The 121,896-nt window shown below is 42.2% G+C and overlaps 4 protein-coding genes across 7 annotated transcripts; 2 read left to right on the forward strand and 2 right to left on the reverse strand.

Annotated features, from left to right (window-relative positions):
- The first annotated feature begins 38,601 nt into the window (after window positions 1-38,601).
- Window positions 38,602-56,796, forward strand: UNC93A (unc-93 homolog A). Of its 4 annotated transcripts, none has more exons than XM_063331034.1 (8): window positions 38,602-38,795; window positions 41,212-41,393; window positions 42,180-42,409; window positions 45,500-45,625; window positions 48,596-48,813; window positions 49,962-50,097; window positions 51,695-51,826; window positions 56,325-56,796. In XM_063331034.1, exons 1-8 carry the CDS (start codon window positions 38,709-38,711, stop codon window positions 56,588-56,590), a joined length of 1,377 nt encoding a protein of 458 aa, XP_063187104.1. In that variant the 5' UTR covers window positions 38,602-38,708; the 3' UTR covers window positions 56,591-56,796. The 4 variants fall into 4 exon arrangements, with proteins under 4 accessions (XP_063187104.1, XP_063187105.1, XP_063187107.1 ...); XM_063331035.1 differs by having other exon boundaries at window positions 41,217-41,393; XM_063331037.1 differs by lacking the exon at window positions 56,325-56,796 and adding an exon at window positions 54,755-55,145.
- Window positions 56,797-65,244: 8,448 nt separating this feature from the next.
- TTLL2 (tubulin tyrosine ligase like 2) lies at window positions 65,245-66,909 on the forward strand. The gene has a single exon (XM_063331038.1). It carries the CDS (start codon window positions 65,245-65,247, stop codon window positions 66,907-66,909), a length of 1,665 nt encoding a protein of 554 aa, XP_063187108.1.
- A 2,237-nt stretch (window positions 66,910-69,146) lies between these two features.
- Window positions 69,147-106,711, reverse strand: LOC134513076 (centromere protein J-like). Its single transcript, XM_063329155.1, has 21 exons — window positions 106,633-106,711; window positions 102,893-103,492; window positions 102,489-102,585; window positions 98,664-98,909; window positions 97,336-97,431; window positions 96,790-96,931; window positions 94,912-95,020; window positions 92,605-94,024; window positions 92,023-92,134; window positions 88,034-88,199; window positions 85,584-85,799; window positions 83,753-83,899; window positions 77,196-77,354; window positions 76,295-76,406; window positions 75,750-75,856; window positions 75,334-75,486; window positions 74,416-74,514; window positions 72,744-72,884; window positions 71,968-72,052; window positions 71,479-71,599; window positions 69,147-70,697 (listed from the first exon to the last, which is right to left on the reverse strand). Exons 2-21 carry the CDS (start codon window positions 103,340-103,342, stop codon window positions 70,508-70,510), a joined length of 4,368 nt encoding a protein of 1,455 aa, XP_063185225.1. The 5' UTR covers window positions 103,343-103,492; window positions 106,633-106,711; the 3' UTR covers window positions 69,147-70,507.
- A 12,478-nt stretch (window positions 106,712-119,189) lies between these two features.
- On the reverse strand, window positions 119,190-121,154 carry CCR6 (C-C motif chemokine receptor 6). Its single transcript, XM_063329020.1, has 2 exons — window positions 121,146-121,154; window positions 119,190-120,275 (listed from the first exon to the last, which is right to left on the reverse strand). Exons 1-2 carry the CDS (start codon window positions 121,152-121,154, stop codon window positions 119,190-119,192), a joined length of 1,095 nt encoding a protein of 364 aa, XP_063185090.1.
- Between the last annotated feature and the right edge of the window lie 742 nt (window positions 121,155-121,896).

Raw genomic sequence — 121,896 nt, forward strand, 5'->3', positions numbered from 1 at the left:
TCCAGTTATCTCCAGCCAATAACACTACGCGGTGATGAGGTAATGCTCGTATCTGATCCTCTACAGCAGCGCTTCCGTGGTTTGTAATTCTCCTTAAACGAGACAAAACCGGGAGGCTTCTCTCCCTCTGTTGTGCTGGTGCAAATGAGCATCTGAATTCAGATTTTCACAGTTACAGGGACAGGGGGGCGGTGGGGAAGCCTGCCAGCGCTCAAGCTTTTCTTCCCTTCCCTCTTTTGTAGCACATAAGCGAGTTTGAAGTGTTTTACTCACACAAGTTAAAGGAAATCTTAGCAGGTGTTTTGGTTCCTGCTGCTGACAAATTCCAGGATGGACTGGTTCTGAAGCCTTCTGAGTAAATTTAAAAAATTGCCATTTTCGTATCGCTCACAAACCAGCTCTCCCTCCTTTCATCGTTCTAGTGCACCCTAGGAAAAAAAAAAAAAAAAAGATTTTGTGACTCAGTATTTAAAACCTATCAGTGGGGGGAGAGACCACAGAAATGGCTTTGTTTTCCTCAGCCAGGGTATTCTGCGTGCGTTTCAGTCACGCCTCTACATTTTCTTTGACAGGAAGAACAGCTTCTCCTGTTGGGCTCAGTGCTGCCATGGTAGGCAGTCGGTATACGGGGCAGGCTCCTGAAACAACAGAGCATTGTCAGCTAAACCTTGGAAGCAGATCGTGTATTACGGGCAACATTTTGGGAGGGAGAGAGTAATTCCCTTCTTCACGCTCAGGCCCCAGGCTGCCTCTGCAGGTCTGTAAGGAGGAAGGAAACACCTTGTTACTAACCGAATACACTTGGTGGGAAGCCATGGCAAGGAAAAGAGGGATTGCACCCGACAAGCCTGGTCCCAACCATCACCAAAGTCCCCCTGACTGCACCCAGAGCAAGAGGCAGCCTGGTGGCATTTTCCAGTCACTCTCCCGACTGCAAGAGCGATTTAAAATGGATTAACTGCCCTCTGTACTTGCGCGTCACCGGCTGGATAATTGTCCTCGGCTGGCCGAACATTTTTAAGTGCTCATTTTTCTACTAGAAAAAGTATTTCTCCCTTCAATCAAGCACAATTACCCCAACCATCTCTTTTAATTGTTGTCTTTCCAGAAGATATATTCCCTAGGGGCTTTCTTGCCAATACCAGTGGATGTTTTATTAGTGGATTATATTGACCTGCTGGGGCTGGTGGCCATCTTTCATCTGCAGCAAGCCAGTGTGAAAACTTTACGGACATGGATACTGGGATGGCTTGTGGGCATGTGGTGGGGCGTGGATGGGGCAGAAATGGAGACCCAGAAACACACATATGAGTAGCAGTTGTGCCTCTTGAACTGTAGCCAAAACTCCACAGATGCCCAGCTGGGCAAGTCCATATGGAGTCTCTGGGGCTGGGAGCCATGGAGATGTTACTTAGTTTTGAGACGTCTTCCAGTTTAATTGCTGAAGTAGCCCCTTTTCTTTATCTCAACGGGAGTTACAGTGGGAGACCAGAGATACACAGCTTGGCTGTTATTCTAGCATAAATCCACCCCGACAAGGGCAGTGGGAAATAAAAATCCGCTGCCACTTTACACAGCTCTTGGCTTCAGTCTGATCAGGAAGAAACAAAAGGAGAAATGGGAGCGTGTTGCCTATTCGCAGCACATCTGCTTCAGCGCACACAGACACACAGCAGAAAGACCAGCAAGAAGAATGAACATGAACTTAAAGAAATCCCACCCTAGATGCGAAGCCAAATAGCCCTTCTCCTTAGGCAGGAGATGCACTGGCTTTGTACAGCACACTGGGAGAAGATTTAAATGCAAGAGATAGATAGAAAAGCTTTTGTAGAAAAAAAAATGAAAAAAACACTTCTGTTCAATTAACCTTGAAAAATTATTTTGAACTTCTCTTGGTTTTTTATCAAATGTACATTACAGTAGTCACTTTAATGTCTGTCTTCTTTCTATTCTGTAGTCAGCCTGAAAATATATGTCTTTCGTTGTACAGGGGTTTCTTCTTTGCCCCTTGCCTTTCTCCCCACCCAGTAGAAAAGGCATTTTGGACAAATTTCCTCACTCATCGCCACTGCAGTTGGTTTGCAACATGAATGTAGCATACTGTCGGCAATGACAACTCGCCCTAACTCCTCTTCACTAAGCAACACAGCATGGATGTGCAGAGCCATGATGAGGATGCTCTTCAAAGTGTTCACTGATACCTAAACAGCATCATTGCACATTGGTGAAAATACTTGTCCGTCTACTCCCTGGGGCCCTGTTATATCAAAGGACTCTGCCTTTGCATGGATGCGGCCTCTGCAGGGGCAGCCATTTGCTAGTTCAAGGATGCTCTGAGTTATAGGGGGGCGATAAAAAGACACCTGAAAGATGGCAACAACTGGAGAATACAGTCAAATAGCCAACAGTCTTCCTTGCTGTTAAGTTACCACTTTACTTGAGCCGTATTCCGGAGTTGAGAAGGGGAATTTCTCCATGCTGCAAAAAGAGTGACGAATGAGAGTGCAGTGCAAAGCTGGATCACCTGAAATTTTCCTTGCTTCCAGCTGCCTGAGAAGGAACAGACATGCCTCAATGCAGAAGGAAATTGGGAAATTTTGATATAGGGAAGAGCCTCCTCATGCCTGCAGCCACATGCAACTTGAAGATAGGCAGCGCAGCTTCCAGAAATGGGACTCTCCAGGGGTTAAAGAGCTGGGTACAGGGGGGGATGGCATGGGAAGGAAGCACGGACATTTATTAGCAGAGGAATGGCATGAGGCCATTGGCTTGGAGACTAAGATATCGCAGTGAGAAGGAGGAATAACAAGTCCAAATCGTAGACATCAGCTGCTCGGTGTGAGAGTGTAAGGAGGCTGTAGCTGCAGTGCCTCCCTCACCCCATTATCCTGTGGGAAATACCTCTCCCACCCGACACAGCCTCACATGTCCGTTACACAAGGAGGGAACAGCCATACCTTGTCTCAGCCCTCTGTCACACCTGCACTCAACACTAGCTCTGCAAAATGTCTTCTAGTGTTTCACAAACTGCATCTGACCTACAAGAAAATGTAAGCATTTTGTCTCTATGTTTACAGCATAGTATCCTCCTGCCCTTATTTCATATAACTTCTTTTGCCACCGATGACAATATTTTATCTTTCTTTCTACACACACCTTCAGGCCTAAGTGCCGATTTAAATGCACTTCTTCAGAGTCTGTTCATTAAATGCTAAACTATACGTGTGCTTTACCCTCAGCAAAACATTTACCTACCAAGATCCTTTGCCCTGCAGAGTGACTATTGAATCCTTGAAAGATGAGGAGATAACACTAAGAGGAAAGCTAACGAGCAACGAGGGGAAACTTGGTGACCACAGAAACTGGAGGTCTGTAATGAGATACAAACTGAAAATGAGACAGCACTGACACTCTGTTCTTCTACACAGAGACAACATCATTCACCTTGCCTAATGAGCAGTGTGCCACAAAACAAGCAAAAACTGGGATTCGGCTGCACTGTATAATCTCTGGTGCAAGCTGCACTAACAGGTAAGCGTCATCTGGTGAAGAGTGAATATGCTGAGCAAGCACAGCAGAAGTAGCTCATGATTCTTACATGAGGGGGGCAAACAAACTAAATTGCATTTATTTAGAAGGCCACAGACAAGAGGTCTTTCAAAATTCTTAAATAATCATCTCTGTTCACTGTTTTCACAAGTCACCTTATGGAAGACGGAAATTGAAACATGGCTCCCTGAAAGCTTGTCCGCTCACCATCCGACAACCCCCACTGTGCTTGTTGGGCTGTGCCAGTAGTGCTCACTTTGCGATTAGGGGAATACATTTCCACCAGCGAGTGGATTTTTAGTGGGACACATTTCAGTGGCACAACTTAATGGCCCCACAAACATCTCGGACAAAAGGATCAGTCACTGACACAGAAAACAAGAACATCCAGCAGCAGAAATATTAATTCTCAAAAGCGATGTGAGAGTTTTAGAAGATACGTACATCTGTAAACTTCAGTGCGCTAGTGAGCTTTTAAATATGGTGAGTTGGAAGAAGCACTAGCAGCAATTATCCCATAACTACCTAAAGGGAATGGAGGGATTTTTTTTGCACCATTCCTGGATACACTGTAGTGGACAACAGGAGCCACTGAGCTGCCTAGATTCAACAATTATATTTATCTTCCTACCCTTATAGTACTCAGCTGTGCATCTATGGTGTCTTTCACACCAAATTCCTGGAACGCATTACAAGTCTAAGGACAAGACCTTCAAAAGCTGCCACGTGTCTCGCTCCAGTGCATGTCAGTGGGAGTTAGGTGCACACTTTTGGCCTGCACTGGGGTGGCTTTGTACCATTTGGTCCTGCTAAAAAATCAGCAGAAATTCAGGATGTGCAGCAGCATACCAAAAGAAGATTGAACTCCCATTAATGTTAATGAAAAAGCTTGTATTAGCTTCAGTAGCATGGACAGAGTCCTAGCTGATTCAGCTTTGCTAGGCACTGCGAGGCGGGCAAATCCAAAAGGTAACGACTTAAAGCACAGCCTGGATGCAGCATGTAAGACAAGGCTGGGGGTGGAGGGGGACGCAAAGGAGAACAGCACATCAGATTGAATCCACAGGGAGAGGTAACAAACAAAATGCAATACTCAAACTGCAAATTGGCCAGAAAGATAGTAATATCTGTCCTGCAGGGGAAAAAAATGCTCATCTGAGATTCAGATTAGTTAGCACTACCAGGCATGAGTAATATAATCTTATTTATCACAACTGTTTCATTTATTCCTCTTCCAAAGGAAGGAAATAAAAACAGTGACTGATAACGTTTAGCATTTTTGTGGCACTGCTCATTTCAAATTGCAAAACAGTAATTTAAGCATTTTGGTACAAAGGCTAGTTTATACATGGGTCACCGAGCCACTGAAATGCAGCCTCCGCAAAAATAATATGGTTTGCAGTAGCAGTGGGAAAAGGTGGTTTCGGTGAAAGAATGATGAAACAAATAGCTGTCAGGAACAACAATGTCAGGAAACGCTCTGTGACTGCACAGGGCTGGGAAGCTCTGGATGCCTAAGCCAGCATCCAGAAGACACCTGCACAGTACACCACCTGGCACGCGCCTCAGCTTCCCTAGGAAAGAAGGGAGCTTCAGTCACAAAAAATGAAGGGTATTTTGTTCTGAAAATAGTTCCCGCCTGCTGATATGGCCCCTGAGTACTAGAAGGAAATGAAGGGGAAACAAGCTTAGAAGGTACCCCGATATGGATGTGGGGGTTGTCCAGCCAATGTTAGTAGCCCTCAAGGGACCCTGATGTGTAGCCAAGGCCTGCTGTGCTGCTTGTGTGCACAAAACGAACACAGTGATTTTTCTACTTCTTAACAATTACAGCCTTACACTCATGAGAAATTATTTTTATCTTTAGCAAAGAAAGCCATCAGCTCCCCACTCCTCAGCGTTGCCTGCAAGACACTCAGTTCCAGCAACAATGAAATCACTGAGTCACCTCTGGGCCAGTGCTTCTACGAATGGCAAATGGTGCACAGCTGAGGAGGGCACCTGTCTTCTGACTTGTCTCAGGGCTAGGTAGCATTTCTATAGCCTTTCTGCTCCCTTGGGGTGTATTTTAGAAAAAAAGAAGAACAGGACTACACGGAGACTGTGCAGTGTGAGTAAAGAGGTTTGCCTTTTCCAGCATGTCTTTGAAGGACAAAGTAGAGAGCAGGAAGAATGGCTTCAAAGTAGAGAGCGAATTCCTAATATCATCTAAATGAAACTGGTTTCTTCTCATTTGTGCTGTAAGGATATTAATGGCTTTTAAAACAGGGTAATCCAAGAAGTAACCAAGTGAAAAGAGAGGACTATCATTGCTGATACTCCTTTTATCCTCCTATTTGGTCTCTCTGACTACAAGCTGTTTCCTGCCAGCTGGAGGAGATGTGTCAGCTGATGCTGGCCCATGACTCATGGGGATTTTGCCTGCAATGTGCTGGGCAAGACCTTGGTGGCCTCAGAGGCCAAGTTAAAATTCTTCCATCACAGGAGAGGAAAGGAGCTGGAAGACATCCCTGACCAAGGCATTGCTCCACCCTTCCCCTGCCTGAAATACCACAGGGGATAAACCCAGAGGAAACAGAAACCCTGAGGATCCCATGGCAGAAGACCATCCTTGGGACTATTCACCGTAGGGGATGGGGCTTTGTTGTGTGCAACATGGACAGCAGGCACTGGAAAATGACTGGCATGAGTGTTGGGCAGAGGGGGATGCTCAAGGCCCACACAGGTCTGAGGAGCTCTTCCCAGTCCTGCTCATTTGTGGTATCAGCGAAGCCCACAGAAACAACTGGTTGTGTAGAGCAGCACGCAGACCGGAGACAGCTGTCACAGGCCGGTCACTTGGAGTTCATCATAAGTAACATTGATTGCCCCAGACACTACCCTAGGAGGTCTCTTCGAAAAGGCTGTCTGCTTTAAAAACTTGACTTAGGCATAACAAAAGCCCAACAATTTTCATCTTATGCCAGACTGAGCTAATCCCTGGGGGCAAAATATTTTGTATGTGCACAATATTCAAATACCTTATATACGTCTCCTGTGAGTGACTGACTACTTATCCAGCTGGTAATGTTGTCCAATTAGAAAGCCACGTGTTCTCCAGCACTGAAGGCTCCATCTAATACTGAAAGACAACTAATTGGCATCAGACAACAGGGATGTCGAAGCCCCTTTTTTCTGCCGGCATCCCTCAGCCTTGGATGACACAAAAATATTTTAAAATATTTTTTGGCACTTAAAAAAACCCAAACAGCGCACAACTAAAGTAGTATTTACACACATATAAATGTATCAGCTAGCTAGCTTTGTTCCATTTTCTTCCACTTTCTGAAATTAAACTTCTGGAAAATACTGGCAACTTTTAGACGAAATTTGAGTTACAAGAAAAAACCCAACACACCCAACAGTAAATTTGATAATAGGATGATTATTGTGTGACTCACCCCTATTAGTATAACAACTAAGAGTTTATAAAATATGCACTTGGGCTCCGGGCTGCCCACCTACACTCAATTTCCTCTGACTGTGGAATGTCCTTTGGCAGCCTTGCAGCTAACCGATACCCAGGAGTGTGAGGAAAACACTACAACTTGTACAGTATTATTGGTCTAAATGCTGTGGGCTCATATTTCAGCCAGCCAGCACAAGGTTACTTGTAAAACACAACCACGCCTCATGAGAGACAAGAATCCATAGGGCCATGGCTGGAAATTGTGTGTTCAGATGGTACAGAGATGAATACATTAAAACTGCTAGATAGATATGACACCAATAGGCATCTACAAATTTTTGCCTTTCTGCCTCCACCTTTTGGCTTGCAAGCCAAGCAGCGTGCTAGTTAAAGAGGAGCCTGACTGGCTACACACCCTGTACGCCGTGACGTGTGAGTGCTGATGGAAATATTGCTCCTTAACTCAGCTCCCCACCTGCACTACGGGAGCGCCATGCCTAACGCACATTCATCACTCCTACACCGGGCTCCCTGGCGGAGCTGTGACCACCCCTGCAGAAATCCCTTGCTGGACATTCAACGCGCTTCTGTTGCACGTTGAGCTTCCTGTGAGAGCGAGCAGAGGCTGCTGTAATGGTATTATCCTTCACTGCTGGCATCCTTCTTTAGCTGGTGGTGGACAGGCCATCCTGGAGAAGAGACCGGTGTTCAGCCTGCTTGTGGCCTCCTGAGATCAGAGGTTGCCCTCACAGTCATTCAAAATAAGCAAACCTGTATGCAATTCTCAGTCGTCCTTGGTTCATTGAGACTATCTCATACCCTTTAAGCAATTTAGTCCTTCTCCCACACACGGCTTTCCCTGGAGTCTCTTCTAAGGGAATTGAGCCTCACCACTCCAGAGGCAAAGGCTCCTCTTCTAGTCCTGCCTGCCTGGTGCTGTCCTTAGCCTGTCCCAGTCACAGCACAGGCATTAATCCTAAAAGCTTCTGGTTGCTCTTTCACCTCCTATGTAGTGAGAGGAAGGGGTAGTCTGCTTGACTCGCTACACAGGTAAGCACTTCATCAAAAACAGTTCCACGCTCATTACCCAGAAGCCCCAAGAAGTCACACCAGGTCTCCCCACCTGCAACACCAGAATTTTACGTTTTGTCAAAACTGTGGACCCATCCAAAGAGAAATAGTCTTTTTACTTCAGTGACTGCTAGAGTGGCCTGAACTCAGCAGCATCTAGTAAAATCTCAAGTAATAGCATCTCAGAAAGGATACGCAAAAATATCAGCATGAAAAATTCCAAACTAGGGATACTGCAAAGCCAGAAACAATAAATTTGTTGGAAAACACTGAAGCACAGTACTTTAGCACTGGAGAGTCTGGAGCAGCAGGCCAGTAACACTCACCTGGCACACTCAGTGGCTTATTTGACTTTAAGGAAAAACAGGTTCACTTTTAACTTTGGGCACATTAAATCGCTGACTGATTCTACATTTAGAAGACATTGGACCTCTCACTTGTTTCTTAGCCATTAAAAATAAAAACTCAGTTATTTGTTTTGTTTTTAAAAGAATTAATAGGATTCCAACACTGTTTTTCCCCCAGGATACTCAGAATCAGAAAGGTCTGTCTGGATGTACTGCCAACAGGGAGTGTGATGGGAACGAGCAGGCTTGACCTTGCTGCTAACCCACTCAGCGAGCATCTCCCCTCTGCTTCTCCCCCTTCTCCTCTGTAGATGGGCAGAGAAAATGATGACATTTCTCCGAGTTTGTAGAGCAACTGGGGTTTTTTTTCTGCTGAAGAGTTCTGATCTCTAAGCTAAAGAATAGCCCAACTTCAACCCCACCCCAAGACAAGCAAAAAACCCCTAACCCTCTGCTTGCAACAGAGCAGAGCCCTCTGCCAAAGCTGCAGGTGCCGAAAGGAACCTGGACTATAAGGGGGTAGGATCAGGGCATTCCTCTGCTCCCACTGCAGTGGCTGCCTCCGAAGCATCCCTTGCTCAGCGGGACAGATTGTTCCTTTGCAGTGTCCAGCTTCCAGAGGACCGTGTCCTCTAGTACGGTAAACTAGTATGGGTAAATAAACACCAGGCTGCCGGGTCCGCCCGTTCGCTTCAACACATTCAGGTTGCGGCTACAAAACATTAGGTGCTTTCTGAGCGGAGGGGAAACCGATGCTTTTCCCATGCAGTATTCATTAAAAGCAACAGGTAAAGGGCCAGATATACGTCAGCAACCCAAACAATTGGATGGGCCTGATCCAAAATCCCCTGAAAGCAGTGGAAAGACTCCCACTGACTTCAAAAAGGCCCTGCCTGAATAGCAAAGTGAAATGTTACAGGGATGTTATACATCTTAGTTTATTTCCTTAATGGAACTGAGTTCCACCTTTTCTACACAAGCCAGCAAACCTTCCTGTGCACCCACCTTTTTTTCCTTATCTCTTCCCTCCCTGCTTTGAAAAAAGGCTGGTACCACCCGATAATTTTCCAGCACCGTAGCTTAGTCATGTCTGCAGCTTGCTCCCACAAAGCAAACCAGAGAGTCCTCCCCTCTTCCAGGAACCTCCATGACAGCCAGGCAGAGGGAAGCAGCAGGCCACCAAGCTGCACGGTGAGGAAGGTGTGCTCCTGGTGCTCCTCGCTCACCACTCCACCTGCTCCAACAGCATTGAAATTCTTCGTCTCCTGCAAGGCTGGAGGGCAGCCCTGCTCCTGGGAAGAGGGCTGACCTGCCCCTCAGCATCTGTGCAGACTTTGTGTTACTTTGGTTTTGCATGAAAATCAGGCTTTCTCTTTAGGTTTTTAACAGTGCTTTGTATTTTGGGGCTACAAAACCATACATCAAGGCACTTAGCACAATGTTACTTTCTTAATTAAAAGAAAAAATTCCAGAGCTCTCACTTTTCAGCTTAATTTCATCCCTTCCCCATAACCCAAATGACTAAGGACTTGACAAATCCAGGGATGGCCTTAACATCTGTACCTATGACATGGGGATGGTGTTACAGTGCTCAGCAGCAAGGACTGCTGCAGAGTTATGCGGGGAAGTGAACACATCACCTTCTCCCAACCTCTGTCTGAGCACTGAGCTCAGAGACAATCAATAGGCTGACCATTATCTCCTGCATTTCAGTCGATGCTAAACACAATGCTGGTGCTTTAAAACATAGAAAGTAACAATAATAGACTATCATATCAGTGTTTTGCTTCACTGGAGCTAACCAGACTTGTTCCAGAACAAGCAATATAATTTTTCATGGGGATTATATTACCTGAGGGCATTATATGCTGGGGGAAAAAAAAAACAAACCTCAACCACTAAACCACAAATAAGTCCTGGAATCATCTACAAAAACCCCACTCTTATAATCTAGTAGTTGCTTTCCAATTCACATTATAAAAAAATTAAAATCTTTATCTCTTTCAAACAGAGAACAGCACCAAATGATTGCCATGCATGTATGGGCACAGGCTCACGTGCATATACCTGCACGTGCTGCACAGGACCACAGAGCAGCTAATTGAGCAACAGGACATATGGTGCTGGGCAAACCATGACAAATGCTGCAGCGTGAAGGGGGCAGCCCATCTGACTGGCAGCGATGTGAGAAGCCAAGCAATTCCAGTTCTGAGAAGTCTTTTGCCTCCTGGAAGGCTTTAAATAAAAGGGGAACTGTCATCTTTGGCCTGAAGATTGTGGTGTTGCGATAAACAGAAAAACTAATTAATCAGGAGCATTATGTCTGATTTGTGCAAACTTGTGGCTGAGCAGCTATAAATTATATCACCATATTCAATTACTGGAAACGACACTTCCTGCGTAAAGCAACCTCTGCAGTCTGTAGGGAGATCTCCCAATTTCAGATGTACACTTGTTAATCACTGCTTTCATTTTTCCACTTGAAAGGGAAGAACAGAATCTGTGCAGAGCAGGAAGTTCAAAAAGTCTTTCCATCTGGAGTGTTAAACCATTTGACTATTTTTGTGATCGTCAAGCTCATAACAAATACACAGAGTAAACAGGCATCTTAGAGATACCTTGATCGATGTGCACAACCAATAGGGACATTTGCAGTTTTCAGCCATTCCATAAAAATGGTGATTAAGTCAAAGCCAAAATGTTTCACCAAAATATACTGATTGTGACAGAAGGTCTCAAAGCTCTAAGGTGGACTTCAGCCACTTCTTGAACCAGAACTGAAAACTTTATTTTTTCAATTGAAAAGCTTTGAAGTTATTCCAAAGGAGAGTGGAAACAAAATTTAACACTTCAAAAGTTGTTCCAAAAAACTGAGGTCTTGTTTGGAGGCTGTCCCCTAGTATCCAAGTACACCGGCTGTCCCCTAATATCCAAGTACACCTTCAATGTATGTTATCACCACAAATTCATCCATGATTGTATATACACGCAGACACACACATATGTGAGCGTGAGAAATGGCAGGCCTAACAAAAGTGGCCAAATGGACATCCCTTGAGACTACTTTATACAGAATCCTATTATACATTGAGCCAACAATTGCAGAACATCACTGCATGACAGGTAAAATGTTAGTGTAAAAGCAAGAACTGACTAGATTGCAAGTTGACACCTCAATGCAATCAATGGCAGAATCCAGAAAATCACATGTGACAGTGGCACTTTTTACAAGGCCAGAGTGGACACAATGGAAAATGCTGTCCCTTGGCAGGGTGTCATCCAAAGCAACCTCAAGCAGACAAGCTTATCCTGGTTGCTAAGCCTCCCTGTGTGTCCTCTTGGAGAAGGCGCGATGTTCTCCAATGAACCAAGGCAGCAGAAACTAGAGGTACAGGCCACAGAGACACCAACATGAAGGAGGTTGAGAGCAGCAAAGAAACAGCGTGCACTGAAGTCTGCTTTTATCTTGGCCTCCTCAGTACCTGAAAATAAACTCTGTCAAGCACCTCTGCCATCACTCCAGGGAGTCTGGCATTCCTACGTGCTGACATGAGTATCTTTACCTTAAGCCTTGCTCCTTGTTGTTCTGCATTGCACGAGCCTTTGCTCCACCTCCACTTCTCCCGTCTCAGACTAGCAGAGTCCTCTCTTTCATATCCCAGCACTTTGCAGGTGAGACAACAAAGGCAGCAGACAAGTGGTTATAGCAAAGACTTTATGAACTGGAGAGTCCTAGGCCTCTTTCCTCTCTCATACGGTTTGCACTATCTGTAACCCCAGTGGCTGATATCAAGTTACTCTGGCATGACAACCGTAATTGGTAGTAGTAGATCCTCTTAGTTTAAGTTCCAGGAGAAAAACTGATTACCCTGGTCTACTTTGGATTTATATTCTTCAAACTTCTCAATGTCGTATCTCCAGCATTGACAAGAAGGACACGTAGTGTGTAGATAAAAACACTGGCTGCTGCTGTATTACCAAAAGCCACTGTGAACCAATAGTATGAGCAGAGGTGATTGAAAGGCTGATAGCTCGTACTCACTTGTGCTTTCGCTATCACTGGGGTGAATTGCTGGGGTTACAGATTTTACTTTAGATCTCCAAATGCTGGGGGAAAAAACAACGCTGCCACCGGGGTCCATGAATGGTCATTGATATCTTTTGAAGAAAGGAAAAAGTAGAGGTATGCAGTGAATTTGCAGGGGTAGTGAGCTCCAGTGGTTATATTCCTCATACTTTCATAGAAGAAGAGCTGTCAGAATACACAGCCTGTGGAGTAAGTTGGAGTTGGCTAATCCATACTTAGTCAGGTACCCAGATGTCTGGCTATTTGAAATTTGAAAGCGTTGAGTTGATCTTAAAGGCCTGTAGTACAGTCACTGCTGTTATGCTAATCTTAGGATTTTCTGCAAAGCTGACTAGGAATGGGCAAGCAATCGGGAAGTGAATTATGGAAAAAAACAGATTGCTCTCAGCCATGTCCAAGAAATGACAGCCTCAGCAGGAGCAGTTCCCTTGTTCCTCAGTCGGCTCTGAACTCAAACACTCTTCTAAATGGCACTGATGGCCCATGGTCCAGCAGGAATTTCCTAGTAGCAGGGACTCACTGGGTCAGTCAATAGCCTTCTCTTCCTCTCGGTGTTTTGGGCAGGGACCCATCAGGAAGAACATGTCTGGCTGGAACTCCACCTCTTCAGTTTCTAGGGTGGTGGATCCAGTATCTTTCATAGCCCTGCCATGGCTGACACACTCAAACACACTGAAGTGAAGTAGTGGAGATAAACTGGACAGCTGTGTAAATAACAACCCCTTTAGCAAACAAAGCAAAATTTCAAATACTGTCAGGGAATGATTGCAACAACAGTGAAGCTATCACTAGGCATTTATTAATGTAACTCATCGCCAGATACTAATAGCAGCACCCAGGGCTGGGTTCAAAGTACCTGTGCTTTTTCTTTGTAGTAACCAGTGACACTGGAGCAACTTCACAGGCATTACTTTTCCTAGCACAAGTAGTTGGAAACCTCAATCTCTTATCTATTCATTCAGATCCTTAGTCCTTCCTTCAAATATCCTACCACCTGCTGTTAGTAGAGTGCTACCAACTTCATGAAGTCTGCTTGGGGACCACTTATGTTCCCAGGTAGCAAGATCCCATTTGAATGCTGTTCAGGTAACTACCCATTTTGCAGTGATCATATTAAACCAGCTTGCCCCTCACATGTAAATGGAGGGCTGGAAGGCCCTGGAATTGCCTTAATGGCTCATCACGGGAATGTCTTTGGGACATGCAGAGAGAAGAGAGGGTCATGCTTTCCCCAGAACTGCAAGACTGAAGACAGTCCTTGAGGAAGTGAGGGACATATCATTAACTGGAGTGAAATATCTCATCCAACACAGATTTGGGAATTAAGGCTCTACCTGTACAAAGAAAACCCCAATAAATAGTCAGTTTTTCCCATTCCATCAATATTCTGAGATTTATCAGCAGATGTTCAGACAAATAAGCAAGTACACAGAGGGACTTTTTCCATGGATAATGAGTACCTCAGTCTCCTTGCTGTTCTTTCCTTCCTACCCAAGATTGTCCCCCACCAAGCAGGCCTCCTGAGGACCAGCCTCCCACAATGCAGCATCTGAGTGCTGGCACTCTCCTGTCCTGTCAGTCCTGTGCACTGCCTGGAAGTAGCAAGAACAATTTATAACATTTTGATTACTGTCAGGTGAGACGAGGCAGGACACTGGGAACGAGGAGATAAGCAGGAAGCAGGATGGTTATGCACATTGCATCTTCCTAGCTCCACCCTTCAGCTTTGCAGTGAAATCTCATAGGGCAGATGCAAAGAGCAGACTCCTTCCTACATATGCGTCTTCAAAAGAGCGGCTATGGAGCCTACCTTGTGCTGAAGTTACAAAGGATTTGCTGGAATAACTTGTTCAGTGCAGTGAAGATCAGCAACATGATCTTCTTCCAGTCATGACTGAAGGTCAGGATGACCCTTTCTGGGGCTCCAGCTGACTGCAGTGTGCCATCACTGAGCATTACACAAATACTCTACCATGGATGAGTGCTCGATGGGCTTTTATGTTACGTACTCTGATACGTGGAAAGAGACAGTTGGAATTAGCCTGTCTTGTCAATGATGGCACATGAGAAGCCTGATTTTCACTCTGATAGTCATAGATAGGACTTCTATTATTGACCCCTGCCCAGCCTTACAATTTGGGGATAAAAAGACAGAGGCTATAGTAGCCCTGTAAACTTTAGCCCTTAATAACTTTAGTAGCAGATTTCTTTATGAAGCAAATACTTGCTACAGCTTATGTCAAAAAAAACCAACCAACCAACCAACCAAAAAAAAACCTCCAACAAAAAATCCCACAGAAACACGAGAAACAAAACCACAAAACCTGCTTTAGGAAACAGCTCGGGACACAAGACAAGCTGGGAACTTCCATTTTCAGTGGACCGCTGAGACAAAAATGACAGGCTTTAAAAATACATTACTGCAGTCCGCCAGGTGAGAGCCACAGCATGGAAGACCCCTGGAGCTGTGTAGCTGTTGTGGGTTAGCCCCGGCGGGCAGCTCAGCACCACACAGCTGCTTGCACACTTTCCCCCGGCTCCAGTGGGATGGGGAAGGGAATCGAAAGGGCAAATGCTAGAAAACTCATGGGTTGAGGTAAAAACAGTTTAATAGGTAAAAAAAAGGAACCGAAGAAAAACAAAACCAAGAAAAAACAAGTGAAGCAAAAAGGCCTCACAGTTTCTCACCACCAGCCGATTGATGCCCAGACAGTCCCTGAGCAACAGCAGCCCTGGCAAACTTTCCCCCCCAGCTTTTATTGCTGAGCGTGGCATCCTATGGTACGGGATATCCAGGTATCCCTTTGGTCAGTTGGGGTCAGTTGTCCCCGCTGTGTCTCCTCCCAGCTCCTTGTGCACCCCCAGCCCACTTGCTGGCCAAGCAGCACGAGAGGCAGAAAAGGCCTTGATGCTGTATAAGTACTGCTCAGCAATACCTAAAACGTCCCTGTGTTATCAACACTGTTTTCCTCACAAATTAAAAACATAGCCCCATACCAACTATGATGAAGAAAACTTTTTCCCAGCTAAAACCAGTACAGGCTTTGATGGGTTAATGCAGGGTTGGCAGCGTCTCTTACACCCTACTATAAACTAACCTTCCCTCCCTTCAGAAACTGCTGGGCTAGGAGCAAAGGAAATGAATTGACTTTCTGGATATTTATCCCTTTTGCTTCTGATATTTGTATTTAGAGCTGCCTGTGATATGCTTGAATAGCTGCTGACAGGTATGACAGAGTGTCTCTGATTACGAGAACGTTATCAGTTGAGGCACCGCCATCAAATGCTGCACAGTGAGTGCCTGCATCCAGCTGCCCTTTTAAGACTCTCTGTATCTTGCGTCTCTCTCTCTCTCTCTCCCCCTCCCTCTCCCTCTTTCAGTCATTTACTTTTCAGGCTGATTTTAGCATTACTGCTCCTCCTTTCTCCTCCCTGAAAGGGGATTTTGGAATGTATGGCTGATCGCTGTCAGCTGTAATTCCTCAAAAATGTAAATGTGCTTCAGAGAAGAGGAAATACGGTACCTGTGACTCATCCGTACTTCAGGCAAATTCCCTAGTTCAAGGGGAAAATGAAAAGACAGGCCCTAAAAAAAAAGTAGGAGGCCGGAATAACAAAGTTAAACAGGAAGAGATACTGAATACAGTCAACAGGCTTCAGAAGCCGCAAACGTCTGATCCACAAGAAAGTAACAATAGGCTGAGAAATTAATTATTCCAGATGTACTGTATATCCTGCACGCAAGTGGAATAGCAGACCTCGGCTCACAGAAACGTGCAGCCTGTTTCAGTTTGCATGAGGACAGGCCAGCTTCTGACACACACGCACATATACACACCCCCACACACACCACGCAGCACCTGGCCCCCACACAGCTCCATCGACTGCTGGGTGAGGCAGGGTATTAGCACCTGGCTCTCCACCAGAAACCCTCTCGCTTGAAAACAATTGTGTGGTGCTGTGGTATTTCCTCTCTGTTTCGCTGGTGTCCCTCGTGTTGAGTCACCGAGTTCAGACACAATGGCTTTAAAGGGCCACGAGTTGTGTGTGCGCAGAATTAGCGGGACAAACCCTTGTCATCCTTCCGCCGCTGCTCATGAGCAAGACCTTCAGCCCTATGAAACAATGCCGCTGTGTCACTGCCCACCCTGCGGTGACAGCTCGTACGCATCGCAACCAATTCCCGGCCGTCCTGAGGACAGCAGCTCATCCAGCACACTCACCCTGGGCTTCTGGGCAGCTGCTGGTGGAATCGGGATGGTCGCCCTGCTGGCTTATTTAGTACTGCTTTTTCATGAAAGACATCAATTATTAAATCAAGGTTCAGGTGCATGATTCTACCTGCCATGGCATAAATGGAGTCTGAGGTGATGAGGACCTCAACAGCAACTTGCACCAAGCTCCGCTGGCATGAGCAAGAGTGAAGGCAGTCTCATCTCAAAGCAATACAGTGCTTCATGTTTCAGGTCCCGATGCATAATCTGCAATCCACGTTTTAACATCTCTATAATGACCTAATGGCATGGCAGTTGCTGGTGGGCTGGAAGTGTTTCCATGGCAGACTGGCTTTACAACACAAAATCAAAACAGGTGGTTGCCTAGGGCAGCAAAATATTAGGAGCTGCACAATGTCAGTGCAGCGTGTGAACAGCCGCAGGTCTGGAAAGGCTGGATGTTCTCCAGTCATGCTGCTGACCACAGTGTTGGATGCTCTACTTGAACTCACCTCTCCTCGGTCCAAAAGGTGCAGTGCCAATGACGAGCATTCACAGCAAAGACATGTTCACTTAATACACACAAGGACTGTGTATTAAGTTACTTCGTGGGGCTACGAAGATGATTAGGGGACTGGAACACCTCTCTTATGAAGAAAGGCTGAGGGATTTGGGTCTTTTTAGTCTGGAAAAAAGACGACTGAGGGGGGATCTTATCAACACTTATAAGTACTTAAAGGGTGGGTTTCAGGAGGATGGGACCAGGCTCTTTTCAGTGGTGCCCGGGGACAGGACAAGAGGTAACAGGCATAAACTTGAACACAGGAAGTTCCATCTCAACATGAGGAGGAGCTTCTTTACTTTGAGGGTGGCAGAGCACTGGAACAGGCTGCCCAGAGACGTGGTGGAATCTTGTTCTTTGGAGACATTCAAAACCTGCCTGGAGGCATTCCTGTGCAACCTGCTCTGGGTGATCCTGCTCTGGCAGGGGAGTTGGACTAGATGATCTCCAGAGGTCCCTTCCAACCCCTACCATTCTGTGATTCTGTGATTCTGTGACCCATACCATTGAGCATTAACAGGCTTAAGGGGAAGCTATTGCTTTGACAGATTAGTCAGCAATAATATTTTTTTCCAGGCAACTAAAAAGAGATTATCCCCAGGGCATCCTGCTACTGTTCCTTTCACTTAATGCCTAGAGTAGTAGACTACTGTATTACTTAAATAAAAATGATTTCTTGCAGAGAAAAATTGAAGCCACAAAGTTCACATCTGCATTTAGATGCAAGTTTTCACTGAGTTTTGATCTAACGTTCACTGTGCTCATTTAAGGGAGAGGCCAGTCTGAGCATCCAGTTTTAAGTCTTCCCAAATCAGTGCCCAGGCCTGTTTTTTTCAATATAAATCCATCTCCAGGTTTTGCATGACTTTTTTGTTTAAAATTTTGGGGTTTGTTTTTTTGGTTTGTTTTTTTTTTCCCCTGGGAGAAGTGCAAATGTAATCTCCCACTACCACAAATTACATAGCCAAGTTTCCTAAATTTGGGGAATTCAGAGAAGGGCTGACACACCCACAATGTGAGGGAGGAGCCTTCCCCTAGGAAACCCCCTGACTGATCATGGTGTCATTCACGCCACTGCTGGTAACCCACCAAGCAGCACCCTTGAGAGTGAGACCACTGAGCCACTGCTCTCAAATGGCATGGGGCATTGAGATTGCGATTGTGATTGAGAAAACCCCTAAACTTCAGGAATATTAGTAAGTGTGGTTCCAGAGAAGCACCTGGCTTATCTCCAGCTTAGTGTAGACTTTACCCTGCTTTTCCAACAAGACACAGAGTCCTTCATTCTGCTTTACTCCTCACAGATCTTTTGGCTGGGCTGAATATAGTGAAAAGCCTGTTATTTGGTTCACTGGAAACACTCCCATTGCTCTCAGAAGGCACTGGGTGGCAGCCTTTCTACTGGGTGTAAATGAGCACTACCTTACTTGTGTTCCTTTTCAAGAAAAACAAATCTGGCAATTTAAATAGCTGGAAAAAAGGTTTAAGGATCTCTGCCCTCCATTCCCTGCCAGCACCTTTGCAGTCAGCAAAACCCCTGCCTCCACTGAATCCAGACACCAGTGCATACTAGGGAAACCCAGTAGTCACTGTAATGCTACCCATATTATATACACATATAAACACATACACTTATGGATATACATATAGTACACATATTACACATAAATATTTTCTATATGTATACACACACAGAGTAATAGTACAGCACTACTCTAATGCTGAAGCGTGGTGAAGTTCATATGTATTCCCCTACCGGAGGAAGGGAACTGACTGGAGAGCTATCCATAACCCACCACACGTCAGGGAAATCGCCTTAAGAAAGCTGTCTTTCCCCTATCTTAAAGAAGACTACTTGCCATGCAGAACAGTCTCCAAACAGGCTGTTCGCTGTGATATGATCTGCTTGAAGAGCTGGCTGAGGTAAAGATTTACCCTTTGGGATGATGTCTGGGAGTTGGTTGGCATCTGTGCTTATTCGGCTTGCCTTTCCAGTCCCTGACTTTCGATTTACTGGGTGACATCTTGCAAAGGGGCTGCAAAATCCTTCCAGGCAGCAAAAGGGGAGGCATTTTTATCACCTTTCCCCGTGAAGTGGTGCACATTGGTTAAAAGCCTATCTAGAGAAATGGCTATTTGGGTGAAATATGGGTAAGCTGTCCGTAGAGAAAAAACCTTCAAGAAGCCCGACCTGCCCTGGGGCAGCTGCTCTGCCACTCGTTTGCCCCTCCATACCCCTCTTCAGCAGAGCCGTATCCCCTAGTTTCAGTGCCCGGGGTGCCCTCGCTGTGTCCCTGTGCAGCCTTGCCTCGGGGGCCAGACCAGCAAAAATAATTTTCAGCTTGATCCGAAGCACGACTGTCAGACGATGGGGGATGCAGCTCCATTTATTGATGAGCTACTTCTGTTTCCTTCCTTTCTGTCTTTCCTCTGTGAGTACCTGGGGGGTGCCTGCAGGCCCCAGCAGCGGGGTCGCTGAGGCAGTGCGCGTGGGGGCGAGGGGTGCAAAGGAGGAATGGGGTGCTGGGGCCAGGGCGGGCAGCCCCAGAGACCTCATTGCAAATACTCCTAAAGTATAACAAACAGGAAAATAGACCGTGGCTGCTATTTCCCAGAGGAAAAGGTAACAGCTATCAAGGAAAAACATGCAAATCACAGTGAGAAAAAAAAAAAGAAAAAGAATAAATCCAGGCAGCTGCCGTCTCACTGGCATCAGCTTCACTGACCGTGTCTGTTCCTGAGGGGCAGATCTGCTGGCAGCTTCATGCAAGCGCTGCGCAGGGTGGTGTGGCCGGGCCAGGCAGAGGGTGAGGTGTTAAAGGCAGCAGCAGATGCTGAGAAAAGCTGTCCTGCCCTCAGCAACCACCAGAGGAGGGGGCGGGGGTGATGCCATGCTTGTACCCCATCCTCTGCATTTCACTGCCCAAATTTCCTCAGGAAGCTGCTGAGGGAAGTGTGAAGGCAGCTGGAAGGGGAGCCAGATGCTGCCCTCCAGCTCGCACAATCATAGGTGCCTCCCCACTTACAAGCACTGCTCCTCCCTCTTCTCCCGTGGCTTCCTCAGCCCTTGCATCTCTCCCTTAATTCAGCCAATTATTCATCGCTAGGGGGAAAGCTTGAAAGGGGACCTGGTGACTGCAAAGAACATGAGTGTAAAAGCCGTGCCACCCAGCCATGAGTTTTCCTTGATGCGTATTTTATGAACTCAGCGCTGGGGTCGCAGCTACAAAAATAAATCGTGTATTAGGAATTATTAGGAAAGAGATAGAGAACGAAACAGAAAAAAACGCCCATCATTATGTTGATACAGTTTTGGGGCCCAAAAGTACTTTTTTTCTACCTTTGTGGGGGTCAAAAGACCCAAAGTACTTGAAGATGAGGTCAGGTTACTAGAGACCGCTGTGTCAGACTCCGGAAAATAACCTGAAAGCCACTGGATATTGAACGAGAAGAGCATGGTATGCTCTTGCCCCAGCCTTATGCCTCTCCCTGTCAGAAACCAAATGGCGGGGCAGAGGGACCCCAGGCCTGAACGACGTCCTTACTTCAGGGCATGAGTCACACGCAATGAACAGTGAGTCAATAACCCAACCGTGACAGGCACTTGCCAGAGGTACGCAGGGACACACATTTCTGTCAGTGTAAAATGGGGATAAACCACCACATTTTTCTACTTCACGCAAGCAGAAGTGGCGGAGCGGGTTGTGCAGGATTCCACTCTCACCCCTGGAAATCTGCTGACACTCAGGAATTACTCTGCTAGGAGACCAGAAATGAGGCTGGAGGTGGAAGGCAGTGGCGGGTTAGACCCAGAGGGTTTCTGAATTACTTGTTCTACTTCATTCCTACTCTTTCCTGTTTGGCAAATTCGTTCCAGTTTTGAAAGGTCAAGAAGTCTCGCAATATTGTGTTTGACTAATTGGCCACATAACTTTGTGTTCAAGCTCCCCGATTGTTTGGACACAGCCAGGAGTGTCAGGCTTGATTTTTGTTAACTGGAACATGCTGTCCAAAACTGGGGGGGCTTCCAACTTTGCTACTTTTAGTGCTATAAGTAGCCAGGGAGTGTTAGCCTGGACAAGCTGCTCTCAAGTTGAAAAGCCCGTTTCCAGGCTGCACTGGTGGTGGCGGTTGGGCCTGATTTGCTAAAAACAAGTCAGGGATGGTTCCCCAAAATTTTTCTGCTTCCTGCTGCTTCTTCCAGGGGCCAAGTTTTCCATATTTATCTTGAAGGACAGTCCCTCCTCTTTCGCCTGTCTGGGCAAAGTCAGACCCGGGAGTCTCCAGGAATGGAGATTCCATGTGGAAGCCTCTCGCCCCCACGCCCTTCCTGAACACACTCGCACAAGCCAATATCCCTCTCCCATTGCACCTTTCTGTTGCCACTTTGTCCTCCATACCCATTCCTAGGAAGAACGGATTATAAAAATACTCACGTAATGAGAGAACTTTCTAGAGAGGTTCGTTTGGTTTATGTTTTTGTCTGAAAAAGGAAGTGGCATGCAGATGGAGGCTTCCCCCCCGCCTCCCCCTTGTGTTATTTGGTATTTTTGTGAAGTCCTAGTTTCTAGAATTATGTACAAGGATCTCAGCTCTCATTTTAAAAAACACAGTGAGCTGTTATAACTATAAAAAGTGCAGCTTGTATCTCCAAAACCAAGTGGAAATTACATCCTTCGCTTCTGATTCTTGAAACCTTACTAGCTTGAAGACAAAATAATGATGTTAGCAGTTACAGCAAGGGTTCTGGTTATAATTTTGAATATTTAGAATTGGTAATGCTGTCTTTGTGATTCCATGAGCACAGGGAATGGAGGACACTGAAAAATCATTTCAGACAGCCTGGGGCTGAAAGCAGTACAGTCTCTCCTCCAGCTTATCAGCTGCTAGAACAGTATCCTCCTGCATGAATGTGCACTCCTGAGTGAATAACATACACTGAACCTGAATATTTTAGTTTGCAACTTGAACAACAATCAGAATGCATATTTTGTAACCCATTTCCATCATAGGAGAAAATAAACCTTCCAGAAAATTAGCGAGAAACAACCCTTTTACAGAAAGGCTGACACAGGATGCAGGACTAAGCAGGACATCTTGCGTTACTGAATTCAGTCTGACAGGTGCCATTTGTCACTTCCATAAATTGATACAATTATTTTTTAAATTATCTGGGTTTCTCTCAGGTCACTTTCTCTGATAGACACCCCAGAATGTCTTTCCTCTGATGGCTTGACAGCTTGCTTATATGCAGCCTCTATTTAACTGTGGCTGCTTCACAGTTATTTGGTCTTGCACCACCTTTGTCCTTTAACCCACATAAATCTCCTTCTGTAGTGTGTTTACTTGTAGATAGCAAGCACATGGCTTCTCATCCTTTGTTTTGCTGTCTTTATCTCTTCCTATCTAATAGACTCAATCCACCTCCATTCTTGCCTTTTTCGTCAGCATGGTTGACTGGGATTGCATGTGAGAAGGAGAAGTTTGGGTTTTTTTCTCTGTTGACATCAGTATTCTTCTGATTCAGCACGTTGAAATTCTGTGGGTTTTAGGACAGGGGGAAAAAAAAAGTAATCCCAGTTCACAACACTGAAATATATGATAGCTCAGCACTTAAATCTGAAGTAGTCGAGCAAAGTAAAAGAGCAGAAGCTATTATTTAAGATTCTAAATCATCCATACAGAAAAGAGTGCCGGGAATCTTTAAAACCTAAGTCCCACACAACAGTCAATGAAGTTTATGGATAATTGAGCACAGTCTATGTAAACTAGAATAGCACCTGATTTTGCACAGTACCTTCCACATCTAGAGAGTCTTAAAGTTCTTTAAATAGTATCACTTCCCAGATGGCTGCATTTAGTAGATTACACCTATAATTAGCAATAAGAGGCTAGGGAATGCTTCCCGCAGGGCCTATCTCCTCAGAGAGACTTTAGCCAAGTATGTGGAGATGTGCCTAATATACCTCTGTAGGACTGGCTGTGAGAAACAAATTTAATTCCCTCTTCTTTCTGCAAAGACTCAAGCCCATTTCTCTCACCTCCTGCAGGAAGGGTGCCCAGCCTGCTAGCTTATGGGCTATATGACCCACCTCTGCCTCTCCCACTTTACAAAAAGACCAGAAGATGCATTAGATGGGGGAAAAGGAGTAAGCATGTGAATAATTCTGTCATCCAGTGACGCAGGTATTCACTTTGTGGGGAAAGAGGAAAAAGGCAGACTGGATATTGGGCCTTGTATTTTATCCTATGTACTGGTTAATAGAAAATAGCAAAACATGGAACAGGGATGAGCTCTAGGTCTCCTCTCCGAAGCACCTAGAAGTGATGGGCTGAGAGTTGCAAAGCCTTATGTTCTTCTGTGGATCTGATCCTAACTCCCCAGCAATAAGAAAAGGCTTCATAATATGCTGTTTCTCCTGTCCTGTGTTTCCCCGTCAAATACAAGAGGAAAGGACTGTTTACTCTTAGAATAATTTTGGGTAGACTAGCAACACGATACTCCTACGCACTCATCAGCGAGGCAGAAGCTTCTCAGAAGATATACCTGCCTTTACAGGCAAGTCATACAGTCCCATTAATGTACTTTGGCTTTCAATGGATGCCAGATCAGCCAGAAAAAAAAAACAAACCCCGCAGATTAATTACGTACAGGCAGTAATGCTCAGCTATAGTACATCAGCCTAGACCCATTGACTTTAGTGAAAGTACAGTCGTTCACAATGTTGCAGACGTGACCTTGGGGATTGAAGCAATCCTAGATTCTTCTCCTCTTATTACAAACTTACTGGAATCTCTAAGCCATCACTCTGACAACAGTGCCTCTCCACAGACAGTAATGGCTCATCAGCCAGAAATACAGCTTCCCGTCAATTAGCTTTTAAGATGAACAGAGAGGAAGCACCATGCCACGTGTTGTGCATTTGGTGATGTTCAACCCACTTAATTCAAACTTGCTGGATTTAGCAGGTTGCATATCACAAACACCCCAAATGTGCGTGCAGGTCTCTGCACAAGGATGTTCTAGGCAATCAGTAAAAACTCACATTGGGGAGCATCTGAGTAAGCATAAGAGAAAATTACAGTGTAGAATTCCCAGAAGGCTTTAATATGTTTGTACGTGGGATGAAGAGATAATTTGTATTTTATTTGCTTATAAAGCAACCCTAGATGTCTGCTTGTCTAGGAAATTTCGGTAGAGTATGGATGAGTGCAATTATTCGTAAAGCATTCGCCTCTGTTTTGTGGGAAACCAGGGATAAGCAGAAGCCCTATAATAAATACTTTCCTTTAGCATCGGGCATTAAACAGTCCTTTGACAGTTGAAGTTCTCCATTCGGAGAAAACAAACAAGTATGTTCACCTTGTTCCAGTGGTGATTTTCCTATAAATCAGTAAAAGTCCAGTGGTGCCTAGATAGGCAGGACTGCCCAATGCAATAGATACATAGGTCCTTACCTATTCTAATACATGGGAAGTCTGTGTGAGGATGTATTTGGGACAGCATTACTTTCATTCCCATCACAAATAACCTGTGTCCTGGCTGTCTAGCTGTCAGTCTGATGGTGCTATGCCAAGCCATTGCTGTCCTGCTTTAGGGCTCATACCATGTTAGATTCCCTCTAACCCAAAGTGCTTTTCTCCCCAACACTGTATCTCATGACAAGAAGTTAGCACTTCTTTTCAGTCTTCTATATACAGGTCTGTTAAGTGGTTTTCCAACAACCTTTATTTCAAATGTTTTTTTCTACTAAGCCAGCTCTTTGCCCCTGTGCATTTAGATAGCTGTCCTAAAATTCACATCTTTCCACCCCTCTTTTCAGTTTTTAAAAAAATATCTGTACACAGGCAAAGAGTAAGATCACCTCTGTCTTTAAAAAGTAATGGAGAAATGCATGAAAATGTAGATGCCTGTCACCAAAACTTCAATTCCGCTTACCCCCCGCAAAAAAATAAATAAAAAGAAAGAGTAGATCTATCTGTTACAAAATATTTGTTGAAGGGAACATGGAAATAAGTAGCAGCCAGAATGAACTTGTTAAGAAAAAAAAAAATTATGGCACCAATATAATTTCCTTCCTATAATGGGTAACAGGCTTTGTTGCTAGAGAAGAAGCAGTAGGAGTCACATATCTCTCTTTTATTATGTTCATGCCCCTGATTCATGTGACATTTTCATCAGCACATTAGGGTGCTGACGAAACTAGTGCAGGTTGGGCGCAAACATTCAGAGAGGTACACTCAGTGACTACACACTCTGGTTCACCATTGGAGTGGAAAGAGAAACTGAGCGAGGTTTTGTAGGTATCTGTCCTGGATCTAGTCCTGCCTACTGATTTAGCTCATGATCTGGAGGCCTGAACAGAGAAGGAGCCAATTACCTCTGCAAATAATATGACGCTGGAAGACACCACAAGTAAACAGGATTAAGAATTCAAGGTGATTTTACAGGTGTCATCCAAGAATTTAGAGACAAGGATGTTGTCTGCAGGACATACAGAGCTACCTCTCTGTACTGCCCAGTATTTGTGAGGCCCCAGTAATTGGTTCCTACAGAAGCAAGAATGACTCAAGTTCAAAGAACTTTGTAAATTCTGAAATAAAAGGTCTGAAATAGATTGCCAAGGGAGGTCCGTACCATCTCTTTCCTTGGACAACTTTAGGAAAAACTTAGATAAACATTTAAGAAATGACTTAGGTAGAGATGATCCTGCTATGCAACAGCTGTATGAACTAGAGGAGCTCTTTAAGTCGCATGCCACATTTCTTTTTCTCTTTCATTTTTTATCCTTGGTGCTCATGTTCTCTCTCCTTGGAAACAACAGAATCCAAAAAATGTTATTTGTTTGCCTCATTTCTAAATAAGGCACAATTTCAGTAGCCACACACAAACAAAGTGGCATTTCATGTACCAAATTGTCAAATTCCTGCCTTAATTTTAAAACTCAATAGCTCATCTAAATTAGATGAAAATTAAGTCACTTGATTGGTCTGGCCCCAGTTTATAAAGGGTTTTGCTGTATTAGTTGCCAAAAGCAGTAACTGCATACAAACACAGAATGTCATAGAATGATAGAATCATTTAGGTTGGAAAAGACCTTTGAGATCATCATGACACAGTACCTAGACATTACCCCCCACTACCATCCTTTTGGAGATGCATTGACCCTTACGGATCTTCACACCAACTTCGCAGCTTTTAACATGGTATCGGGCTTCCATTTTCACGAAGCCTCTGCCAACACACTTCTAAGGGCAGCCTTTGAGCCTTTGGAAGGCACCTTTTTTTTTTTTTTCATTTTAAATGCTTCATGACACTAAACAGGTATTCACAGAAACTTCTTCAGGAAAAGCAGAAAGTCAGAGGCAGAACTCGCTTTGGCAATTAGCCATGCCTGGTTTTTGTTAAACAGAATCAGATGCTGAAGGAGCAGGTTTCCAGGTTCAAGTTGACAGGTCAGCTATATCTGCTATGTTCAGCTTCTCTCTTTATCAACTCATGGCTCAGAGACTGGGGCGGGGGAAGAAGATATGATACGCAGGGTAAAAGAAAGACCAGCCATGACATAGGTGAGACTCAGCCTCTCAACAGTTATGGAAGAATCACTGAGGAAAATTAGTATGCCGAGCAAGTCCAGGGAAGTTACTGAGGCAAGGTGTCAAATAAGTTCAATACCTCAGAATTGATCTGATGGAAAGAGTTCAACCAGACAGAAAGAGTGCATCAAACCTGAGCAGCAAGTCAAACAGTGCTTCGGAATTCTTAAAGCAAGTTCCTAAAATCCCATAGCATTTGGAGCACCAGAATGCTACACTCAAGAAAAAAGCGCCCAGTGGCAACTCTGAAGGAAAAGTATACAAACTCCACAAAAACTAACAGTAGGTATTCTAACTCTATATTTAGATCCAAATTCTCAGTCCTCCAAAGAACAAGCTATTTTAACCCAGTGATTTGCACTAGTCCGTTACCTGCAAAAATATTCAAGGTATGAACCCAAAATGGAGACTAAGGCACAATTTGTGACTATAAGCCTAATTTTGCACTATGGTCATTTCTAACAAGCACCTATATTACCATCTACTTGTCATAAATTTCACAACGGATTCTGTAGACCAGGTACTCCTTTCTCTATGAGGCCACTCTGTATTACTTACTGTGCAAGGCTACAGAAGTTACCCAAGCAGTCTGTAAAATAACAGGCTCTCTCCATAAGCATCTAGTGGCTGAACATGTTGCTCACATTGCTCACATGTGCCTCTGGGAAAAGTCTCAGCAGCAGGGCTTCCTGCATGAGGAGTAAGATTCATCAGCAGAACCGTCGGCAGGAAACTCCCACTGTCCAGTATTATTTCATTGGAGATAAATGTTGCAGTGGTCCTTGGTACAGGAACATGAACTTCAGCACAGGTTATGTTGTTCCAGGCCTCAAATCAGGTTTTCCGTCTATGTTTCAGTCAGTAATGTTTCAGTCTATTACACACAACGAGCCGAAAACACCCTGACTCAACAATCTTAAATGCCAGCTGATCTCATAAACAATCCCACCGCCTTCAGTGATGAAGTAGCAGAAGGCCCTTCATTCTGGTCCCTCTGAATCTCCATCTGGGAGTGCCACTGTTTACCCATTAATAGAGAGTGCACTTAGGGAGCCTAGATGATTAACTGAGTTGAGTAGCTGAGATACCTAATTTATGACATCATAAAAAAGCTTTCCCCCCTTTTTCCTTTGAAGTTTGCACAGGTAGGACTTCTTTTCTCCTACCGGAAGGATATTAATATAAAATTGAAAATAGGTAGAAACCATGAATGATTACTTTTGCATTACACAAATGAAAACATTTCCCTGCTGTGAGGGAAGCACAGCACGGGAACAGGTTACCAGAAAGGCTGTGTAGGCTCCATCCTTGGAGGTTTTTCAAGATCCAAGCTAAACAAAGTCATGGCTGATCTGACTTAGTGCTGGTGGCAGCACTGCTTGGAGTGGGAGGTTAGAGTAAGTGACATCCAGTGGTCCTTTCCATCCAACATTTATGTGATTCTGTGACTTTTATCCAAAAGGATCAACTTAATTCTCCCAGATCTGCGGTAAACATAGAATATAATGCAGTTTGATTTTTGCTTCCCTCAGATATACATACACTTTCAGCAGTCTCTCAATTATAAAAGTCAATTCCACAGTCAGTAAATGGTTCATTTATTGATTCTCATCTACTAAATCCAAGCAGCTCCACAAACAACAATATACTGGTGCAGCTCCACAAACAACAATATACTGGTGATGTACTGAGGGCTAAAAGAAATTACTCACATTTACAGGGAGAAGAAGCACAAAGCTACAAATTGACAGCCTTTCTTCAGTACTGGAGCAGTAATTTCAAACGTCAAAAACCTTTGACATGTCTCGTAGATTACATTTTTAGGAGAGCCATGCTTCTCTTCCAAAGCTGAAATGAAAGGACTTTTACCCATTTTGAATTTTAATTTCAGCAAACTCTTTACGCTGCAATATTTAATCTATTTCTCTGAGGTTAGAGTTACTCATGCTGCCAAAGAGCTCTGCCTTAGCAGAAGCTGATCGCCATTGGAATTCTGCACCTACACCCAAAACCTAAATAGAAAGGAGGAAGATTTAAAAGTGTAATTAATTAAAAGCCCATATCAGGACCTTGACTTGTAAAAGAATGCTTGCAACCCAAAACACATGCTTAAGCTCCACTCATTGCAAAATGAAGCCCTAAATGCTTTCAGCCCCTGGGATTAAGGTATTGGTGGTTCTCCAATAGCAATGCAAAGGACAAGAAACAGATGACTCCTCCTGGCTCGGTTTTCATTTCCGCAGAGGGAGCCTGCACAGCAGACAGCTAGGGTACAGCCGGCACCATTGCGTACCAAACCACGTCTCATTACAGCCCCTCTTCCAGTCAAAAGCCACCATCAACAGCCCGTACCATACCAAAGTCCCACTTGTTTTTTACCATTCCTCTCCATTGTAGGAGGGCCTTCTGGGATGCACCCTGCATCACCTAAATCACTGGCTGGTCAAAGGCACCAGAGCTGTTCCCAGGGGCCATAGTTTAAAACAGCCTCAAGGCTGCTACCTGCAGGTATCAGAGGTAATTGGATATATTTATGCACAAAGACAGAATCATTTGTGCTGAAAATCAAAATGAATTACCATTCATTCTGGTGAGACCTCACCTGGAGCATTGCGTCCAGCATTGGAGGCCTCAGGACAAGGAAGACATGGAGTTGTTGGAGCAGGTCCAGAGGAAGGCCACAAAAATGATCAGAGGGCTGGAGCACCTCTCCTGTGAGGACAGGCTGAGAGAGCTGGGGTTGTTCAGCCTGGAGAAGAGAAGGCTCCAGGGAGACCTTATAGCGGCCTGCCAGTACTGAAAGGAGGCTTATAAGAAAGATGGGGACAGGCTTTTTAGTAGGGCTTGTAGCGATAGGACAAGGGGCAATGGTTTTAAAGTAAAAGAGGGTAGATTCAGACTAAGGAAGAAATTTTTTACGATGAGGGTGGTGAAACACTGGCCCAGGTTGCCCAGAGAGGTGGCAGATGCCCCATCCCTGGAAACATTCAAGGTCAGGTTGGATGGGGCTCTGAGCAACTTGATCTAGTTGAAGATGTCCCTGCTCATTGCAGGAGGGTTGGACTAGCTGACCTTTAAAGGTCCCTCCCACCCACACTATTCTGTGATTCTTTGATTTTGTACGTCTATTGAAAGTATCATCATGCATGTTCTGGTTCTGCCTCTGATCATTAAAAGATGATGTGAAGAGTTTGGTTGTTTAAGGATTTGGTGATCAGAAAAACAGGCCACTAGTTTGTCTGCAGTTCTCTAACTGCTGCAGTAAACTACCTGGTGCTCCTTCTCCATGTGATGTGGTTTTACTCCCTAATTTTCTTCTCCTCCCTTGCAGAGCAGACATCTCATAATGAAAAGACATTGAGATTTTCTTTAGTGTACTCTGGGTTTCTTTCTGTTGGTCTGTTTAAGAAAAACACTTATAATCACTTAAAAAGTTATCTCTGGAAGAGAACATTTAAGATAAAACTTAATTAAATCATTTTTTAATGCTGAATAATTAAAACTACCATACCTCCAGAGGGTTGGCATGGAGGAATCCATATTTAGCCTAAGTTTTGTAATTTCTGACAGCTAAACATATCGAAATTTTTTTTAAAGTAGCCACGGACATATGTAGTCCGCTCTGGTCTGCTTGTTGGCCTTAGAGAATCTAGCAAACGGAATGGAAATGCCTTTTTTCACAGACAGCCTATTGAAATTTGTATTCTGTTAGGAACTAGATATTGCTTCTAGATTTCCTGCCGACTGCTCTGACAGTTTTTCTTCCACATTGTCCTACAATGCTCGGAAGTCTTTAGCGTCCTGCGTAACCTGACTTCACCAAGCTTTAACTCTCTCCTGCGGGAAAGCCAAGGCATCCATCAACCAGTGTGTGAAGGACTTACTTAGGCTACTGTTGCCAAAGTGAGCATTATTCCAGTGGTTGCAGTGGATCCTGGAACAGGCTCTGCCAGTGACTTTTAATAGGAAAAATAAACCAGCAAGGATGATTTTCCAGAGATACAATCCCAGCTAAGACTACCTGTATGCAGTGACTGTTCCTGTGGTACTGCTAAATGACGAAGGAACTGGTGGTAATAGACTGTCACTTTTCACTTTCAGGTCCCCACTATGTGCCCACCACACCATGGAGGGGTGTGTGTGTGTGTGACAGATAGTCCTCACCATCCTGAAGTTAGGGAATGGCTTCTGTGAAATGGACAGAGTGACTCTGATTAGCAATCTCAGCACTTTTCTGGAGGTGGGAGCACTTTGGTGGAATAGTTCAGTTCATGAGAAAGCAATATGCAAGCAAGAATGCAAGTGAAATAGTAATTACTCTTATTTCAAATGATAAGCAAGAGGTGGAGTTGTATGTGTCCTAACTTCCTAAATACTGTTTGTTTCTTGGTTCAAGGCTCACATAAGAACTGACAAAATGAAGAAGAGTTTCCAAACAAGGGTGGGATAGGAGTTTCGCAACCCTCATAAACATAGTGGGGCAGTTTCCATAAAGATCAGTGCAAGATTAGAAATACACAGACAGATAGGAAATAGGAAGCTTGTTCAGAGAAGCAACTGTCAAGACGTTCCCAGCTGGACTCCGGTACCTGTTTCCACGGAGGTCTATCATAGCTCCATAATCTCAAAGTACAGGAAGCCACTCAAAAAGGTAATTTGATTTGATTGAATGCAAGAGGTGCAGACTAATGGGCCTGAGGGGTGTGTGTGGGAGAAGGCAGGGCTGCAGATGGGAGGAAAAGGGTCAAGGATGGCTGGTGGAGAAACAGTGTCCTGGCTGGCTGCATGTTTTACCAATAACAGGGCAAGGAGTCTGTTGCTCAGGCCTGGGAGAGACTCCCTGCGACCCTAGGGGAAGGCTATGGAGCTTCCCCATATTTTGTGTCACAGAGAAAGACAGGTAAAACAGGTAATCACCTGCCCCAGGTACTTGGTGATATCTACTGGGGTAGGGAAGACATTTTGTCATCAAAATTTACCGCAGGAAAGAAAACAAGAACAAAAAAAATCACCTGTTCTGAATAATTCTAATACATCTTATTTGTCTGTTACAAGCCCTTTCTCTAATGCCACACTGCACGCCAGCCTGTACAGAACTGCCCTTTTTTTACGTTTCTTGCTCAAGAGCCCCTGCTTGCACTTCTGCAGCTTGGTAGCACCTGCTCCTATATGGGGTTACGATATACTCAGTGACAGAAAGCAGAAGCAAGTGAGAGCAAGCTTACAGAGGAAAAGGTTCGTGCTACCTTTTATCTGCCATAGATACTTCCATAGATGGCAAGGGGGTGGTAAATATGTGGTAAATATTGCTCTTATGTCAGTCTCCAGCCATGGGTGCAACCAATGGACAAATGAAAGGTGGAAGGCACTGGAGAGTGAGAACCTCCACATTCCAGGACGTCGACACTGATATGCCTCTATGCAACCCGACTCGCTGGGATCAAGTTCCACTCTCTTTCCCTTTCTTATTTCCACAAGGAGATAAATTGGTCACAAGTCTTTGTGATAGCCTTTAAAAAGCAGGGGCTTCCTGTCTGAGCTCGGAAGAGCATTTTTGTGCTAGCTCGGTAGTGGACATTAATAACATGAGCAGCCACCTCTGAACCAAAAAGGAAAGGTGACAGTATGTGGTTCAGATTGCTGACCAAGTCCCATCCTCCCAGCCCACATCACGGGTGTGTGCAAGGAATTTCTGATGCATACTCATGTGAACAACTAGTATTCAGTAGAGCAGTTTCCAGCAAATGGCTCTTAAGACTTCAGAGCCGCTGCCATACAAAAGTCTATTGTTCATATGCAGGATCCGCCTCCCTACCCTTTCATTATAAAAGCACAGATCACAACAGTGGCATGTTTATCTTAGCAGGGTGTTAAGTCCTACCAACTGACTCACGGCCACTGCTTTAGGATTAGAAAAGGGTTTACCTCAGCTATTCGGAAACACCCAAAATGCAGGGCAAGCCAAATGTACAATGTCAGTGCTCAGGCAACAGTTTTAAGAAGCTAAAACGTGAACAGGCTGAGTCTGAAACAGATGAAAGCACCTTTATATAAGAGAATGAATGCAAGACAACTCCAGTGGAGAAACAAGGGGCTGTTCACGGGCAGCTGTCAGCCTGGAGAGGCTGATCTCCTTAGCTGTCCTCTGCAGAGAAGTCGGCTGCCACACAGGGCAGGGGCTTACCTTCAAAATGCTTGAATCTCTCCCTAGGCTAGAATTAGTATCAGTCAACACCCTCATAGATGTGTTCATGCATTGAAAGCTCCAGACAAGAGAGATGAATATCTCAGGAGGTGAATAACATCTATAAGAAGTCCAACACTTACAGGAACTGTTTCTCTGGCTCATAAAAATTTATCAGTGAGCCTGGACTGGCATCACATCATCCCATCCTAAACTGAGTCCTGCCTTTACTATAGAGACAACATTGTTTATTTGGATAGCTGGATTCAGCAGAGCAGACAAATGCCCTGCAGGGAAAGTCTCCTGCATGGTCCTACTGACAGAAAAATCACAGCTGCATTTGAGCTCATGGCCTGTACCCACTCTGCTCTTTTTCTCTTTGGTCCCCCTTCTACCATGAGCTGGCTCCCAGCCCAGAAAACAAGGCATCTCTCCTCTTCTTCCTTGAGGGATAGGTAGTGGAGCTGGAAAAGGGCCTCATGAGATACTAAGAGCAGTGTTGAGGGAGGAGGGAGAGGGACTTTACAGCCAGAGAGGCTAAAAGTAGTATAACGACCTGTGAGACCGGAACACAACCAGCAGTTTCCAGGTGACTCCCTTAAGAAGCAAAAAGCCCGTTGGCACTGAGGAGATGGGGTAAGGAGGGAGAAGCAGAGAGATGAAGGCAGGGTGATGGCCAGGGAACAGCAAAGCAGTAAGGAAGGACAGCATGCATCAAGGACGTAAAGGAAGATTGAGATAGACAGTTTGGTGCCTCCAGAGAAAGACAGAGGATGTCAGCAGGTAGGATTCAGACAAAACTGGCATACTGATGTCTATGCAGCAATGCATGTAGAGGGGTCTTGGGAGAACAGATAAAAGGACAATATCTGTGGATGGGTTGCATGGTGGAAAGGAGGAGTATTTCAAAGGAGAGAAGGGAAACACAGGAAACTTGGAAATGAGAGCTGAAATGCTGGAGGAGGTGGAGATGTTTAGACCTTTAGAGGCACACAGGAGCAACTCTCATTGATGGAGCCTTTGGCAAAACAAAAATTATTTTCCTCCGATTTCATGGGCAAAATGAACTTACTGATTGGCAACTCCCTTCCGACCCCCTTGCCAGAAGAAAACTGCTTTTACTACTTGATGTGTTCAGCCCAGTGTTATGAATCCCACATCCGAATTGTGACCCTCCCTCAATGTGTAACAGCCTGTATTTTCTAGGGACCCTGTCAGGAACGGCTGGGCTTCACAAGGCACATGCGTCACATTTAGCCATTCCTGCTTCAACTCCAAAATCAGCAGGGCACAAATGCAGATGAAAGAGAAGGGGAAGAACAGAGCAACATGGCCAGGCTTTCACAGCAAGAAAGGAAACGCTGTGTAGGTAGCTTGGGCCAAGCAGCCTTGAATTTTAATTAGCCCCTTTTGTTGTGAAGCAGCTACTGAAAATGCAGAACTCGGATGTTGGTCTGGCAGGTGGGAACACTGCAGGTATGTCAGGACAGGATAATTTCCTGGGAGAACAGGACTTTGGAAAAAAAGAGTGGCTACAACAGTGTTAGACATGCTTGGGCATCTCCTATGAGTCAGCCATGCTTTCCTATGCCATCTGCAAACTGTGAAAGATTTTACAAATCTAGATCATTTAATGCTGCCCATTGCGTCAGCCTTATGTTCTACAGGTACCCCACTCTCTGGAGAAGTAATTTATTTCCTCAGGACACTCACACTGCTACAGCTCATGAAGAGTGTCTTCTGTGTGACAGCCCCAGAAAATGAGCATTTGGGTTGGTGGTAGCTTAGTCAAAGGAGGGTCCTGACTACCCCACAGTAGTCTCTGGAAAGACAGTTCAGGACTCGTGTGTCTAACAGGATGGATTAAATACCAGCAGCATGGGTTCAACCAGCTCAGAGTGCGAGCCAGGTAGTTCTCTGTAGCTTATCGAGAAGGACCAGGCAATCTGCTGGCTTTCCCACAGTTAAGAGCTCCAGCACAAGACAGTATAGTAAGGGTTTTCTAGTACTGCTTGAGCTCAGGAGAAGAGGCTCTGTCTTGATGTTCTCCTCTAGTACATCTGCAATACCTTCACCATGGAAAAAGGGCAGGAATCAGCTTCATTTCTCCAAGGTGGAATACACAGGCTGTCTCCAGCCTCCCCTCTCCTCATCCCTGAGTCTGGAGGCATCCATGGGCAAACGGTTGTCCCCTGCAGCTCCTGCTCAGTGGCGGCTCCTCAGAGACCAGACCCAGTTAGGCCAGTTCTGAGAACAGCTCTTGCAACACTTGCCCATACTATGTGGGTGGCCAAACCATTGGCCAGCTGGCATATAAAAATATTCAGGCTTTCTACTGATAGACGCAAGGGAGACTGTTTACCACCAAGGAGCTAATCAATTAAAAGCCTCCTAAGACAGAAAAATCCTATGGTGAGTATTCTGGGTGTTGGGTTTGGTGGTTTTTATTTTGTTGTTGTTAAAATAGCTGCCTAAACAATATATTTAACCAGCAAAGAGTAAATAGGGAAATGATAACTATGAAGCACTGAACTCCCCAAAGATTAGCCTCTGGTGCTATAATCTTTTAAGCAAAGGCTGCCCTCATTTACACTGAGAAAATAAACACAGGAAAATAAACATGACTGGCTGTGGGATGGAGTCATGAATTTAACCAGCCTCTTCTATCTCCCATTTTTGTGATTGCGCTCTGCAAGACATTTCAGTTTGGTGGCTGCAGCCTCCTTATGCCAAAGCTAAGCCCAAAATGCAGTGCACAGCTCCTGAGGCTCACTTAATCTTAGTTAGACTGGCAGAAAGAATGAAAGAGGTGTCAAGGGTGATAGAGAGCAGGCCTGCCGGAGCCACCCGCTGCCTGGTACCAAAGGAAGAGATCCTCAGCCTTATCAGATCTCCTTGGTAAAGACTCCGCACATTCCTAAGGAGGGGCTCAGGACCAGGCAGTTGGATAACCGAAAGCTCTGGGCAAGGGATGTGGAACAGGCCGAAATGTCTTTGATCAGTCAAAAGGAGAGAAATAAAAAAAAACTACACAAAAAAACCCCCCTACCATCCCTCATATGCTCTTCAACATTTGCTGCTCAGCAGACGTGACTGAGCTAGGAGTTAAGAATTTCTCCAGAGCAGAAGTGCTGATGACACAACCTATCCAACACTGCATTTTAAAAATAGAGTCCAGTTAATGCTAATTTTTTTAAAGCTGTGTTGTTCTTACTGCTAATGTCAAGGAAGAGCACTAAAATGAAGTCTTTTAGAACTAAGTGCGCTTTGCACTATCCTTGGTTTCCTCTGCCCAAACAGGTGACAGTTATGCTTTTGTTTAGGACAAGCATCATTCTTACTTTTTCTCTTTTATTTTTTTCAAGTGCTTTTCCACCTATGACCTCAAACCCCTAGAATTTTGCATACTATTTCTAAGGGGTCCAAAACAGAAACAAGCATGTTATCACCAAGTGTAAATTCCTTATGCAAGGATCTGCACTGGAAAATTGCAAGGGTTCATAAACCGAAAAAGGTTGGAAATCACTAGGCCAAAGTACCATCAGATTGGTTTATAAGCCTTGTAGAGGATTACAAACACTGCAAAACAAGAGTAGCACTGTGATCTAATTGAAAGTGTTTGCATGCTGAGCATAGTAGTCTGTAAAATAAAAAGCCGGTATTTCACTATCTAGACTTGCAATATAGAGGTACCATTAACAATAGAGAATTAAAAGATTATGTTTTCTGCATTATTTCATTCAAGAAGATTATAAGACAAAAGAAGAAAATGAAAAGGCACATACTGGAATTTTCTCCAAAGTAGAAACTAGCTGTGACCTCTTTAATGTATTAAATGAATTAATGTATTAAAGCTTCCTCCCCTCACCCTCGAATGTCCCTGTGAGAAGCAAAATTGTGCCATCTAGTGGGATTTAGACCAAGTCTTAGCTGTGCATTCCCACTAGACACTATGGACACCCTACAGACCACCTCCACTTGAATATGCTAACGTTATGGCATGGACTTTTTTGGATTCCACTTTGCTCACAGGTTTAAATCCCTCCTCTGCTACAGCTGCAGGAAGGGTTTGTTCGCCCTGCCTGGCTTAGGGGCAGAGAGGACTTTGTGTGCTCAAAAGGGGACTATTCGTGTCCTGGTTTAGACTGGGATGGAGTTGGCTTTCCTGCTAGCAGGTTCTGTCTTTTAGAGAGTAATGTTGATAGCGCACTAGTATTTTTAGTTGTAGCTAAGCAGTTAAGGCCCTTTCTGCTCCTCACACTGCCCCGCCAGTGAGTAGGCCGGGAGTGCACAAGAAGTTGGGAGATGACACAGCTGGGACAGCTGACCCCAACTGACCAAAGAGATATTCCATGCCAAATGACATCATGCTCAATATATAAAGCTGGGGGAAGAAGAAGGAAGGGGGGGGACGTCTGAACTGACAGCGTCTGTCTTCCCAAGTAACCATTGTGTGTGATGGAGCCCTGCTTTCCTGGAGATGGCTGAACGCCTGCCTGCCCATGGGAAGTAGTGAATTGCTTGTTTTGCTTCGCTTGTGCACACAGCTTTTGGTTTACCTAGTAAATTGTCTTTATCTCAGCCAACAAGTTTTCTCGCTTTTACTTTTCTGAGTTTTTCCCCCATTCCATGGCAGGAGAGTGAGTGAGCGGCTGCATGGTCCTAGTTGCCGTCCAGGTTAAACCAAAATTCAAAAGCTCAGTCAGGACTTGTAGGATGGCCAATGTGTCACGAACAGAGACAAAGCAACTTCACAAGGACAAGCTCTGAAAACAGGGGAAAGCAGGGGCAAATGCAGCAGGGCTGGATGGCTAGGGGGAAATTTTTCCCTCCTTGAGCCAGGCAGCACTGGCAAGGCAAAATACATTCCACAAAGGCTGTGTTTTTCCAGAGGCTGGAGGAGGAGGAGGGAAGTTGCTTTTTCATTTATCTACTCAATCCATGTTTCTTCTTGGCTTCTGAGTTGATGGGAAAGATGGGGGGAAATGGTTTTCATGAGTATGACCTGGTAAATTTGAAACACCGAAGCCGTGGTGTTCACCATGGGTGAAGACTCTCCTGCTTGCCAAGCAGCCAGCAACCTTGTTTTGGTACGCTGCACGGCTGTAGAGCTGATGTATGCAGACAACACTGTAACACGATCAATCTCATTTCCCAGTATGCTTTTGGAACCTCAGTTAAGCAATAGACCAATATAGATTTCAGTACGATCTTCTAATCTTTGCCCTTTATGGATTAGTGTATCTTTATGCCAGACAGGCATTTCACTGCTTGCAATTTTTTTCTTCTGTGCTAGTGATAGGAGAAAGCCATATAATGTACAACTGCAATACTAAAATCAGTCCCAGTGTTGCAGGTGACTTACATACCCATCTAATAAAACCTGACTGATGTCCTTTGGGAGCGCTCGTTATTGCCTTAGTCACAACAGGTGAATGAGTAACAACCCTGTAAAGAGTTTTCACTATCAGCAAAAGTAAAGTTCACTGGCCAATCCTCAAATAATTAACAACTCTTTCCTCTACAAGGACAGTGAGAAGTGACCTTTTCCAACAAAACATAAGCTGTTTTCTTCCAACTCAAAGCATCCCCTGGAATAACTGGATCAGCTCTGCACACCGGCAGACCTTTTGCCTTGTATGAATCAACATGGAAAGGAATCTTAAGAATGTTTTGGTCATTTCTTTTGGATTTTTACTTCTCTTCACTGCTTACGGAGGACTCCAGAGCCTACAGGTAAGTGGAGTGTCTCCCACTGGTTGGCAGGACAGTTGGCCTGGAAGGGCATCAGGCCAGCTGGTTGTGTGAAACCTGTCAGTCTTTCCCCAGTTTCTGTGAGGAAAGCATGAGCCCTATTTCTTACTAAGTGAGTTAGGACATCAATTTCATGCAGGTTATTATCCCTCACTCAGATCCATAGCATTTACTAAATATTTTATTCTAGTACTTCTCAAATAGTTTGAATACTTGTGTCAGACTACTTCTTTAGGTCCACAAAAGCTGTTTGAATGAAAACTAAATTTCCCTGAGATTTTTCTCAAAAGAAGATAACGCGAAACGGAAAACAAACTTCATTTCTGAAAAGGGATTGTTCTGAATATTTCTAAATTGCTATGATTTTATTATTATTATTATTATACAGCAATGTAAAATAATAAAAATGTATGTCAAATCCATTAAACAATATAAGTATAAAATAATACAATAATTCCTGGTGTCGTGATATAACATAATAATAAAAAAATATTATTTTAAATCACGGGCAGCTGTGGCTTTTATACACATTAATTTCTTAAAACACAGTAGCATAGATGGTTTCTAGAATGACTTGAACACTCAGGATGTCATTAGAGCTGGCTTGTTTAGTATAGCCATACTAAAAGACTGAGCATTACTGTTGGTGTCCATGAATACTTCAGAGTAAATAAACAGGACCTTTTCAATCTAGAAGACTGTCCTGGTCTAATGAAAAATAAATGGATATAAGCCATCCATGAGGAAGTTTAGGCAGAATATTAAAAGATGACCCTGACCAACTGGGTTTTAGAAAGATTTTCCAACTGGTGTAGAAATCTGTATACTTTAAAGGTGGAGCTTGATGTAGAACATAATATACTTGTTTGCAGTAACAAGGGGTTGACCTCATTTCAGGAGGTCCCTGATAGCTCTGTACATCTCTCCTCTCCTCGAGCATTTTCTGTTCGCTGACACTGTCAAATTCCAAGTTCAGGGAAGTTCTGCAAAAAACAGTCCCAAAAATGGATGGAGATGTTACTAGCTGGGTAGACTGATGAGGAGGGGAACGATAAACCCAAGAAGCCATGAGTCAGCCGCACCATCTGAAACGCTGCACGCTCGGGCTAAGTGCTGGAACATGCAGCCTCCCCTAACGCTGCAGGAGGGAGTGGTGCTGCTTCACAAAGTAGCCCTCTCCTCTCTCTATTTTGTCTTGGTGGTTAAAAAGGACTTGCTGAGACACAATCAAAAGTAGGTTATTTTTATTGTATTGTAGCCTGCAGGAGAAGCACTAAAAATATGCAACATTTAATTCAACATTCATGTCCCTCAAAAAAAAAAACAACACCAAAAAAACCCAAACCAGTAACAATTAAGCTAATCATATGATTTTGGAGTCCCAGCTCCTAATTTTTGGAAGCTGTAACTGACAAAACCAGGCATATGGTGTTTCACAAATAAGACCCCAGAGATCAGGAAGCCTCTTTGCCTTTTTACAAAACAACCATTCCAATTGCCAAATACGTTGACACTCCTTGACAGAGAAAATTCCCTCCTCACCCTACTGTCTTGATGCCTGCTTCTTGCCAAGGGAGCCGTGTGGCTGCCACCATGGTCCTGCACATCCGGACCACGCAGCCACTGCAAGGCTTGGAAGTGTTTGGTGCAGCTACCAGCCCTCCTCCAGTGCTCTCCAGTGCTACCCCACACCCCCGCGCTCATTCCCCCCTTCCAAAATCATAACGGACCACGTAAGCTTTTAATGAAATCCAACAGGAAAATGTTGATAAGCAGCATCTTGATCTTCTCATTGCAACTTTTACAGTATCCAGGTAAGAGAACCATTTTACGCATAAAACTATAAAACGTGGTTAGATCAGTAAAATCCTATTCCTCCCTTGTGAAAGTGTGAGTGAATCAATTACTTCCAACTACAAAGGGTTGCTATGAGCATATTAGCATATTTGGACCTTGGCCTCTGAAAAATTTAGAAATTATCAGACCTGTAGTTTAAAGCAAAGAATCTTCCCCTGTTGCTAAGTCAGCCCTTGCAATGCAGATCTGAGGATATTCCTACCCGAGACAAAAAGAGAAGGCCAAGAAAAGAGGTTATCCTTCATTCAGCTTGCTTTCAAAGAGAAACTCAAACAAATTGCGTTAAATAATCTAAAGTCTAACTTACCAAAGCTTTGAATCTGAGCAACCCTCACCTGGTTCTGTATCATATTTTCATAAATGGGCTATCATTGTGAGGAAAACCATAAATCCATAATCAGGGTGCTTTGGGGAAAGGAGAGAGTAACACCCACCCGCAGCTTCTGCATCTCTCTTTTTCTGCCTGAAGCCACTCTCTGTACACCATAGTAACATGTGCCTGTGATAACATTTGCTTCAACCGCTGTTTTTGTCCACGCAGAGCAGTCTCCACTCAGAAGAAGGCCTGGGCGTTGCTTCTCTAAGTGTTCTCTATGCTGCACTCATCTTATCATCCATGTTCCTCCCCCCAGTCCTCATCAAGAAGCTGGGCTGCAAGTGGACCATCGCAGGCTCTATGTGCTGCTACGTCGCGTTCTCCTTAGGGAACTTCTACGCTAGCTGGTACAATTTAAATACTTTAACCTGTCTATTCTGTTTGAAAAAAATCAGTAAGGGAGAAGTTCTTTCTTCTTTTTCTTCTCAATTCCTACTCTACCTCTGTGTTGTGGATTTGAAAGTTGGATGCAAAAGATGTTACCTGCAGGAAACAGGGATAAAGAAATCCAGTAGCAGGTGAAGCAGAGAGGTGAAAATACGCAAAAAGCCAGAATGAATGCATCCAACCACCCACCTGAAGCTGCTTCTCTAATTCATGTGTGTAGCAGAGATTTCCCTTCAGAGAAAAAAATAAAATCAGAAGTTTCATTTAAAATCCAAATGACTTTAAGACTGCTTTTGAAAAGACAAAAGGGAAGGCTGTCTTCCAGCCAGTGGCTCTGGGAGCAGAGGACCACAGAAGGAGGCCAGCTCCTGCCTTGCCCTTTTGGAAGTGGATGAACAATTTACTTCTGCTCTCTAGTGACAGGGGACACAGCTCTGTGGAGGAAAGTTGTTGTGGTCCATCTTCTGAAGTGCAGGTGCAATTTAGTTCTCAGTTACAAGAGGACAGGGCACATGAGCACAGACCTAGCCAGCCTAGCCTAGACCTAGCCTCTGGACACATCTGTGAGTGCTTGCACATCCTAAGCTTCATAGGACTAGCCCCTTCTTGGATTCATGTAGTAGATTTACTGAATCACACAAAGGATAAATCTATTTCTTTGATGTCTGTTTTTGCCTCTGGATCTTTGGGCAAACGATTATTATGCTAATGGATGATAACATGCTAAATAAAGTGTTCTTTGGCAGGTACACACTAATCCCTACCTCTGTGATCCTGGGCTTAGGAGGAGCACCACTCTGGTCTGCCAAATGCACTTACCTCACCATTGCTGGCAATTCATATGCTGAGAAAGCAGGAAAAAATGGGAAGGACATTATCAACCAATACTTTGGGGTCTTCTTTCTGATATTTCAGTCCTCCGGCATCTGGGGAAATCTTATCTCATCCTTGATATTTAGTCAAGCTTCCAACAAAGGTAAAATATATTTTAAAATCTTGGTCCTTTTTTCTATGAAGATCAGCTAGTTCTAGATAGTTAAAAGGTAGATTTCTGTAGCTGAGCTAGTGACCCTCAATTGCCTTCATAGTCAGTGGAAACAGGCACTTCAGATGTGACTTCGCTCATCTGAAGGTAGATGTCTGAAATAGATGGGCTAAATTGCTCTATTTTCTATCAACTCTTCATCAGCTATAAAGAGTTCAGACAGCTAGCTCAAAAATATATGTCTATTGAATTCCTTTTGAATTCCACCCCTGTGTCGTAAAGCGCAGATAGGTTGCTGGCAACGGCAGTCTTTCACATCTGACTTCTATTTAAAGTGGTTAAAACAAAAGGCAAAACACTAAAGCGGCCTTTTTGCAAAGCTTGTAGTATTGAATTAATTTGCTGTTAAACATTCAAGGTTAGTCAAGCTGATGCTGGTGCTTGCTGAAAATGAGTGCTTTACTGAATTGTCAAGAAGAAAGAGAAGTGGCTGTTGGCAGGAGTCTGCACGCCAGGGCTCCTCGTCTGTATTTCAGGCTCAGACAGCAGATGCTGATGTAGCTTGAAGAAATCACTCAACAGCGCTGCCCTCATTTCCCATGCTTGTAATTGCTGTAAGCTTTAAAAGGGCAGTTGTGAAGACAAATTAATACTTGGATGCCACCTTAGAGATTCAAAGTGCTACAGTGTATTCTCATTGCAGTCTCCCATGCATTCCCTGTCCTGTCAAAGTCAGAACAGGATGGACATGGAAAGAGCTTTCTATATACATTGCTACTATGAATAGCAAGAAGTTACCTGCCTTCCCCAGCTCAGTTAAGCAGTATGTCCTCTGGAGGGTACTCAAACAGGTATTCGGTTAAACCTAAATGTCAGGGAGATGGCATCAGCTTTTAATCTTCGAATCCTAGCGTTTATGGCATGGTAGTTGTCACAAGGCACGATACGTATGGAGAATCAAGCTTCCTTTGAACACTAGCAACTATAGATGAAACACCATCAAAGCAGAATGCTAAGGGACCATATCAAGTGTGGCTGAGCCCTGCTGTCCTGATCACTGAGCCACACGATGCCTTCACTGAGCCACATGTTGTCCAAGGAGCTAACGGCCATTCTGGTTTCATTTGCAGGGCAGAGGCTGCGGTGCAGCTGTGGGGTCTGCACAGACTTCAACCATTCTACTCTCCTCTGCCTCACAGCACACACCATGTTGAGTGATGTTAATAGGAGAATTAAAATACTCTTTTTTTTTTTTTTAATCTTGAAATTCCTCTCCTAGTTTTGCATCTGAGGATGTTCCTCTAGATTCTAATGAAGATCTAACTTGTTTATTATCAGTTACATTGGATTTCAGGAAGTGCTGTGGTCCTGTGAGGTGTGCTATGAACAGCTCTCAAAGCCAAAGGCCTTGCCTATCTTCACAACAGTGACGAGCAGTCACATTATAAACTTCCCAATTGTGCCTTCTCAGTGAGACTCGGCTTTAATCTGGAGGGAGCTTCCTGCAGGGGGGTGAGGGTCTCCAGGCACTCATTTCTTTTCTTCTCCTCTTACAGAGCAGCAAAGATATCCTCCCATATTGCCCATATACTTAAAATGCATAATTTTACTGAGCAGTCAGAAAGATACGGTATATATCTGCAGAATCAAAATGCATAAAATTCAAACACGTACATACATTTGACATATTGCTTGCATCACTGCACCCAGACACAGCAAGGCAAGCTACACCGTGAGGCAATACTACAACAGAAGACAGTAATCAATGTAAATTACAAGAGTCATCCTTTCTCACTTATCAATATTGCAGCCTTATTTCCAGAGGAACAGAGCAAACCCTGCTTTGCCGCTTCCATATCACTAATTGTTTGTGCATCTTCATCTTCAGATGATGCATGAAGAGATAAAAAACTTGTTTTACACACTTCCACACTTTACTAGTGTGACTAACCTTTTGCATACAGTAAATTTGCTGAGGGTCTGTTTGTTCAATACTGTGTAGCAGTAGCCACTGGCTATAACAAGGTAATGATTTTCTTTCTGTTACGAAGCTTTATCTGATGTTGAACCTAAAGTTGTTTATGAAGCTAGTTAAACAGCTGATTCACATCGCAGCAGCCTTGATTGGAAGCAATGGGGAAAAGCACGCTAAAAGTAGTTACACAATAATCTTAATTGAAAAATTACCGATCAAGTCCTGTTGAAGGAATCAGCCAAGGTACACTGTATTGCCCTTTATTATGCTTGAACCAGTGACAAATTCTGCAGTGAAAGCATTGAAATAATTGTACATTTTTTTTTTACCATCCTTCCCCACTGCATATCTTATTCAGGCTCACACTTTGGGTTAGTATTTTTTCTTTACAGAGAGGGTACTGGAGGAAGTGGGCACGGTGTCGTAGTGACACACAAGTTGCGTGAGTACACACGCGTGTGTGACTTTGACACGTGCCCAGCACAACGCTGATGGGACTGAAAAAAGCAAAGGTCTTACTCCAAACCCTGCCAAACTGCTCTACTTGCAAGTATGTCATCAAAGAGTAATAAAGCCAGTAATAAAGCCAGGAAAAGCAGATTTCTTGGAAGACTGCATTAGTGAGTAATCGTAATTTGAATTTATAAAACAAAAAAGATGTCTTAAGGTGGTTTCTATTCCTATAACATATTCAGAAATTACCTGAAGAAGGATAATCTGCTCTGGCTGTAAGAACTGAGGTCCATCAGTTCAGTGGTGGTGTAAACTGAGGGATCCATCTTGTGGGGTATTACAATTAAGAGGTACAGATAGACATTGAAACTTTAAATACCATAAATGAGCTTGGATTCAGATTTCAGCCTCTGGCTTTAGTCCATGTCTCCATGTAACCATCAATTCAGTGTTCTGTCTTGAGTGTTTCTGTTAAACCAAATTTTTGCGTGCTAAACTGGGATTCTGAAGTTAAACATCTCTAATCAGGAAGGATTTGAAACTAGAACCAATCACCGAGTGCTGGATTCCCTTTTCCTTACATCCTTAGATATAGTGTGCACTCATCTGATCTTTTCCCTGTCCTGCCTTTCTTTTGGTCCTTACTGAACAAGTGGAAATCTCAGAAGAAAACCTGGCATGCTGTGGAGCGTATGACTGCATGACTGACACCACTAACACCACGGGGTCAGCAGAACCCTCCAACTCCTTAATATACACTCTGCTAGGGATCTACACCGGTAAGTAATCCACCCGATCTTTAATGAATACCACTGATGGGGAACCTACTACTTGTGAAACCTAGCATGACTTTGCAGATTAAGTTTCCAACTTCCTCCCTCAATCCAATTTGCTAAAAGGAAATACAATACGTGAGAGCTGTAACAACTCCTTCCTAAATAGTTTCAAATCCTTTGTGCCAGTGCCATATCATTTTTGTCTAAAGGAGCAATACATTCTTTGTATTTTTGACCTGGAAAGCCAGTATGGTGACCCCATTGTTTCACCCAAAGTCATGTTGCTCTACAGACTAGAATCAAAAGTATGCCCACACTGCAATTAGAAGGTTGCAACAGCTTACCCAGTTATGCAGGAGAGAGTTTTAAATTCACCATCTTCAGAATCAGCAATAGTGAACTAGCTACTGATGGCACTGGGCAGATTTATACATGCATCCAGAGGTCCAAGATGCTAAGAGCAGCTCTGATAGCAGTGCTTGAACTCACCAGCTTCCAGTCATCTGGGGATGCCTATCAGAACTGGCTGATGTCCTACCAAATGTAAAACAGTTTTAGCACAAGAACTGCACTGTAATTAGACGTGGACCTGAACCACAGCTCCCAGAACATGCAGTCATTTGGGGGGAGGTTTTTGGATCCCTGCTGAGATTTTACAACTTCAGTGAATTCTCAGCTGTGATGCTTGAATAATAATACCTTAATGTGAAAGGCGAAGATAAAGAGAAGCACTAGGTGAACTGGCACGTCTCCCATTTAGTAACTACAGCTGCTATAGACCTTCCTTGCATAAGGCTACAAAGGAATCAAAGACAGGGAAGGCTGATGCCAACAAAATTGGAAAGACAAAAATAGATATGCAAAGATTCATTCAGCGAGGAAAGTTCAAAAAGTATCCTTCTCAAAACAAGTTATTCTCTGGATAAAGGGGAAGTATCTGGCAAGGCAATGTGTCACCTTAGCTCTGTTAAAATATCTTTGCAGCCTCTGCACATAGACGTGCTCTGTACGCTGAGACAGATGCATGGAATTTGTCATACACTCAAACAGAGAGTATGTGATCTGGTCAGAGCCAGCCCTCACCGGACAAGTGCATCACAGCAAACCCTCCCTCCTTCACCCAACTCCATTCCTAATTGGTGAGAAAATGCAAAGAATATCCTCCCCCACTTCCCTTCCAGAGTGTGCTGGAGCTGATGCCTTTCTGCTAAAGGCAGGTTTGGCTCACAAGTTTAAATTTAAATTTGATGACTAACATATACAGCACTCCCTTAGGCTTTGCTCATGCAAAATGAATGCGACCCTGCTGTCTACTGACCCTGCGTCAGTAGGGTTTCATTTTTCTTTTAAGCTCTTAATAAAAGATATGTCTTTTCCTACCTCGAGGGAAACCAAATAGATAAATATTTCATTCACAGACATTTTTAGAATGTCTCCTCTATTTGGTTGCTGAATATGTATTTTGCCCAGCTTGGGTGTAGACAATAATGGATAAGTCTTTTGTTGTTTAGTTTTCTCGAGGACCAGGGATGTTTCTAGTTATGTTCATATGGTTGGACTTCATGATCTCAAAGGTCTCTTCAAACCAAAATAGGTCAAGTGAATCAAGAGCAATTACAGGAGATAAGTAACTGCATGGCTTAATAATGGTTAGTATCTTTCTGATGCTCTTGATTGATTTGACATATTTGTTTGAATTTTTGTCCTGTAAATGTGGATGTCCTGCTCTCAGCAATATAAGTCCTGCAACCAGCCCATGAGCACTAATAAACACCCTGGCAGAACCAACAATGACTTACATCACAAAGGGTTTACAGCTCAGCCACAGTGGAGAATCAGGGCAGTAGAGAATACAATTTCATTCTAGGAGACATGGATGAGAATAACAAGCAATAAAAAAAATTGAGGCAATTTACTGTAAATCTGCTAACATATTTGGACATTAAAAGTTCACAGAAAAGAGCATGCACATACACAGTAACATAGGAGCACATTAAACAGGCAAGGTGGATGGGAAGAGATGCCTTGTTTTCCTCTTACTCTGAACTCCAGTTGTTTCCATGGATGGATTTCTATCCAGCATAAGTAAGAGAGGAAACATAATCATGCCTTCCATCTAAAACGAAGCAAGCAGTTGTGAATCCGTGAATGCTTAATGTATGTTAGGAGCCACAGTTATCTTCTTGATAACATGGAAAAAATCATATTGATTCACTCTGCAAGCAACAAACCTAGACCAATACATACATGATCATTTTCTGATTAACAACTACCCCATGTATTCTTTCATATGTTGCTTCTGCTAGGAAATTCTAGGTTCAAAGCTGTAACCTACATCTTTTTCAAGTCACCCAGAGTTGCTCACTATCATCTTTAAAATAGCACATATTCCGTACTCAAAGCATCGCTCCGAGCTGACCAAAAAAAAAACCCCAAAAACAAAAAAAAAAAAGAAAAAAAGCAACATATACCAGGATCCAAGACAGCAGTTCTACTTCTAGCCCTTTATTTTTCTTTCCATGTATTTGAAGGAAGATCACCCCTAGCTATGAAAACCTTGGCACTGGAAGTGAATATTCCTCTTTCGTGTTGATTTAAAGCCTTTTGATAGCTCCCGAGGGAGCAGTTTCTGGCCAGCTCCCCGTCCTCCCGACCCCTGGCTTGCCCTGGAAGGGTGAGCGATCACCCTCTGCGGCCGCACAGCTGGCCCGGCGGCTGTCACAACAGGCCAGTCACAGTTAAGCCGAGGGGATCTGCGAGGCGCGCAGCTGTATGCGGAAGATGTGAATGTAGATCAGGCCTCCTTGTTTACACAGAAATGGCCTTTACACTGAAGCGGAATCAGATGCATCTGCCAAAACAGCCCACAGAGAGCTAAGCACTAAGTCAGAACAATAACAGCAGCAAGCGACTTCCCATCATTCTTCCAGCATTCCTCATTTTTTTCATGAACTTTTTGTTTTGTTTTTGCAGCTAGTGGTGTGCTAGCTGTGTTGCTGATTGTTATGTTTCTGGACCAGATCAAATCTGACCAAGCAGAGACTGAGAAAGAAATACTAGAGACACCATCCTTTTGGTCTACGTTCCTAGCAACTTTCCAGCAACTTAAAGATAAAAGACAGTGTCTTCTAATCCCTCTGACAATGTACAGTGGGTTGGAACAGGGATTTCTTGCTGGTGACTACACAAAGGTGTGGATGACAATGAAAATCTGTTTGTGTCTGATTGTTTTTTGTGTCTTTGTGTCTTACTATTGCATCTGATCTATATTTACTTGTTAAATGAAGATGTTTTCAATGGCGATTTGTGGTTTGCTAAATTACTGCTTACTACTTCTACTTGAATGAACTCTGAGTGACATCTTCAAACAGGAGAGGCCAGCAGTAAATATGTCCCTTGGAACAGCCTTAAAAAGCTGTAGAGAGCTTAACTCACCAGCAAAGGCCACAGCAGAGCGGTACAGGTTCAAACTCTTCAGCTTGTTGTAAATAACAAACTGGGAAAAAAGCCAGAAGTCTGCAAAGCTTTTATATCTTCCTTCCTTCTGGTTTCCCTAGAGTTTGTGTAAGTGCAAGTCAGCACACATACTACATATTTTATTTTGGGAACCTTTACGGTAAGAGAGCAAACCCTCAACGTGGCTGGCTGAAAGCCCTCACCAGTCACTAGTGCAACAGGCCCAAACCCTGATGGCCTGAAATGATCAAAACCACCTCTGCTCCTCCAGTTTCTCTACAAACCTAGACCCACAGCAGGTGTGTTCTCCACACATTCGTTCAGAAAGCCTCCAAAGAAAGGGGGCAAGCTTCCTGAGCTGCTTATTTGACAACCTAAGCTTTCAAACCTTGCTTATAAGCAGACGGAAGAGTGCACTTGCTGCTGTGTTTGAATAGATTGAAAGGGGCAGTCACTCCATGGCCATCTCCATTGGTTGTATGCTCCTTTAGGCAAGGCCCTCTTCATTTCTTGGGAGCTGCTCTGTAATGGTCATAGTGGCGACCGTCAATTTTCATCTCTCGGGCTACGAAGGGAAGGGCAGAACATTCCTAGCGCCACTTCTAGGAGTTTCATTTGCACAGTGAGCAGTGCTCTGGTTTCTTCTCCTGCTTGTTACTGCTTTGTTTGCATGGCATTGGTCTGATTGGGAACTGGGTTAGGAATATCGCTGCTGAAGGCCAACTATGTCAATACACCAGGGACTTGTCAGCAAACTCTGTAGCTGTGCCCCTTTGATCTCATCCATGTTGGTTATTTACCAAATACTCAGGCTAAGACCCTTGAACCTTAGCTGCATATTTTCACTGAAGAAAATGTGTCACCACTGTCTCTTCTCTTCCAGACATATGTGACCTGTGCCCTGGGGATACATTATGTTGGTTACGTGATGATCTGCTTTTCAGCTGCAAATTCCCTCTGCTCTTTGCTCTTTGGGAAGATCTCTCAGTTCACGGGTAGAAAACTTCTATTTGGATTAGGTATGTAAAGGTCACTTGAAAGACTGATCACCTCATGTAATATATCAAATCCAGTGCTCCCCCCTTTGCATGCACTACAAAGGGAGAGCTTGTTGTCAGCTATCAATTAAAACTAAAGTCAATCTGGAGGCAAACTTAATTCACAAGAAGAGAGGCAGCACAGTTAACCACGGTATTGAAGTCATTGCCTTACACCACTTTACTGGTGGTGTAGTTCACCCTGCTTTTGAGGCCACTGTTTACTCAGAAAGTGGCCTACAGCTTTGATGCTTCACAGTTCTAATGTAACCGGTGATAAATGATCTTACAACACAGATGTTGAGGCCTACGCTATATCTGAGAAGGATTTCTCTATTTGGCTGAAACCTCCTCACCTTTATGGGGTGAAGGCAACTGCAAACCTTGTGAGATACACCATTGATTTGAGTCTCAGGGGATGGTGAGCTTGGAATTTAAGCAACCAGTCTGGGAATTTCAGGAAGATTTTTAAAGGTTGGCACGGTGCCCTTTTTTACTGCTTGCTCAATACGGAGAAAACTAAAAGAAAGAATCATATGCCAGTGTGTCAGGCTAGAATAACTTCAGGGCGTCTGTATGGGACAGTAATTTTAAAGTTGTCAGGAGAAGAGATCGGTATATTTGAAAACATCTCCCTCTCCAGAGAACACTATTCCAATGATTAACAGAGTAACAGATGCACAAAAATACCAAGAAATATTTCATTTGTTGCCCCGCATCCACTAAGCCATTCACACTGAAGTTCTGATGCCTTACTTCCACTGCACAGTAACTACTGTTATTAGAAACTTCACTGACTGACTCAATGTGCATCTAGAGATTCTAGGCATTCTCCTCCACAGGAAATTTTAAACCTGGGCCAGGAACAAGAAATTCAGAGTCCTTTATGCTACAGTCAGTAGTTCAGATATTCTTCTGTACGTCTGTCATAAGTGTATCTCACTCTATGAAACTCATTTCAGATTTAAAAAAATCCCAAATTATGATGATGATGATTATTATTATTTAAAAAACCTACAGTGTTAGTAATGCAAGACCTCTGAACCTCTCAGTTCTGTTAAATGGTCTTTGTACTCAGCCTGTGGAAGTGTTCCTGTGGAGGGAGAAATCAGTTTTACATTCTGTTTTTAAAAAGAAAGACAAAAAGCCACCAGACCCTCTAGATATCCTTAACTGTCTCCTCTGTCTCTGAAAGGAAACCTACATTTAAGGACTAGGCAAGGAGGGCAGAACGATGCTTCCTCCCCCTTCCCACATTCCTCACATGGTGACTGCAAGTGTTTCAAAAGCCCCTTCTCCTACTCCGTGGCAGTTCTTGTCCTTTGGGCTAACAGCCGTATCGGTGCCGAGGATCTCTCAGCTCAGGGCACTGCTCAGAATTATTAATTGAAGCCTGCCAAAGGACTGGATTGTCTTGTATTCCGTGCGATGTCAACTCAGTCAGGGCAAATCTCAATGAACCAGAAAGATTTTCAGATTGCCTTATGCTCTAGCTGAGGGAAGAATTTGAAAGTGTTATCTACCATTGTCATGTTCGTAATAGCATTTATATTTCTTTTCTTTCTTTCTAAATCAACAGCCACAGTTACAAACACCGCCTGTATAATAGCACTACTGCTGTGGAAACCTCATCCTAAGCAGATTGCTGTGTTTTTCGTATTCCCTGCTCTTTGGGGCCTATCTGATGCCATTTGGCAGACACAAACTAATGGTAAGTCCTGGTGACAATGAAATTAATTCTCTCGAGATATAAAAATCTGCATGTTTTTATTTATAAAACAACACGCGCATAAAAATGATAACGGGTTTAAGACGGCATCTAAAAGAAATATGTTAGCTCATTGGAAAGTAGAAGAAATAAGAACAAGTTGGGCATAAGAAAGTAAAATGCTCATTAAACAAATTTTTCCAAGATGAAGAGAGAAGAACACTGCAGAAGATGATAACAGATTCACAGAATAAATATTCTGGAAGAGTACAAGTATTTCAAAGAAAATTAGAGAACTCAGAAGGATGACACATTTAGTCTGTCTTTTGCAATAAAGGAGAACGCTCTGGATAAAAAATCAACTCAAAGCTCAACAACAAAAGAAGCAGCAAATTGGCTGTTAGGAGTTATTAGAATAAAACTGCAGGAGAAAACCACAGAGAGCAACATTATGCAGCCAAGTAAAACCATGCAGTTCTGATTTGCTCCATTTCAAAAATCATAATCAAATGTGATAAAGCATAAGAAGGCAATAAAAAGGAGCAGAGTCATGGGAGACTTCCACTTGAAGGAAGGCTAACAAACTAGAACAGTTTAGCCTGGACAAGTGATAAGTAAGAAAGCAGTCAGTAAGATCATGAATAGTATGGAAAAGGTGATTAGAAATTCACCGTTTCTCTTAATAACAGAACTACTGGCACGAAATAAAGTTGTCAGGCAGCAGGCTTTATAGAAATCAAAAATCATATTTTTCACACAATAATCATAGTATAGAATTGCATAATCAAAGTATAGAATTGATTGCCAAAAATGTAAATGTTTTTAAGCTGGAATTACATCACTTCAGGGGAAAATGTTCTTGGGGTCTATTAAAGCCTGGGGCTCCAGAGGAAATCTCCAACTCATAAAATCCCTGTGTCTTTGATTGCCAGACTCAGGAGGGCACTGGCGACGCAAAGACCACTGTATACTTGCCTCATTTCTTACAGTCTTCTCCTAGGAATCTGTTGCTGGAAGTATACAATTGGACTTCTTATCCAATGCATTATGGTTGTTTTTATCATCTTTTATGTCCTACTGCTTTGTGATACAGTGCAATTATTACGTACTGACAGTTCAGATAATGAGCTGATAGAAACCAACTTCCATACGGGATCTACCTCAATCAAAACTAGAGAAAGTTCTATAGAGACTAAAGACAGATTCTAAAGTGCTGGAGAGGGCAAGAAAGAGCTATAGTCTGTAACGACTTAAAGTAAAGTCTGCTAATCACTGTCAGTCACACTCTTTTTAAATCAATGCCATAGCCGTTGTCAGTAAGACAGTTACATGCTCTCCCATCTGCTCCCATATTTTGCCTCTCACTTCATGAATATTGTTTCCCTCTGTCTCAAATTCATATTTGGCAGATGCCATAGGAATATGCATGTGACAGAACCAGCTCAACTGGGCCCACATCAGGTTATGTGTCTTGGCCTCCCTCCCTCTGGTCCCTCTGGTCGCTTCAGTAGCTTACATGATTTCACTCACTAGATAAATTACCCTGTTCCTCCTAGAGAACCAAAGGGGAAACACCACAGCCCTTTGCCTGGCACGAACAGCGATCTCCTTTCCAGCACGTGTAGAGTCCCACTCTACACACAAGGAAGTTTCCAGCCAGACTTTTCTGCCCCTCAAGCAACTCCAGCTCATATCCCTTAGAGGAGAGCTAACACGCACATCAAGTGACACCCTCTCATCTTCTCTCATCCCAACCCACAGCCCTGTGTCTTTAGTACAATTTTAAATCAGTGCTCTCATTATACAGGTTCACGGAAGGACAACATCAGTAAGGATTTGCTCTCTCTGAAGCAAAGCTGTTTATTCATTTCCTGCTTCCTCAGCCACAGTCTTCCTGACTGTTCATCAGGCTCCTTCCCAGCGCTCTTGAGAGCCATATCTTAGTCTCCCACTGGAATAAAGGACCTGCCCTATATTCTGCTTCTCTCTTTTCCAGAAAGCCTTGCCCTCAGACACTTGGCTTCTTTCAGAATCACAGAAGGATTGAGGTTGGACGTGACCTCTGGAGATCACCTAGTCCAACTCCCCTGCTCAAGCACGGCCACCCAAAGCCAGTTACATAGGACCATGTCCAGCAGCTTTTGAGCGTCTCCAGGGAAGGAAACTCCAAACCCTCCCTGGGCAACCTGTGCCAGTGCTCAGTCACGCTCACAGTAAAAAAGGTGTTTCCTGATGTTCAGAAGGAACCTCCTGTGTTTCAGCTTGTGCCACTCGCCCCTTGTCCTGTCATTGGACACCACTGAAAAGACCCTGGCTCCATCCTCTTCAGGCATTTATGTATATTTGAGATGTCTTTTTGAGAGACATCTCCTCAGTAAGGTCCCTGCATGCCTGATGAAGAGGTGCCTGGTGCCCTTGTTAGGAAAAGGGAAAAGTACAGAGGACTTAAGTGTCAGAGAGGAGGCTGGGAAGTGGCTGCAGTTCCCAACCCCTGGATGAGGCATGGCCAGTGGACAAAGCTTTGTGCTTACTTGATGGCTAGTGAGCCCTGCAGTGCTGTGACAAGACTGACCTGTATTACAGCACGGTAACATGTCATCTCCATTCCCAGATTCCTGCAGGATACCTATGAAAACCTCACGTTTGTGTTAGCTGGGAAAAAACCACATGTTCTTTATGCTTGCACAGTATCTTTTTTCTTTTTTTTTTTTTTGTCTGTACCTTGTTCAGCTGTTCCACAGCTCCAAGTTATAAAATTATAGAGAGTTTGCTTTGTCACATTGTCACACTAAAAGATTGAGTGATGACATGAAACCTTAACAGAGAGGTGCAGTGACATTACTCCATAATGCTGCATCCCAAAACAGGATCTTCAGTTTGACATGCCCATTTAGGACTAAATCTCTTCTCTCCTTCATCACTTTTATACAGATATACCTCACATGAGAAACTCCTAACTCCAAAGGCTATGAGATGAGATAAGGCCTCTAAAACAGCATTGGGGACCGAGGTCTATGATCCTTCCTTTGGCAAGCTCCCATGACTGCTGTTTGGGCATCAGTAGATTAACCACTGAATAAATACAAGGGCAGTGCCGCATACTTCAGGCATTTTATGGTGATCGAAGATGGCTTACTTGGGCGTGCTGTGGATACTTAATACTGGAGTTCCCCCTAGAGGACATATAGGCTCACAGTAGGTGAGTCACTTGTCATCTTAGAAAGGTTTCCCAACATGTTTGCGTACGTGTGTGGACACTCTCATTTATTTCCAGTGGAAGCTGCTTCATTTCAGAGTGGGTAGTGCCCTCTCTTATCTAACCTGAACACCGATGCTATTGTTATCCCCCTGGCAATAACTGCACTTGGGGCATAACAATTGTCTAGCACAGAGCTATCGAGTAGACTACAGTAAAATAAAGTTCTCTCCAGGCTGACGTGCATCTTTAAAAAGGATATGAATCAGTCTGGAAAGTTTTTAAACCTGGACTCAAATGATTTCCAGCAGTCCTATTATATACCCATGCCTAATAGTCCCCGGGGAAGGAGTGGGAACAGAGGCAGTGGTAAACAGGGAGGATAATTTAACATGTACTTGTTCATTTATTAGGCAAAACTATGAAAGATTATCAAGTAATTCACACCACGATACACTCAGGCAGTTTAATGAACTAAGTACCTCTTGTGATGCACTTGTCCAGGTTTTCCATCATGTCTAAACTGAATCATTCAGTAAATGTCCTCTTATAGTCATCAGGAAGCAGTGAATTTTTACATACAGATGATGCCTCCCCCTTCTTAACAAAACTGAAGGGTTAGTCGAGCCTACCCTGACTTCTAGAGAACTCTGTACTCCTCTGCGCTTTTTGGCTGAATGTGCATATTTCAGACAGATGTGTTGTTAGATAGAAAAGTGGATGAGAAGAGTCAAGGTACATGATATTCCCCCCCTTCCCTCCCTGCACGCCACAGCTGAATCAGTGGAAATGCCTGCTGCTTTATCACCACTGGTGCTAGCTCAGCACCCAGCGGGAAGCAAGCTCTGTCCCCTTCTGTGTGCACAACCAGTCAGAGCTGGAGGCTGGGAAAACCTCCCTGACTCCCAGTTGTGGGTGTGCGGCTGACTGGACTCAGTGGGAGCTTTAGGATTATCAGTTTAACCAAGTTAAACTTGACAGTGCAAGAAGCTTCCCTTTTGTGGCTGATAATTTGAAAAATAAACTTCCTGCCATCTCACTTCAATAGAACCATTCTTTCTTCCTTTCTCCCATTTTCTTCCCGTTTTTCTCTGATATTCTCTATTTTGTCATTTTTTGCTCTGTTATTTCAGTTATAATGATCCACAGGAGTGCAAAAATGTTTTAAGACAAAGCTTGTACTTTCCTTTCTCTGACATTATGAAGGAAGGTCTGCCTTCCCCATTGTTGTCTATTCATTCCCTTTGCAGAAAATACTTGGTTTCAGACTTAATCTTCATAAGCTGCGTCTCTGCTTCCTTCTAGGGCTCTATGGCGTTTTATTTGAGAAACACACGGAGGCTGCCTTTGCCAATTACCGTCTCTGGGAGTCATGTGGATTTGTCATTGCCTTTGGTTATAGCACCAAATTGCAAGTCTACATCAAACTGTATATTTTATTGTCTGTGCTTGTGTTGTCTATGGTGACGTATGGAGTGGTTGAATACCTGGAAGCTAAGAGCTCCCCTGGGACACCTCCTGCTACAAAGAAGGAAAACGTAGGACCTGTCACCCAGGAAACACACATGTAATCCGACAGGGTCAGAGTGATGGAGGCAAAGCAAGCTGACCAGCTCCTGCAGGCATGCCTCCAAGGGGGTTCCAACAGGTACTGTCTCCAGAAAGGGCGTGATGGAACAGATTTCGAGGCCAGCGTAATACAAATGTCTTAGGAGTAAAAATCTCTTTTGACATCTCAGTTTTATAAGTGAAGATTATCTGACTTCACCCTTTCATACAGACAGCAAACTAAATGTTTTCTCTTTATTTAATTAATAAAGTCTTAATAAATGTAAACAAGACTCCTAAAGTCCTCACATTTTTGTATCTGTGGATCAAACCTAGTACCATAGCTTTATAATCAAACCTGAAAAGCCCACATGCAACCAGAAGATGACAGCAACTGGGGTTGCTCAGCTGACTGCAGACAACACACATCATTTCATGGGACCACTGTTTATAAAGATTTACATTGCTCTTATCCTGCATTCTTTAACAGTTGGTGTAAATAACATCAAGTTATGAACTGGCTATGATCTACAGTTCATATCTGAACACCACAAAAGCCACTAACTCTGAGTCCACCCACCTGTCTCAGATCAGCAGACAACCATGTTTCTCCCCACGTCATCCCTCTGTCCCAGCACTCTTCCCCTTTTTGGTTTTCCTGTTTCCATTTTTTTCCTGACCACTTACAGCAGCTTCCTCCCAAGACAGATGTCTTCTGCACGAAGTTCATCTTCAGTCATGATGAACTTTCGCCACTTTCCCATCCATGGACAGGGCTGTTTTCAAGATAAGCAGCCAGGGCATGCTACCTGGGGAACCAGCCACAAAAAGGATGCAGGTAACAGTGCAAGTCGTTGAGTGAGAAGGAGAAAAGGAGGATGGGCCTGTGCTGTAGTATCTCCTTGAGACCTATAGGCACCTAGCAGTGCCTCAGATGAGGATTTCCCTCATCTCATTTCAACTTTCATTTAGTTTTATACATGCTATATTGTTTTCAGATTTGGATTTTTGTGGTTTTACTGCGAGGAGAAGAGTGCTACAGTGCAATTACTGGGCAGTGTCCCTACATCTTGACGAGAAAGCACTGTGTAGGTATCATGATCATTACTGGTAATGACAGTATGATCAGATCCTCCATGCAAGGCAGACAGCATGAAAGGAACTGAAGACAAATGCTGTTCATCTCCAAGATTAGTGCTGCCCCGGGAAATAACATGGCTAGTTAAGTTGCTGCATGCCATGGAGCTAACATTCAAAACGACTTCTTCTCAGTTATTAACTGTAACAGAAGGATGAGGCACCATATGGTGTGACAATATGATAGAAATCAATAATACAATTTATGCGGAAAAAAATCCCCAAATTGTTAGGGCTTTTAAATAGCAGTACCTTTCATGATACTTTACTATTTCTCTAACATCTCCTGTTCCCAAGCACCTGGACTCCCCTCCAGACTTCACCTGTCTTGCTTCATGGCTTTTCATATGATAAGCTGCTTGTCCAGGTCTCACGCAATTAAGTAGAGTTCATTATGTCCTGCAGAAAAGAAGGCAACAGGTGGGCTCCCTCACAGATCCACCTTTCTCTTCTGCCTTTGCCCTGTCAGCTCAAAGGCATGCTGTTAATCTCTCTGTTGGAAATACAAATGGCAAAACTACTGTGGCTGCAGAATCCTGATGGCCTCCCAGCTGCCCAGAGATTACAGATGGATTTGCTGGGCTGCTGCTGCCTCTCACCCTGCGCCGCTTTCATCTGGTACAGCACCTTGATTTCATCTCCACAACAGGCAGTGAAACATATCTCCAAATCCTCCTCTGATTCTCTTTTACACAGCAACGTTCAACGGCAAGTGGAGGATTTTTGAGATGAACATCAGCGAAAATCTGATCTGTGTGAATGTGACCGTTTATTGTTTATTTGTAACAGCCCAACACAGAAATCAGGATCTCACTACACAAGATGCCGTACCCTGCCTCAGAGCAAAATGTTGATCCCTCCCCTCAGAGGATATACAGCTTGATAAGCTTTTCTCTTTCCTCCTGTACTGGGTCTGGCTGGGATGGAGTTGATTTTCTTCATAGAAGCCCATATGGTGCTGTGTTTTGCATTTTGTGACCAAAATAGTGTTGATAACACAACAGCGTTTTGGCTATTGCTGAGCAGTGCCTGCATGGTGTCCAGCTTTTCTCTTTTTCCCAGTCTGGCCCCACAGTGAGCAGGTTGCAGGTGTGCAGGGAGGTGACACAACCAGGACAGCTGAGACAGATTGACCAAAGGGACGTCCCATACCACACGACGCCGTACTCAGCAATAAAAGCTCAGGAGAGAGAAGGAGGAAGTGGGGATGTTCCTGGTTATGGCACTTGTCTTCCCAAGCAACTGTTACACGTGCTGAGGTCCTGCTTTCCAGGAAGTGGCTGGACACCTGCCCACTGATGGGAAGTAGTGAACTAATTCCTTATTTTTCTTTGCTTGCAGACACAGCTTTGCTTCACCTATTCAACTGTCTTTATCTCAACCCAGCAGTTTTCTCACTTTTGCTCTTCTGCTTCTCTCCCCTGTCCCGTTGGTGGGAAGAGTGAGGGAGCAACTAGGTGGGTGCTTTGCTGGTGGCCAGGGTCAACGCAGCATACCTCCTGAATTGTTGTGTACTCTGTGTGCCCAGGATTTGTCTGCAGTAAAATTCAGCAATGGCAAACCAGCAAACTGCTATTGACTCCACAGATTCCAGCTGAAACCATGAGGAGGTTACCAAGGACCAAGGAAAAGGTGCTCTGACCTTGGAGAAAACCTCAGCACCACTGAAACAGAGTCAGCATGGGAGACAGGACCTTGTGGCCTGCGGTTTGGGGAGCTGTTTTCCACTCTTGATTTTGTTACATAACTTTACTATAGATATTTCCCTGATTGTAAAATAAGAGAAAAACAACTCTTCCAACCTGCAGGTATGTGAAGAACAACTTCATTACCTTGGTAATGGAAGCCACAGCTACATGGGGCGATTCAGTGAACAGGCTTACTTCTGGGACAGGGTGAGGATAAAGGTGCACGTGTGTCTTGGACATGATCTAAACAGAAAACGCCATTTAGGACACATTATGCATGGACAGTACCCAGTTATAAAAATTATGCAGTTTTGTTTATTATAAAGGCAATAGGAATTTTCCTGCTTAGTATGTAAAAAAAACAAACTTCAGGCAGGAGTTCAGCTAGGAACACCTCTTCACTGAAAAGCAAGAAACAAAATGATGGTTGAGGTCACTGAAGCCTCTGCCCCTCCATGGCCAAGGAAGGCTCCACAAGTCCTGCTTCAGTCCATCAGGTGCCAAGCAGCATAGGCCTGTTTGTGCTGAGTCCTCAAGCAGCAGTAGGTGAAGGCAGACTCACCCTTCTTCACCCCGTGTTTCACTACCACACAAGCTCTTATCTCACCCACAGCAACAACTGTGTTCATCCTGCAGTGAAACAATAGCTTTTATCAGTCTGACTCTGACTGTGTCGGGTTAAGGAGAGCAGGTGTAGCCGTCTCAATGGGCACTAGCTTTGGGGTTTGAAGTTGTGGCAAGATGAATCCCTCTCCAGTCATGAGCCTGAAACCTTCAAGAGCTCTAAACCTGGCAATGGGTGAAAACCAGGTAATGCTCATCTACTGATTGTCCTGTGTTCCTTGGTATCCTCAGTCCCAAATTGTGGTTCCCTAGAGGTGTAAGAGGAGACTCAGGCCTTCAGGCAAGAGAACCGTGGGACAATGTGGGCAATGAAGACACCGAGCGAGGGGCCACCTACGCCAGACAGGAGGAGAGGCCCTGAGAAAGGACGGCTGCGTCATTTCTCCCAGAGACTCCAGAGACTGCGGCGGGGTCACACACTCTTCCGAGGACAGAGGTGTTGGGGAGCCCGTGGATCAAGGCATTCATCTGGAACATAAGATAGTAATGTTCAACTAATAAATATTGATACTTTAAGTAATTGCTTTCTTCAGGCACGTATCATGGTGTCTTATGGCATGAGCCACAGGCCCAAGCAGCTGGAGGCACAGGAGGTGGGAGATGCCCGGTGGCTCCCCGAACACCTGCTCTGCCTGTGCGTGGTGGCCCTATGGAGCAGGCTCCCTCCCTGCGGCCTGCGGGGACGGGGATCCAGCCAGAGCAGGTGGCGGGGCCCCGACCCTGAGGGGCTCCGACCCTGAAGGGAGGAGGGAGCACCGTGACCGCGGGCAACGGGTGGGGAGCGCGGCAGGAGCCGGGGGAGCCGCAGGGCGCCCCGGCCGCGGCGGGTAGAACGGCTGCGGGCCGTTAAACAGCTCCGGCTCCGGCCCGAGCCCGGCAGGAGCCGGGACAACGCGGTGAGCTCTGCCGGGACGCGCCGCCTGCGCTGCCGGCCTCGGCCTGAGGGAGGGAGGAAGGGAAGGGAAGGGGAGAGGGCATGGCCCGCCCCTCCCCATCGCCCAGCAACGGTCCGTCGCCGCCGGCGGCCTCCGCCGCTCCCCGCGCCCGCCTGGGGCGGCAACTGCGGCCGGGCGTGGGCCAGAGCCGGCGGCGGGGGTGCAGCGCTGCGGGCGGGGAGCAGGGCAGGCCTGCGGCGGGGCCCAGGTAGGAGGTGCGGCCGGGGGGGGCTCATCCGAGCCCCCAGCCCAGCGTAACCAGCCACCACGGCGTTAAATACTCATTCTTGTGCCAATATGGAGGCGATGTGCACCAGTTCAGCCTCGCAGCCCGGCGGCAGTCCAACGCCCCTTGGCTACAAGAGTGGCCGGAGGATGCTTGCGTAACCTGGGGCAGATGGTGCCCAGAACCTGGATGGCGCCCCAGGTGGAACCCATCACCTCAGGAAATAATTAAAATGGTTATTTCTGAAATTAAATTGCAAGGCAGGCAGCTTCCAGACCCATGTTATGATCTGTGACCCTGAGGGCTTAAAGACGACAGGAACGGCCACTGGTCGGTCCACTGAGTTTAATTATACAGGGACATTCTGCATTAACCCAGCAAACACACACTTTTAATGCTCATATTTCCTCCCATAGGTGTAAAACCCAGCAACCGGAACGTGTGAACGGCTGGGAGCAGCCATGGCCAGCACCAAGCCCCAGCTGATGTGAGCAGTTCCCTGGGGACGCCGGCACAGGGTCTGCCACCACCACCGCCCCGAGGTCACAGGTGGCAGTGGCCTGCTCTTCTTGGGGAAGGTCTCTGCTTCTGGGCACTGGTCGGCAGCAGCTGTAGGTAGGTATTGAACTCAAGCGTGGTCAGAGACAGCCATAGCAGTTTTTGCATTGTGGAAGAATGCCTGCAAACACATGGGCAGGTTTCCAAGTCGTTAAGGAATGGGCTGAGCACAGAGACCTCTGGGACTGCAGGCTAATGAGGAGATTGGGGTTCATTTGGGCGTGCATTTATACAGAGTCAAGTGAGTGAAATTTGTGTTCATTCATTTAGACCAGTGCATTATTCTAGAGTTACTGTTTCATAATTGCACCTGAAGACCTTCTGCTTATATGTGATACACATTCCTTAAAAGCAGGTAGGTGTTCTTTGTTAGTTAAAATGTTTTATTTTCTTTACACTTAATTACCAGGGAATTTGAAGCTGACATTTGTTATATCTAGGTGAGCCAGTTTCCTGTAAACTACTCCCTGAATGCCAGAGGTATGAAAGACGTTCCATTAATACAAGCTGACATGAACAAACCACCAAAGAAGGCTGCATTGTTCAGACATTACTAACACCTTAATTTATGATTACCTATTGGAGACTGTGATGCACAGTTTACCACACACTGGAGTCATGTACAACAGTGCCTTTCACTGAAATGCTGCTAGCAGCCATGTTGAGCAGCGCAGAAAAGACAGAACTAACAGCAGTCTGTAAGTTGACTCATCTAATTGCTTAGCGTGGCCACTTTCAATTACATTTTTTTTTTCGTAATTTAATAGTCTTTGCCCAAGGATTTGAACTAGGTAGTATGAAACTTGTTTAGTTTTGTATTTTGGGGTTTTTTAATTTTTTTTTTTTTTTTTATTTTAGCATGTGGCATAGTGCTGTTTAGGAAGGAGATAGAAAAGAGAGCTCCCAGGAAAGAAAGTAGAAGCAAAGATAACGCTTCCTGGGACGACCACATTAGGTTCGCGTGCAAGCTCAGCAGCAAGCCCAGAGCTTCCTGGGGTCTGAAAAGAAGCACTGACTGCAGGAGACACAGCGAGACTACTTTCCCCTTTGTGGTATTTTGTGTGAGTCCTATTATATCGAGACCGCACTTCAGTATTTACCGTGTTTCTCTGCTGTTCCCTACAAACCCCTCACCCCAGAAAAGCTCTCACTAAGGAGAATTCAACTTCAGTCTGTATGGGGCGGGGGGGAGGGGGGGGCTGGATCGAGGCAATGTCTGTTCTCTACGGGAATTCAGAACAATAATCCCAGTGCAGTTTAGGTTTTGCTCCCTTCCAACACTAGCTTAAGCCTGAGATGGAAGGATACTGCAAGTCTGACTGTAAAGCATCAATAAATATATTAATACACATTACTATTAGAATATAGAATTACATATTACTTTGGAATATAGAGAGTCATTGTATACAGAAATGCAAAATTTGGCCACAGTCTCAGCCCATTAATGGGGCCTAAAGTCCCTTTCTAATAGGAGCCTCATTCCTCACATCCTGGACCAAAGCTTGCTTTAAATCCCTTCATTTCTAAGCAGTGATTCCCTCACTACAGGACATAAGGTGGTCCAGGGCTATTTTTAACCTACAGACTACGTATCTGTGGTAAATTAGCCATATATGTCTACCACCACTGCCCTGCTTCCCAGCCTCCCTGAAATACCTCCCGGACCCTTCTCTAAAACCCTCCTCCCATCAAGCCCCTGTTGAGACTCTCCTGGCTTTGCTTTCTGCGTTGAGCTGCTCTGTGGCTGCCTTGTGGTCACCCCACAGAGACAAGACATAGGTACATCGTACAAGAGAGTCACCAAAGGTCAGAGTGGCGAGAGAAGCATGCTTTTTCATCCTGCAAGAATTTTTGAGTCCTTTTTCACATTCAAATAAAATAATGAGAATTTTAAACTGTTTGGTGACTTGCAAAACTTTTGAATTATGTTAACTTACATTTTGATAGTGGTAAAGCATTTCATTTCACATTTGGGCTTTTAGTTTTAAAACTAAATTAACATTTAAAAAAAAGTCTTTATGAACCATTGTCTTTTAAAAAAATGCAAATAAGGTATTTTGACAATTCCAAAACAAGAACATTCAAATGAAATTAAAAAAAATGGCAAAAGATTACTTTTGTTGTCTGGAAAAAATCTTTAAATTCCTATAATTGTAATTTTTCCACAGAAAAAGCATCCCTGGCCAACTCAGCTGCACATTGCGTTGAGTACTTCCAGGTGTGACGTGTTCCCTTGTTTTCTGTAGCTGTTTGGAAGGAGGAGGCTACTCATTCTAGGGTCTAAAACTCAGCCGGAAAAGAGCGAGCAATGATGTCACTCTGTTAATAGGATGTAAAGGAGTCTTGTCTAGTGTGTGTCCTGCCCTGTTTGTATGTCTTTTGCTTGCTACTTTCTGAGAGGAGGTGGAGGTTGATGTGGTAATGCTGTGTCAGAATGGTCCTCAGCATAAACACCCTTCTCTCGTCCAGGATGCTCTCTGGTCCAAATACGGGGTCTAATCCTCGGAGAGCAGATCTGTAGGGTTTCAGGAAATTAAAACTGAGAGGAACACCAACGCTCTCAAATCTACAGGTCCATGGGACTCTTTGTACACTGTGCTACCAACCAGTAGGACAGGTGTTTTAGTTTAAATCTGGTATATATTGAACTAGCTGGAGAGGGAAGAGCACACTTCATGAACTGTTTATATGAGAATTGCTGTGCCCAAAATAACTTAAAATGTGTTTCTTTCTTACCCATAAAAATAGACAGAGACCATTATCTACTTCTACTATAGATAGTGGGAAATGGTATTTCATTCAGAATCTACATACATTTCTATGGAACATTATTTTCTTGAGAGGAAAGTGATTGGACAAGAATACGCCCTGTTCTTCAGGAACTGGGGAGAACCTCACTGGAGGAGCAGCAGAACATTATCAGTGACTAAGAGGAGGAAAAGAGCATTGGAATCAATAAGTGTTTTCCTACTGTCTACCATCAGTTTCGCATCAGGATTTTAATCTTAACCAAGACAATTTGCTCAGAGCAGGGCGACATGCTAAGCTGGCAGAATATCTCAGTAATGCAGCAGTGCAAAGTAAGTCTTCGTAGGCAAAGTTACGGCTATTAGGCTGAAGACAGTTGCAAAAACCAAAAAGTCTAGGTATCCAAGCGTTGTTATACAAGTCTAGGTATACAAAAACCTTGAGACAACTACTGCTGTAGTAAGCCACCACAAAGAAAAAGTAAATAAAGTGTGGAGACATGTAACTTTGCAGTAATCGGTGCTTTGTGCTGTTTTAACAGCTATCTGGAATCGATGCTCTCTCATATATCTTTCAGCTTAGACACAGCCTTTGACTTCTCAATTGTGGACCATAGAAACACACAGGGGCGACATGCCTTGAGAATACGTTGAGAGTGACAGGCGTTAAGAATACCATGAAGGTGATGACTGCTAGTACAATCTATGACGTTAATTTCATTGTTTCCTTCCTGGCAATTCTGTTTTCTTTCAGCTGATAAGATGGAAGTGATGGCAGATGACTATGATACAAGAGATATCTTGAGGCCTTTGGTATTCCGTCTCCATGAGAATGTCCCTGCAATAGTCCGTGAGGTTTTGCTGGAACGCGGCTGGACTGAATTTGACAAAAAGGAGCAAGATGATGCAGACTGGAACCTGTACTGGAGGAACTCACCTTTCCGCATGACAGACCACCACAGCATTAAACCATGGCAGAGACTCAACCACTACCCAGAAGCTGTCCAGATCACCAGAAAAGACTATTTGGCAAGGCATCTGAAACGTATGAAAGGAGCATATGGATCAGCTCTGTATGAATTTAGTCCAGTGGCATTCATCATGCCCAATGACTATATCAAATTTATAGCAGAATACAGCAAGGAGAGACAGTCAATAGGCAGAAGACCTAGCTACTGGATTTGCAAGCCTGTGGATCTCTCCCGTGGAAGGGGCATACTCATTTTCCAAGACATTAAAGACTTAGTATATGACTGTACAGTCATTGTGCAGAAGTACATTAGCAACCCATTGCTCATTTCAGGGTATAAACTGGACCTACGCCTTTATGTGTGTGTCACCAGTTTTTGTCCCCTCACTATTTACACCTATGAAGAAGGACTGGTGCGGTTTGCCACTGAAAAGTTTGACCTCAGTTCTCTGGACAACGTCTGTGCCCACCTAACAAACACCAGCATCAACAAATGCGGAGCTTCGTATAAAAAATATAAAGAAGGGATTGGCTGTGGCTGCAAGTGGACATTCAGCAAGTTTCGTTCTTACCTTCGAATATTTGGGGTCGATGACATGCTCCTTTGGCAGAAAATCAATAACATAGTGATTCTCACCCTACTTGCTGTAACCCCCTTACCAGTGGCTTCCAACTGCTTTGAGCTCTTCGGCTTTGACATCCTGATTGATGACAAATTCAAGCCATGGCTTTTAGAAGTCAACTACAATCCGGCCTTGTGTTTAGACTGTTCCATTGATGACACTGTGAAAAGAAAACTTCTTCACGATATTGTAGAACTGCTGAACTACAAACAGATTGACGCTTTCAGGCGAAACCAAGTGGCAGGGACAAAGGCTGGCAGAAGGCAGGTGCCCTGGAGTACAGCTGGTGAGAGCGCTGCCAGGGAAGCTCCTGGCTTACTCACTTGCCGAAAAGTGGCTAAATGTACTTCTGCTTCTTCCATACAATCTGACCTGCAGGCTGCAAAAGGATCGATTCCTAAGGTGGCTACCCTGACCAAGAAAACTGCCAGAGCACATCCAAGAAAAACACTGACTTCCCAGCTGCGGGAAAAGATGAGCATGCCAAAAATACCCTCCCAAGCAAAATCTGAAGCCAAACATAAACAGCTTCCAGGAGCTGGGCATTCTCCACACAAGCCTGCCCAACTCAGCCACTGGTTACCTACACCTGACTTCTGCAACTACAAGTTAACCACGCGCCCCTATTTCCTCTCTGATAAAGACCAGAGGCCTATCCCCCGCGTAGGAGATTTTGTCCTTATTTTTCCTTTCAATGAAGCTGCACTTCAAGCTTCCAGGGATGGGACAGATGTAAAGAGCATCATAAAAGAAATTAAAAAATTAGTGAGCAAACAGTTACCATCAAAACAGCAGAACACAAAGAAAGGAGGAGGCTATTTAACTTCTGTGTAACTTCATGATGTTAGGTTATATAGACATATCATAAATGGCAGCTTTAGTTTGAAGGAGATAGATGTACACTGAAATTGTAGTAGAAAGAGAGATAAACAATACAGAATTTAAAAATTGTGATTTACCAATTACTATGAGGTAGTATTTTTTAAAATTAAAGTACTGACTAATTTTTTAAACTAATTCTTGCAACATTAAAGTAATCCCAAAATGAAAATGGAGAATTTTATTTCTCAAAACATATTCAGAAATGCCAGTCTTTGTTTGTTACTGTTCTCAGTGATCTTTGCTTCTTTTCTTTTCCTAACTAAGGGGGCTTTATCACTTGAAAAAATGGTCACTTTACATCGGGGAGCATTCAACATGCATTCAGTTTACAAAGGTGCAGGTAATATGAATGACACAAAACCATCATGTTTTTGAAGAATCCAGTGAGCTTCCCGACATTCATTTCCAGAAATTAATTTTGCATTGTAAGAAACAACACTATGAAACAACTTTTGTTTTATGGACAGTAGGATTCCATAAGAGTTCTTACGGAAAGTAAATTTTAAAAAGTCTCTATACTGCTTCAGTGTTTTATTTCAGATAAACTCTTAATAAAGAAATAATTAGGCTTCCCAAGGTAACCGAGGGCAGAATATAAACTGCAAATATCACAATCAGAAGACTGGATCAAACCTCTCTCTTGCAGACTCTGCATCTCTCGCAGCCATCTGATGGGTACAGTGGTTCAGCTTTGTCTTGCTTGTAGTAAAACTTTGGTAATCAGCTGTGCATGGAAAAATACTAACCTTCAACCGAAGCATTTGAGATGGTGGTCAAAATGCTACCCCTCCCTTGTACATTTTTGCTGCCCCCAGCTGTTCAAATGGAAGTAACTGTTCAGAAGTCTCAGCGTATTCTAAATTTGAATCAAAACTGAGGCCAAATACTGGCTGTAGCATGCTTCTGCTAATGCCAGAAAACCTATGTAAAGATGAGAAGTGGGGTTTCCCAACTGCGTTCCATCTTCCTGAAGGATTCATAAAATTTTGTTCACTATAAACCCTCTAGAACAAAAACCATAGTAAAGCAGGTATGTGTATTGCTACAGTTTAAGTACATATGCAGTCACACTTAAATTGGATTATTTGTGTTCCTACAACAATGAACTGCTTCTGGTTAACTAATGCAAGTGTGGAAAGTAGAGAAGACAGGGTGTGAGAAAGGAGGCCTCAGAAAGATAGTGGCACGTGTCATAACTGGTCTGCGAAGGCCTCCCAGTTATAATGTACCTGACAGCTTGTCATTTATGTAGGTGTTTTTCTGTCTCCTCCTTTTCAAACCAAATTTGTGCCCCTTATTTCAATAATTCCCCTTGCTATTAGACTGTAGAAGATTTCTTGAAAAACATGTCTTGGTAAAAATGGTGGCCACACACTGGTTGACAAAAGTACTGTGGAATCCTCAGTAGTCTCACCCTTTGATTTCACCCATGGAAGTCTTGCCGTTGATTTGCCAGAAAGCAGAACCAGCCCCATGCTTACCTGCCATCAGATCTTCCCCTAAGCAGGAGCTAAGGCGGCACAGGCTTGCATTGGCAGAGTGAATGCATGCATCACTGCAAGGTGTTTGCGCACATGCATGGCTGCGTGCACAGAGTTTTAGAGACTGCCTTGCGCTTATCCCGCATGTCTTACACCCGTGCAGGATCACAGGCCTAATTATTCCAGAATCGGACTGCTTCCTGCAAGTACAGTAGAGAGTCCTTAACAAAGCAAGGAGCAAGCAGCATACAAAGTCGTTCCTTATTTAATTTACAATTAGAAGGGATTATGTGCACAGGTTATTGAACGGCAAATGGTGATGTAAGGCTAAAAGCTGCAAACAAAGCCTGTTTTCTATAGTACTATAGAAACAAAGAGACTGTCAGCATATTAACTGGAGAACAGGGACCTTTTGTTAAAAGGAATTCCTGGGAATAAAAACAGTGGTCCTTTACAAAACATTAATATCACATCTAGTTTCCCAGCCAAACTGAAAAGATTAATCGCATTCACTGTTTTTTGTGATGCTTAATTGAGAAAAAAACAAACGAATGTAGATTTGTTTTAGTCAGCATAAGGCAGCACTGAACTGAAATTCTTAGTAAAACACATGGGAAAGAGTGATTTATTGGATTTCTTTTAATTAGAGTTTCCTTTTACAAAACACATAAAATATATTAAACATTTCAGTAGTGAAAAGCACGGGTTTATAAATTGTTCCTTTGTTATACAGGAATAAAGGAAAAACAATGCGATTTTATTATCACACCAGCTGACATCAAACTGCATGGATGTTCTGGGCATCATAATTAAATTCATAACGTGCAGCATGTGTATGATCAATGTTAGCAACGCTTCTTGCTCTATTCAATCTATTTCTTCGAAGGATGCGCTGTAATTTGAATTGTGATTTGTCGACAGTCTGACCCAGTGGAAGAGAAGAGAGAGCAATTCCATAATCTTGCAATTATTTTGCACTTAGGTGTGAGAAAAGGCTAAAGCAGCATGCTATGAAAGTGTATTTTTTGCTATGGGAATTTGAAGGGCATGAGGAGATAATTGGTCTTCTCAGTCAATGGGCAGGTGATGAGCTGAGCTCTACAGGGGAAATGCTTCAGTGCTTTGGAAAAATTCGAGACAGATGATGGACAGGCAGTCTATGGGGAAGGTAGTTGAAAGCAGCATCTGATAAATGATTAATCCCCCTAGGTATCGAGTGCAATCCAAAGAGCCTTGAAGCTGGAGAGACTCACTCACCAGAAATATTTTTCTACTACTGGAAGAATAAAGGCAGTAGCGGGAGAGGTTAATTCAAAAAAAAGCAACACAGAGGAGGTCTGAGGGAAGACTGCTGGAGGAAAAAAGAAAGGGCTGTTTCATCCAGAATAATGACCAGGATGGAACAAACATTACATTTTGTCTTCAAATGCATGAAAGAGAGTTCTTAGGTTATGATCATATAATTATTGAATAATTTACGTTGGAAGAGACATCCAGAGGTATGACTGTTGACTGAACTGCTGCTCAGGTTTTGGTCTAATGTACAGCTCATGATATGGTCTGGGACCTGAGTCTGGGACCCAAACTGAAAACATTAATCACTTCCACATTTTTTGTGATGGTTAACTGAGAAAAAAAAAACAACCAAAAATGCATAGATTTGCTTGAGTGAGAATAAGACAGCACTGAACTGAAATTCAAAAAGCTTTTAGATTTGAGGTTCTTATGCCGTGCTCCTTAATTGTAGTCACTTTTGTAACTATCAGAAAACCAAGGGAAAGTGTGATCAGTATGATGAAAAAACCACTTTAATGAGAAGTACTGTGGTCGTTTATTTTGATGTTACATACACAAAGAAGGCATGACTGCATTTCCTTCAAGTCTCACTCAAGAGACATTTCATTCAGGTAAGGTTATTCCAAACTGAGCACCAGCCACCAAACCAAAGTAAATTTCAGCCCTAATGCATCCACTCATTTTCACAAGGCTTAAATCTTCCTAACCGTTTTGATGTGCCAGGAAAATGGGTTCAGCTACTTACATGCAGTGCAGCCCTTTGAGGGGAGGAATCACTTCTTGTCTAGGATGATATTACCCCCCTCATCTTTGATTTGAACTCGTCCAGTGGAGTACTTGGTTTCTTGTCTGCCATTGCAGTACACAGTTTTGACAGTGCCATCTGGGTACTCTCGTCTCTTGAACTGCGCAGTGTGAACCTCCTTTTGGCCATTACTGAATACCACTATTTTATCTCCATTCCTGAAAGAAATAGCCACGAATGAAGTTATGAGAAGGCACTATCTGTTATTAACCTATCTCACTGAGCTGTCTAATGTGACACAATGAAAGTGGAAAACTGTCAAGTGACAACTTTCTCAGGTTATAATTCACCTCAGAATTTACATGGGATGCCATTAAGAGATCTGATCTCACAATTAGATTTCAACACAAAGGTACTTCAGTACATAGTATAATATTTAATGGGTGGTGGGATCTGCATTTTACATGACTTCTTCATGCAGGGATCTCAAAGCATTTTGCAAGCAGGAAATCTGTTTTACAACAGGATCCTCCTTAAGCCCGGGAGAGGCATGTGTAAGAAAATCCTATCGTTATTTTTCCTCATTTTACATGGAGGAATAGAAAGATAATACGTGAAGTGCCCTGCCCAAGATCAGAAAGGGAGACAAAAAGCTAGGAATACAGCTCAGGAGTCCTCGTCCTGAGCCCTTTAGTACCCAAATTGTTAACACAGACAACTGGTGATCTCCCAGCAACCCTGGCCAATGTAAAGTTACATGGAACTAAATGAGGAATATTTCACAGTCACCTTGCCAGTGATAAATGGTCATCTATCATCCAAGGTGGAAGTGAAAAATTTTCAGTGCCTCATTGTAGCAAAAACCTTTGTTGTCTTACAAATCCTTTCTCCTTTTATCTGGAAATTTCCCGGCCACGCGGAATCCAAACACAGTTTTAAATGCCAGTATCATTGTGCCTGTGCCCAATGCCTGGTTCCTGTTATTAACACGAGACTTACTTTTCTACTTTTACTACTGTACCATCTGGGAAAAAAGTTTCCTTGAATCCATCACTATAGAGGCATTTCACTGTGTGATCTGGGAACACAATTTCTTGTGTGCCATCAGGATAATGTTTTTCTGTGGAAAAGAAGATGTAAAAAGTCTGTCTAGTATTCTTTCATGTTGCTTTACACAGAGCTAGATTAGATTGGTTTTTTTGGACAGTTTAGTGAGAATGGAAATGATATCTAGCATACCGCTAAAGAAATTAAAGAATCAAATAATCAGATAATCAAAATTAGAAGAGATGCATTTACACACCATTATTATCTTTGCTTTGTCGGAGGAAATTGAGCAGTAAAGTGATGGAACATACTGGGACTTAAATGCAAAGACAATGCAAATTGAGAAGAAAAAAGCTAATCCGCTGGAGTCAGAATCAGACAACACTTTCATAACAGAAACCTTCCTGCACATGCAGTTCACATTTATGAGCTCTTGCATACCTATTTGATTATTAGGGAACTGCAGCACCTCCAGGCCATCTGGATAAGCAGTGTGGGTTGTTTGTGCATCTGCATAATAATAAATCTGGAAGGAGAGTAAAGTGTTTGCAGCATGTTCACAATATTTGCATAAGCAGATTCAACCATGACAATGTGCTTAAAAATAAGCCATCTTTAAAAAGTCATTTCAAGGTCATTTTCTGTATCTGCCATCCATAAAAGTAGCTATGTTTGCATTTCTGTGCCTTCCTCTCATTCGCCCCTGCTTCATGGCTGTGTCTAGGTGTTGCTGCTTTCATCTCTGTAGCGTACAAGACAACAGTGCACGCATGAAAGTCATCTTCCCATCTCTTTGCTTTGGCTCCCATCCATGCACTATTAATTGAAAATAGTCCCACTGCTGCCAAGGCCTCACTTACTTCCAGTCTAGCTCACGTTATTATTAACTATTTATATTTACATAATGCCAAGAGGGAAGTAACCCCTGTGCTACCTACCCTACAAATGTATAAAAAACATTGAAGTCCTTGCTTCAGATGGCTGCCGCCTTTCAGTCTCCTTTAATCTGCTTGGCCAACTACCCATTTGTTCCTTTGACTGTTACCTTCATCTCTTTCTACTTTTGTCCTTGTAGATGAAGCAGTCTCACCACTCAGGGCTGTTAAACTAACACCCTCATCAGTTTATCCCAGAATTGATAGATCAAGATAAATGACAGGACCTTGGAAAATCACTTAATCATTTAATTTTCCTTAAAGAAAAAAAATGTTACACACCACTCTCTGATCTGGCATGATCTTTTTTACATCTCCATTGAAAAAGCTAATCGTAGTCGTCCTTTTATCAGCACTGATCTCTTTTTTAGTACCATTGCGGAAAGTGATGATCCGACGTCCATCAGTAAGCACTTCTTCTACCTTCAAACACACAGAGCATCTACTGTAAATGAAGTTAAAGGAAATGCATAGCATTGCATTGCCTTACAATTAAATTGGAGCTTGAAGTAAGTCATGCTATGCCTTTGTATTTCAAAAGCTATCTCTGCAGCATAGGTACATTATTTTTGCCTCATTTGTCTGTAAAAGAGACCTAAAGTAATTTTCAAAAAATGAACTCACTTCTAGCCCTTGGCCCAAGTTCCCAGCCCACCACCTTCTTTTTCTGTTAAGCGAGATAAGGCACACACACAGCCCTGTGGCAATAGGGAAGCCGTTCAGGTTTTTCCTTGGCCAATTTCAGTGAGTTACTGCCTGTACTAATTTCATATATGCTGGTACACATTGCACACAAGTCACTCAAGAGACCCCAGTTCTGGATTGTGCGAGCCAAAAATGATTGAACTTCATGTATTAGCACAGACTGCTGACATATGTTAACAACCATTTTATTCCAAGTAACATAAGCCTGTACGGACATTCAGTACTACAGAATTAAATGTGGCTGCATGCAGAGATCTGCGAAATTGCTGAAGACTTCTTAACAACAGGGGGCAATAATGTCATGTGTGCTCTTCTACAAACAATATATTGGTCAAAGAAGACTTCATACCTAGCATAGCCTCTGGTTAATTAATTTTCCTGGAATTACTATGGCAGCTGGTTCTGTTCAGCATATATCAAATCCCATAATATAGTTCATTTGGTGAAGTCCAAGGAAGAGGACAACCAGAAGGTGCACTATAGCTCTGCCATATGGCTCCAATTTTATCAGTCTCTCCACAAAAAGGGAATACCTCCCAAACAAAACAAAACACAAAAAGGAATAATCATGCTTGGGGGAAGAGAAATGCGGTATTTCCCCAAACAGGCATTTTAATGATTACTGAGGGCAAGATTTTAGTCTTTTAGAAATGATTTTATTGAAAAATTACTAGTTAGCAATGGAACAATGTTCTTACACCTACCTATGACAAAAGCCATTGCTACAAGAAGTTCCACATAGTTTAAATGAGAGTTAATATGTCTTTTTAAAGGCATAAATCCCCATTTTGACCTCTCTGTCTAGTTGCACAAGAAAGTCCAGCACACCACTCAATTTTATGAATTGGTCCAGTGACAAGTGGTGTCCAGCTGGCACAGCTCACTGCCACTAAATTCACTTCCAAGAATTGCCAAAACACCATGGCCACCCCACTAGCAATTTTCATATCTAATGGTAAGCATATCACTCCTCCCAGCCCACAAATAACATAACTGAAACAAAAAAGGACTTGGTGAAAGTCATAGAGCAAATCCATGTGGGAGATAAGAAAATAATTTGGTTACTTGAGTTCCAGCCCATCAGCTATACATATATTTTTTACCATTTATGGTGTGAAAACTTCATTTAAGGCTCAGGCCCTCAATTGGAGACATAATTGTCCCTGGCTACTTGAAGCAGTGATTCCCATCTACACTGCAGTCCTATTGGTGATCTCTTCAAATATTTTTCCATCCTATTTTATCTCACCTTTCCATCCCGATACTCTATTTTTTCCTGCACCTCCTCTTCACTTTTTCTTCTTTCTTGATGTAACACTGATCTTATAGATAATATTGATTTTGGAAGCTATATTATGAAAACATCACAGTGTTATATAAACCAAAATGTTGTAAACATATTTTCATTGATTTTAATCAACTGTGCAAAAAACATTTACTTTCACAGACACAGAGGAAAGCTGCCCTTCTTTCTGGTATTGCCTTGAATTTGTAATGAATTTGGGTCTTGTAGTCATAACTAGAAAGGTTGGATTAATTTCAGCTTGCAAAGCAAAAGATAAGAGAGAAAGTCCAAAAATGAGAGGACAAGAGTGCATTGTGGCAAAACTACACTATAGGAAATGCAGACAATAAACACAAGAACAGAACTATCTCTGAATATTGGGTTACTGATTTGCAAAGAAAGGTACCTGTATTAGCTAGATCCACTCTTCCAAAACAAATTACATGGTTCTTCGCTGTAGATCATGCTAACTGTGTAACTAAGGGCTACTCAGGGTGTTACACATCCAATTTACCATTACAATGAGTGTTCTTTGCACTATCTGGCAGCATAAAGGAGCCTTAACTAACATCTGGCACATAGCATCCAGAACAGTTACTAACTAATGTTAATTACAGTTTGAAGATGCGATGTATTTGGAATTGTGGGATCCAGAGGAACAGGGAGTACTGCTTCCCAGAGGGCAATGATATGCTCCACTAAAAAGCTGTAAACACAGTACTTGAAGTTGCCAGATCCATCCCTAAAGCTCTGTGTCTGTTGCATAGCATAGGAAATGGGAATGGAAGATTTTCTTTTTCTTGGTGTGTTTTATTTCAGTTCACAAATGGAAGGAAGACAGCTGCTAATCATATAAGAGCCAGAACCATAAGTTGCTCAAACCTTTGCTTCAGCATCCAGAAAAGCAGGAGAACTGTCTGTAGGTACTTTGTTGTCATATGTAGTTATGCCACTTCTGTCCGTAGTCACAAAAGCTACTTTATTCTGACGTTTTAATAATTTTTCTGGCTTTTTAAGATTAAGAGTCTCTTCTTCCTGAGCCAAAATTAAAATGTTAACTAGCAACATAAATCTATTAATGTCCAACAGTTGTGCAGGAATATCTTGATAAAGAAATCTACTATATTATTTGCAAGCCATTGCAATATTGTTTTAAAGACTGTACTTATCATGAGTAGAGGCAAGAAAATAAAGCCAGTAGAGTATTATTCCCAGCTAAATGGGAGTCTGCATGCTGTTTATGAAAAGCAAGATCATGGACTAACTGGATTATTTTATAGAGTTACATGGTGAGATACCTCTGTTTCTTCATTGTTACTGCAGAGTACAAAGCTGCAAGAGTTGCTGCTGTGGTTATGTGAGAGGGGCACGTCTTCTGAGCTATCTGAGATGGGCAAAGACCTGCCTAGAAGAAAAGGCAAAGTAAAAAGAGTCATTGAAACCATATGAAAATTGCTGAATCACATGTTTCCATACCTATCTCAGAAGGTTTTTTAAAGATGCAAGCTCTCAGATTCTTGTACCACATTGCTTCTTATACTGCTAATGTTTGCTAACAGCTTGCTCATCTTCCTGAAGGTGCTTTGTCCTGGACCAGAGAAGTGCAGACCACGCACGTTCTCCACCTTCTGGGCTTCCAGGATGACAAACTCAATGAATAAATTGCCGGCAACAGCACAATCTGTTCTCCTTCTCTTGTAAAATACAAATTTTATAATTCTTCTAAGAATCATAGGGGAGTTTTAATGCCAACATATTGCCTGTCAGCCAAAAGCTGGGAACCAGTGTCTCCAAGTCATTTGCAGACCACTCTAAGCAGGCAGAAAGTTCCCACAAATCTTACTTTTTACGTAGGAAGATGAGTTAGGCTCCTTAAAAGCACTCAGATGCGAGACAGCTCCAGGTGATTTTCTGTCATCAGTTCTTCTCCCAGTAGGAGAGGGTTGATGTACAACCTGAAGCAAAATGGAGAGGCCCTGACATACAGTCATGCTTCACTGTAAAATGGGAGCTATCAGTGACATAGCCAGAGTTTAGCTGCCAGTGCACACGACCAGCTTGCTGATACGGTGCAGATGCCTAATCTTGGTTCAGACTCTTGTGAAAACCATGAAAGAGCTGGAAGAAGCCTGAGACAGGCACACGCCCCCCCACACCCACACACACTTTTTTTTGGGAGCTGCATTTTAGCTGTGGCTCTTGCACTTGGTCCTTATTGGGTTGCATCACAGCCATACCTGTGCCTGACCATGCACCTCACTGATCCAAACCCCAGCCCTAACCCGTGGACTGACTTCCTGGTGTAACCCCAGACCTGTCTCATCACTACAGGCTTTGACAACTGGGATACTGGGCTGACACTGACTCCCAGCCCCAGCCTGCCCTTCTCCCTGGCTGGGGCAGTGGGCTGGGCCCTGGCCTGCTGGACCTCCTGGGGAGTCCTTGGCCCCCAGGGAGCCACTGGCCTGTGCAATGCCCTGACGCTTGGTGCATGTGATCACCTCTGAACTTTTTCTGAGGGCAGGGGGACAGGTTTCAAAGCATTCAGCATGCTCTGCCCTGCATGTGCCCGAATAGCTCAATGTACGAACAGTCTCTAAGATAATTTCTGGCAAAAACCCTGCAGTACCAGGGAAAGAAGACCGAGCAGCAGCTATGTGGGGATGATGATCCCGATCCAGCTTCTGAACAATACTTTACAAAGAAAATAAAGGCAGTCTCAATAGACTTTGCTACTGGCTTACTTTCTGTGGTTCAAAAGGTGTCAGTCTTCCCTGGTGAGGTGTTCTCTTGCCAGTCGGTGTTGTACTTCTGCCAAGGGAGCAGTTGGATGGTTTCTTTTCATGATGCTCCTTTGTCACGAATCTCAAAGGATCAGCCCTTTGCACAGAGCTTTTTATTGCCTAAAAGGTTTGAATACATTTGAGTTAAGTTGGCATAAACATCTTCAAATAGCATTAAAAATCCTACAACAGGTGCATCATTAAGTGTTTAAAACTTTTAGAAAAATATTCATTTTTGCATGTGGGTACACACACACACACATTTTATACGTAGTTCTCTATTTGGGGTCTTATTTTGCTTCCCACATTTCTGTCTACTTGGACACTGATGCAAGTCAAGGGCAATTGTAGGTGCATAGTGCAAGGCCAACTGCTGCTCTCAGGCTCTCATCCCTTAGTCCAACCACCCTGCCAACAACAGAAAAGATATCCTTCCCTGGGATACCACAGCTGAGCTGATCCCAGTAAAATATATTGCGTGACAGTTCATTTTTCCTTGCCAGATGTCCACCCTTTTTACATTTTTGCCCTCATACCTCTCCGTCAACTAAGGCTGACACAAGCTTTGTAGGACCCTAAGACAGATGTGAGCCACAGAAGGGAAATGAGATGTGAACAGTTTCAACAAACTATAGCAAATATTTAGACTGGAAAGATCATAGTTGCTCAAAAAGCACTTCCCCAGTTTTTCTTGGGAGACATCAGATCAGAGCACAGAGGAAACATACAATATTCCTGTATGACCACCATGAGATATATGGCATTTACACAATGACTGACAGGGGTTGGCAGCTGCCAAGAAAACATTACTTTGGTATGACAGGAAAACTGAGGTTGCACAGAACTTTGAAGGTACTGAATCTAATGTAGAAATGCCTGGAGTATGAGACAAAGGCATAGTATCACTGCCTGCATTGCTGAACTCATCCCAGAAATGGCAAGGGATGATGTCTATGTCTGTCAGAAATGATAGCAGAAGAATCTCTAATGCATTGATCCATTGAATGACTAGGAGTGAGAACATGATGGTCAGAAACAAAGAAACATTCAAAAAAACCATGGAAATGGTACCAGGTACTCTGATTTTTAAATGTCTCGCACACTGCAGAGTGGCTGCTTGGGAAGGTGAGTGTAAGCAGTCCATGGAAAGAATATATTTGCCATCATCTTAATTTGTCCAAGTCCATGAGCTATTGCTCAACAGACACAGGACTAGCAAATCACAAGCACGGGAAGACTGCACAATTCCTTCTCTGACAACAGTCACTATGGCCATTTTTTGACAGCTGTAAAATTTTCTCCATTTGATCAATGAAATTTAGGGGATCTGTTGTTGTTGTGGGTAGTAATCTCTTATTTACTTTAATAAATGACATTACAATTTAATAGATGTACTTACAAGGAAGGAGCCAAGACAGAAACCCTACTGCAATACCAGAAAGTTGTAGAATTTTAAAAGGATAAATTTTTTTCTCCAAGCACAAAACGGTTCTGAACAGGACATAGGCAACTGATTAGCTCTTTCACACAGGGATACTAAAAGGTACAGAATTTAATAGAATTCACTGTTAAAAGAATATGATTTCTATTTTAAATTTTGAGATGTTTTCTGCAGGCAGATTCTCTGAATAAGCCCAAGTTCTCCAAATATAATCATCATTTCAAATACAAGTGAGTAGGCAAACTGTCAAAATATGCCTGGGATTTCAGCTCGAGACAAGTGGTATAGTACTAAGGACCTTTAAAATTATTTTTGATTAAGAGGTATTATCTCAGAAATTGCAGACCGATAGAAGAAAAGAGCTCCTAAGCCATCATTTTATTGCTAAAGATCTCAAGACTGCAACTACCAAGTGGTTTAAGAGAACTTGAAAAGCCATTGGTGCAGTTTCACAGCAGCTCAAGCCAATCTCAGCCCAGATTCTTGGAGTCCCACTCCTCTTCATCTGTCACCAGCCACATGCTTCCAGCCCCTCCTTTACGTGGCACCAGCAACTGCAGAGGGGGACTGATCAGGCTCAGCAAGTAGAATCAGGCAAAAATGAAATGCTTTTATTCTGCCTGGTTAGTTGTGAGCTAGCTCATCGTCATCAGAAAGTGCCAACAGGGCCACCCACAGCAGCTCAAATATTCATCAGCTTCAGCCAGACGCTAACATGTGACAGCATTTTTTTGTGATGTATTATAGAAAGAATGTTGCAATTAAAACTTTTAAAGAACTACCCACATAAGACTTGCAAACAGAAAATACTTCATGGCTAGAATTTTAACACAGAGCTACCTAGAAAGCCTATTTTAGAAAAGGAGGCCTCATGAGACATCTAAAAGCCACCATTGAAAAGGATGTTCAGAAGTCAAGATTTACTGATGCAATGCAATGGGTGATGCCTTAGACAAGGGACGGAGACCTGTATGGGCCTTACAATTATGATGAGAAGAGGCACATGCTCATTCTTTTTAACTTTAAGAACTAACGAACTCATGAAGTAGGATGTATGGGACTGCAAAGTGAAGGAGCAAGATGAAGGCAGAGAGAAAGAAGAGATGTCTCCATGAACATGGTGACATTTTTTCCTTATGTATCTAAAGAACAACCTATTCAGTTGAGGGGGCCTCCATGCAAAACAGTATTAGTAAAGGTACTCCAACTTGCTACATATGCCATTGTAAAAGCCAATGATTTCATTTTTTATGCCTCACATAAATTACACATTTTTAAATTATACACTAACATACCTATTTTTAAGGCAATACTGTCAGAGGAATGAAGACAGGCTTAATGAATTATGTGTGGTCTCTGTTTTCATATAGATGGATATCATTCTAAGAGACGTTTCATAAATCATAGTAATCACCGTAACCCAGGCAACCACTGCAATTTAGCTCTACAGTTTTTAAAAGACCCAAGTACTCAGTATTTGGTTTAATCACACATGATGAGGTTCTTGATAAAGATTCTCTCAATTCCACCACTTTTATAAACAAAGTAATCAAATTATCTCAATAAATCTTTTTACTTTTCTTCATTGGAAACATGTGGATTGCCAGTAAATGCAGACCCTTGATACAAAGAGGTTGCCAGGTCAGAGGAAGAAAGGGCCTCCCAACATGCAGAAGGTAGATCAACTGTTTCCCATCTCCACTGAAAACAGAATAAAAATTAATCAGCTGATTAGCTGGTGACAACAAAAGAGATGTTGTTTAGGTATGAAGTAAAACTTTGTAACTAAAAGAGCACGTAGCTCTTAGCGTAACTAAAAGGCAACAGAAGATGACAGCTCATTTTGGATCTTTCTTATGGGAGTTAGCGAAACACAGATTAAATAATCATCAGTAACACTGATCCCCCTCTTCGCAAAAGCTATCAGGCAGGCAGTGGAGAGCAGGAAGAGTGTTTTTACTCAGTGGCCCACCTAGCCCAGAGAAACTTTAAAAATATGATGTTCTCCTTGATCCTCATGCTCAACAATAATCCTTTAAATTTTCTAATGAGCTTTTTCCTCCCAGATGTTAATACCTACAGTTCTTCATCATTCTGATACAAATCAAATTCTCCTGGAAACCTCTCATTTGTCAATTCCCATAAATAAATATCTCTTATAACCTTCAAATACCACAGTTTGTCTCAGGTAGAATTTGCATTCCCATTAACAGCTGAAAAAGCTGAGAAAAAGCAACAAATACTCATGGATAAAGCAGTGAAAATTCAAATTCGGCTACAAAAGCCTGTCTACATATTCCTAGAACTCATGCTTCCCTGCTTCAGAGTTAGAAATGGTCAGGAAGAACATGCATAGCCAAGGAAATAGCATGCTCAAAGGTCCTCAAAATCACGTCCAAGATTAGACAGCACAGTGCATCTAATAAGGTTGGAAATAAACACATTTGACCTTGGTTGAAACTTTTCCAACATTAAGAAATGTTACCAGTATACCTTTCGGTAGAACTCTCCCCTCCTGCAAATTAATGTATCCTTTCTCATAGAAATCACTAACATCTATCCATAGTTGCATGTCTGTCAGGAAACTGGCAACTCGTTCCTGCCAAATGTACAATGTGATGAATTCAGAAATCAGCTTGTTTGGAGAGAATTTATATTAATAAATACCAATAAGTAATAATTATTAACCATTTTGGCCAACCTGTACATCTTCCAAGCCATATTCTGAAAGAATCACTAATGATATGCAGTTAAAATGGACATTTATCTTGACTCATTAAAGCACAGCTTGAAGTGGCCACTTCCTCACCAACTAGGTCATGCTACAGTACAAACAGAAACCATCATTAATAAAAGTATTATAGGCAACCAGAATATGTCTTTTTCAGAGATGTGGAACATCTCTTGTATATGTTTTTTCCACAAAATCATGTATTCCAAAAATCTTTGTCTTTAACCTGTACTGATCATTATTCAGACTAGCCCCCCCAGTTGTTTTTGTACATATCCTCAAATTCTATTAGCTTTGTCAGATGTTAAGTGTTGTTCTGCCTTCTTGATTACAGCTGATGAAACTCACCAGTCCTAGCTAGCTTTAACTTAAATATCTTATACAGGTATACACACGTCCCTGTGGCATGCATCTCTACTTCTGTTACTCAAGGTTATCCCGTTCACTTTGGTGCGTTCCCGTGCACAATTTCTCAATTCTGGACAGAAACCGCATTAGAGTTTCTTTTATCTATATGTAAAATTTAGGATTGTCCAGATTTGCAGAATCTTGAAGGAAAGCATCCACCTGCTAGCAAAAGAGCTCAAATACAAAGGAAATTCAAGTGAGTCACCATGTTCAGATCTATTGCTATGACACAGATTTGGGGCTTCTGTTTAATGTTTCATTTACCTGAGCTTTCAATTCCAGACTCAAATAATCAGGAGCCGCTCTATTCACTGCAAGACCTCCTGCCATCAGAGCAGATAAAGAACATGTGTCTCTGTCAAACATTTCAGAGTTCACTCAGGACGTCTGGGCACTACGCCCTCCAGTCTAGCTCATGCTTGTACTGGATTCCAGTTGGATTGGATCCAATGCTGACTGGATGGTGAAAACTCAGATAACAGCGAGCCCAAAAGTCTGCTGTCCTCAACTTCCCCCTTCTCAGAACTGTTGCTGAAGCCACACATGGCTGTGTGCCACAGGAGGAAAATGAACCCAACGGGTCTCAGGGAGTCTTTATGTAGAATAAATGTTTCTGGTTTTCCGTTATTTCACAAGAGTGCTTGAGATGTTCAGATGAAGCAAGCTCTTTCATACCTTGAAAATTTCCAGGGTAAGCTACCAAAGATAGCTTTTTGACTTTACTGGCTACTTTAACTGCAGATAGTATATCCCACATTAGTTGTCTGCCTTGTAATTCTATCAGCCACAGCACAGAGGAATGGAGAGATCCCAGCTGTAGAAGGGACTGGGGGATCTGACATCAGTATAGAACAAATAAAACAATTTCCTGCAGCTAAACCCTCCACCTTCTAACTTATAAACAACATATATTGCTTAGAAATATAGCCAGTCTTGAAGGCAGGCACATAATGTCTGCATCCTTTTTGAAGCTACTATTTCACACATGGCTGATTCTGCTTTTTTAAGCATATTCAGTTTAGAATAGTTCTTATCACTATCTCTTTTCATATCAGGCACCATGCAGGCTTCACTAAAGCCACTGTCTAGTGACTTTGAAGCCATGCACTGTCATGATCACTAGAGCGGAACAGTTCCCTCTTTGTCATCTGACATGTTTTACATTTGATTTCGGTCCCTAAGCAGGCAGAGAGCAGTGTGTTGGCGAAACTGAGCTAAATTTTGCTTTAGCCAATGGAGTTGGGATATTAGTTTCCAGAAGGCAGGGGGAATTTCAGAGAGACTGTTCCCTTGAGCAAAGCACAGATTTCAGTTAAATGTGAGCAAAAGGAAGAAAGTAGACTTGTAATAATCAAGATGCTCATAATAAGAAGCAAGAAATACAAAGCCAAGAGAAAGAAAAGCACAAGATATTTAGATAGCTATATATTCTGAACAGTGAAATGTGTAAGAAACATGGTAAGCTGGCTGTGGAGGAGCAGTCATAGAGATACCAGTCAAAAACAAGCATCTCACAGCTTGTAAAAAGCTAGGTGATTTTCCCTTGGTCTTCCAGGGCAGAAGGCCACTAGTGTTTATTGGTAAGTGTGGCCTCAAATGTCAAAATACTGGATTTATGGTTTGCTGAAGCAAGGTATGGCGGTTGCCTGTAAAACCAGTCTGTGAAGTAGTAGGTACAATGAATTCAGAGCATATCTGCAAACAGGCAATTCAGTTAGGTCTGGAAACGGAAAAAAAATTTTGTTTCCTGCTACTGCAAAACCAGAAGAAAAGCTACAAGCAAAGTTACACTGAATCACAGGACAAGCCCACTGCAAGAAAACATGACCATGCTTACAGAGAGACTTTCATTTGCACAACCTTTGATTCCAAAGAACATTCTCTTAAATAAATATTTGGAACTGTGGAAAAGTGACTACCGGCAATAGGAATGCATACTTTGTTATTCGCATCTCTAAAGAAGTGTTTCTGCAAAGATGTCTTTGGCCCCACATGAGGGATGCTGTGGCTCTTGTGATTATTTCTCTGTGATCTTTCTTCTTGTTTGGATGAAGATGCTGTCTCTCGCAGAATAGCTTCTGCAACCTGATGGAAAACTTGTTATAAATATATAATTTTAAGTTCAAGTCACAGCTAGTAGAATCAAACAACCCTCAAAGCCATCTGGTTTTCTGATGTAATAAAAATGATGATATTTAAACACAACGAATGAAATTACAGATCTTGTTCTGCTGAACTCCCCAGTATCGGACATAACAATCTTTGATTATGGCATCCTAGGAGCTTTATATACAGCATTCTAATATTACTTTCATAGTTCTACATCACCAAATGTCCCAAAGCAGTAGAAATAATACAGAAATCTGGCCTCAACAGAAGTCAATTAGCTTTTTCTTTGCTTTTATTGTAATTTTTTTTTCTGTACATGTGACACTAATTTTTTTTTTTCTTGACCTTCACAATCTATAAAAGGATGGGTCATACGAACAGGGAGGTTTGGGAAAATTCAAAGTAAAGTGAAATGTAACTTGAAATGACATTTTCAACAGAACTTAATAGTGTTAGGTGAAAAATCAAGTAAAAAGAGAGACCAAAACTTCTTCACTCCATAAAGAAAGGACGGGTTAATTGGTCGTTCTAACACCTTTTAAAGATACATTACTAGATACTAGATTTGCAAATTAGTGAAATACCTAGGAATAAATGGATCAATTTTATTTTCTCCTAGGTTCAGCCACTCTGTGGAAGAGTAGGATCCATCTCACCAGACTGCACCATCTAGAAGATAATTACCTGTTTTAGTTGCCTCGATGCACATAGGATGATATTGATCATTTTGTGACCCTTTAAGGGCACATATTTTTCTCCCTTGGATACACAAGGAGTTGAAATGACCCACTCAAACCAGACTTCTGTCTTTTAAATTATAGTCTGAAATATTTAATTTCACCAAGACTTTCTGTCTCCTGTGTAAGAAGTGGATAACAGCATTCTTCTTCCTTCCTTTTACTCCCTTAAATGAAGTTACTTGGTTATATAGAAAGGTAGCAACTAACCTTACAAGTGTATTAAACAAATGGGATACTGAATGAGAAAGGGTAATAGAATCTGTCAACCTATGATTAAACCCCTTTGATTTCAGGAGATCACCAGAGACATTTACACTAGCCAGCTGTATTTTCCACCCTGATTGTCTTTCCTGCTCCGCCCCAGTATAATTCCCATTAAGGAGTCCAACTTGTGCCTTTGTAAGGCAGGCCACTGACAGTGTTTTCTTCCCATAAAGTTTACAGCACAAAATAAGAACTGAAATGAGATTTAATAAAAGGTGTCACTATACCTACTGCCAGAAACCAGTCTGCATCTGGCTGAAGAACTGTTTTATTAAAAAAGTAAATGACATTATATACATAACTACTAGAATTAATTTCAGGAGACTTTAGTTGTCTGCTTTAGGCACTGAATGTAAATTAGTTATGTAGACTCCTTCCCTAGTTAGTAGGGGAAGACATCTGCCCTGATGTAAGTGTCTAAGATAGGTTGGCTGAATCACCTTTAAGAGGTACCCACCTCGTGGATAACTAAGGCTGAGTGGAAGAGGGCCATACAAAGAGTATATTTTAACATGGCATACTACAGAGCTGATTTCTGCCCCCCTTCAGGCTAAGCACAGCCGGAATGGGGGAAAAGTATTCACACCTGCCAGCTCCAAAGAAAAACTATGCCTCAATTTTTCAGACACTATTAAACAGATAATATCTGCCAGTACCGGGGTCTCTGATTTTCTGTCCATGAAATTCACAGCTTCTGGGTTTTTTTCTGCTTTCCATCTCTGATGTTCTGAAACTCTGAGCTCATCTCGAAGCTCCATGTTCTGCCTGGTCAGCTTCTCAACCTGGTCTCTCAGCTTGCCATAGGCAGCGTGCCAGCAGGACTCATTTCTCTTGAACTCCTCCTGCAGTCCTGCAATCTGCTGTTTTAATATCTACCAGTAGAAAAAAAAATGTGCCATGTCATTGCCAGCTCTGGACTAGGCATGCCCACCTTACACACCCAGAAGGGAGCATAGAGTCTTTTGTTCTGCTTAAAGGTCTACAGTAAAAAGGTCTTCAATATAAAGGTCTGTAATATAAAAAGAACACATTTGAAATTATTTCTCAAAAAAAACCCCAACCAACCAAACAAAAAACCCCACTACTCTGCAAACTCCTGTATTTAAAACAAACCAATAGTTACAAAGTAAGCAAAGTCCTTGCTGTGTGAAGGAAAATCAGGAAATGTAAACTAATCATGCAAACAAACACCATTAAATGTGTATATTTTCAAAAAAAGGCAAGGATACAAGGTATATTTTAATGGCAAAAATGCCAGTTCATCAGATCTTCACGTAGTGACAAAGACACATGATTAGTTAAATGGTCCTTACAAATAGCAGGGGACCGCAAACACATGATTTTCAACTAAGTTCAGGAAAGTGAAGGTAGTGAAATTTGGTGCATTTTGGAGAGGACTTCTCCATATATGTGCATCTCCATTATTTTTCCCTATTCCCTTCTCCTTCCCTCACCAGTGCTGATGCCAACTCTGAGTCCTCTTGTTTCAAAGCACTCATGCTGGACACTGCAGGTGCATGTGGAGTTAAGCTAGAAATGTGAATTTTGCTCTGTAGTCAATCAGTTGTCACGTGCAACCCTTTCCTACTTTCCCCTCATTTGTGTGTCTGTCCACTTGTATCCTCATCACCATCCTTTCTTTGCTATGAGCTGCCTGGTCAGAATTTGGCACATCCGTTGGCCATTTTCAAGAAGAAGCAAACTTCCGAACTTGGGAATCACACAGATAAGTGTCTCAGAAAGTGTGTTGTAATCGTGTTGTGGAAAACTAACTTTCTGAACCTGTACTCATTATGCTATCAGGTCAGAACAGAAGATCGAAACAATTCTTTCAAACTTCATATCTAGTGCTAGACCTAGTCAGGAAACACAATTATTCCCTGGCAGAAATTCTCACATTTTTTTTAAAAAATCACAGGTGGAAATAAAGCTCGTGTTTCAAAATATTGTGCAGAGAGGATATTAAGAATATTTTTATTCAAAATAGTAAAATAACCTCACTGAAACAGGTAATCATTTCCTGTTATAAATGTTACCTCTAGAGAAACAGAACATGAGCAGACAAAACATTCACTATGTGTATGGTACAAAAATATGTATTTCAAAAATGTACTAATGAAAAATATAGAAAGTATACAAAGTTTGAGCAAAGTACTGTCTTGCCAGTCTCATTTGCTCTGAAACTTTTTCAGTCAAGAAGATAATTGAAATTGTCAGTTTGCTGTCAAATATATCAGTTTGGTTTAGACATCCTTTTGCAGCAGAACATTGTTCCAGACGTTTCTGAGCATTAGCATTGCCTACTTTTTTATCCTATAAAAATATAGCTTTTAGCTGCCCCCATCTTCTTTATCACTGTCTCACATGGCTCACCATTTTTTCCTTCTCTTTATCAGTGACTCTTCTAGAAAATTACTTAAAGTCATATTGTGCCTAGCTATTTTTAATAGGGTTAATAGCCGCAGATATTCAGAGGTTGCTTTATCACTAAGGAGGCTGAAATAGAGGATTCAAACAGACAGAATCCCCTAAAGGAACTTAGAACAAACCACAATAAATGAGTCAGGGATGTTATTAGGCAGGTTAGGTTTTTAGATACATAGCTAGAAATCATCAAAACAACTCAAAGTCAAAGGTCAGGGTAGTTTAAAGTAAACAATCAACAAACTCCCGGCTCAGGGATGAGAATAGAGAAAGATGGCCAATAACTCTTTGCCACTGGCACAATGACTCTCTATATCAAAAAGGTGTGAGGCCCACTATGGCAGGAGTTGGAAATTTTTCAAGAGCCAGCTCAGATCTGGGAAAACCGGTACAAGGAAGTACAAGGAACATGGGAACCTCCCTCCCTTCCTTACAAAATAGAAAGCATAACCTTATTTTTTTCTTATATAAAGAAAGTGGGATGTACATTTAAAATATAAAACAAGGCAATGTCCTATTAACTTGAAAAATCTTCACTGTACACACAACTGTCATCAAGAAGTAGAATGGATAATTGGCCATCTGTGCCAAATGGAAGGATTTATGTGCTACCATAAGATGCCTGCATGGAAGGATACTAATTGTTGAGAACTGCATATTTATTCTACAGAAGACAGCTTACTTGTATTTCTTCTGATTTCACGTTTTCTCCAGTGACTCTAGCTGTTCCTTTGAACTTGCTATGGGCAATTTTTTCTTTCTGCAGTGGGTGAATTTTGTCTCTATTGCATTCCAAAGGGTGAGTCAGCTCCTGGCTCCTGACAGTCTTGAGCTGGTCCATTTGTTTTCTGTTCAGAAGGCAAACAAAGAGTTGGCACAAAGGCTATTAAAAAGGACTGTCTTCAGATGTGCCTTCTTTGGGCATGATTTTTGGAGGGCTTGGGCATGTTCCATATATGCTGATACTGCTGGGAGTGGCAACAAGTTATCAGCACTTGTCAAAATTCAGGTCCTTCATCACTGGGAACACTCAAGCATGCATTCAGCTGCAAAATTTATTCTGTTGAGTAGATGGGAAAATTCTCATTGAAATTTTCTGACAACATAATGACCATGAACTTAGAGGCTTTCAAACACATTTTCTGTTCATAGAGATAGCTAAATTAGGGCAGATCTGCAGAAGGCACAGCCTGTTCCCTGGCATTGCACCTATGAAGCACTTCATCGTGCAAGGCAGCCCAGTCATTCCTACAAATGAGAACAGCCATGGACCTGAATGAAAGGGGATAAAGTACTTTACTTTCCATAGGTAAATATACTCCAAGAGTTAAATGTGGGAGCTCAGCACCCAGAAGAGATTTTGCCTTTGAACTCAATGTCTCAAGGCGTGAGTGGTCTGGAAGTGCACTTAAAAACTCAGCAAGAGGGGAAGAGTATAAATCTTTGCATATCCCCAAATGAAGTATATTTGTATGACTGTAATCCAGCTGATTAGTTTGTTTTAGTACGATTTAAATTATTTTTTAGCTTCCTGCTTCAGCTGACTTCATGACCTACAGCCACCATCTGCTCATCACTATTACTCGAAAAGCAACAAGATCTACAGGAGACAGCCATGACCTCATGCTTTCCTCTTAGTAATGGAGTTTAGAACTTCAGCAGCAAAATATGAAAGTTCTCAAAGATACTAAGAGATAAACACAAACTCCCCCTATCCTGCTGCTCTTTACAACTCAATTAATTACCTAATTTTTTTTTATTCTATTTTATTTTTTTTCTATCATAATAAGCCTATCTAATATTCCAGTTAAAGGCATGCTAAAACCAGTCTCATCAATAGTTAATAGAAATATTAATTCTCTTCACAATAATACAGTTAAATTAGCTAATACAGCCCCTGCTTGATTATATCCAGCCTACCACTGCTCCATATCCAGACCAGTTTACCTGAAACACAATATACTAGAACAAAAGCAAGATGCAAAATCTATATAAAACTTCTTCCACTGAAGACTGAACGGTACTGCCTTAAGTTTCTTGCACCCTGTAAAATAAAATCCAGAGAGCTATTTCTTCCAGCAGCTCAGCTGATATCAACCTCTTCAGAATTGCACAAGAGTTACATCTATACAAATGAACTAATCAGAGCTGGAGCATGAACCCAAGCATGCAATTGCCCAGAGAGCCACATGGCTAGCACGACCTCTGGTCTTGGCATCAGCCATCCAACACTGTACTAGGCAATGCTGGGCAAGGTTTGGAGGTTAGCAAAGACCAGGGAACATATCCATCAGACAACTCGTGTGCAGCCACCTAGGTCTGCAGGGTAAAACAGGTTAGTCATATGGAGGTGTTATGCTGTGCTTTGCCTCAAGGCTAGAAAACAGACCCTGGCCCGAGGAAACATAATAACCAAGGACGCCAGAAGCACACATAATAGTTCTTTGGAGCCTCAGACAATCAGCTTATACCCTAGCTAGAAGTTGCAAATAGGAGCTAGGTGCAAATCGCAGTTATAAAATATAGAAAAAAAAGGCTAAGTACTTTGTGCTAACTGAAATTCTTGCATGAGTCCCAGGTGTACCTCTGCATGAGGCACATTGCAGCAGGCTGCCTGTGAGGCAAAAACATACATGAAACAAAGGTCTTTTTCCGAGAAAAAGCCTTTTAGCGAAATACAGATGGGAAAAAACCCCAAACCTGCTGGCTACTGCTGTTGGTCCAGAAAGAGTGTAGATTCAATGCTACAAAGAAATGATGTATTAAAAATGGCAAACAAGTTGTCCTTGTTGAAGGAACAAGGAAATGACCATCCCTAAATCTTCTGACTGATGTCAACAGTAACTACCTCAGTGCTGCGAGGGTGGAGCCAGAGGCACTCTGCAGGCTCTGTTAGGCCCTAGATACATACATCCCAACTGTTTTCACCCTCTTGCCTATGTGATTCGTGCTTGCAAAGGTCTAAAAACAAACTGCTTGGAAACGAAAGAATGGAGAGACTGGGCAGGTCCAGGCATGTCATGCAGCTCTCAAAAGGATTTTCATTGCTTCCCACGAGCACAAGTTGTCAATATGGCACGAGTGAAATGCTATCAATGTAGTGGCCATCTTGTGTTCCTAGTAGGCTTACTGGTTTAAAAATACGGAGCAGATTCTGAGATTGCATACATCAGTACAGGGTCAATGCAGTCAAGGAGGAGAAGCTGTCTTTTGCAATTAGTTTTAGCTCATAAATTACAAAAAATGAGTGAGAAGTTGCACACATCGTACTAGGCAGGTATTTTTGGATAAACATCTGTGTGAAAATCCTAGAGGCTGCTTTGGCTAATGACATGAATAAATCCACAGAAAACTCTTTTGAAAACCTGCACTATTATGAAAAAATCAAAGCCATGTCACCTGTGAGGCAGCATTGTCAGCAGGCAGAGAATGCAGTGCTGGCAGAGAGTGCACTGCAGTAATTCTCCACCAATACATCCCCACACAGCCAAAATTTACATCAGTAAAAGTAAAAGCAGTACCTAATTTCATTAGTAGGTTTATGAACTGCCAAATCACACAAATATTCACATCTGGAACTCCCATCACAGTCAGCTGTGATAGCTACAAACAAGAAGGATCTTTAATCAAATCATTTATTTTTAAGACATTGAAAGTATCTTGCTAAAAGACAGCTGTAGGAGGAAATCATACAAAATGATAAATGTAATTTAGAAATATTCTTTGACACTAATCCCATGGTCTTTGAAATCAAAAGGAATGAACATGCAGATGTGAAAAATAATTTCTTAGTTTGTATTATATATTAAAAATCCAAAGCAATAATTATGCTTATTGGGCACTAGTTAAGAACTCGGCTTGAAATGTAAAAAGGAGTCTCTCCTGTGTTTACAGTAGATGGTACCTAGTAACTTCTAACAGATTTCATCACATTAAAAAATATATATTTGATTTGATTGTAAGAATGCTAAATTTTCTTTAGAGGCATTTACATAACCTGTAATTAATTATAGTTGTGATGGCACTTCCATTCTAACCCTATAGTTTCAAAACTAATTTCGTGCAGGGATTTTGTGGTAAGGAATTATTTCACTTCTATGAAGATGTAAAACAAAACAAAACCAAAATTATTTTCAGCATTTAATAATTACAAAAGCAACTCTCTTGAATTTTCAAGTTCTTCATCTCTATGGTACCAAGCACATCCTCAATGTAGTCTGAAGATAGGTATTTCTGAAATAACAATGCTGTTGTCATTGACATATGCTATACACTTTTTGTTAACTTTGGAAATATGGGCTACCCTGATGTGAATGTTGTATGATACATTTATCCTTTACTCCATCAGAAGCCTGATTCTATAAAATAAATTAACCTGAGTTCTTACTGATTTCAGTGCAATCTGAAGATCTTCAGCAACTTATAAAAACGATTTAGCATTACTCAGCTTTAAGACCCAAACTGCACCAGTATTTTCAGACTTGACCCCCTTCAGTTAGGCACTTTACTTTTTATCGAGACAGCTAAATAAGTGTTTCATTTCTGAAACAATATAGACACAGTTGAAAAGAGGCTAGTTAATAAGGATGAATCTTTATTAGCCAGGTGATCCTAAAGGAAATATGGGCCTTACTGCACACTCAAATCAATTTCTGGTGTATACAGACTTACCTGCAAAAATGCATTGCTTTCTGTTGTTCTTCTTTCACCCTAGTCAGTGAAGGGGTTCCTCTGTGATACACACCAGTTTCTAATTCTCCGGTAAGGATGTTCTGATTTTGTTCTATAAAGACGTCTATGTTAGTACACAGAACTTTGTGAATATTTATGTACTCTCTCTACGTATTTAAAAGCCCAGACTGCATAAGTGCAGTAAGCTTTATTGCTTAATCTATCAAACAAAATTAACATATCTTTGACTAATTATGCAAGTATTCCATTCCCAGAATAATCCTTAGTAGTGCAATCCAAGTCCTACAAATCACAACAAATGGAAAGGATTTGGGGATATATCAGTATCAGTAGCTGAATTCCTTTTCAGGAATGTGAATGCCAGGTGTTAGTTCAACCTTATTTTTAATGTAACTTTAAAAGACACCTCAGGAACCCTTTTCTAACAGCAGCCTGATGCGGAGTAGAGTGTGCTTAGCAAGTTGTCACAGAGCCATTGAGAGCCATTGGAAGTTAGTATTTCTGTCCCGGTGATTACTGCAAGTAGGAAAAGTGATTTTGACTGATCCTATGCATCCTTACCTAATGCGTCTGTAAACAGTTTTTTCTGTGGTTTCTCCACTGGAGGGGTTTCTTTAATCTTGAAAGCAGGAATCTCACCAGTCACTGTTGAGGATGGCATATTTAGGCTTTTAACATCCCTGGCCCTATTCTCATTCTTTGATATACGCTCATGCTCTCTCCTTTTCAGTCTCGTGAGATGAAACAGGGACTGCTGAAGAGAAGAACGAGCCTTGCTCCCTTTCAGACTGACAGCCCCAGTACTGGAATCACTGCTGCTTGTGCTGCAGGAGGGACCTTGTTGTCTTGAGATTGCTTGAATATTTTGCTTCCCTGTGGGTGATCTGCTGTACCTTTTAACAGACATTTTTTCAGTTCCACTGGGCTCATCACTAGCATAATCATCATCAGAGAGATCCAAATGTCCATCAGTATGATCTACTCTCCGAGGCCCATGCTGGGAGGGATACTGAGCATGGTGAGATTTGGGGTCATCGTCACTGTTGGAGGATAAGCAGCTTGACTCACAGGACAAAGATGCAACACACCACGTCGAGGCAGCTGTCCCCTTCCTTTGCCACTTCTGCTGCAAGGCTGAGGATGAGCTTCCCTTCTCCACAGCCTCAGGTGAGGTATGTGTAATTTTTACTATCTTATCATTGACCATCTTAAACCCGGTATGGATTTGTCTTTTGCTTTCTGAGCTCTGGCTCCCCAAAACAAGTTCCTGTGGGTATACCTGAACCCACTTCTGGCCCTGTGTGAATGCAGGGCCTGCACTCCACTCAGCCTCCTTGATGCAATCTGTTTCTAAATTCTGAAGTGGACAATGCTTTTTTAGGACTTCCAAGGGGGTTTTTGCTCCCTCTGTGAGATGACCCTTCAGAGGGTGATCCACCCTACCTAGGTCCTTTTGCAGGGTGCCCTCCACAGGTCCATCGGTTCTGCCTGCTTGCCCTAGAGGATCCATATGATGAGTTTCCCTTTCCTCATCTACTTGTAGGTTCATTTCTGTTACTGTTTCAGGATATGGTTGCAGGATTTCAGGCCACTTTCTCTGTGACGAGTCAACAGGATTTTCTTTTGTGTCTTCATCTCTTCCAATCACTTCTTTTTCTTCTGCACTTTGCTCAACTACTTTTGCTTCACAGCCAGTCTGAGCCTTTATCTCCAGCTCAGCTAAAGCACAGTCTGCTTTTTGTTCATGTGTACCCATCTGCATGGAGCTACTGACCTGTAGATTTAACTGAGAGCATTCCCCTGGCTGCAGAATGCCTGCATCCACTTGGCCAGGCTGGGAGAAACGACCCCAGCAATCCAAACCATCTCTTCTGGAATGCTTGCTCTCTTCTTTTAAGGGCTTCTCTTTATTTTTTTTGAGCCTTGCCATACCTTCTTTTCGTTTCAGAAAAGCCTTCCGAGGTGTTACTTTTGCCTTGCTCTGAAAAAAACACCAAAAATCCTGACAATCACAGTCTGAGAATCATTCTCCAGAAAGGAAGATGTTTATAATTGAAAAAGCTGAGACACTAGAAGTCTTAAAGACACTGACTATGGATAACTGAGTGCATAAGTAACAGCCCTGAGACTACAGGGAAGGTACGAGAACTTTTAGAAGCAGTTGCTATGTGACGCCTCCATTAATTCATTAGTAGACTCAGATAGTTAAGATGGTGCTAAGCGTTTATATAATAGAAGATAAGACAAGTTCTATCTATTTTTTTAAATAAAGTTTGAGTGGTTTTTAGAATGTGACGCAGAAATATATAAATGCATCAGTTTGAGATATTATTTTGCCAGGGAGACACAGAGAAAATTCCCGAGTGATGAAACGTGCATCTTCCAAGGCAAGCCTAACAAAATGCTGAGTCTGACACCTAGAGGTGTCAGACATAAATTTATCTCAAACTGCACATACGGCAAAAAAGCAGAACAGTATCACTCTACTTGGCCTTTGTATAAAAACTGTATTTGGAAATGCCTCCATTCTCACATTAGTGGCACGTAAGAGACTGCACAGACCGTTTATTATGAAATAAACTAACAGAATCAACCCTGAGGTCTAATTTAGCTAAGTATGTTGAGACACGGGCACAAACTATGACCCAGAAAGTATGTGGAAAGAGAAGAATCTGTTGGGAAACATTGGGGAATATGACTATGACCGAGTAATACAGGTTTTTTACTTTTGGGAAAAATCTTCCAATGTCACATGAAAGAAGAGTGGAAAAATGTGCTGCCATGCAATAAGCCAAAACAGAGCCCATGCAACGCTCAAGTCCATGAGAACTTATCAAAAACAAAGTAAATGCACCAATGGCACAGTACCTGCTGCTCCTTCTGCTGTTTTGTTATGAGATGATTGTCTACTGTAAGTTGTTCTTCAACAAATTCTTCAGAAGGCTTCTGTCTAATGCCAATTGCTGGTGTGACTGGCCTAGACAAGGAACAGGGAGGTACTTATTTTTAAGATTCTCCAACTAATTTTCCTTCGATGATTGTCACCGAGCTGATGCTGAGTTTAGAACGAAAATATTCTCTCCAAGTTTTTTTAAATGTGAAGCATGTAAGTAAAAAGCCCACTATTATGTGACACCTAATTCTCACTTTAAAACATCCTGTCTGGACTAAACATTAATTATGCTTTTAGCAAGTAATATTTTTTGGCTGTTATCAGTCTCTCCTTAAAAATATAAAATAGTCAAAAGGAAAATATTTCAAGCATTTTCTTCAGACTAGAGCTGGTTACAGTCACAAAGAGCTCACTATCTCTCTGACAGGGTGGTTTGAATTAGCTAGTGAAGAGCGACAGAGGAGAAAAATAATTTCCATAATGTTGCAGAGGGACAAATTGAACACTGACTCTAAACGAAGTATAATACATCATACATGAACATATTGCATTGGAAATGTGTTCAAAGCCTTAATTTAGGCACTTCTTAATAATTTCTACTGAATATTAAAAAATCTTGGGTTTAATAGGGTTACTGGTTACACAACACATCATCACTGTTCTTTCTATACCCAGCCTCCACCCAACACCACTGTACCAAGGATAATCTTTTTATTTGTAAGTCTGGCTCTGTCTGTTAGCACGCAGCATGGCCTAGTAGGGTTAGATTTGTAGAGCAAAACTGTTGTTGCTGAGGTCTCAATGTTAGACAATATGCATTTCAGGGAAGTTTACTTCAAACCAACTGAAGCCTTGTCCCATAGTGAAAATGTCACAAAGAGCTGGAGTACATTCTGTGCTGTAGTTTCATCCAGCTCATGCTAAGACCACAATGTGAATTAAAGCACAACAAGTGGGGGTGACTGGGAGATGGACTTCAAAAGCTCACTTCTGATCCCCAAAGGTATATGTGGACAAGCCCACTTGCCCAGAGGTGCTTATGGTCCTGTCACCTCTTCTCAGCCTTTTGGTCTGGAGGTCCCCATCTTCCTTCTCTGCCCAACTCCCACATGGTTAATGCACTAAAACACACTCATGACAATTACTGTAAGTCTGTACTTAGAAGTTTGCTGCTTCTCTTTTATACTTGATGGAAGGATTGGTGTGCCAAAAAGATGCTGCTTCTATCTGCATCAGCTGAGGAAAGGTAACAACTCTATGAGCATTTCTTTCATCACTAATGCCAACCAAACCATTCTTGCCTAGCCATGAGCACCCATTCAGTGTGCTGGTACAACTCCTTTTGCAATGCAGTGATGAACCAGATCAGAGAACTGATCCAAGTTAAAAGTTACATTTCTCCTCTCTCCAGATAATTTTAACAAGGATTACTTCACTACCTGTTCATTATATAGGCACATAAAAATTGGTCTTGGCACAGCTGAAGAGGCAGAGCAAGGACAAGAATGAATGAGCTACTCAGGATGATGCTGCTATCACAAACTGATGGCCACTGCAGAAGAAATGATGGCATAGCAGAAGTTATCTCTCCCTGATAATTTTTGCCTTACTCCTGTCCTTCAAAGATCATAGTTGCAAGACCAGCTCATTTAAATTGACTGTACTAGCATCCTATCATATAGAAGTAGATCAGCTGCCAGTCCCCAGACCTGTCCTGTCTCTGCCCGTGCATACCTGCCACTCTCAAGCAAAGGAAAGAGCCTTTGTGTTGCAAATATAACACATACAGTATGTGTACAATCAAAGAAAACATGCTTTTGTATCTTGACTGACCGATTAAGATAATTTCTCACCTGTCTTCTATGTTTCCAGTCTTCACCTTCCCCTCTATGCCAAAGGGAGATGGAGGAATCACCTCCTTTACGTGTTCTCTTTGTTCTTCTTTGACAGCAGAAAAAGTTTCAGGGAAACTCTTTTCTTTTAATTGCCTGTTATCTAAGCAGCAGGAAAAAGGTCAATGAAAGCAAAGCCTTTAGAGAATGAATGAATGAATGAATGAATGAATGAACAAATGAAAAATAAACATAATAAAATAAATTAGAAATGTTTATATTTTCAACAACATATGCAAGATTTTGATTTTTGAAAATACTTTTTGAGAATACAATTGAATTGAGTTAGTGGAGGGAAATCTGTCAAAAAAAGAGGCTCCTGATCCTCACGTCTAGCTGCTGGAAATAAGGAAAGGGCAAATGGTATCATTTGTACTCCTTGCCTCTAGAGATTTCTAATGCTTGGTTATTGTGTTCACTGCAGAACATTGCAGTGGAGACACTTTGCTAGACAGTACTGAACTACTCACTACTACAGAACAACGTGCAAGCAGCTGTGTAATTCACCTTTGTTTTCTTTTCTGTTCTCTTCTTGAGCATCTTGTCTGGAAAGTTTTTTTGTGGGGCTCCCAGTACACTGAAGCAACGGCTCGGTGCTTATCCCTTTAAATAAGAATGTGAAGAGTTATACAAGCTGTTGGTACACTCATGTTTATGTTACCAGCAGTAAAAACCCACACGCCTCCCAGCAGTTAGGAAGGTCTCTGTTCATTCCAGTCCTCAAGCACACATTCAGCTGAAGCAAATTTCAAAGGCAACTGCACTGAGCAGCTGCCAGTCAGGAGTTAACCTGATGCAATAAGACCTCTGCAACTTCAAGCTTTAGTTTTACACAAACAAAGCACATCTAAGTCAGCACTGCTGTCAAAAAAAGCAGTCATACCCCGCCTTGTCCTAATATGTTCTTGCTCTCAGGTTCTTGCTTTCCTCATCTACTACTCCCTGTTCTATGCTGGCTGAAGTATGTCTGAAGCTCTCTGATAAACTTTACTGGGCAACTGACCCGGGTTCAGGTTAACCCAGCAAGAAAATAATAGTGCCAGGCACGAGAAGGAGACAAGGCTCTTTCAGTGAGAGTACTGGTCCTGAGCTACCTTGAGGAATAGGAAATTAAAGTTTCAATTGTACTATGGGACTGTCTCACAGCATCACAGTCAGGTCTTGCTATAAAAGTTCAAAGAAATCCAGGATGCAGGTCTGATTTACATCCTCTTCCTCTTTAAGCAGTTTCATTCCCGCTTTTTTTGTTCATCTTCACCCCATTTTGAAATCAACTTTTGATTTCTTGCACATCGCTCTTTCTTGTTTCTCACCCTTTGGTGTCTTCCCACAGAAGAAAACTCTGGCTAAATGTAGCAAAGAGAAGATGCCAAATGGCAGTTTACATTGTTTTTTCTCCAAATGATGTGACTCCATATCAATGTGAGAAACACCAAGGTTGCTGATGAAGACCAGGCCTTCTTAGCTAAAGAAACACATTCTCTCACCTTTGGAAGCTATATCCACTTCCTACTTTTTATTCTTCTCCCCCTAAATATAACATACCCCCTACTTCATATAGCTTAGCTTTTCCAATTGAATGACTTGCTGCTCCATTTATACCTACAAGGCCAAATTTCTCTGTCACTATGAGAGGAAGAATGACTGTGATTCAAAAAGTAAAAAAAAAAAAATCAAGGTTAAAATACTTTAAAAGCTTTTATAACAAGCCATCAAAAAAACAAAGCACCTTCCCCTGACCTGCAATAAAATCAGTAATAATCACTAGCAAGGGCAAAAATTCACAGGATTGGCACAATAGCTCTAGTTTCAGATTTCCAGCACTTTTTACTCACCTGAATCTGAAAGTTGCACGTGCTCCCCTGAGATTTCTGAACTGCTCTCGTTTGGCATGAACGGCGGGGATCTGCTTTGCCAAGCAGAGCGCATTGCCAAGGGAGAGGTCGGTAAGCACTCTAGGCTCTCAACTTGGGAAGAATTTTCTGATGGGAACTGGACAGAATTGAAAGTAGCCGGAAAGCACGGAAGGGGTGGCATCGTGGCTACTGGGTGGGAAGGTATCCCAGGAGAAACAGAAAAGCCTAAAAATCATTACCAGGGAAGAAAAATTAGAGACACTTAAGACAAATATTTTGCACCAAACTAGAAATCTCTTGCTAAACTGGTCTTGCACAAAAAGAATGTTGCTTTCATGTTACCTGGTGGTTTGTATGTTCAGAGTGAAATAATCAAATTCCGCGTTTGTTATTTTACTAAAATTGTAAAATGTGCTTGCTGCAACCTTCAGTCATAACTAAACTTATCATATGCTACAGGGATGCTGAATTAAAAATAATTTACGAAGTACTCCTGAGCATGTAAAACACACATTTCCTCTAGGACTCCTTAAGTCCCTTCGCTGGTAGAAGTTAAGCATTGCAAAGTATCTCTGAGGCACTTCTCAATGCAAAAGAGGGGAAGGTTTTCCTTTTAGCTCTGGATGGCGGGTTACACATTTTACTAGAAGACTTCCAAGTGGAAAAGTTCTGCATAGGGACCAGAGGCCAGGCTCACTACTTCCAGGAAAGAAGCCCATTTATAAGGTTACAAAATTAGGCTCACTTCTTATTTTCTTTCTCCACAACATGATTCCTTTCTGTGCTGTAACCTGACTTCAACAAGAAGAACAGAATGCCTGCAACTGAAATTGCCTCATCCCGTCGGTTAAGGCCTTCTTTTTTGGAAGAAGGCTGATCTGTGGACTCAAATCCTGCCCAGCACAGACAAAAAAAAAGCCCAACTCGATACTTCTGGACAGATGCCCTAACCATGCAGCTGGCAGGTGGGCAGAGCCCCTTCTGTCTGTGTTACCATGAGACATTAAAATAACAACCTGTAGTTCAATGAGGTTTTGATTTTACTGTTGGTCACTGCATTATTTCTTTAAATGCATGTCAATATTAAAGCAATTACCTTTATCGTAATAAGATAATTCATAGCCTTAGTAGTTCTTCATATTTTACCTCTTTAAAGCTTAATGGGACCAGATGATGCAATATCTTTTGCTATGCTCAACCTACACTGCCTCCACTAACAAAGGAGAACTTTCCGTGCAGATTTTGGTCAGCTTTTCATTCAAGCAAATGTTTTGTCTGTCGCTTTATATGTTAGCTAAATGTATCTGGATACGTAAATACACACAAACAGTATCCTATAAATATATTTCTTACTGTATGAGCTTGGTCTTGAGTTCATGATACAAAATGTACTTCCCTTCTTCAGAAACGCATCAACTGACTTACGGCACTGGGGCAGGGGAAAGAGAAGTTTGCATGATGAAGCATAGCAGGGCTTTCCTTTTCACACTGTTCAGCCCTTCCTGAGAACCTGAAGAAAGTGATGCAGCCTAACTGTTCTCACAGCAAACCGGTGGAAGTAACAAGCAGCATTTTGCTAATTGCAGCATTTGGGCAGGGATTAATGAATAACATAATTACTCTGTGGATGTCCTGCTTTGAGTAGAAAATTTGGAAGCCGCGGAGTGTGTACTTATTCAAGCTGGCCATTGCGGACAGCTTGCTGAGCATTCGCCTGCCATTTCAACCAGACTTTTCTCTGAGGCAAAAAGCACAGGATCATGAAGATTTCATTTACTCAGCCATAGTCTTCATTCTGTCTCTTTCTCAAGTTGTCTCCCTAGTATGCAGCAGTGGCTCTTGACAGCTCTTTCACAGTGGCATAGCTCCATCAGGAAAATTGGTACAATGACACCCAGGCCTGCTGGTATTACTGCTGGTGTGGCTTGGCTTCTGGCTACAGGGTTGATGGTTGAGATCCTGCTTACCCCCACTCCCCCACAAAAAAACCTGACTGACACACTGCATCAAGTTTGAAAATGAGACCTTCAAACAGACGTGACACTGTGTTCCTTCTGAAGTTTCTTGTTCCCTTCAGTCTCATATTCCTTTCCACTGCTGACATCATCGGGAAGCTCAGAACGGTCCCCACAACACAAGCAGACAACCAAAGCTGCGGAAAGCCAGGCCTTTGATGGTCACTGTGGGGTTGGTGTTTGGCCCTTGCTTCCTACCTGGTGCATATACCCCAGTGTACACCTGCTGCTTGTGTACATGCCCAGCAGCTCTGACAGCCATACAGCTTTTCAAGTTGTTGTTAACATGTTTGATGTCAGTTGTTGCAGCCACCCCAACAGCGTGATGGATCTGGTTGTGTGCTGTTTGTCCAGCCCAACTTCTTGTCATTCCTCCAGGAGGTTCTCGGACCCCATGAGGCTGAAGGAAACGAAACAAAAGCCCAGAGCTCTGATAGTCTTAAAAGACACTGAGACTTGAAGCCAGCAGAGACCGTTTGTTATATTTATACAGATCTAATTATGCATATATATACACAGGTTTAAAATACTTCTATTAGTATTATTTTCTTCCAGTTTTGTTACACTTGGAAGAGAGGGTAGTTAAAAGCATTTTGCTGGCCAGTGTCCTTTAATTCCACTTTCCTAAACCCTTTTATTTTGTTGAATAATAATTGCTGTTACATACATTAGTGAGGCAGATTAAACTTGCTAAAATTTCAGTTTCTTTTAAGGCAACAATAGTGTAAGGGCATGTTTCCCTAAAGCCAACTAACAAGTGCCAACTCCCAGACTTTCACGGCCAGGGGAGGTGGGTGGGGGACCAGAAATAATAATAAATCCACAAAGAATTTATGGTCTTTTGCTTTTCTTGCCCCCCACTTGAGACCTTGCAGCTCCTCAACTGGGCAAAGAAGCTTGAAATTAGACCGAGAAAACTGATACCAGATCAATGCACAGATGCAGGCAGGGGATGCCTTAGGTTCCTACCACATGGGTTAGGTGAAGCTGCCTCCCTAGCAGCTCACCTGAGGAGTGGCAGAAATTCAAGGATCACCTGTCCTTCCTATGCCCTTATGGATACTCCCTGCCTGACGTTATGCACAAGCAGCCCTGATAAAGCCTGGCCAACACTGTCACAAGTCTACATGATTTCCCTAAATTCTCCTTTCACCATGGGGCCACTCGCTGAGGAGAATGTGCTACTACTGTGGACAGGGTGGAAAGTGGGGGGTGTCCTCTGTTTCTACTTGCTGAGCAGATGGCATTTTCTGGGGCAACACCACTGGTAAAATGAAGCCGTTCAAGGAGTTGTATCATGCTGTGAGGAACAGGCTGTACTATTAAAGGTAAGAGTCTATTAACAGAAGCATGGTGTGTTGACTTTCTTCCTTTCCTTTTTTCTAGGTAAAAGCTGTAACTTTCATATAGAGGTACAGAAAAAAAGGATATTTCAGCTTTTCTGTAATGCTCACCATTATACTATAGTTTTCTGCAGTACCATTCAAATCCATAGTTCAATAGAAGTCTGTACAGGAGGTCTGTTATTAAACATAAAGGATTCATCCTCATAGTTCTCCTGGAATTTTAGTGTACAAAAATCGAAAGAAACATTTTCTGGGGTTTAAAGCTTGTGCATAATGTGTATAAAGCAATGAGTGTTCTAGCCCAACTGCCAGAGGAAGAGCTCCCAGCCACTGAAAACAACCATCAGACCTTCTATTTCTTTAAGGAAATGCTGCGTTTCACTGCTGGACCGCAAGCATCAGCAGGGAGGGTGCTGCAGCATAAGGAGGGATTCGCCAAGTACCTGGGTTGTAAAGTGCGATGATTTTCTGCTGTTCAGCCACCAGCCTTTGCAGCTGCTCCATATGCTGCCTCATCTCCTGGTCCTGCTGTCCTGGAGTCTGAAAATATCATGAAGACACAGTATCAAACTACATTTCTCAATGTTTCTGGTATCAACAGTAATAACAAAGGAAGCCCTGAGGTGAGGTGGGCTTAGGGCAAGAGGCAAATGATGCAGCCTTGTTGGCACAGGTACTTCTGATTTTTATATCACCAAAAAAGGGTAAAATTACGATAGACTTCCAATGGAGAAAGGGTTGAGAACTGCCAGCATGAATACACCCTAAATAATAAATTCAACTGTGCAACTACCAGAAATATGCAATATGCAGTTATAAATTCAGTGGTTATTTAAAGCAAACTAACCTGTTCCATGTTTTTGTAGGTGGGAGCACAATGGTTCATCCGAGGCTTTGAGGAAGGGAGCAGAGGAGTGAAGATTTCCAAGGTGTCACTTGCATCATAAATTCCAGCCTGGGTTACACTGGAAGGCAGCTTTCGAGGAAAGCAATCAGAGCTGGCCAGATAATATAGTTGCCTTGCATGCTGAAAAGCTTGGTCATGGCCCAAGTTATCTGTTGAGTTGGTACTGTTGCCCATCATACCACTGGCTTCTGAGCTGTATAAAAGTGGACACTGCTTGCTGGAGGACTCATTCATGTTGTCAACTGAACCTGGGGATAAAGGAGGCATGACCTTCTCAATTATTACTTTGGAAGATGGTACCATGCTTGCCAGATCACTGGCAGTCCATTGTGACATATGGTCTTCCTCCTTAAAAGCATCTGCTTCCATGCCCTGCTTTCCAAAATCCATGTTAGGAATGTTCAATAAAAAACACCATGAAGAAAGGTGTCATACTGACATAGTAAATCCTGTGGTTTGTCTTCTTTCTTTTTTTTTTTTTCATCCAAGAGATTATTTTTTAGCCCAGGCTGAACGTAGAGTATCTTCTGACTTCAGAAACTGTAAAACATACATATATAAGTTTATATATTTTTACATCTATATAGAAGTATATATAAATATACATATACTTATATATATATATATATATATATAAAATACTGTTAGGATACATGCAATACAAAACCACAATATTTCTGCCAGCTAAAATAGCTTAGATGTACTGTCTGCTCTCTCACTATTCAATCTTAAAATCTCAGACAAACAGAAACAGATATAAGACTCTATTACAATAAAACCCAAAACCTATTCACCACTCAAAGCATTTGCCAAAGTGTCCTGACCTTGTCTTTCAGCTAAATCTTCATCCTTGAAATTCAGAGAAAATGCTTAATGCCCAAAGATGACTGCAGAAAGCAGGGAATGGAGATAACAGGAGGAAACAGCAGAAAACAAATGGCATGTGAAAAAAAACAAATTGTGTGATGTTTAAGTAGCTGAGAAGAATGTTTATTTGAAAAAGACAGAATAACACTGCTACAGCTTGCATCCATTCTCCCTGAGATCAGTATGTCTGAGACAACTGCACAACACAAACATTCTGCTTCTCCTCTTTAGGCACTGGGGGCCATTCCTTCCAAGGCAGGTGCCAGGCATTTGCTACTTACCTTAAAAAATTGGGGTAGGGGGGTATATTTCAGCAGCTGAAGCTAGTGAGCTCCCCTATCTTGTCTGCTATGGGAAGATAAAAACGTAATTTATTTGCACTCTTTGAGAATTGTGGAGTCTCCAAGAACTCCATTTGCTTGCAAGAAAATGATTTAATGCCTTCTTCCTACTTTAATATAAGTGGTTTGCATAAGAAGTAAACACACCCTACTGGGTTTGGTACCTGCTTTGACAGATCCATCATGTGTAGCTAGGAAACATCATGTTGTTTGCAGGCTTAAACTCCCTTTACAGTTCCACTGGAAACATTTTAGAAATCTACAAATCTAAAACAACAGAAGTACAGGCTGTCTGGGCAGATGCTTGTGCACTAAAATAAGAACCCTGCAGAATGGATCTTTGATAGGAGTGAAACAAAAAGAAGCAGATGTTGTGAAGACAAAGGACCAGACAAGGAGAGATCGGAAAGGATGGGCTAAGAAATCACATTTAAAGAAAATAGTAGAACCTGTGACCCTATATTGCAATTCCCTCCAAAACCTGAGAGGAAACATCAAATTCCTGAGTCTCCTCATTCCTCTGCTGTCAACAACAGTATTGGTTGTATCCTTGTATTGCACAGGATATGATAATTTGCTTCTCCTACAGATCCCCACTTCAGGTTGAAGTCAAGTGGAGGTAAATGTTCCAAACTGCCGGTGTTTTTTCTCCGTATAACACTATATGCAAGTTGGTTAGGGTTTTTTTTGTTTGGCTTTTTTTTAAAAAAAACAACTAGGAAACAACATATACCCACAAAAATCACTTAGCTACGCATAGGGTACAAAAATCAAATGCTGAGTGAGCAGTTAGCAGCCGCCAGCATGAAGGTTACTCTCAGTAGTAAGGGGCAATAAAAAGGCTGCTGGTGGCTTGTCCCACCGACATCCCATTTTGCACTGGGTGCGTAAAGACTGCACGTCCTGGTCATGCTTTCTCCAAAATACAAATGAAGGAAATACAATCTAAAGACTAATAATGGTGGGATCTGGAAACAGGTGACACTTGCCAAGAGTCTCTCCAAACACTCTCCTTTAGGCACCACACTTACTGCACAGCAGGTAAAGAATTATGAAGAACTGGATTTTGTGAAGAAACCTCCCTGAAGTCATCAGCAAGGAAAAGACGTTGAAACCTTAACACTGATAAGGAGGTCCCTGAGTGACTAACTTGGCAGTGTCAGCTTTTATCCCATTAAAAATAAAAAGAAAATCCAATACCTGTTCATCATAGTTGATCTTCATCAGCTTAATATATTGCGATCTCAGAAAGGAGGAGAGGTATATTCTTAATGTATGAGGTTTCATAGATAAGAAATCATTTGTTTATAAAAGTTAACACTGCCTAGGCTGGTAGCTGACTTCAGTTTGGATAAGCAAACCGAACACTAAAACTTGCTCTATCATGAACCTTTTCAATGTTTGCTTTCTCATTGTTGTGGATTGCCAGGGGATTTGTGAGTAAACAGAAGCTCTCAGCCACCATCCTGGTCCCTGCCATTCTTCCCGGACTGCACCACTCAGTCAAAGCCACACAAAGCCTCCCCCTTTCTAGGCAGCAAAGTAGTTCCTCAGTAAATATGGCCAAAGTAGTCAAAATTACACCCTGTGAGGTGGAAATACCTTTGCCCAGAGCACCTCGGCAGCCAGCAGGAGCAAACAAGGAAGTGCAGCACAGGCTGATGATTGTTTATTAAGTGTTTGCGGGGATTCTCTGTTTTAGCAGATTTTGTAATTTAAAAACTAGTATAAAGAAAGATGAACATGTTTTGTCTCGGGTAGTCTTCTAATAAATATAAGACGAAATAAATAAGTAAAATACGTCACATTTTCACAGAGCCTTCTATCCATGTAATTTTAAAGCACGCGATGTGTTAACTGCTTGCATAAAGTCAGTATGCGTATGCATCCATGACCTGATCTTTAAAACTGCTAAATCCTCACAAATTCCCCAGAAAGCAAGTAGAAATCTATCTGAAAGCCCTGGCAGTTTTAATAAGGTCCCCCAAAATAGCGTCAGGAAGTTAACTGTACTTGCTCAGGCCTGCGGGCCTCAGCTGAAGCCTCAGAGCCAAATACTCAACAAGCACTGAAGTGCTGGACTTAGCTGTGCTCACTGCGTTTTCCAAAAATCCAATGAATTTTTTTTATCATTCTATATCTGCACTGCTCTGATACCTAACAATTCCAGGCACAGATCTCGACGCTTCTCTGTCGGGAATTGTACAACCCCATAACAAAATGACACCTTATTTCACAATCTGCTCATGCAAATAAGCATGCAGTTGCTTCGCAGGTTATATTATATTCTGCACATGCCTCAATATGTGCTCCTGGGACACCCTTCCTGCCACTGAAGTCAAGAGGAGCGGCTCTGAAGCTCTTCTTGTGTGGTAGAGCAACTCTGCTCCTCACCCCCATCTGCGAGCAGCTTGGCTGAGCCCTGGCCTGCTGCCTCTGCCATGGCAATATTTTTCTGCAAAGTCTGCGTACCTGAACATCGGCATTTCCAGCATTTTCCCTTCTTTATCCAAGTGGATGCTAGGTCTCCTCCTGCCAAGGTGCTGCCAGCTGCCTCACTAGTAGACCGGAGTATTTAAAAGCAGCCAAGACTCATTTCTTCTCTTTTTTAAAAAAATATTTCTTTAAAAAAAAAATATCTCTTTTTCACTCAGGTGCTGGCAGCGCAGGCAGACACTTGTCCCAGACAGCCTGCTGCTGCAGCATGGAAGCATGTAGCAGTGGTGCTACCTCAGTACTCAGCTTTTTGGTACTTGCTCCTATTATTTTGGATAAGCAGTTTCATACCCAGCCCACGACTTTCCCCAGGACCCAGCTGCAACAGAGTAACGTGAGGGCTTGCTCTTCCTAAATCAGTATGTTAGTGTGATTTGTTTACCAGTTTTGTGTGTACACTACTAGCAACTTAGTAACAGTATCCACAATTCAGTCTAACAATCTGGTTGACATGAGTTACTCTCGTTTAAGCACCATTTATTATCTACCATTTAGGATACCCTGGGGTGCTTGAATTGCATATAATTTATCTTGTTCTCTGTAAAGAAGCCCCAGGAGAGATTTCTGTTGCCTTGCATGTTGTTCATTCAAGTTTCACTATAGCAGAATTACTGTCACAGTTGAAAACTTTTGAATCAATTGGTTTGTTTTTTTTTTTTTTCTTTCTTATTTGTACACCATGCCATGTAAAAAAAGACCTCCATTAAATGTAGGGTGGTTTAACTACATGTTAAAGCTAAATACGATCAACATTCTGAAAATGCAACTCAAAGGCATCTTAATAATTCTTGTCTCCCTCTTTTTTTCTTTAGATACCCTGGGATATTAAACAAATGGGAATTATACAGCAGAAGCTCTTCAAGGCTGCACATGAAACAGCAGACTAGAAAGGGACACCAGTGCCACGTGGTTGGCAGCTTTTCCAGTCAAGAAAAAGTGGCAACACCTGCTTCCCTGCTCACGGCTCCTCCCAGAGAATTTAGGGCAAGAGGGAGTAGGAAATAAATCAGATAAGGAAAGAAAGAAGCACTGAAACAGCTGCCTTGTTTGTCTTGCTCAGGAGTGCTCCACACTGCTGGAGCAGAGTAAAAGTCACTGAGGAAAGAATATCCGATTTGCTGTCAGCTAAACAGTACCTCCCTAGGACAAAACAGGTAGGCATGGGCAACTCGCTATAATTCAACCAAAAACTAGAATAGTAATTAAAAGCATCTTGAGAAAGGATTTCAAACTTCCTCTCCTGTTGTTCATGTCTATAAATTAATCTCTGGACAGAAGAGGAATTCACTAAATAGCTCCCAGCAAGTAAGCCTGAAATTCTGAAATGGGCATGTGATGCTTTGTCCCTTGTATTATTTGTTGCTGTGTCTTAGAAGAAGAGAAGTTTGCAGGTAGACTAAAAAAGAACGGCCACAGTTTAATTTGCTGCAGACACTGGTATCTGCCATGGACCAAAAAAGGATATCTATTATACTCCCCCACGAGAGAGAAAGCTCGAGTAATTGGTAATCTGTACTGGTATAACCAGGTACATATTCTCTATTACACAAAGATAACTCAAGCCCACAACAATGAAAAAAGGCACAGCTTTGGGGAAAAAAAGTAAACTGCGTGACTGCTCTGTAATATGTCTCTGTTCATTCTGGCTTCAAAGAAGCTTTGATTACATCTACAAGGTAATAACATCTATTTAAGGCCTGACATTCCTGTGCATCCTTTCGATGTAAAATGGACAAAAACCTGGGTAGTACAGATACTGCATCCCACTTTCGGTCAGTTTATACGGGTTTTAGCCACTAGAGGGAAACCTTTACTCTATTCTGAGTGAGCAAACAAACTAAAACAAGCACGCAGATGATACCTAAAAATGTTACAATCAAAATAACTTTACACCTAAAAGAAACACATGCTCTCAGAAGTAATTTTAAGGGACTCTCAGTACAGTATCAGTGCCTTACAACATGTCATGATATTAAGTATGAAATTTCAAAAATTCGTTTAAGCAGTGGCATTTTTTTATACATTACTGACAACAAAACTCAGACTGATCAAAAGCCCAAACAGTTTCTAAAAACACCCAAGCTTCCAAAATCGGGTAAAGAAGATAGTAACAACAATTTGCAGACAGTTTTTAAATCGGAGCACTGCTATATTTCTGTGGTCATACCACAGAATTGTCTTAGGCAGTTTATGCCCTGACATCCACTTTTCCAGCTGGAATTATCAGCTCACCTTGAGCCAAATCCAGAAGAGGGGGACTTTGCCAATGGAGCTACACTGGCTTTAACAGACTATAACAGCAATAATGTGGATACAGCTTACACCAAAAAAACTGACTTTCTGCCAGTTACCACTAACCCTTATTTCCTTTGCAAGAGATTTCCATGGTCAGTATAATTTTGACAGCTGGGCATTTGGCTCTTCATCAATTTAGGATATTTTTAAACCTCACTGTATGTTCCTTTTGTGCACAATTCTTCCAGATAAGCTTCCCTACCCAAACACGATGCATCTGATAGTGACGCTCACTACCTGGGAATCTGGGAGTATAAACCTCTCTGCAACCAGGACTCTATACATGTGATCGTGCCTCAGCTGATGTCAGATCCTGTAACAGCTGATGTTTCCCTTTAGCATTTTCCCTAGGAGATTTTTCTGATGCCTGCTTCTACGGGATACTGAGGTCCATGGGAAGAGTCATAATCGAACATATAGTAAAAGCATTACTCAGTATGTTTGTAGCTGTCAGAACCCATGTCCTGCACTGTCATGTGGTAGCTTTTGTTATCCTTTCAGTCCGCTGGGATTTTTTGGCTCCAATCCTGAGGCAAGGACAATATGAACTAGTCCATGTCTAAAAAGATTCCTGTACGCTCCAGTTATCTGCTAGAGATACTCAAGACTGATAATGGGCACTCTGCAGTATCCGAGTTTGCCCACATCTTAGGCATGTTAGCTGCCTTTGTAGGAGGAAGCAGATTTTGAGAAATACTAATTTCTGATAACTGCATTCCCAAAAGTTCTCTTGTAGGGTAGACATCAGCAGAGAAGCTGGAGTCAAGAAGGTTTCCTAAAAACTTGTTTTTACAGCCCTTACCAATAAATACTAATTTTTCTCAAGTGATCAAAGGCAGTGACAGAAAGCTCACAGACGGTTTATAACCACAGTGTCCAGACAAAACTCTTCAAAGAGCCACTGGGTTTGCAGTTTGCTGTGAGGGCCTTTATAAAGCTCTAAGAATGTCTGTAACTTGGATTTTGCGCGTCAGTCCACATTTGAGCCTTTATTTGCCTTTTATTACCTCTTTTTCCCTTTTTCCTTAAAACCTTCCTTAAAAGCTGAAGTTACTACAGCTTTTGTTATGAAGGCATAAATTTACATAAAACTCCTGTGAACATTTCTGCAGTGAAACATTATTTGGGAGTAATTTCTACGTAAAAAAATATTTTTGCTTAAAGGCCAAATGAATAAAAAAACCAGCCCACCTTAATTCACTGCATTCACGACAAAATAATCATTATCTTACCAGAGACCACACAATATATAATAGAGCAGCAAAATACAGAAGTTTTTTAATTGGCTGCCAATAGTCTCATTCTACCTGTGCTGTATCAAAACTTGGTCTTCACTTAAACCCATTGAGCATTTTCACTCTTAGTGAATATTATAAATTGCTCTGGCTGCTGGACTCTGAAATGCACAAAATGGAATTGTCCTTCAGCTTTCTCCCACAATGCAATCAACTGGGAAGCCAGAGAGAGAAGTTTCAGACAAGAGAAATGCAATTTCTGTGGCATTATACATGCCTATTTTCCCTCCTTTTGGAACTATACTGTATCGTTAAATCATATAACGTCATGAATTGAAACTATACGGATATAGAACAGAAATTAACTTTTACAGACTGAGCAGCAATTTAATTTAGTGAACAAAACTCCTTTGGTTTCAGTAATCTTCTAAGTAAGATAGTGACAAAGCCTGAATCAGTACCTGTGACAATCTGTTGATACACATTTTCAGAACTGCAACAGTATAAAACTAGTACAATGCAGAGAAGACTCATCTAAATGTTTAGTTACAGACAGTAAAACCAGCGGACATTCAGAAGCTAACACAACACCAGCCATTAGAAGTAAACACTACCTTAAAAAGGATCTGACTTACAAAGAACAATCTAACGGAAGGACAGTTGGTGTTCTCCATAGTACATAGATTTCCAAAGAGAAGATAGCTAAGCAACCTGCTTATTTCAGTTAGTAGAGTCATAGAACAGATTGTTAAGTTCGCTTATTGGCACCTCTGGAGATTGTCTAGTTCAGCCCCATCCTCCAAGAAGGATAAATGTGTGCCGTAATGTATCGCACATTTTCTATTGAAATGTCTAAGTCAAAATATCTGATTTACAGCTTTCATCCGTAAATATATCAAATAGATACCTTTATAATAAATAATACTGTGCTATTTTTCAAAGATCTGTTTGCACGTGCAACTGGGGATTCCTTATTTTATTTCTATGTTATTCCCTCCTTAATGCGTTAGCTCTAATAAAACAGCATTTTAAATGACACCTTACAGAGTCTGAGCGCCTTTCTTACTGAGACTGTAACAAACCAACACCTCTTGATGCAAAAAACTAATGTATTGTTACTACCAAGTTTTGAAAATCCAACAAAAATGGTTCAACTAGTTTTCTACAGAAATTAAAGACGAGGTGCAGAACTGAGAAGAAACTTCAGGATTTCCAGTTGTTAACATTCTTCTTGTTCCACATTTTGCACCATTTCCGGGGATTATCTGGGGGCATAGCTTGATATTTGCCGAGGTTTAAAAAGTTACCTCCATTTGAGAGGTAACTGGTGCCACTCAGCTGAGTCACGATAACTTTCAATAAGCTGAAAGCCCAGCACAAAAATGTTAATAAAACACTGCTAAAAGATGTGAGCAGAACTCAGAGTCAGGTACAAAGTCTTACCTGAGAATGTGAGACTTGTTAAATGACAGTCAGGGCAAGAAGATTCTTACACAGTTGTTTTGCCAGGAAGTATTTGTCCATAAACGCCTTTGGAGAATGCAGCAATGGTTAAAGATCATGATGCCTTTGCAATGGAAAAAAAAAAAGAGAAGTGATAAAGGAAATCCCAATATTTTGAGCCCAGCATATTTTGAAGTGTTTTGTAAGCAAAATCAGCAAAAATACTTGTTGGAATTTCACAATAAGGACACAGCCTACTCCTTCATAATTATTGAGACCTCAATGAGGCATAGCTGCACCTGATCCTGCAAAAGAGCAGCTGTTGGCTCTCCAAACATCACCGTCCCAGTTGCCAGTGAATGTTCTGTGGCTTACCATTATTGAACCTATTAAGATCGGATAAAAACACTTACAGATTGAAAGGAGGAAAGCTACTGCATTTTCAGAGAAAATGGGGTTCTTCACTTTCTTCCTCCTTCACTGACAAGCAGTAGCAACAACCCTCAAGGCAGGGGTGTACTGGTGGTGGAAAGAATAGGCAACAATCTCGCACAACTTCAGTTCAGCCACAAACCTTAGGTTTGGGGAAAGCAATAAGATAAAGCTTATAATGCACATATTTTATTCATTACGTACTCATAATATACAGTCATAATATTATTTTATAAGGCTAAACTAAGTGATTAAAAGCATGTCTTTAGGCCTCAAATCTATAGAGATTTAAGAGATAGGAAGTCAGTTTAGGATAATTTGACCATGAATATTTTAAATGTGGCTTCACAGGTTGAAATAAGCAAGGATTTTTAGATAGTATATTTCACATAAAAATCAAGTGAGTGGAAGTAGCTATCATCGAGGTTCATTTGTCCAATATTTCGCAATCTTAGTTACAATTTTATGCAAGTTAACATGTTTCTGAGGTGTTGTATCGTTGCTGGAAAACAATAATTTGTACCCTTATGGAAATAAATACATGGAACAGAAAGAGTTAAAAGGAATTCAGTCCTCTAGTAAGAGCAATATAGCCATCTTAAAACCATGATTTCTATGGCTTTCTTAAAAACATATTACAAAGTCAAATTACAAAATGACAGATATTTATAGAAAACTTGAGAGGAAGAAAACTGTTGAGAGCAGCAGCAGCTAGAAATATTTTGTAATGAAGCCAGCTGCATGCAGCCTAAGACAAGAACAAGAGAGGTTAATGAAGACAAAGCAGAAAATGTTTCCCGCATTGATAAGTCTGATAAAAAAATCCCAGTTTTACAAAAATCCAGACTACATAATACTTTAATTAACAAACACTGTGTTCAGGCCAAATTAACTACAATGTAAAAGGTACACCAGGTTCTTCTGTCTCTGTTTTAGCTGTTTGCATCCCTGCTGATACTGTATTTTGCTACTAGTGGTTCCTTCTGAAGTGTAAAACCAACATATATATCCACTGGTCTGAAAATACCATAAACAGGAAAAAGTATCTGAAAACATTACTATTTTTACCACTGTTGTTATGAGCTGAATCTGTTCTGAATCTGAATCAGAAAAATAAATACAAAGGTGTTTACATTTTTCTATTAAAATTTTATGAGACAGATGATTACAATACATTATAATTCACTTAGGATACATTAACAAGACTATTTTAACTTTCATAAATGGGTGTTTCTTAGAAATCAAACCATCTACCATAAATACACATCATTCATACGTTCTAAAAAACAGTACACTTTCTGTATCTTAATATTCCTTTTTCTCTTCCATTCTGTATTTTTGTAATGGAATACAGAACCTAGAAATGGTTTCTATAAAACCATACTTGATACTAGCAAAAAATAATAAGAAATTAGATGGACTAGAAGCAAAACTTGATCTGATACCTACCAGAAATTCATAGTTTAAAAACTGAATACTAGCAAACGATGAGCAAGGAAAAACAAGGATAGCAAGTAGAGTTCCAGTTGTCACTATTTTAATGGCTCCATATCTCTGTAAAGGTTTTTCAGAAACAGGACCAGAAATTACAACAAAACAATAGTTGGATGATCCAATCCAGGCTAAGAAACAAAACAATATCAGCAATTTTCTGGTAATTAGATAGCTTTTTTCCTTTAAAATTCCTAACCGCCAGATAGGACTAAGCACAATTTCTTCACAAATAGGCCTACCATGTTTTCTACTGAAATATCAGAGCTGTCCATGGCTGACGTAAATCAAGATCACAGGTATTTTCTATTTTGAAGAAAATCTCTTACTTCAATGTTCAGCCATTGTTTCTTACGGAAGGAGCTGAGTGTTCTCTACTTCCTCTAATCCTCAGTGAATCACCAGTTTATAAGTAAATTACAGTTACTACAGATTAAATATATATATACATTAATTTCTATTAACTAAAATGGATGTCTAGGTACGACAAAGCTATACTAAAATGGAATAAGAGCTTTAAAAAGTTTTGGTAGAAGACTATTAATTCAACTGGTTTAACTCACCTTTGTATATATAGATCAAATTGATAATGCAGTAATTCAGTATGTATTTCTAATAAAAAGGCAATGAAAATACACGGAAGATGATAATTTCATTAAAAATATGAATGATGCATCAAGATATACAGTTGGGTTGCATAATACCATCAATTCAAAGAAAACTGAGAAAAATGTACAAGCAAGAGGTTTTCAGTTTGTGGGGAAAGGGATCCTGACTGGATGGATAAGAACTTCCATGATCAAAATAACTTTTTAATGAATAGATTTTGTTTTCTTGACTAAATAAAACCCAGACACTTTTTAACTCAGGTTGGATAATGGAGTTCATTAAATCAAAAATGGAGAATTTGTTTTAAGGAACTTGTCATAAAAGGAACTTAACTATGCTCAAAGCTGCCCAGGGAACAACTCCTTGCTTAGTGGTCACAACATTACCACCAGGTCTCATGTCATTCACCCACAGCAGAGGAGATGTCATTTAATTTCCTCTTTACCCTGAAGGACCTGCAACTACACCACCCAGAAGAGGAGTAAGAGCTATTGGTGTAGTACAATTTAAGGGTGAAGCATCCTTCTGGGGTCTTTTGTTTGGTTGGTTTTGGAACTTCCTTTGCACAGACTGCTTCAAACAGGGTATGAGCTCCTAACCCACAGGTGGTGGTAGGAGGTGGTATCTCCTACCACAGGAGGTGGTTGGAGGGAATACCCTGATTGCTTGGCAGCAGCCTAAAAAAACAGATTATGGGCCTCTTTCAGTGGTTTTGTGAAATCATTTCCTTGGCTTTTTTTATAGTATCTGAAAACTAACCGGAAATGTCAAAACATTTTAGATGTTTCATGAGACAAACTGTTTTGACATTTTGAAAACATTATCATTTTCACTTAATCTAAAGCTATTTTTTTCCAATTCAATCCAATTTCAGAAAGCTTCAAATACCATCTTTTTGCTACTTTTGTAGCAATCCCCCGCACCCCAAATTTTCACAGTTCTAGTCAACAAGATTGCTATACAAAGATCTAAAGCAAAGTTTGGTCTAAATAATAAAATCAGAGTAATAGCTGATATGTAAATAATAATTATCAGTAACCTTCCATCACAAAAATGTTCCTTTCGAGACTGTTTTTTCTTGTTTCTCTTCGGTTTCCATGCATTGTCTCCAATGGTTATCTATCTTTGCATATAATTTTCATTTTCTTTCCTCTGTCTTTCCTTGCTAGTAGCAAGGCCCAAATAACTTTGATCTTCCCTGTCTACTGTGACTCTCTTGCAGGTTCACCAGCTTATAGTGGACATGAATACCTAAACAGAAAAAATAACACAGGAAATTTAAATACCATGGGAAGAAAGCCGCCACTTTTCATGGGGAGATGATTAATAAGTTAGGTCTGTTTTCAAGAAGGTATGTGTCAAAAAATGGATTTAGCTTTAGGCTGTCTGCACTGAGCTATTATGCCTTTATTTAATGCTGTGTGCTGAGGACCTACCCGCTTCTGAACTGCTTGAACAGGAAGTGCCAAGCAGGGCTGCCATGGAGCCACCAAAAGCAGAATGGAACCTACCAGCAAGCTGAGATCTTGTACGTGCAGCCAATACCACAAACAGCCCCCAGCCCCCCACTGGAGGAAGGTATGAATTGTCTTCTCAAAGCTTATCGTCTCCATCTTCTGTGTGTACAACATGACACAACACGCTACGTATCCTTCTCTCTTTAAGTAAGGCAGGAAACAAGGACCTATGTAAAAGTCTTTTTTCTTCAAATATAACGGACAGAATATATGCAACGAAAAAGAAAATTTCACCGTGTGTTTGCTATGCAGTGTACTGCACAGCTACCACAACATGAAAATAATAATAAAAAGCAGCATCCATAGCAAGCTCCGAAAAGTTACTCCATAAGCAGTGAAAGTAACACCCAGGTTCCTATAAATCTGTGCTCTTTTCACGCCTTAAACTCACACCACCAACCCCAGCTCACCTGTCAGTTCTGCTGACATGGCCACGGGAGAAAAGACAGACTATCTGAATATCTGAAAGACAGAATATCGGCAACATCTGCTGCCCAACATGACATTACAGCCGCCTGCTGCTGAGCATTGAGCAGTGGGGTTCTCCTCCTCCACTGCTTTCTCTCTGAACTGGTCTTGTTGTTTTACCTTATGGTAGATTTCACGAAAAATAGTAAGAAGGTATTGCATGTAAATTAAATTTTTAATTCCCCATACTTCTGTTCTTTAGCCACCTTCAAATTTGAGTAAGAAAGCCAGCGCTCCGTGGGTTGGAGCTGCAGTTCTACCTGCTCGGCAGCCCCTTGAGAGCCCCTCCTACCCCTCACCCCCGTTTCTCCCAGAGACAGGGCCATCATTCACGGCAACAGAGGTTTCAGCTGTACCTCGAGTGGGGTTTTTGGCAAAGCCTCGACATCAGCACAATTCTTACCCCAAGCACCGTTTTAGTCCCACACAGGCACCATGTTCCCCTTCCCTTAGCAACGCTTCTCACCCACAAGAATCAGGGAACAGCTGGGTACATTTTCTACTTTTCAACAGCATTTCCAGTGAGCATTTTTTCCCCCCCAACAAGACAGCAGCCGGGAGGCAGATGTCCCACCACCACCGGTTCCAACTCGCCAGGTTCCCTCAGGGTTACCAGGGGCTGGCAACCTGTGAGGCAGCCCAGCGAGCCCCCCTCCCTGGGGAAGGCCCTGGCCTGTGGGACTCAGCTTTGCTCTCCTCCTCCTCCCTCACCCCCGAGGCAGGATGCCCCTTCAGCCAGGAACCGCTTCACCACACCTTGCCTTGCCCTGAGGCCCTCCCTCTCTGCCCCGGGTCTGTCAGTGAGCCTCCTCTGGCGGGACGGTGACAGTGACAGGGTCAGCGACTGCCCCTTGGCCGCCATCTCGATCCCCAACCCCACCCCGATGGCCACCAGGGCAGCGTCTGGGTTGTTCAGTGGCTGGAGGCCAATGCAGGCTGGGAGCTCTGCCCAAAAGCCTCCATGGCGCTCGGTGGGCTTCAGTCACCGACTTCCCGCCCTAGGGCACGCTCCCTCACACAGCCTCTGAGGGAGAGGCGCCATGTCATTCGGACACGAAAAATTTTGCACTGAATAAGAGAATGTTTCAAGGCAATACATGTAGCAAGAAATGCTTAGATTCGAGGGGATTTTTTTTCCTTTTCAGTTACAGTTTTTATTTGTTGAGTTCTTTTCCAGAAAATCATCAGTGCTATATACAGCAAATGCATGCATCTGCATTTAGATAAGTTTGTATCCTATTCTTGCCTAAGTTGCTATTCAGTCATGATAAATACAGGCAATCTTTATCACAATTGGCATTGATATTTAAGAACCTCACACTGTATTGTAAACAAGGATGGACTGCGCCAGCCAAGTCAGTACTAGTTTCGTGTTGTGCTGTATCAGTGCCCTTCCTCAAGGGATCTTCGGCTCCAGCCAGCACTGTTCTTCTTGGCCCTTTGCATTGCCACTGAACAACGTGGTTGCTGATCCGAGCTCTGTTGTCTCTTTAGCCGTGAACTTAGAAAAAACAAACTGACCAAGGTAAACAGCAAGCTGAAAATTGCGTTAATTTACACATCCCACAGTGTAACATCCCACACAACAGCAAATGTGGACACCATCATGGCTTATGCTCCCTTTGCAGCAGAACTGCAAAGGACTGGTAGGTCCTTCAGCAGACTGCAAACAGTGCTGCTCCTCTCCTCTCCTCCGTCCTGCCCCTCCGCTCTCCGGCTCCTGCTCCTGTCTGCCTCCCCACCCCACCATGACTGCCACAGCGTGGTGACGCTCGCTCAGAGAGCAGAAGATCCACTGAGGATTCGCTGAAAAGTCATGGCTGGGTAAAACTAGTTGCCTTTATTATAAATATTCCTACACTCATAGTGAATCAAATGCTGACTCAGTAAAAATTCTGGCTGAATTAAGTCAGATTTTGGTTTTACTTTTAGATACAGTCCTTCATAATTTCTGAAGCTAATAAAGTAAACTTCATATATGCATATTTGTGCTAGTAAATCCATTCATGAGGAAACTTTGCTAACGGTAGCTAAATACCAAGAAATGCATACCGTTTTGTCACCGAACAAGTTCCAACAAAAAATGTTGGAATAATTGCAGTTCTGTACAGTTTGTCACCATTTAAAAAGTGGAGTGTGAATTTCAGCTAGAAAGAAAAAACTTTTCACAAAGAGATGTTCACTAGTTTATCAGCTTTGATGGATTCCAGCACCTGAATCCTATGCTAAATGAAGAGAATAATCTCTCGAGCAAAGCTCCATTCTCTGTTCAGAAGATAATCTCAAGATATGTCAGAAAACCTTTCTGTGGATATTTCAGTGTTCTCTTTAATTGATAATTTTCTTTTTTTTCTAATACCCTCTTTAGTAGACGCATCACTGTTGGCTTTCACCAGCTTCAGCCTTGGTGTAAGCAACTCTTGGTAAGCAGGTGGAGTGTAGAACTAGGCAAAGATTTATGAGACCTAAGCCCAGCAATGTCAGCAGCCTTGAATCTGTTTTTTTTTTCATTTCTCTGTTTGCTTTCTTTGGCGTGCTTTGCTCAAAATGCTATCTCTTTAGGTTAGCATTGTCACAGCGTGACCTGTCTGCGACAAAAGCACAGTGGAGACCCACACTTAAGTAGGATTTCTGGGTAGAAGTAATTAACAGAAACAACATAAATGTAAGTAGAATGAAGCTGGACATCATCTGATTCATTTACTTAATACTTTGGGGATATTTCAGTAATGCAGGACAGATAAGATGCAATTTTTCCTTAGAAAACAAGGAGGGCTCCGCTGTAAACTTCTGTCTCCTGGTAATTCTAAGAGAGTGCACTTTAGAACAGCTTGGATGTTAAGAAAGATGAGTAAGATTTTAGTTTGCCACAGGACAGTGTTATTCTTTTATCCTATTTCTTTTCCTGAAAGAAGTTGGAGATTGTGGTATCTCTCTTAGAGATGCAGAGAAGCCCAAAGGACTTGCTGTCACAAGCACGGTGACACGGGTTTGGGTTGCTTGGTGAGAAGAGTCCTTCAGTAATAATGTTGTTTGAATTGTATTATATAGTAAAAGAAGATCCATTGTCAGTCAGAATTTCACTAGTCTGTCTCGAATGATAAACATCAGAGTTTATCCTTGAACTACGTTTCTTGTATTTCTTGTATCTCGTGCACCATAGGTCCTTCATTATCTTCACAAAATAACTTCTGAACTTCACTCCAATAAATGCATAGAGCACAGGGTTCACGCAACAGTGTAAAAATGCTATGGCTTCAGTGGTGTATTTTACATAGGCCATTATCTTGTCACTCTCACAAGATTTGCCTGTCTTGCCCATATTTATGGCTGTCACAAGAAGAACGATATTATAAGGTACCTGGCAAACTAGGAAAACAGTTACAATTAATACAATGACACGGATTGCTTTGTTTCTTTTGGAATTCTGAGCTTGTTCTAAGGATTTCACAATGAATGTATAGCAAAAAATCATGAATATGAAAGGTATAAAAAATCCAAATCCAACTTGTAGGTACAGCAGCAGTGATTTCAGCATTGTGCTTTCAGACCTTCTGTCAAATCTGTGATCACAAATCTCTTTGGTTTCATTGATGGAGAAGCTGTAACTTTCACTGTATAGAAAAGAGGAACTAGAGATTAAAATTGATGATACCCACACAGCCAAACAAATGAGTTTACTATATGCAAGTGTTCTTGCCCTGAGTTTAAATGACTTTGTTGCCTGTACAATAGCAATGTACCGGTCCACGCTGATAAAAGCCAAAAGCAGCATTCCACAGCTGAAGTTGATTGCATAGATACCTCTGGTAATTTTGCAAATGAAATCACCGAAAATCCATTTGTCAGCAGCGTAATACACTGCCCACAGTGGAAGAGTGAGAACAAACAGTATGTCTGCTATGGCCATGTTGAAGAGGTACACATCCGTCATGGACTTGGCTCTTTCATATAAAGCAAAGGTCATCACTACGAAGATGTTACCAACTAGGCCGATGATACAAATCAACGAATACGCAACTGGCAGAAATGCTTTTGTGAAGTTCCTGACTTCCAACTTAGAACAAGGTTCGGTGATTAGGTAAGCATAGTCTGAATAATATGAATAATCTGTGATAGGAAGTTCTGTCTGTAAAAAAGAAGATCACCCATTAACACAGAGGTATTAATCTCTACTTTCTATGTAGAAGAAAGATGATAGATAACAAAGTCATACAATAGAAATATCTCAAAAATTAGTACACAAGTATTGTGTGGCTTGCTGATTTGAAAAGAAAGTGATGTTTTCCTTATGATAACTGTAATACTTCTGTCCAATCTTTCCCTTGCCTCAGCTTCAAGCCTGTATCAAACTCATCTCAAGATAGTCCCCATCACTCTTGTTTCCTCCAACACTACAATTTTTACACTGTTTTCACCAACCACACACCCCAATTAAAAACGCATTTAACACTGCAGAGGAGACTTGTAAGAACTAGGGAATTTCATAAAATCTTAATTTAAATATGAACATGGAGATAATCTCTTTGGATGGCCCAAAGGTTTCCATCTTTAAATGCATTATGCAGAAAGGATTAGTCTGCCATCACAGAAGACTCTAAAGAGTAAAGGTCTGAATTTGAAGTAGGGGTCTAGACTTCCTTTACCATCAAGGGAGGGGAACAGGCCTTTCTAGCATGTTATACATTTCACACTAACGTAGCTTGGCTGGATCAAGCCCCAAAATGATTAATTCTCTCCATTCAGCTAGACAGACAATCCAGGATGAGTATTCTGAGACACAGTTACCTACACCACAGATACCAAACCTATAGTTACACTAGGAGAGTGCAAACCCAACAAAGAGTGTGCTTTGACAGTGAACTCTGCTGTCAGAAACATCTCTTCAGCTAATCACTCCTGAGATTGGGGCAGTTGGACCAGCAGCCCCAAAGAGCTGGGACTTCCAGATTCATTGCTTTATTGATGTACTAAGATAGTTTATCAATTAAGTACTTACAAAATTCATTTTGGCGGTACACTTCTCAGAAAGAAAAATATGTTGAGAACTTCAAAATACTTTCTCAAGGATTTCTGAAACAAAAATAAAGTAGATTGGATTGGGAAACCAGCACAAGAAATATGAGCAAGTAGAAAACCACAGTTGGAAATAAAATATTTATTTAAAGAATCTCATCACTTCAACTACATCAGCAATACACAGGAGCATCTCAACAAGCCACACATCTCTGCAGCACAATGTGCAGTTGTGGGAAGTGGAAGGTTTGTATCAGTATCATAAGGGCACAATCTTACATATGGAATGTTTATTCATAGAGCTAATAAACACTATATGACAATATGTGACTTACTTCACATTGACTTTGCATCACAAGAAATTACAGTAAGTTAAATTTTACTTTCAGAAATTCTGAATGACAATGGTAATCAGTGTGTTGAGGGAAACAAGTAACTAACAGTACCTTAGTATACCCCATAACAGTAATACAGCACTTTAACTTTTTTTTTCCCCCCCTCTGGCATTTTATCAGTGTGTCTCAGCACTTTTAACACCACATTTTTTTAAACACCCATTTTTAAAAAACACCCTCTTTTATTACACTGCTGAGGTAAAATAAGAGTGCCAGGATAATTGCTTCTTACAAGGTAAAGGATATTACACAAAATATGAACAGACTGAGCACTAGTGTTTTTTTGTCTTATAGACTGTGCTCTATGAAAATAATTTACTTTCTTTATCACTGGGATAC

This window comes from Chroicocephalus ridibundus, chromosome 3 (assembly GCF_963924245.1).
Source record: "Chroicocephalus ridibundus chromosome 3, bChrRid1.1, whole genome shotgun sequence".
NCBI lineage: Eukaryota > Metazoa > Chordata > Aves > Charadriiformes > Laridae > Chroicocephalus > Chroicocephalus ridibundus.

What these genes read in the sequence shown, in the direction of transcription:
- UNC93A (XM_063331034.1), top strand. Translation starts at nt 38,709, where the DNA reads ATGGAAAGGAATCTTAAGAATGTTTTGGTCATTTCTTTTGGATTTTTA. An exon ending in GGGAACTTCTACGCTAGCTG is followed by an intron (nt 41,394 to 42,179) that starts GTACAATTTAAA and finishes GTTCTTTGGCAG; the next exon opens with GTACACACTAATCCCTACCT. An exon ending in TTGCTGGTGACTACACAAAG is followed by an intron (nt 48,814 to 49,961) that starts GTGTGGATGACA and finishes CTTCTCTTCCAG; the next exon opens with ACATATGTGACCTGTGCCCT.
- TTLL2 (XM_063331038.1), top strand. Translation starts at nt 65,245, where the DNA reads ATGGAAGTGATGGCAGATGACTATGATACAAGAGATATCTTGAGGCCT.
- LOC134513076 (XM_063329155.1), bottom strand. Translation starts at nt 103,342, where the DNA reads ATGGATTTTGGAAAGCAGGGCATGGAAGCAGATGCTTTTAAGGAGGAA. An exon ending in CCTACAAAAACATGGAACAG is followed by an intron (nt 102,586 to 102,892) that starts GTTAGTTTGCTT and finishes TGATATTTTCAG; the next exon opens with ACTCCAGGACAGCAGGACCA. An exon ending in CTCATCTTCCTACGTAAAAA is followed by an intron (nt 75,857 to 76,294) that starts GTAAGATTTGTG and finishes CTTTTCTTCTAG; the next exon opens with GCAGGTCTTTGCCCATCTCA.